Source organism: Acartia tonsa, chromosome 11 (assembly GCF_053477335.1).
Source record: "Acartia tonsa isolate MP-2025a chromosome 11, ASM5347733v1, whole genome shotgun sequence".
Classification (NCBI taxonomy): Eukaryota; Metazoa; Arthropoda; class Copepoda; order Calanoida; family Acartiidae; genus Acartia; species Acartia tonsa.
In genome coordinates, this window is record NC_137270.1 from 19476999 (window position 1) to 19614879 (window position 137881).

A 137881-nucleotide genomic window follows, 5' to 3' on the forward strand; every position below is an offset into this window, starting at 1 on the left:
TATATTATTGTACATCCCCAATGAAGTTACACTAAATTACCCATTCTGTAGATTACAATCAGTGGTTGAAACGTTTGGACATTCAACTTAATCAAAATTCACCAAAAGTCCACAAAGTCAACAAATAAGAAAACGTTATTATGAAACTTTAGGGACGTGTGTAATAAACTGCCCATTGTCCCCCTTTTCTCTGGAAAACTACCGATCTTTAAAGATTATTTTAGATTGGTAGGTAATTTTTTTTTCTGTAGCTTCTTTCTTTAGGAAGTTTAAGTCTTCAATAACAGCAGGAACTAATACTAAGATGCTCTTGAAAGTTGACCATTTTTAGACCGAACAATTACGAGATCCTATAGATAAATTTTTATTCCATTGGACTAGTAATGCATCCATTTTTTTAAAATTGCAATTGACAATTCTTTAAAAAAAATAAGTTTACAAAGAAAACATGATTCATATTATATGTTGCAGTTGTTTTATTGGATTTAGGGTTATCACAATAGGAAATAAATTAATATTTCCTCCAATTTCTTATGGGAAATACTAGAATTTATAGTTTGTAATTATTAGGGGGATGAAAGAGTTGTAGATTAATTTCACTGACATTATCCTTTCCCTATCTCACTGCTGAGTTGTCATAAAAATTGTTTATGTGATGAGATGATCTAAGCTGCTGGAGAAAGGCACACACACACGCACACACACACACAAACACACACGCACACACACACACACACACACGCACGCACGCACACACACACACACACACACTCACACTCACATACTCATAATACACATGTGTTTTCTACGTTTATTCAAAAAAGATAAAATTTATATAACTAAAGTATCGAAAGAAAATATTTATTAGCTCCCGCCCCAGGGTTTTGGATCCGCATTGATTTTATGCGGATCCGGATCCTCAAAATTTGGTCAGTGCTGATCCGGATCCGGATCCTACTGGATCCGGATCCGGATCTTTGACAATAAAAATAAAATCACCAAATTTTTCAAAAAAATTTTATTCTTTAGTTCGAAGTCAAAAATACTTTTAATTTTCAAGTCTGAACCTAAACCTTAAAGATTGGCTCTCATCAAGAGAATGTCTGAGATTTTTTATAAATTTAGGTAGATTTTTCCATTTTTCCGCATTTTTTGGAGTCTAAGGATCCGGATCCGCATTTTTTTTGCGGATCCGGATCCGGATCCTTGGACTCAAAATATGCGGATCCTTGCGGATCCGGATCCGGATCCGAAACCCTGTCCCGCCCCAAGCATCCAGAGGATGTATAAAAAGCAACCTCACTACTTAACTTTTTAGTGATATTAAATGTACACAAGGCTCGTTTTAAAGTTTTAAAAGTCGAACATTATATTGATTAAGTATTTGATTTATATTTTTTACTTAAATAAACTTAATTGTTATTTTTTTGTATAAAAATTTGTTGCTACTTTACATATTACCGTTTTGGAAGAACTATTCATATGTTTGTTTTCTGCTCATATGTGCACTTGCGCCAAAAAAACCCTCCTTCATATGTAGAATTTAGGTCTAAAAATCATTTTTTAAATGTGCAAAAATTAAGTTTAAATAATCTAAATTGCATTTTTTCTATATCCCAATGTATAAAGTAGTAAGTTTTTTTTGTCAAGATCTTGTTTTTCACTGAACCGATTAAATCCTCCATTTTAGGGAAGCTTCAAATAGGTCTCGGAATGGTTTTTGGCTTTCTTAATGCTATTTGGCTACTAAACTCTAGGTCCGCAACCGTTTATATGTTTAAAATGCAAATCTAAATAAAAGTAAAACAAAATCATAAGACTTAAACATTGTTGTAATATTAATCTTATGTTTCTTTAAAAAAAACTTAAAAGTTGATAAGATATGATAATAAGATAAGATAAATTAATTTTCAGGTTATGATAAGAATTTTATAGAAAAGGGAAAGTTCAACTTCAGAAAAACTTTTCTGTACCTTTATTTAGTACTCGCGGTTATGCCCCTAGAGGCCTCTAGGGGGCGCGTTAAATGTTAATGTCAGCTGTTTGGCTGCTAGGTGGGGTTGATTAATTTTTTCGATTTTTCTTTGAGGGGGGGGAGTACCCTCCCTCAAAATAGCTATAAGCCTTCTCATGAAGCTATACTGTAAAGGACATCCATATCGGTTCAGCGGTTACAAGATCCTTCGTTACACACACACACAGTCAGATATCCTTTTACTTTATAATAAGGAACGCTTTTCTGAGCTTAGTTTTGCTAAAGCATGTCTTGATCGATATCAATAAAGCAAAAACTGTTTTTTTTAGTTAAGTGAAAAGTTCAGGGTAATATCGCCGCTCCCGCCGCCCGCCGCCGTTTTCCGCCGCCACCAAAAAAAAAATTTTTATTGCATTTCTCGCCGAATTAGGCAATTTGGAATCATTTGAGACCATGTTATTTTTTTCAAAAATTTTTCCCCTTACAATCAACCCTGCGGGGGGACTTAGTCATTTTTTTCAAATTCTCGTTTATGAAGGTATATCTTAAATACAGTATGCTACTCCCTTAGTTTTAGAGATAATTGGATGAAATCTTTTTGATTGTGTCACTAATTACCCCAACTATTGGTATCTTTCCAAAAATACAGCGGCGGGACCGCCGCTCCCGCTGCCCGCCGCCGTTTTCCGCCGCCACAAAAAAAAAAATTATTGCATTTCTCGCCGAATTAGGCAATTTGGAATCATTTGAGCCCATGTTATTTTTTTCAAAAATTTTTTCCCTTACAAGCACCCCTGCTTCTCGTTTATGAACGTATATCTTAAATTCAGTGCTACTCCTGTGCTTTTAAAGATATTGAAACAAAATCTTTTTAGGTAGGTCAGTAAAAAAATATTTGAAAATATTTGAATAAAAAATGGCGGCGGGACCGCCGCTCCCGCCGTCCGCCGCCGTTTTCCGCCGCCACCAAAAAAAAAATTTTATTGCATTTCTCGCCGAATTAGGCAATTTGGAATAATATGAGACCAAGTTATTTTTTTCAGTTTAAACCACTAATCATAATCTTCAGAAGTGGTAATTTTGTGTATTACCATTGGGGATAGACATAAATTGTCTTTTCCCTGTAGATCCCTGCATATTTCGTCCCTGAGATTTTATTTAAGCCTCATTGCACATTGATATTAAAGATATATTACGTATATTTTCTGAGAAGTTAATGGGAAATGGTCAAAAGAGAAATTTGCTTAATTTTTAAACATCTAAAATATTTATAAGATTAAACCTTTTCCTTACGTTATGTGTAAAGTTCTGCCTTTGTTAGCTGGTAATATTGGGATAAAAAGGATTCAATGTAGATGGATTTAACTTTTACTGTCCTGTCCCTCCGAAATCATTATATTAAAGTATCAGGATTTCTATCTTTTAGTATCTTTTTAATGTTTGAACTAATCGCTTCACAATTATTTTCTAGTTTTGGATAGGTTTTAGGCTATTTGAAAGAAGGATACAAAATCCACTTCTTTTAAATATGGCCCCGGGCAAAATATTTTCCACATATCTGTGGGTTAAGCCCCGAGATGTTATGAGCGAAGCCATTAGGTTGAAAATAGAATCCCTTGTAAGAAATGTTTATCTTATATCTATAAATGGAAAGAATATAACACACTAAGTAAGGAATACTGTTTATAAAAAAAATTTAAATAGAATTTGTCCTTTTAAAGTAAATATACCCAAATCCCTTGCTTTTGGATAGGTTTAGAAACTTAAAATTGCTACTTATATTAAAAGTGATTTTTACAAAAATGATATTTTCTACAATTTTCTATAAGTTAGGTTATACTGGGTACTGACTAGTCCCACAGGGTTTAGGCCCTTCGTAGGGGTTAGACATAGAAAAAACTACTAAAAAAATTGTAAATAATTCTATGTACCCCTTGTTGTGTTATCTATTTTATTTTTCATAAAACATATCCCTTTCAAGGCAGGCCTTTATTTGGAAATGTACAAGATTTGTTTATTTAACTTGATTTAGATTACTTTTCTTAATGGGACATATTTAGGCATTCATTAGTGTTTTATCTGACTTTTTAATTAACATTTAATATAGATTTATTTTAGTATCTTCAGTTTAGATGTGATTTAGGCTGTGAGATTCGAACCTATTACGTATCCCAAAACGAACTAGTATTGAAATCATAAAGAATAAACTTACCTAAAATATAGCTAATAATAAGAATCTCAGTTTTTTTTTATAAAATATGCAAAAATGTATGAAATTAAAATTCTTTTGATAGTAAAACTAGTATTAGAATTATATAATCTTATTATCTTACGTCATCGTATTAGTTAACCAAGAACATTTTCTTGCTTAGTAGCGAACTTGAACTACGAACATACGAAATACAAGTAACTTAATTTTTAATAGCGAGGCTTTTCTATAATTAGGGTAGGTCCTTCCGTGACGGATAGCTTTTTCGTTAATTTAGGCATGTTATAATTGTCCTATCGATTTCAAATTTTGCATGGTAACTCCTGCAGTAGTAAGATATAATTTAGAAAGCAACTCTATAATCGTTACCAGAATGTCCGTACGTCCATTTCTACATGTTGATTTTTTTTCTCACTTTTTAACAACAAACTTTTATATGATCGCATTATTCGATTGATCTGAATTTTGGTATACTGATTCCTGAGACAACAAAGTACAATATCATAAGCGAAGCAACTCTATGATACAGTCCTAAAAATGTAAGTATGTCCTTAAACATTATCCTACATCAAGCAATTTTTAAACAAATTTACTTACAATTTTTCTTCGACTCTTCTACATTTATATTCTCATTATTCAGTTCTGACACTATACAGTGTTAATGCCCTTTTGTCCTACCGTTTCAGAGTGTTGCTTTTGGTCATCCTTGTTAAATAAAGGTTATATAAGACGAATTTTTATAAAAGTTATAGGTTAACTTTGCAATAAAACATGTTTTAAAATGTAGTTTTATCTAGTCTATTCTATGAAAATTATAAACACTGATAAATCTTAATTGAATTTAGCCATTGAATGAATTGTTCAGGGGGGAGGGGAAATAGAAGATAAATTAACTTTCTTAAAATTTTTGTTGGTACAATTCTGTTATTGGAAGCTTGTTAACGGTGAGAGAAAGGTTTGATTTTATACTAAAAAGATGTTTTCCCATTAAGTCCCATGTGAGAGGGGGTGGGGGGGTAGCTGTTTTGATCCAACTTGAAAATAAGGGGGTACAGTGCTCGACAGACTCTTAAAGGGAAAGCACGGATTAAAACTTTTGAATTATGCCTCCTATCCCTTTTAATGAATGGTGCAGTTGGAATTTTTTGCATCATCCGCATACAGACTCACAGCTCAAGGTGTGGTCGCATTTAGGGAGGGAGGGGACATTGGACTGTTAATTACCCTAGTTCCCAAAGTTTCATAATAACGTTTTCTTATTCGTTGGCTTAACAACTGTGGGGGCTTATATTGAATTTTGATTGGTTGGCTTATTAAGTTAAGTGTTTCTACAACTAATTTTAATCTACAGAAGAAGTAATACTGTTTATCATCATTGGGGATGTATATCAATTTATCGGCCATTTTTAAACATTTAATAAAAGTACCTAAAATTGTCAAGCCAACGAATGATCAAACTTATTTATAAACATTGAGAACCAGTAAAACTTCGAGTCCAATGTCTCCTCCCTCCTTTAACTTGATAATATTATAATTTGCCATTTTGCTAAAGTTATGAAGTTGTTTAATAGTTACAAGAATACATAATTAAATATTGTTCTGGTTTTAAGAACAGGAAATTTCATTCATATACTCAAAATCTTCAGTGAAAGAGGGGACATTGGGCTGTTTATTACAATAGTCCCAAATTTTTATATTAACGTTTTCTTATTCGTTGGCTTAAAAACTAAGAATTTTTAAAATTTTGATTGGTTGATTCATAAATTAAGTGTTCAAACGTTTCAACTACTAGTTGTAATCTAAAGAAGGGGTATTTTTGTGTATAATCAATGGGGATGTACATTTATTAATCGGCCATTGTCTTATCCCTGTAGATCCCTGATAGTTTATCTGTCATTTCCCTGCTGCATTTTAATCCTTTAATAGCCTTTGTTTTTAAAAACAAAGTGTAATTTTAGCCTACAATTCTCAAATTATTTCATCTTAATATAGTAAAGTACATTATTTTTATTAGTTTTTGAAGAATTTTAGCACTTAAAATAAGAAAAAATGAGAAAAAAAACAAATTAAGTGACAATTGACATTTAATAAGTAGTGTGAAAATCAAAGTTGTGCCAATACGAATTGATTCGTTTGTTGGCAGTTTTTAGAGTCGTCAAATATATTAATCTTAATAGAATTACAGCTAAAACAAGCCTATTTTTGGCCTGTTAAATTTCATTTTTATAGACCCAACTTTATATATATAGGCCCGGTTCAAAGAGGGGATGTGGCTTTTACTGAATTCAAAGTCTTTATTAAGGTAGTTTCACAGTAGATTTCCAGTCCGTTTAGGCCTTTGTCGGTTGTGTGAATCTGAATTTATAGGAATTGCTTCTAGTGTTACTATACGAGAAACCAGTTTCAGAGGCCGAAACGAGAGAGAGAGAGGGGGGGGGGGGGGGGGAGACAGTTAAAGGGAATGGGCGGTAAAAAATAAAGGGAAGTGAGAGTTGTAAAAGAAAGGAAGTGGGACATTTAAAGGGACTGAGAGAGGAAGTAAGTGTGTGTGTGTGTGTGTATGAATGAGGGGAAGGGGGGGGGGGGAGTTGTGCAGACTTTAAATGAAGGAACTTTCAAAGTAACACTAACACACTCCTTTAGCCTTATAGCTATTTCTAAGCCTTGTAATAGCAGCTTATTTTACTTAACTTCCCCCCCCACCCTCAATCTTCCCTTTATATTCTCCACTTTTCTAGCTAGTTGAATATTTTCTATTACAAGTAACAAGATATGTTATAATAATCATATAGCTCTAGTGATAATATATATTAAATAATATTGATTTTGTGATAATAAAACAAGTGTTGATAAAATAAAGTAAGCTACATATGTTAGTACATGGTGATAAAAGATGTACAAATCAAGTGACTTTCTTTTAATCTATCTATCTATCTATCTGTTGAAGTGTATTTGTACGTGATCTACATAAAAAATGTGAATTTTAGTGAGCTTGTCTGTATTAGTTAATAGGGAATTCCATAATTTGGGTTTATTTTCATTTTTGTTGCATTTCCTAGCCAGGGATCTTAGGTGATAAGACAATGGCCGTTAAATTTATTTACATCCTCAATGATGACCACAAAATAACTTCTTCTGTTAAGTAGGTACAATTAGTGGTTGAATTATTTGGACACACAACTTAATGAACTAACCAGTCAAAATTCAATTAAAGTTGTAAAGCCCACGAATAAGGAAACGATAATACAAAACTTTGGGGATTAGTGTAATAAACAGCCCTATGTTCCTCCCCTCCCATCTTTGCTTTTATGCACTTAGTTCAAATGTTAAAAACTGACATAATATCAGTTCAAATATAGTAAAGTTGACATTAAACCTACAAAAAATGTAAATAATAAATGTTTTATTGTCTCTACCTATTTTGTTTGATAATTAGATGTACATTTCATAATATTTATCTAAAATTTTTGTATAGTCTGCTTTTCCCCTCCTACATGTTAATATTGGCATATGGAATACCCCTTTAATCCTTATATAAATATACCTACTCAATATATGTCTATATAAGAATAACTTGCTCACTGAGATGCCTACTAATGCCAGAACAGGGAAAATATTCTTGAAAAAAATCCTGAATCATATTAGATAAAATTGAAATCTCTTAACTAATAACCAACGGTTTTATAATGCACAAGCAGCTACGTCCCTAGCATTTAGGGGATAGAAAAATAGCATAAAATTATTTCTAGCGTTCAACAAAATGGCACAAAACCTTCACAGAATCTATATGAAGCTTGCCTTAAACAGAGAACCCAATAGGTTTAGTAGTATTGGCCTCTTAAGCTTCAGACAAATTTTTTTTTACATAATAGGCTTTCTTTCTTGGGCCAGTGCTTAAATCTTTATTAATTTTCAGTATGTATTTCTCTACCCATTAGCTAATGCAGGCTTCTAATGAATTGGGGAAGAATCTAGGCTTTCTATTTTAGATATGGTAGCCTTACAATAAAGTTAATATTCTTTTTACTCAATTTTGTTATAAATGATAAAGATAGTTTGCTTAAATGCTTAAATGAATTACATTTATTAATTTTAAATCAGTGGCGAGCAAACTTGTTTTAAAATAAAATGTTATAAATATTTTGCGGATTTTAGAATTTTTGTAAGAACACCTGTATTAATGCAACTTAACCGGCGTGCGCGCGTGGGGACTAGCCGTGCCGACAGCATGTCTTCTGACCTTTATACCTGTTATTTTTATTTGCAAATACACTTAAGCAACTGACTGGCGACAAATAGCGTGCAAATAAATGACCTTAAAGTAAAAGTCTTTTTTAGGTTAAGATTTTGGTAACTGCTTAACCGATTGAGTTCTCCAGTTTATGGAAGCTTCGCCTAGGTGCTAGGAAGGTTTTAGACTAACTTTATATTTAGATTTAAGTCTTCGTAAAGTTTTATAGCATATTTCAGCCCTTTCCTTATTTATTTGGGGAGGGGGGGGGGGGTGGATTGTGTTATTAAGGGAGAGGTCATTTTCTAGTAAATCCCGTAAAGGTGTGTGTTATAAGGCCTAAAAATAGTAGTAGAACGATAAGGTGCTCTATATATTTGTATTTCCTATTGAATAGAACAATAGGGAAGAAATTTTTTTTTTTTTTTTTTTGATAACCGTACCTGGAATATCTGAAATTTCTATCAAACGCTTTGTTTGGCTCAAACTGACACAAATAAAAAAAATATAATTATAATAAATCAACCTGTAAAGAATGACTTATTCCTTTGTTTAATGGTATAGATTGTTCTTAACCTTTACCTTGTACCTATAGAAAACATTATTATTATAATTATATTTTTTTTTAATTTTTGTCAGTTTGAGCCAAACAAAGCGTTTGATAGAAATTTCGTATTTTTTTTAGATAATCCAGGTACGGTTATCAAAAAAAAAAAAAAAATTTCCCTATTGTTCTATTCAATAGGGAATACATATATCTAGAGCACCTTATCGTTCTACTACTATTTTTAGGCCTTATAACACACACCTTTACGGGATTTACTAGAAAATGACCTCTCCCTTTTATAACAAAAGGTACATTTTTTTTTGGATATCCTACAAATGCAAACTTGATTTTGTTACATAATCAAACAGGAAAAATAAATATGATTTCTATTTGAGCTTCTGTTAAAGTTGAAATTTTACAAAAGGGGACTTCTAACTTTTATAAAATACTTTATATTTCAACTAGTGGCTACGCCCTTAGAAGCCTCTAGGGACACTTAGGTGGGGGGTTGTTGGAGATATCTAACCCTAAAATTTCCTAGACCTATAAGAAGCTTTATTGTAAAAGGATATTAAAATTAGGATTAAAACCAGTTTTGTTAGCCCTGAGGGGCCAAAGGCTTTGACTAACTAAACTGGTATTAATTTAATGATTTTTATTTTAGTATTCGTTGAAAATTGTATGTAATGCAATGCTATACCTACATGATTTTTTAGTATGGCTGAGAACTGGTTCTATTCCAGCGGATATTTATTGGTTTCGAATCCATACTGGAAAACTTGTTACAGAGAAGCTTTTTTTTTATATATATAAATGGCCAACACCCTTTCCAACCTAACAAACTAAATCACACAATTTATATTCTATTAAGTACATGGATAAATCTTCTAAAAAACTTAAATTTTTGGAAACTCTTTTTTCCCTTTTCAAAATACTATCGGTTGCACCCCTAACATTTAAGGAGCTCTGTATTTTAAATGGTTAGATAAAGAAAGAAAATAGACTAAAATCACCTTAAGCCTTTAATTTAGAAATAAAATAGCTTTGAACCTTCCTGGGACCAATATAAGGATCCCATTAAAAGATGAACTCCATCGATACAAATCTCAAGCTGCTTATAAAAAAACCTTTACTACTTTAATTGGAAAGATAAGTCACCTAAAATACCTAATAATATTTTACTTATTGGCATACTATAAATGTTATCTAAAGAGAAAGGTGGAGTCATATTATTGTAAAATATACTGCTGCTTTTACAATAAGGCAGTAAGCATTATAGTTTTTTTTAGATAAAATATTCCATTTCGTGTATTTATTTACTTTGGGAGTGTCAGTGGGTATAATGTATATAGTTTTTGGTAATTGAAAATGATAAGCTAATTCAAAACTTAACACTTAGCAGGAATTGGACAATGTGCTAAAATATAATATTCCCTGCAATTATAAAGAGCAAAATTTTGCTTTTCATGGCTTGTAGATCAAGGCCCTAGCTAACTGGTTTAATTTGATGATTTTTATTTAAATATTCGTGCATAATTGTCTTTTAATACGATGTTATACATGAATTTTCAGCATGGCTGAGAAACTGTTCTAATCCAACGGATATTAATCGGCTTCGAAGCTTTACTGGAAAAATAAATAATCAATTTGTTTTTGAAATGTTTTAAATTTCGTCAAGAAATACCTAAGAAAGTTAAAGTTAATGATTTATATTTCTAAAATATCTGCTCTACTAAAAAGAAACTACATAAGTCAATACTAACCCTTAATAAAATATAATTAAACTTGCAATTTATTGGGCAAATGTCCTTATTTTAGTGAATATTTAATGACAACAAAAAACCATGTTTAAATTTGTTTTACAACTCCGTATATTTTATTGGTGAAATAGTGAATAATAAAGTAGGTTTGCCCAGGGAATGATGGGGACTTTGGGCTGTTTATTACACTAGTCCCCAAAGTCTTATTCGCTGGCTCAACAACCCTTGGGACTTTTTATTGACTTTTGATTGGTAAGTGGATTTAGTTAAGTGTCCAAACATTTTAACCGCTAATTGTAATCTACATAAGGGGGTACTTTTGTGTATCATCATTGTGAATGTATATAAATTTATCGGTCATTGTCTTCTGAGGTTTACCCTAGGTCTAACAGTCACTTGCATAAATTGACTGAAACATTTCATTGGCTGATAACAATGTGACTTTATGTTCTTGTGAATATTCTTCAAATTTTTTACCCACCTTATTAATTTTAGCAATTCTCTCAGGGATAAGACAATGGCTGATAAATTGATATACATCCCCAATGATGATACACTTCTGTATATTACAATTATTTGTTAAAATGTTTGAACAATTAAATAAATGAACAAACAAATTTAATAAAAGCCCCCAATGTTGACTTTGGGGACTAGTGTAATAAACAGTCCAATGACCCCGCCCTCCCGGCATTTAAATTCATGAAACTGTTTGTTTTTATTTTAATTGTAAAACATTCTATTTAGGTACAATTTTCTATTAATGATTAATGAGATATATTATAATATTCATTTAACCTTGTGGTTAATTGAGTAATACATAGATAGGTTACTAATAGATAAATTATGCCTTTAAAACTACCAAATATTTTTCTTGGTACTTTAGTCTTTATTCTTATTTTTAAAAACTTTTCTTTCAAACAGACTTTAAAATGTATTCATATCAAGGGATCTAAAGGTATAAGACAATGACCGATAAATTGATGTACATCCCAAATGGTGATACACAAAATTACCCCTTCTGTAGATTACAATTAGTGGTTGAAATGTTTGGACACTAAAAAACCAAACCAATCAAAATTCTAATAATGTCCCCAAAGTTGTTAAGCCAACAAATAAGGAAACGTTATTATAAAACTTTGGAGACTAGTTTAATAAACAGCGCATTGTCCCCTCCCTCCCTCGGTAATAACACTTAATATGTGTGACCAATTCTCATTATTTATGCTTATTAAAGTTCTACATATAAAAATATTCTACATGTATGTATTCTAAAATTGCTAAAATAATATTAATGTTTTTTTCAAGTGTAAGATTTTGTATTTGATTGCCGTAAATATTGAGATTGGGCCTTTGGTCCACAGGGCCAACAAATAAGGAATTAAATCTACATATTTTCATGTACGTATCTACGGCCAACTAACTATACTGTATATATTTGAAAGCTATTACCTTTTTATCCAACGATGTTTGACATAAAAAGTTGTCTGAAAACTTTTTAGACACAATGTTGTATTTTTATCGTTTTTCCAACTTGCTTTTTAAGTTTTCTTATTATAGATTTAGGATATAGGTTATAGTGAATAGTTCTTTAACACATCGTTTTATAAACAGATTTCTGTTGACAGAAAAATGTACAAATATAAGATTAAAACCAGCTTTTTAGCCCTGAGATGCCGAAGGCACGGTCTAACAAAACTTCGTTTTTAAATATATTCATGGATATAATACGATACCTACTATGCATTATTTTTTAGTATGGCTTAGAAACGGTTCTAATCCAGCGGATATTAATCGGTTTCGAAGCCATATCTATTGTAAAATTTTTATTTATTGATTTGTTGGCAATGCTTGTTTAGATTTGATGTTGTTAGTATGTTATTGTTGCGCTACTTATGAATTTAATTGCCCTTGCTTGGCCTTTAAAATTCTTATAAACTATAGCTGGTTTCATACTTGTTAAAAGTGAAGCTTTTCTATACACGGTTGGTTTTTTATTAAATGAATAAGTTAGGGTACAATGTTTGGCACTTTCGATATAAGTAAATGATAATAAAAAAAACATAGAATGCGATAATAACTTCAGAAAAATCGAAGAAAATAGTTTTCATACTTAATTAACGTTTTTAAGTTTTTCTTCAAAAAGTTTAGATAAGATGCCTTTAAAAGTCGTCTATGATTTTGTCAGGAATAAAAATGTAACTTTAAAATAAGAATTACAACATATTTTCTCAATTAGTACAAAGTAAATTTTTGAACATTTTATTGATCAGTATATTTTTTAAAATGTGAAGTAGAAACCTGAATATTTTATCATGAAAATTGTGTTATGATTTGATTGTCTGCTAGATTACAAGAAAAAAGATACTGACAGTACTTGTTGGTTCTTTAAAAAAAATTAGGTAGATTACTTTCAGAACCCCTCTTTTTGCAACGTTATTTCAATAGAACAGAGCCGTAGTCTTAGTGTACTCAATATCTAGACAGCCAACCATTGTTTTAGAATTTTAGATAAAAACAGAATTAATGGTATTTTTGTAAATATTATACCTCCAAGAAATGGCTATACTTCCCAATCATATGTTGTGTGATATTTAAAAGGAATTATTTTGATATAATGTCATTAAAATATTCGTTGAAAAAAGTGCTATTCTAGCTTATACTTTACATTTTAATGTGTATGATAATTCAAATAAAAGATAATGAAGATTTATATTATATTTAATTGTTATAATTATAAAGAAAAACCTGGAAACAGTAAAAAACTGACTTTTTTTATTGACGTAGGGAAAATTTTGTCAAATATTTGAATAAAAAAACAATATAAAACAAAATAAATTATTTTTAATATAGTCACAAAAAAGGCTTAATGAGTTTAGGAAATATTTCATTTACTAATCATGTCATTTAAACTCTATTACACAGAATACAGTGTAAAAAGATGTTCTCGTTTTAATTTTCAGTAATTTCAAATGCATTTTAATACCTTTTAATGATTTATTTTTTGAAACATCTTTTTTATAAAATGTTATTGATTTTTGAAGTTATATGTTAAAATGTTTTTAAATTTTGTTAACATTTTGTTTTAAATGTAGAAAATTGGTAATTCTAAACATTCAAAAAATGATTTTATTAAATTTTCATTACTTAAATTGCATGTTTGATGAAATTTTCAACTGATAATTCAAGAAAAATCGTTTAAGTTTTATTATATTTTACTTTGAAATGTTAAAAAAATATAATTATTGTCAAAAATGTGGAAGTTATACTTTCCTCAAAAAAAGACCTAAAACATGCAAATTAACACGTGTAATGAGATTTTTTTTCTTTCAGGTTTAATTTTAAGTAATTATTGATATTTTTTGTAAAAAGGATTTTATATAAAAAGTTTTAAAACTCGAGTTATGTAGTGGTTCTAAAAAAGGTTGCGAATTTATGCAATTTTCTTGCAAAAAAAATTTTCTATGATTTTAAAAATAGCAAAGGGTGTTATTAGACGTACTTACAGATACAATTGCTAAGTCATTTTGGCCAAACACTAAAATAAAGTTTTTACATCTGAGGGTCCAACCGTGTATAATTAGGGTCGGTCCGTCCGTACTTTCGTATGTCCGTAACGGATAGCTCTTTTTGTTAATTTAGGCATGTTAGAATTGTCCTATCGATTTCAAACTTTGCATGATTACTATAGGAGTTAGGTACGAGTTAGAAAGCGAAGCAACTCTATAATCGTTACCAGAAAGTCCGTACGTCCATTTTAAACATGTTAAACATTTTGAACAACAAATTTTTATAAAATTATCCGCTTGGTCTGATTTTTGAAATACTGATTTCTCAGACAACAAAGTACATTGTTATAAGTGAAGGATCTCTATAATCAAGTCTTAAAAGTGTAAGTACGTCCTTAAACAATATCCTGTATTCGCAACATATCTACTTACAATTTTGTTTCGTACGACTTTATTACATTTATATTTTGATAATTCAGTTCTGACACTTTACAAGTTTTAATGTTTATTTGTCCTACCGTTTTTAAAGCTTCGCTTTTATGGATGTTGTCATCCTTGTTTTTATTGATTTCAGACAGATAAGTAAAAACTAGTAATCCAATGAATGTATACATTATTAGCATGGATAAAAAAGGATAAGACAATGGACAAAAAATTGATGTATATCCCCAATGATGATACACAATATTATCCTTTCTGTAAATTACAAATAGTGGTTGATTCGTTTGGTCACTCAACTTAATAAACCAATCAAATAAAAATTTAATAAAAGTCCCCAAAGTAGTTGGGCTAATGAATAAGAAAATATTACAATAAAACTTTGGTGACCAGTGTAATAAACAGTCCTATGGCCCCTCCCTCCCTGAAATTTATCCATTCAAATTTGGATAGTTTAGTTATGGCGCGGTTTTTATTGAGATTCAAACCTATCTCCTAGTTACGAAGAGCTACAGTTTCGGCCCGTTAAAGGGATAGGACAACTGAAGCTATATTTATATCCTATCTAAAACCCTTTCGTTTCGTTAATCCATATCACTGCTTAAGTGTAGCACGATGCACAAAATACCCATTTTTTGGAAGACCAATACTCAGATTCATTTTGTTGTACATTTTCTTATCAGATTATATGAAGTAATAATTTTTCTATCTGTAGCTTATGAATTTGATAACTACTAAACCGATTGAGTTCTCTTATTTGGAGAAGCTTAGATCCTGGGATTGGGTTTTAGGCTATTTTCTGCCATTCCGTCCACTTCCATTATAGATTTCTTATATGCTAATTTAATTTTATAGATTTTGTTAATACAAAATGGACAAAAAAACAGCTCAAAAATTGGTCTTCCTTTTTATACAGCACACAATAGGCTGTGTCTCAAAAATCTTTTTCTACTTTGGTGGTATAAGGTTAAGGTGCTTAAAAGTATCTTGCAAAAAGATTTTTATTTCCTAGCCAATAAGAAAGTATTTTCATAAGAAATGCATGGTTAGCCAAGAACCCACCCTTACCCCCTTATAATGTAATGAAATAATTTGAAAATAATGAGGGCGGCAAATTTTTCATTTGTTTATTACTTTTTCAATTAATTTTAAAATTAAGGGATTCACTTTGGAAGAAATCAGCTTTTTTTTGTATCACCACTTACAATATTTTCACCAAATTCTTGAATAGTGCATATCTTTTTTTTTTAACAAAAAAAATGTTTTTGAACAATATTTTTTGGCACAAATTGTTCACGCTCTTATTTAGACTTACAACATAATTTGGCATATTTCTCTATATTTGGGCATACATGTTTTATATCAGGGAGTGATGGGATATTGGGATATTTATTACATTAGTCTTATAATAACATTTTCTTATTCGTTGACTAGATAACCTTGTGGACTTTTATTGAATGATTTGTTGGTTTCAACCACTAATTGTGATATACAGATGGGGTAATTTTGTGTACCATAATTTGGGATGTACATCAATTTATCGTCCATTGTTTTATCCCTTTAGATCTCTGGTATTATATACCCTTTTAAGTAATTTGATAGTTTAAAGGGAAAGGTATTGAGTAATGAAATTTAAAAGGTTGCTACAAATTGAATATAAAGCATACAATTGTTTAAATCCATCACCCCCCTCTCCCACTTAAAAAGAATTGTCCTTTCAATTTTATATCTACTCGTGGATATGCCCCTAGAGGCCTCTAGGAGCAATTTAGGTTGTTATAAACCTTCTCAGGATCTATAAGAATCTCCACTGGAAAGGAAAAACCTATCGTTTTAGCGGTTAACATATTTTGTAAGTTTATTCTTATTTCTGTTAAAAGAAACCTAATACATGGACTCATTAAAAAAAAACTGCATAAAAAGATTGAATAAAGAAAACTTTTGTAGAACTTTTAATGCAACACATTGTATATTTTTTCAATCTTAAACAAGATTTAAAAGTTTGCAAAGAAGCGAAACTATAAATAAAAGGGTTATTATCCTAAAATTTAGGCCATTTTACCATTTGCAGGGAGCACGGGAAAATTGGACTGTAAGTTACACTGGTACCCAAAGTTTTGTAAAGTTATTTTATTTATTGATTTTTTGTACTGCTATATAATTTTTATTGATTGGCTTGAGACTAGTATTGTCCAAACCTGTAAACCACTAGGTTTTATCCAATGAAAGTGTAATTTTGTTGATCATAATTATGGATGTACATCAATTGTAATATCCATTTTCTTATCCCTTAAGATCTCTAGGATTTAGTCATCCTAGAATTTTTCTATTCTATAATATAAAGTAATAAGCTTTTTTTGTCTGTAGCGAAGGATCTCGCTAACCGCTGAACCGATGTGGTTTTTTTTTACAGTGAAGACTCTTATAGGCTCTTTGATGGTTTTAGGCTATTTACTTTTTAAAAAATAAGTCTGGGTATTTTTCTGCCCTATAGAATATAGAGCCCCTAGATGCTAGGGTCGCAGCCGCTAGTTAAATAATAATTCACTAGTACGTTATTACTCATATCATATGAAAAATACCTTTGTACTTTCCTATGACATCAGCAAGCTGTTTATCAATTTCAAAACGTTTAAAAACAAGGATGTCTAAAGCCATAAAAAAGATCAAATCAGATAAAAATTCATTAATAATTTGTTGTAAAATTGATAGATACTTTGTTTTATATTGCCTTTTCGTCCTAGGAATAATCATTCAAAAAATTAAGATAATATTTTTTTGTATAGGTATTATAAAAAGTCGATGTCAAATTAGCCCCCACAAAAAAAAACTCCAAATAGGCGTACAGTACATACTATTTGGTAATGTATATAGAGTTGCTACGCTGCGCTTTCTACTAAACAAGAGTATTATTTATCATTATTAAAACCCTTTAGTTTTGATTAAGTATTTGAGAACACGTATTTAATTTCAATCAGAATAAATATTTTAGATGGAATTTGAGCTTGCTTTCCATTTTCATACATTCATATTAATGTTATGTACATTGCATATAGTAATGAATTATAGGGATCTAAAGGGATAAGACAATGGCTGATAAAATGATGTACATCTTCTATGATGATAACAAAAATAACCCCTTCTGAAGATTACAATAAGTGGTTGAAACGTTTGGACACTCAACTTAATGAACCATCCAATACAAATTCAATTAAAGTCCCCAAAGTTGTCAAGTCAACGAATAAGAAAACATAATTATAAAACTTAAGGGACTAGTGTAATAAACAGTCAATTGTCCTATCCCTCTGCTTTAACACTGTATCTAATATTTACAAAAAAAAATAATTTGTGTATAAAAGTAAAGTCCAACCTATGAAATCATTCGATTTAAGTTGAATCATTAGATTGTTATGCAATGAATTTCATTCGACATATTTCTATCTTTTTAAATACTTTTTAAGTACAAATTGAAAAATCTCTAAATTGAATTTGATTGGGTAGTACAAATTAGCAGCCCAAAACTTTTCCACCAATAACTTTAATCTAGAGATGGGATATACTGTACCTACATATTTTATTCCTTGCTTTTATGTATCTGTTTATTTTTCAATAAGATTTTTAAAAGATATAATACATTTAAGAATAAGATAAATAAATAATGGTTAAGTAATAATACTTATGTGTTAAAAACTAAAGGCATATTTATTAAATGTTGTAAAGCTCTTAATTGATAATGCACTTCCTCAATTGTACGTTAGTACAGACAGACAAACCTTATTTAAATAGTAGCTTTACTTTTACTATTCGAGAAATAACTACCTATCTAATATCATGTTTTATATAACAAAACATTTTGTATTTTATTATGGGTTGTGATTTTGACTTATTTTCTCGATTTAATCGGTTTTTGGTTTTCATTTATTTTAGAGAAAATTATATTTTTGCATGTAAAGTTAATTTTTACCAAAAAAACTTCGTTTTATAAACATTTTTTTCCCATTTTCTATGCATTATTATTAAAATGAGTATAAAAAGCGGTAAAATATCTCTTGATTGTGTTGTTCTACCAATTTAAAACTGTATATATTCAACCCTGTTTCATATTGATACGCTCAATAACTTTGTTCTTTTTCTTTATTTGTAGTGAAGATACTCCAAAACTACGCTTGCAGGAGGGAGGGGACATTGGGTTGTTTATTACACTGGTCCCAAAAGTTTTATAATTATGTTTACTCATTTATTTGCTAAACAACTTTGGGGAGTATTTTGAATTTTTATTTGTTGGCTCATTAAGTTGAGTGTTCAAATGTTTCAACAACTAATTTTAATCTACAGAAGGTAATTTGTGCATCATCCTTGTTGATGTACATCAATTTATTGGTCATTATCTTATGCCTTCAGATCACTAAATTTTAAAAATTGTAAGGCTACATTATACATGGAGATAACTGTTTTGGTTACTTACTTGTCACGCTACCAATTTTTTTTGTTCATTTCTTTAACATTGCGAAATTGTCAAAGTAATTAAAAAATTATAAGGTATTTTTTTTAGTTTTTGTAGCGCAGCTACCTTATATTTAAGGTGTCTCGAACGTGCGTACTTAATTAAAATAAAACGTACTAGACTTTATTGAAAATAAATTCAAATTCCATCTTAAAACGAACAAAGGATGAAGACTTACTATTGGAAACAATATTTTATAGAGAAGCTTTGATTCAAATGATTTTAATTAAGCCCTGATAATGAAATTAGCTTGAAGCACTAAGACCTGTAAATTCATGAATTACTCATTGATGTACATATAACTAATTTGATTTAGCAAAACACCTCTTTTGTAAATTGAAATTATTGGTTGAAAAGTTTAAGTACCCAATGTTTTTTACCCAACGATTATGCTAACTTGGTTTTAAACTTTGGGTACCAACTAAAGTGTTATACAGTTCCCTCCCTGCTAAATGATCTTATAAATAATCTTCTGAAATAGGATATAATAGGTGTGTGTTACAGGGAGGGAGGGGACATTGGGCTGTAATTACACCAGTCCTCAAAGTTTTATACTAACGTTTTCTTATCCTGTGGCTTTACATTTTTGGGGACTTTTTTTGAATTTGATTGGTTGGTTTATTTAGTTGAGTGTCCAAACGTTTCAACCACTAATTGTTATCTACAGAAGGGGTAATTTTGTGTATCTTCATTGGTGATGTACATAAGTTTTATCTTGTATTATCCATGAACATCCCTGTGTATGATGGCTATTTATTTAGATTTATTTGCCTATTCGTCTATTTTCTATCTACCTATGCATGTAAAGCAGGAAGGGAGGGAGATTACACTGGTACCCAAAGTTACGTTGGCTCAAAACTTTGGGTACTTTTCTTGAATTTAGATTGGTTGATTACAACCAATACTTTTATCTATAGAAAGAAATAGTAATTTTGTTTATCATCATTGGGGATAACATTATATAAATATTAAAACATTTCTGCGACAGTAAATCAAGAACCAGAGTCCGACGTTAATTTTAAACTCTTCTTTTGCAAATATAAGCAGCTATTAGAGGCATATTTTCACATATAATAACGTTAGAAGATAAATTTATCCTCCATCGTCTTATCCCTAAAGATCCCAGCAATGAATGCAGATTTTATTCAACCTATGCAAACATTTACATAAAGCCTAAAATTTGTTTGAGTAATTCCTAGCAGGGGTCTAAAGGGATAAGACAATGGCCGATAAATTGATGTGCACAATACATCCCCATACTAATTACCCCTTCTGTATATCAAACATTGGGCTGTTTTTTTTTACACTGGTCTCCAAAGTTTTACATTAACGTTTTCTTATTCGTTGGAGAAACAACTTTGGGGACTTTTATTTAATTTGTATTATTTGGTTCATTTGGTTGAGTGTCCTAATATTTCGGCCACTTATTATAAGTCCTTGTTATTTTATTTCCCAGCTTGTAATAATTTATTCTATGATTTGCCCACAATAGACCTAATAATATGGTGTACAATCATCTCCGCAAAAAGACACAATAGCCAGAGAGGGAGTTGACATTGCACTGTTTATTGCACTAGTCCTTAAAGTTTAATAATAACGGTTTCTTATTCGTTGGCTTAACAACTTTGAGGACTATAGTGAATTTTGATCAGTTGGTTCATCAAGTTAAGTGTCCAAACGTTTCAACCACTAATTGTTATATTCACAAGTGGTAATTTTGTGTACCATCACAAAGGATGTACATCAAATTATCGTCCATTGTCTTATCCCTTTAGATCCCCGGTAATTTGTGTTGTATGAATTTGCGGTTCTAATTGTTTGTAGACGTGTATGTACACCATTACTCATAATACATTCAAATGTTATGCTCTTGGCTAGGAGACATACTGTGAATGGTTATACAAAGTTACAAATTAAAGGAAATAGCTAATATTTAAGTAATTTTGGTCATAGAGGGAGGAGACATTGGGCTGTTAAATACACTATTTCTCAGAGTTTTATAATAACGCTTTATTATTCGTTGGCTTAACAATCTGAATTGGTTGGTTAATTAATTTGAGTGTCCAAATGTTTCAACCAATAATTGCAATCTTCAGATTGGTTAAATTTGTTTGTCACTATTTGGAATAAGCATCAATTTATGGGCCATTGTCTTATCCCTTTAGATCATACCCTAGTTATAGAGCGTCTTGGTCACGGACTATTTAGTATTACATTAATATAGAGTAACTTTACCAGAAAAGTAAAGACAAAATGAAATGAAGCATATTCTAAAAATTTATTTTGAAACACCATACACTCGTCATGTTTATTGCAAGATTAATCGACTTTACAGACAAACAGACAGACAGATAGACATTTATGACTCATTTTATAATAAAAGGGGTTAACTTTGAATGAGAGGTGGTGTAACATTTGGACTAATGTTTATAATAACATAATGCCAGATTTATAGAAAAATATTGACATAAGTGGGAATGCCTCAGCTTACAAAAGGCGCATTTTATTTCCATGCATTTCATCAAAGGTCTTGTAATTAAAATATATTAATCTGTATGATCGAATAGTGCTGGCATGAAAATATTAAATCCAATGTTTCATTACCTATCAACTAACCTTTTAACATATGTAGTCACTCAGGAAGGGAGGGGATATTGGGCTGTTTATTATGCTAGTCCCCAAAGTTTTAAAATCTATTAGTTAGCTTAATAACCAAGGGGACTTCTATTGAAATTTATTTGGTTGTTTGATTAAGTTGAGTGTCCAAACCATTTAAATAACTAGGTACTTATTGTACTCTATAGAAGGGATAATTTTGTGTATTAACATTGGGATGTACATCAATTTATCGGCCATTGTCTTAACCCTTTAGACCCTTGTTCTATTCACTCCAAAAGTAAAAATTCGTGTTTCATTTCATGCCGTATGTCATGCATTAGAATAGGGATAAGTGTTTGTAAAATTAAATTAAAATGACGTAAAATTCACAAAGCAGTCAATAGGATTAAACAGATTAAACAAACATGATATGTTAGATAAGGGTCTTAAGATAACGATTAAACCATTGATTACCAGCTTTTTGTATTTTATAAAAGTTTATATATATTGTATATACAACATCTTTATAATGTTGAGATAGACTTCTTCGAGAGAGATCTACCCATATATATATTTTACATTAAACTATGCATTTTTATGAATCCTTTAGTTATGAGTTATATGTAAATATAAATGAATATGGAAAGGACAATGGCATTAGAATTAATCTTTATCCCACTAATACTATGGGCTTTATTGTTCTTACTACTATTTTCATTTGTCTCATAGCTTAATAGAGTTTATGTTATCATCCATTATCTTTTTCCTGTAGACTTTGTCTAGGTATAATATATATTTTTAAAAAATATTTGTATTAATTTTCTATTTTCTTTTTCAGACCAAAATTTTTAAACCAAGTGACTTAAGGTGACCCTTGTAGGACTGAGCCCGCGCATACAGACGCGTACATATACAGCAGCTAAGCCACGTGACGCGGCGGCATGACGACCGACATTAGTGTCGGGGTGCGGTGGGACCCGTTGAACGGGCAGAACGGCGGCGGCGAGAATGGACAGCCGGGCGCCAACGGCTCCGAAGATTACGAGTTTGATTATGATGGGGGTAATAGCTCCTCCAGGCTGTTTGAGCGATCCAGAATTAGGGCTCTTGCAGGTAAGTGCCTTTTTTAATTAAAAAAATCATGTAATGCATCGTATTATAAACAGCTCTCCGCGGGTATAAAAATATACAATTATAAGATAAAAACTAGTTTTGTTAGCCCCGAGATGTTAAAGACTTGGGTTAACAATATTAGTTTTAATATTTTGATGGTACATTTTTATATTCGTAGAAAAATTTATATATAACGATACACAATACATGACTTTTCAGTGTGGCTGAGAACCGGTTCTTATCCACCGGATATTAATCGGTTTCGAAGCAATACTGACAAAACTGAAAAACGTCGGTAGGAGTGGACAAACGCAGGAGTTTCTTAAATATTCAGTTCATTAAGTATTAAGTATTTCTATACAGGTTAGGTTAAGATATTAATATACAAACAAGCCTCCCACAGGGGTTAGGCATTTAAAAAATCTACAAAATGGTTTAAAATAGGTGAGGTTAGGACTAGGTTAGGTGTTTACTCCGACGTTTGTCCACTCCGACGTTTAGACTTTTTTACCATCTAAAATCTGAAGTTAATAAAAACGTGCTTTTTTCATTATTAATTCGAATATATTTATATATTTTATCTACCTATTTAATATTTATACCTATATATTTGTTTATTGTATCTTATATATTTTGCAGTAAGTTTCAGTGTGCAATCCCTTCCGCTCTTATACTACATTTTTAAATGTTTAAATACTAATAATTTTAAAAGTAAGGAATGCTTCAACCTTATTAAGGAATCCATTTTGAAACCGATGAATATCCGCTGGAATATTCGGTTCTCAGCCATACTGAAAAATTAATGTATAGCATCGTATTACATTTTTCCATGAATATTAATCCTAGTTTTGTTAGCTCGGGCCTTCGGTTTCTTAGGGCTCACAAAACTTGTTTTAATCTTATAATTTTTCATTTTAATTTTCGTGGAAAGCTGTCTATAAAACGATGCGATAAATAACTATTGTGTCTTTTGTATATAAACGTATGTTACGATATGCAGAAGTGAATTCACACCTAAGTTTTTAAGTATGAAGCCATATATACAGGGTGGGCCACATAAATCCGGATTTTTTTCACACGGCCATAGCACCAAAACTACTTGACCAATCAGGACGTTTGATCACACTATAAAAAGCTTAGGTCATTACCTTTTTGCCCATAAAAATTTTTGGAGGATGGAGGACGTGTACTCCGAGCTGGCAGCGCTTATGTTCAACATGGCAGATTCGAAATGAGCGCTAGTTTACCCTAGATTCTCAATATGGGCGCACTAAATCTGATCTCAGCCCATCTGTAGCTGAGATAGACTTATGAAACTTGCTGGATATTCTGTTAGATACTTAAAGAAGACACTAGAAAAGACTAGAGCGCTCTATCCCATATGGTTTGGCCGTAGTACTCCGGCAAAGTGAAACGTAGCAGATTTTAGGGTGTCAAAATGTAAAAAATCTTGAAAATTTCTCGGTTCTCGACTACATGGGCCCATTTTAAACCTTAAAAATCGTATTAGACTATGTGTTACGATGATAACCATAGCTTAATCTTCATGCCATTTCCAAAAAGGTGTAAAACGTTGTTTTAGTCTAATTGTGGCCAAAATGAGAGCCGCCGTGTCGAATGGTAGCTTGAAAGATGGGTATATCTGGGTCCTGCGGTTACTCACGTCCCTAAGGAGATGTGGCCTCCCAGCAGCCCCGATCTTCATACAATTGACTTATTGGCCTGGAGCGCCATTAAAGCACGAACCAATAGACGCGCCTATACCACAAAGACCTCCCTCATTGCCACTATCAAGGAGAACTTCGCCATCTTGGACAGGGACATGGTGACCAGGGTCGGGGGGCGGTTTAGGGGGCGGGTAAAGGCGGTGATGGAGTCTGGCGGCGATTTTATTGAATAATTTAATAGTCATATACCTAGTTTACTTCCCAGTTTTTAAAATTCAATAAAATCTTTAAAATTGACGATTTTATGTTCATTTGTTTAAAAATAAGAAAAAGTCCGGATTTATCTGGCCCACCCTGTATATGCTTTACTTAGATTTTATATAATATACAACTTATTATTACTTCAAAATTGCTTAACTATTCTATTACTGGGGTATTCATGTATGTCTAAAAATCTGACCGTTTGTTGTTGCCGCGCTATTTGCCAGGGATCTAAAGGGATAGGGCAATGGTAGATAAAGAGGGAGGTCATTTTCTAGTAAATTCCGTAAAGGTGTGTGTGTTATAAGGCCTAAAAATAGTAGTAGAACGATAAGGTGCTCTATATATTTGTATTCCCTATTGAATAGAACAATAGGGAGCACCTTATCGTTCTACTACTATTTTTAAAAGCGAAGCTTTTCTATAATTAGGGTCGGTCCGTACGTCCGTACGTCCGTCCGTCCGTCACGGATAGCTTTTTTCGTTAATTTAGACATGTTAGAATTGTCCTATCGATTTCAAATTTTGCATGGTCATTCCTTTAGTAGTTAGGTACGATTTAGAAAGCGTAGCAACTCTATAATCATTACCAAAATGTCCGTACGTCCATTTTAAACATGTTGATTTTTTTACTTTTTTAAATAGCTTTTTTCGTTAATTTAGGCAAGTTAGAATTGTCCTATTGATTTCAAATTTTGCATGGTGATTCCTGTAATAGTTAGGTACGAGATAGAAAGCGTAGCAACTCTATAATCATTACCAAAATGTCCGTACGTCCATTTTAAACATGTTGATTTTTTTTACATTTTTAACAACAAATTTGTATGTGACCTAATTATCCTATTGGTCTGATTTTTGGTATACTGATTCCTGGGACAACAAAGTACAATATTATAAGCGAAGCAACTCTATAATCAAGTCCTAAAAATGTAAGTATGTCCATAATCATTATCATGTATCAAGCAGTTTTTCAACAAGTTTACTTACAATTTTGCTTTGACTCTTATACATTCGCATTCTGATTATTCAGTTCTGACATTATACAAGTGTTAATGTCCGTTTGTCCTCCCGTTTCAGAGCTTCGCTTTTATGGATGTTGTCATCCTTGTTAGGCCTTATAACACACACACCTTTACACACCTTTACGGAATTTACTAGAAAATGACCTCCCCCTTTGTCTCTCCACTAACGTACACAAAATTACCCCTTCTGTAGATAATATTTAAATGTTTGGACACTCAACTTAGTGAACCAAACATTCAAATTGAAATTTCAAAGTTGTCAAGCTAACGAATAAGACAAAGTTAATATAAACTAAGGAAAAGCTTATTCCTGGCTTTTTCTGTCAAAATTATTCTTAAACATAAATATTACTTAAAAGATATTTACTCATTCATGTAATTAAATAAGTATTCAAACGGATAAGTCAAATAAATAGTCGCTTCGCTCTGAAGAAAATTAAAAAGACAATAATATGTTTATGAAATATCAATGATTAAACCTACTATAGAGTATAGGTACTCAGATACTTTAAAAAAATACTGATAAGAAATTATGTTTTCTCAAAACAGCTTCAAAGGTAAAAAGAGCAAAAATATCTTGTATATCAGAGAACAGTAGTATCATGTAGAGGAGCAATAACAAACTTACAACATTCTTATTCATAAAAAGCTACTTTATTATAATACAATAAGAAAATTTTGGATTATAATTGCTATTAAATAGAAAAAAACTTTTTTATCTGCAAAAATAATTGTTTTTAATCCCAACCCAAAGATAAGAAAATGTGGGAATTAATCAGTCATAGAAAATTACTTTTATACACTACAAGTTAATGCAATATTATTGAAATTATTTATTATTGAAAGTGAAATAATATTGTTATGATGACCTCATCCTTTTAAATGATTTATGTTGTATTAATCCTCCCCCCCCCCCCCCCCATCCCCACTAAAACAGGATTGATTTATAGTGATCCCTTAAAACATAGTGGTCAAAACAGGTTTTACTGGATTTCTAAATAAATCCTTTTGTTCTTTTTTTGTAGATTAAAAACGAAAACCGACTGATAACTTCATTAATCCTTCCCCTCTCCGCCCATCCCCCATCTAAAAGCGTATTTCATCTTTTTCGCCAGTATCTCAAGTATCTGTAATTTTTAACTGATAAAAAAGTTGGAGGCAAAATAGTTGTAGAATAAAGATGGACAGGCTGACGTCGCCTGTTCTCAAAACCAGATCTCAGCAGTTTTACTTCGATCACCAAGAGTCAAGGAATAAAGATTTGTTTTTAAAAACGAAGCTTTTTTATAATTAGGGTCTTGTCAGTCCGTCCGTCCGTCCGTGACGGATAGCTTTTTACGTTAATTTAGGCATGTTAGAATTATCCTATCTTATTCTTTATTGCCACGTATATAGCAGTTATATACAACTTTTGACTAAAACATTAACCTTCCAGAGATATAGTATGAGTTTTACATTTCAACTCTGGGTAACTAATTAGAAAACTGAAGGTTTTTTTTATTATTCATATTGAGGTTAGAAAAATAGTACACAAGGTTTCTTTTTACAAAACAAGGTTGTCTTGCAATGTTGCAAATATATATGCAAATGCCTTGGTCATGAAACAGTAAGATTAGGGTTCTGATTACAGTTAGTTGGTTGTTTTTTGGGTACTAGTATAAAAGATGTGAACCTTAACTAGGCTAATAACATTTAGACAGTGAGTGTTGCTATTTCTTAACTACATAAATGGTCATTTTATGTGGACACTGATCCAAACAGAATTGTAAATATGTCAGCATAATGAGTAAGAAAGTTACCAGGAAGGAGGGGGACAATGGGCTGTTTATTAGACTAGTCACCAAAGTTTTTAAATAATGCTTTCTTATTTGTTGGCTCTGGGTACTTGAATTATGATTGGTTGGCTCTTTAGTTGAGCGTTTAAACGTTTCAACCACTAAATGTAAGTAATCCACAGAAGGGGTAATTTTGTGTAATAACATTGGGAATGTACATCAATTTATCAGCCATTGTCCTATCCCTTAAGATCCTTGATAATGAGTAAGAATGAAAAAGTAAACATAGAATTTAAATAACAAATACATTACATGTGATAATCTAAAACACTATCTGACTTCCATATTTATCAGCTTCTAAATGCCTATGTACTTATAAAGCATAATAAAACCAATTTGAACTAGTATTTTCCAAGATTTTTAACTTCAGACAAAAAAAAACATTACTACTTTATATTTGGGATATGTTTTACAATAAGCTAATTAATGAAGAACAGCTTAAAATAACAAAAATATAAGATAATGCCCTCTTTGTTCCTAACTTCAGATTTGTATATTTATAAGCAGTGTATCTGCTGATATAACTAGACTATGTCTGTCTGTCTGTCCCATAGTTTTGGAAATTTTATTCTTTATTTATTTATTATTAAAATCGAAGTATTGTTAAGAAAAGAAAAAAGTGTTCCAATTAAATATTTTTGTACCTTTTCATTCGAAACCGGTGGATTTGAACCGGTTCTCATCAATACGAAAAAATTATGTCTAGCATCTTATTACATCCAGTTTTCTACGAATACAAAAATGTACAATCATAAGATTAAAACCAGTTTTTTTAGCCCGTGCCTTCGGCATCTCGGAGCTAAAAAACTGGTTTTAATCTTATAATTGTACATTCTATATCCGCGGAAAGCTGTTTATAATACGATGCGATAAATAACTATTCTTTTACTCTAAAGAATTACATTATTGTTTTATTTCAAATATTCAAAATAAAACTATTTTGACATACATTTGATTAGATATTTGTTTTAGCTGTATGATAAAACAAATATATATTCTAAAGTGAAATACAAATATTTTAATCGTATTTGACATAATAGTCAGAGATCTAAAGGGATAAGACAATGGCCGATAAATTGTTAGACATCCCAAATGATGACACACAAAATTACCCCTTCTGTAGATTACAATTATTGGTTAAAACGTTTATACACTCTACTTAATGAATCAACGAATCAGAATTCAATAAAGTCCCCAAAGATGTTAAGCAAACGAATAATAAAACGTTATTATAAAACTTAAGTGACTTGTGTAATGACAACCCAATGTCCCCTTCCTCCCTGCATAATAGTAGAAAATAAATTGGAAATAGTCAGGGATGGGACTCTGGAGATTTTTTTTAGGTTTCTCTCAAATTCTTAAAATATTAGGTATCCTATTTATATTACAAGGTTGAAAAATTGTCATTGAATAATATATTTCCGACATTGTCCTATCCCTCCCTGGAAATAGATTTAGAGAAAAAGTTAAAAGATTTGATTTTCTAAATTGAATTGATTCTATTTTACTCGATTTACGACTATGTTTAGATTTTGGTAGATTTATTTAAATTAAAATGTTTTATGATATTGGTTTATTTGTAAAACATCATTTGATATATGTATATACTTTTCTACGTCACAGCTACCAAATTTTCCCTGGAATCTAAAGGGATAAGACAATAGCCGATAAATGGATGTACTTCAAAAAACGTGGTTGGAATATCATTCAACTTAATGATCTTGATTCCCCTAAAGTTATGGAGACAACGAATGAGTAAACGTTATTATAAAACTTTGGGAACTGGTTTATAAACAGCCCAATCACCCCCCCCCCCCTAAAGATTTGATAAAGGGGGAGGTCATTTTCTAGTAAATTCCGTAAAGGTGTGTGTGTTATAAGGCCTAAAAATAGTAGTAGAACGATAAGGTGCTCTATATATTTGTATTCCCTATTGAATAGAACAATAGGGAGCACCTTATCGTTCTACTACTATTTTTAGGCCTTATAACACACACACCTTTACACACTTTTACGGAATTTACTAGAAAATGACCTCCCCCTTTTATGGATGCTGTTATGTTATTTTTCATCAAATAATTGGCTTACTGCAGTTGTATATGTTGATGTAAGCAGTAGTCAAGTGCATTAATATATGAATTATTCAGTATTTATGTGTTATTTTTGTATATCTTATCAGGGTAAAGCAATGTTCTTATGTACAAAATTCTTTCTTTGCTGGCTGGTAAATAAATATTTTGGAAATATTCATATTGGATTAAGTTGAGTGTCCTAACGTTTCAACAACTAATTTTAACCTTGGGAAAGGGTAATTCTTGTGTATAAGCATTGGGGATGTACATCAATTTATCGGCCTTTTACATACATGCAATTTAACAACTCAAATGTTTGAAACAAAAAATAAGCAACATAAAAATTAAGTGTTCCTTTTTCTCTTTATTTGAAGTTGTTTATTTCTCCTAAGACAACTAAAATCCAATTACCCAACTCATGTTTCAACTTTAGAAAGTTTTGAAAAGGTTTTTATAATTTTATAATTTTCATGTTTAATAATTCCACATATGTATCTCTTATGAGGTAAAATGATAGGAATAAGGATCTAGCTAACCGCTGAACCTATTTGTTCCTTCTTTAAAGTTCCTGTGAAGGTTTATAACTATTTTGGGGGAGGGTACCACCACCCTCCCAAGAGAAATCACCCCAAGTAAAAAATCCTGCCTATTTTTTTTTATATATAAAAACAAAATTCAAAATGGGGGAGGGAGTTAACTTCTTCCCCCCTCAAGTTCCGCTAGGACTTTATAAATCAAATCTTACACAATGTAAAGTGATGTAGCAACAATCTCTGGAGGCCATGAAGAGAAAAGATTTAGTAATCTTTGGAATGGAAACTATCAGGAGTGTTTATACTTTACAACCATTCAAAACATACATCTAGAAGAACTATATATTGTAGAATAAGATGTGCTGTATATGCAACCACATACCTACTAAGATTTCTTGTACACTTTTTCTTGATTTTCTGTGCTGAATGACCTGAATTTTTAGGTAGTAAGTTTTTAACAAATAGTTTTAATGTATAAACAAAATTAAACTTATCAGGATATTGAAAATAGTTCAATATTAAACAAGTACTTTCCATAAATACGTATATTCTTTTAATTTTTAATAAATAGTAAGTAAAACTGAAATAATGAATTAAGAAAATTATTACTTTAAATAAATGTTTGGTTTTTCTGCTTTGAAAATGTTACTTATTTCTGATAGGGCTATTAGTATTGCCTCATTATTACACAGAAATATTAAAAATCAGATATAAGAAAATTTTCTTCCAAAACATTTTTTAAGATCCTAGTATGAAATCTGATCACTTTATGTGCTTATATTTTATTATTCTTCAGTGAGAATGTATCTTTTTACTTTTTAATATTTAATCAATCCTTCAATTTTTTGGATTATTAATCTTAATTGCACATATTAATATTAATATGAATTAATATAATATAAGAAAAGATATTTTTTTGGTTAAATTATTAGCAAATTAATCCAGGTTGTGCAAATGTTTTGCAAAAGTTTACATATGTAATAGACTTTATATAATAGATATTAGAAAAATAATTTTGCTTAATTATTTTTTAGTTGATAATAAGTAATAGATTTTTTTGTAGAAATTACTGGGTTTTGGTCAGTTTTAAACAAAATAAGAAATTGCTATGTTTAAAGCTCTTAAAATGTAATCAACTATCGGAAAAAACTAATTTTAAAGAAAATATTGTTTTTACTTATTAATAAAAATCATCATCTACAGAATATTACAAATTATATATTTTGTTTTGCTCTCTCTTGTCTTTAAAACTTGGATGGCTTCTTTCCTTTAAGTTACCTCTCTCTCACTCTCTACAGGGTGACTGAAAAAAAAATTATATTAAATAATTTTTGTGAAATCTGTTACCTACTACCTAATTTTGTTAATTATTGAGTTTAAGAATTATTTAATGAAATTGAAATTTGTAAATTTTTCTAAGCAAAAACGGTGGCTATTTATTTTTTAATTTAAAAAAATGCAGTCACCCTGTAAGTGAGACTGTAGGTAAACTTACAAATACAGCTTCAATTTTGTAAATCAGTTAAAATCATGTTTTCTTTGGATAATCACTAATATTTAGTGAAATTTAGAATTGAAGGATTATTTTCAGTTAAAAAAATAATACCTAAAGTAAAAATAAAATCTTTTTTCAACGCACAAAAAGTTTTTATAAAATGTTATTTTATACTGTTTATTCCTACAGGAAAACAAATATTTTCTTATTAACATAAATCATAGGTCTGAAACCCTAACCTCTAGGGGCTCGTCTACAGTTTTTATTTTTAGTAGCGAAGCTACTCTATAATTCACTTTGTTTAGTAGCGAAGCTACTCTATAATTCACTTTGTCCGTCCGTCAGTCAGTCAGTCAGTCCGTAACGCTATGGGGGAAATGGGATTTACTCAGCTCCTATAAATGATAGAATGCTGAAATTTTTTGACAACATTCCCATCATTAAGGAGCACAATTGACTATAAAACATCATTGGCGTTCGGACCGATTTTTAGCAGGTTTTAGGCTATTTTTATATTTTTCACATTTTTCTCCATATCTTCAGTGTTTATGGTCCGATTTTCAAAATTTTTTCAGTTACAGATATCAAAATTAAATTTCACGTCGTTTAAAGGATCAACCATGAAGGCCAGACTGCCTTTTTAGCAGGTTTTAGGCTATTTTTATATTTTTCACATTTTTCTCCATATCTTCAGTGTTTATGGTCCGATTTTCAAAATTTTTTCAGTTATAGATATCAAAATTAAATTTCCTGTCTTTTAAAGAAAACAATCTTGACGGCCAGACTGCCTTTTTAGCAGGTTTTAGGCTGTTTTTTTATATATTTAACATTTTTCTCCATATCTTCAGTGTTTATAGTCCGATTTTCAAAATTTTTCAGTTATAGATATCAAAATTAAATTTCCCGTCTTTAAAACAAAATAACCATGACGGCCAGACTGCCTTTTTGGCAGGTTTTAGGCTATTTTTATACATTTAACACTTTTTTCCATATCTTCAGTGTATAATTAAATTTTTTGTCGTTTTAATAAAACAACCATGACGGCCAGACTGCCTTTTATCAGGTTTTTGGCTTTTTTTATATGTTTTACATATTTCCCCATATCTTTGTTAATTTTGATGCAATTTTTAAACTTTTATGGGATATCAGTATCAAAATAATTTTTCCCATTGTTATAAGCATCTTAAATATAATTTACTTTGACCATCGTCATCATGCAAAATAAAACAAGGTTTCATGTTTATTTTATCCAATAAATCTATTCTTGATTTTAGTAAAAACCTTTTAAATCTACCTGTACGTATTCCCATCGACGATTTTTTGTGCTTCGCTACTTATGGATGTTGTCATCCTTGTTTTTTTTACAAAGCAAGAGTTAATTTCAAATAATCAATCTAGTTTTGAATTTTTTTAGCCTTTGAAAAATCCAGCTTCATAAGAAAACCATGACCTATTATAAAATTTAGTAAGGTTTTTCTGCCTGAAGCTTAAGAGTTCAATTTCTACTTAACTTATTGAGCTCACCTACCTCACATAGGTCACGAGATGGTTTTAGGCTTTTTAAATTGATTTAATCCTTAGAATGGTTTTAGACTAGATCCCTCTAGAAGTTAGGGGTGCAGCTACTAGTTATTATATAAACTAAAAGTGAAAATAATTTTCATTAAATAATTTTTTTTAAAAATAAAATAAAAATTATGGAAAGTACTTGTTTATTATCAGTTATGAGGACTCTATGCCAAAGGAAAGTTTCTCAAAAAGATAAAAATAACTTTAAAGATTTGAAATGAAATTTTTTAAAAATAAATTAAAAGAGGGTAATTATTGCGTATTTTCCTTAAAATTGTATGTTAGCGTTTAGTCAAATGCGCTTATTAAGTCAAATTATTCTTAATTATAGCCATTTCATAAATATACATTTTGTCAAAATTAAGAACAGTTTTGACTTAATAAGCGAATTTGACTTAACACTAAAATACAATTAACAAAAAATTCGCGAAAAAAATGAACCTCTTTTTTGACCTAACGGTAACACATAACTTTACGGAAAATAATAAGTAAAAAATGACCCGCTTTATAACATTTTTTTGAGATTTTTTATTTTTAGTCTCCTGGTATTAGCAAGAATCAGGAATATAATAAGAGTTCTAAAATTAGAATATAAAAAAGAAAATGTTCTCTAATTTTTTTTTTCAGGGATCTAAAGGGATAAGACAGTGTCTGATAAATAAATAAACATTCCTAATGATGATACACAAAATTACCCCTTCTCTAGATAAACAATTAGTTATTAACGCATTTGAAAACCCAACTTAGTGAACCAACCAGTAACAATTCTATATAAGTCCCGAACGTTGTTAATCCGACGAATTAGGAAACGTTATTATAAAAATTTGCGGACTAGAGCAAAAAAACAGTCCATTGTTCTCTCCCTCCCTTTTCCTACATAGATCATTTTTGACAGGAAAATGTTGTACTGGGAAGGATGTGGCTGACATTTTCATTTTCTTCGAAACAAATGATATTTTAGTTCTTTGGTTTTGACCATTATAATTATGGATTAGTTCTTTATCGCATAGTATTATAGACAGCTCTTCGCGGATAGTTACATGGAAAGTTGAAGGATTAATCGGTCCTAATCCAGCGGATATTAATCGGTTTCGAAGCCATACCAGAAATGATACTCCTATTTCTACTTTCCCTGTATTTTTTCATGCCAAAAGAATTTTATTTTTGGCACATTTGTTGAAAAAGCTCCATTTATTTTTTAAAACGAGATCTCTTTTAAATTCTTAAACTCTTATTTTTTTTTATAGGATTTAAAAGACAGAGCTTTGCTGAAAGTTTATGACCGAGTGATTAAGGAGCTACAACGTAATTGAATTACATAGTTACTTTTTATATATTACTATAATTACAATTACAATTTATATATTACAATATGTATGTTACAAAATATTTGTATGTATTAACTAATTACCTAAGTTCTTTGCGGTGCTATCCCTTTTAATATTGCTTAGTTCTACCCACCCCATAATTTTGTTTAATGGATTGAAAATAAGGGGGGGGGAGCGGAGTAGGTTTTTTTCTTTACTGACCCCCCTGCGGGGTACCCTAACCATACGGGACCAACCAGTACTCCAAAAAATTAAAAATAAGAAATTAGGGGTGGGGGGGGGGGGGGATTGTGCTCGCATTTTACATTGAGGAAAACCGCCTTCCCTCCCAAATTGTTGGCAGCTTCTGGTTAAAAGTTTGTGAAATTTTAGAACAAGTTTTGCCTTTAATCTTCATTTTAACAAATTTTCAGGCAAAGGGGTAGTTTCACGAAATGCGTTTGAACTTAATTTAGTGAACCGCATAGTTTTGAAAATATCAAGACTTGAAAATCGTCTTTTTTGTTATTGATATATGCAATTTTAATATATGTCATATAAATGTAGTTTAACCAATTAAGCAGGAAAAAATATGCGGTTGCGGTTCACTAAATTAAGTTCAAATGCATTTCGTGAAACTACCCCTTTTAACATTGTATTTTAAGCTTTTATACAAACAGCTGTTATCAGTATATACACATTATATGTACTGTATTTTATTTATATTAATTTTGATATAAGCACGTTTTTATAATAAAGGCTGAGGTAGGTTGTGCTAAAATTCCGCAGGTAAATGTGTGAGTTTTAAGGCTTAAAAACATTAGTAGAACGATAATATTCCCAAATTATAAAAAATTTAGTCTAAGGTTCTATTCAATAAGGAATACACATATTTAGTAAATATTTTAATATTATCGTTCTACTACTGTTTTTAATCCCTAAAACTGACACCTTTACGGAATTTTAGCACAACCTACCTCCCCCTTTTTTCCTCAAAATAAATGGGGAATAACAAAGGTCATTTTTTTCGCGCATTTTCCGTTCAATCTTCCAGTCAAATGCGCTTATTAAGTTAAACTGTTCTTAATTTTGACCAAATTTTTATATATAAAATATCATAATTAAGAATAGTTTGATATAACAATAGCATTTGACTAAACACTAACATAATTTTAAGGATAATACGCGATAAAAATTACCCCCTTTATTCTGTAGTGTCTTATCCCTGAAATGAGATGTTAATCCTGTTTTAAAATTGTTTAGACGAGAGAGAGCATGTACAGAAGAAAACTTTTACAAAATGGGTCAACTCGCATTTGGTCAGGTAAAGATTTTATTTTTCTTTAGTAGCGTAGGTACTTATAAATAAAATAAGTGCTACAAAATTCATAAAAATTAGCAGGATCTACTGCAGTTCATGGTAAAATATTGCTGGTAACGAATGCTTCCTGTTTCATGGCAATATTGGAAGCTTCCTGGATCTAGCATAACAAGAAATAATTCTGGAGCTACCAATGTTTAACTTTTCTGGTTGCTGGCAATTTATGCATATTCCTGGCCACTGGCATGTTTGAAATATTCCTGTTAAAAAGCAATATTTCCCTTTTTAATTCCCATTTCCCTTTTATTACACTTACCCCACAATTAGAGGTGGCTTTTTTGGCATGTTTGTTTGATGTGGTGGGGGGTGGGAGAGTAGTGGTGTTTCTCGGTACTAATTGGGGGAGTTAGGATAAGGTATAAATTTTGCTCCGTTCTACAACAATTTATAGTAAATTAAAAACCTTAAACTGATCAAATGTAAATAATGAATTAGAGAGGGGGGGGGGGTGAGACAAGACAAATATGATAAATATTCCGTATTTCTGATTTTTATCTACAGTTAATAATACAACGTTTACGTAGGCGTAAAAAGTAACAATATAAAAGCAGTCAGGAAAAACTTTAAGGGTATTAGGTCCTGGGAAGGTTTTTAACTATTTTAGTTTGATTTGGAGGTCTAAAAAGGGGATGGAATATAATTATTTGAAATAAAAATCTCCCGCCATAATCTAATTACCTTCATGGTTTCACTCAAATCAATTTCTACCATAAGAGTAAAGCTTTTCTTATCATGGTCTGTATGTCAGTTACGCTACTAGAATTGTTGGTGTTATTCTCTTAAATTATCCCCCCCTAACTAAACCATCAAACCTGGCCGCGGCACTTTTTTATAATTAGGCCATTTTAGGTTACAGGGGCTAGTATTAAGTTTTGCATTCTATAGCGTTCAAATTGTTGGTTTTACTGTTTCATTTCAGAGCCTCACTTAGAAAAAATTTATTTATTAATTAATATGATTAAAATTACGAATGTTTCTCCCCTCCCCCCTTTTTAATATATTATAAAAATAAATAGGACCGTCCAAATTTTTGCGCGAAAGTGGATATTAAGATAGAAACAGTTAAATTTAAAGGTAAAGATCCCACTCTCTTAAATCCTTACCCCACCTCTATTAGGAATGCACATCGATTACTGTCCCTTATTAATTGTTGCTGTTTACCCCCTAAGAAATTGTGAAAAAGGGTATGGGGTAAAAACTCCTGTAAGCCAGTAATCTTCTGTCATTGCTGGTAACTTGGAAAATTTGCAGATTGCCAGCTAACAGGAACCTAGGATTTAGGGGAATTAGCGTGCTGCTGGATCCAGGAATCTTGTAATGTTGCCAGGAACCAGGAAGCATTCGTTACCAGCAATATTTTACCATGAACTGCAGTAGATCCAATTAGCAATCCGAATTCGCAATTTAAATTGCGGATTCGAATTCTGGGTCTAAAAAATTTGCTGATTTTCGTATTCGGATTGACACCCCTATCTATAACATTAATTCGTATTTATTTTCAGAATAAACTGCCGAGTCAGTGATCTGTACATAGATTTACGAGATGGAAAACTTCTAATTAAACTTCTAGAAATTTTATCTGGGGAGAGATTGGTAAGTTTTTTTCTTGTATTCATTCGAAACCGATTAATATCCGGTGGATTAGAACCGGTTCACATCCATACGATAAAACTATGTCTAGCATCGTATTGTATCCAGTTTTCTACGAATATAAAAATGTACAATCATAAGATTAAAACCAGTTTTTTAGCCCGTGCCTTTGGCACCTCGGGGCTGAAATAACTGGTTTTAACTTTATAATTGTACATTTTATATCCGCGGAAAGGTGTTTATAATACGATGCGAGTAATAACTATCATAGTTTTAGTAGCGAAGCTAATCTACAATTTAATACTTTGTTGATCTTATCAGAAGACAAACCATTGTTCTTTATGACTGTTTGAAAGGTGGGTCAATATTTACTAACTATTCCACATAAATACTTGGGTATTGTTGAAGTATCATCCATTGTCCTAATGGATCTATTATTACTTGGATATTGCACCAGATTTTTCATATACTCTGTTAAAGTGATTATCGCAGCTGGCTAAAATAAAATACCCCCCTATACACATCTTAAACCCATCCCCTCATCTCCTACTGCCCGATAAATGAGGTCCATATTTGAAAACTAAATTGACGACAAATTTTCCCCTGTCAATATATCCATGGATTCCTATTTTTATCCATTATCCTATTCCTGTAATTATCTGCGGAAATTAAGTTTGTTGATTTAATTTGTATGCATACGGAACAACCCAGGGAGGCAGAGATATGACAATGATTGATATTTTAATCTAGCCCCCAATTCACAGAGTCTTGTAAAGGAAATTCTACGATTTAGTCTAATCATTAGGGGAATGGGGGGTTTAGATTAACTTAAGCAACATTAACCTCTCCTTTCTTCCTTAGAACAACTGCAGTGCATTACAGGGAGGGAGGGGACATTGGGATGTTTATGACACTAGTCCTCAAAGTTTTATATCAACACTTATTCGTTGGCTTAATTTAATAACTTTTGGGACTTTGATTGGTTGGTTCATTAGTTTGAGTGTCTAAACCTTTCTACCACTAATTTTAATCTACAGAAGGGGTAATGTTAAGTATCATTGGGAATGTATATCAATTATCGGTCATTGTCTTATCCCTTTAGATCCCTGCAGTGCAATACACATTTCAGGGAGACGGGAATAGATTAATAGAAAATAAGTTAATCTCAAAAAAAACGTGCAAGTTCTATCTTATGGCAAGTGTAATGCTTCATTTAGATTTCTTATACTTCAAAATTGTTTTTTAGATCTAATTTTTTTTCTATTATATAGCATCGTATTACATTGTCGTATTACAGGCCTGTGCCTTTGGCCCCTCGGGGCTAACAAAACTTGTTTTGATCTTGTAATTTTTCATTTTATTATCCGCGGAAAGCTGTCTATGATACAATGCGATAAATAACTAATCATATCATGCATATATTTTTGGCTTTGATATTATTTTGGAAAGATTTGGAAGAAGAATAATTTATCTTCCATTTTCCTATCCCAAGTTATCTTGGTTTGTGCATTAGAAAGTTTACTCAAGAAAGGTTCTTCCAATTTATATTAATTTTGGGATCTACTGCAGTTCACTGTATTGCTGGTAACAAATATTGCTAAAAATCTATGAATTTTAAAGTCTGCTAGCTGCCAAACGGCTGAACGTATAGATCATACACGCACACCATATAAAGAGGTATAAGAAGGCCTACAAATAATCTGGAATAGCCAAGATCCAATGATGCACAGGCCGCAGGGTTTCGGATCCGCATTGATTTTATGCGGATCCGGATCTGGATCCTCAAAATTTGGTCAGTGCGGATCCGGATCCGGATCTTTGACAATAAAAATAAAATCACCAAATTTTTCAAAAAATTTTATTCTTTAATTCGAAGTCAAAAATACTTTTAATTTTCAAGTCTGAACCTAAACCTTAAAGATTGGCTCTCATCAAGAGAATGTCTGAGATTTTATATAAATTTAGGTAGATTTTTCCATTTTTTCCGCATTTTTTGGAGTCTAAGGATCCGGATCCGGATCCGCATTTTTTTGCAGATCCGGATCCGGATCCTTGGACTCAAAAATATGCGGATCCTTGCGGATCCGGATCCGGATCCAGATCCGGATCCGAAACCCTGGCACAGGGAAAGCTTCACTGAAGAAAAAACGCGTAATTAGGTCTTTTTCGCGCATTTCTCTGCACTGCGAGATAATTATGCATTATTGATTTATGGCTATTCCAGATTATTTGTAGGCCTTCTTATGCCGTTTTAAACATTGTGCGGGCATGATCTGTACGTTCAAACGTTTGGCAGCTAGCAGCATTTAAAATTCATAGATTTTTGGCAATATTCGTTACCAGCAATATTTTACCGTGAACTGCAGTAGATCCTAATTTTGCCATGGGATAGAGGGATAGGTCAATAGACGAGAAATTATTCTACCCCCCAAAATTAAAGTTAATAAAGTTAGGGGATTTTAAATTCATTCAACTGTTAATGTTTGATATAATGAAAATAATTTTACAATGTTACTGTACCAGAATAATAGAAGGGCAAATGAATTTTCTTTTATTGACATATCAACAAAACTCGTCGGACAAAGTAGCTGTATTAACTAATCTATACCTTTTTTTCAGCCCCGCCCCACCAAGGGAAAGATGAGAATCCACTGTTTGGAGAATGTGGACAAAGCTTTAAGTTTCCTGTATGAGAAGCGTGTACATTTAGGTAACATTATTTTTAGCTTTGGGTCGGATATCCATCCGAATATCCGGCAATTTTCAATATCCGACCGGATTCCGGATATTTAAACTATCTGGATACCGGATATCCGGCTGATTTCTGATGCCGAATATCCGGTTATCCGGCCCGATTCCGGTAATTTGCAGGATATCTTACGTTGGCCAGATATCCGGCCGGATATCCGGAATTATAAATCATCCGGATATCCGGTGTCCGGCCAAAAAAGTTTCCGGCCCAACAATAATTATTTTTGTTTGTAGCGCAGCTACTCTATAATATGGGTGTAGTAGGTACGTCCGTTCATCTGTCAACTCGTACTTGTACATACTAACTTAAAAGTAATTTGGTTCATGCAGCTTTGATAATCTAATTATGGTGCTATTTATATTTACTAGCCTCTAGAGGCAGGTAGAGAGGGCAGAAAATAGCTAAAGACCATCACAAGATTTAAGACAAAATGAAATAGCCAAAAACTATCTTGGAGCGTAAAAAGGAGAAGTTAAGCAAAAAAAACTTAGTGTTTCATATAATAAAATAATGATTAATCAATAACTATTTAAACATTACTATTACTGAAAATATCCTTTTTCACTTTTTCACAATTAAGTAAAATATAATCATAAAAAGACGTTTAATAAATTGGTTATATGACATTTTATGTTAATTTTACATTATTTTAATTCCTAACTGACTAGAACTCCTCCTAAAATCGGACTTATATATAGATATAGGTTACAAATAATAGTTATTTCTTTCATCGTATTATAAACAGCTTTCCACGGATATAGATTGTACAATTCTACCTCGGGGCAAAAAAAAAATGGATTTAATCTTATAATTGTACAAATTTATATTCGTAGAAATCTGGATTCAATACGATGCTAGACATAGTTTTTTCGTATAGATGAGAACCGGTTCCTATCCACCGGATTCGAATGAACACGAAAAAATGTTTTATTGTATATTTTTATTCTTTCAGTATGTTTACTTGAATAATAAGCAAAAAGCATACATACACATAACATATATGGATAAATGGATAGGTTATCAATTAAAGACATTTTAATCTTATATAAACAAGTAACAGGTTGTTTATCTGTCTGTCTGTTCGTTTAGCAAAGAATCTTATTAATCTAAAAACCTTAATTGGGTTGGTGCTTAGATTTGGTTTTGGGGTTTAAAAACAGAATTTTCGGAGAAGATTAATTTATCCTCAATTAACATATCCTTGCAGCCTGGCAAACAACAGGGATCTAAAGGGATAAGACAATAGCCCATAAATTGATATACATCCCCAGTGATGATACACAAAATTTCCCCTTATGTAGATTTCAATTAGGAGTTGAAACGTTTTGAAACTTAACTTAATTAAACAAACAATCAAAATTCAATAAAAGTCGCCAAAGTTGTTATGCTAACAAATAAAAAACGTTATTATAAAACTTTGGGGACTAGTGTAATAAACAGCCCAATGTTCCCTCCCTCCCTGGGTATACAGTATGAATTGTGTGAGTGAATATCAGATAAGAAGGGTTTAAAATTACATGTTTTTGTCTGCCTGGCCACAATTTGTCTACTCCCCCCTTCCCTCACTTTTTTCCATTCTTTCATTAGCCGATTGTTTTTTTCTACACTCAAATTAAAATAAAAGTTAAAAATAGATTGAATACCTAGACACAAATAAAATAAAAACTTTTAGTCATTTTAATTTCTTTTCATGAAAAATCGGGTATAGCTCCCATGCGTGGCAATGCATGATTCTTCGTATTTTCACAGTAGTTTTCTCCTATTTCTAGCCCCTGCGGGGGGCTCTAACCCTGCGGGGCCAATTGCCTAACCCTGTTGGGCAATCACCTAACCTAACCTAAAATAACCTATATAAAGCCATTTAAAAAAATACGACGAATCGCCCCTTAGGGGCGTTGCCACGAAAGGGACTATTCCCGAAAAATCATATTGGTAATTCTAAAGGGAAATAAAGATTGGTATATTTGTATTCAGATATCAAACTCATTTTTTTAAAACTGACCTACTATTTTAAATAATTGCTTAATTAATCATTACTTAAATCTTTGACTTTTGACATTTAGCAAATAAGAATTTTATCAATTGAAATTGTTAAAAAAAGTGTGTGGGTTTTTTCAATCTTAAATTATTAAAAGTAACCTGTTCTAAAAATTTTATTTTATTTTCTCCCTCTATCCATAATGAAAAAATATGTCTAGCATCGTGTTATGTCCAGTTTTCTACTAATATAAAAATGTATAATCAAATCATAAGATTAAAACCAGTTTTTTTAGCCCGTGCCTTCAGCATCTTGGGGATAAAGAAGTAGTTTATAATACGATGCGGGAAATAACTATTTTTATTTTAGAAAACATGGGTGCCCATGATATTGTGGACGGAAATGCAAGACTTACTCTTGGTCTCATTTGGACTATTATCCTGAGGTAAGACGACTTTAAGTCTAAAAAACTCTTTAAGAAAATGAAACTGAACCTTTGTAACGTTTCTTAGAGATGGCGAAACCAAACACTAAAAAGTCTTGCGGCAAATAAAACAGGCATCTTGGTTGGACAACTAACAGTATAGATATTTTTATTCAGGGCTTAAAACCAGTTTTAACTGGCTGTCAAATAATAATACCCATGGAAGCATTAAAGTCCTGAAAACCACCTTTTATTTATACTAGATAAAGGATATCACTGTATTCTCTTGATACATGACCACACTTTTTTATTACAGATTCCAGATCCAGGACATCACGGTGATCTCTGAGGAGGACCAGACTACCAGAGCCGCCAAGGACGCGCTGCTGCTCTGGTGCCAGATGAAGACGGCTGGCTACAACAACGTGAACGTGAGGAACTTCACCACCTCCTGGAGAGATGGTCTCGCCTTTAACGCCATCATTCACAAGCATCGGTAAGCAGTTTCATTCATTGATTGGCTGATTGATTGATTGATTAATTGATGGATTAAATGATTGATTGATAAAAAGATAGACAGACAGACTGATAGATAGACTGATTGATATATAAATTGATAGATGTAATGTGTACAATAGACGTTCTGGTATTTATTACAGAGTTGCGGCGCTTTCTAAATTGTACCAAACTCTTAAAGGAAAGATCATTACAAGTTTAAATCGATAGGACAATTCTAACATGCTTGAATTAATATATATTATAATTAGATGCTTAAATAGGGCAAAAATATAAAATGTATAAAAAAGAAGTTGAAAGATATATAGAGAATTAAAAATATTTAAGATGTTTATATAAGAATTCTTGTAAGAAAATTAATTTCTAAAATAAATAAGAATCTTCTTCTACAGAACTTTTGATTTTATTATTATACAGCATGACCCTCAAAAAAGTATTTTTAAGCATCTGCAGCCCTTATTTCTCAATGAATTATTAAAAAATGCATATGTCCTATTCTCTATAGTATTCCACGTAAGTAGATAAAAAAATATTTTTTTTACCTCCATTAACACCGGAGATTTTTAGTGCTAAAGTTTTGAAAAAGTGACTGAGGAAAAAGTAACTTTTAACATGATACGACTTTTTTAGCAAAATTAAGCTAGAAATCCTTTTATTTTTGTTACTAGCAGAAACTTTTACAAAAATGAAATAAAAAATTTAGTTTTTTAGTAAAAAGCATTTTTTTACACATATTTTTTGAGTCTTTTTAGTTTAATGATATTTTGAAAAACTTACTTATTAGGCAAAATTGTTTAAGATTAAAAAACCAAATAAATCTCTATGAATATAGCAGGAAAATTGTTTTTGTTTCACAATCCTAACTTTAATAACAAAAAAGTTATAAAGAAAATAAAAATAAAACATAATGATTTTTTAGTCTAAAAAGCTTAATTTACCCCTTATTAAATAATTGAGATGTCAGAAAAGTAGGCGGAGCAACTGTCATAATTAATCCTTTTCTATAAATAAGGGTTAATAAATAACCTAAAATTTGCAAATAATCAATTCATTCAGTAGTATTTTTTGCCATTAAAAATTGATATTTTTAGGTGTAATAAAAAAGAAATATTTAGTTAACTTGTTTTTCTTTATGTCTCATTATTCAATTGCCAGAAAAACATAATATAACCATCCAAAAAATAAGAGAAACAAAAAAAAATTCTTTTTCTCAGTCACTTTTTCAAAACTTTAGCTCTAAAAATCTCCGGTGTTAATGGAGGTAAAAAAAATATTTTTATATCTACTTACGTGGAATACTATGGAGAACAAAGACATATGCATTTTTAAATAATTCATTGAGAAATAAGGGCTGCAGATGCTTAAAAATACTTTTTTGAGGGTCATGCTGTATATTAAATTAATTCTTAGGAAAATGCAGCTTTTTAAAAAAAGTTTAATATATTTTTAGTACCCAGTGAAGCCACTCATTAACTAAAGAATGTTAACATGTCCGACTACACGGTTTTACACGTTTTTTTTTCTGTTTTGATAATCCATAGCATTTTATTATGAAAACGGAACTTTAAATTTTTTTACTTCTGTTTGTTTTTGACCTTTTTAAAAATTAAACTTTTCGGCTATTTGCATTAAGATATTTGCATAACGTTATCCTGTATCAATGGACTCCTATTTTTTATTCGTTTTGCCTGTCCGTATATATTTTGAAATATCTTTTGCAGTATCGCTTAGAACCCGATTAATATCCGATGGATTAGAACCGGTTATCAGACATACTGAAAAATTATGTATAGCTTCGTATTTTTTCCAGTTTTCTACGAATTTAAAAATGTACAACCATAAGATTATAACCATTTTTTAGCCCATGCCTTCGGCATCTCGTGGCTAAAAAAAATCGTTTTAATGTTATAATTTTAAATTTTTATATCCGCGGAAAGCTATTTTTAATAACTAATGCAAAATTTCTATCTGAACTAAATTATTTATTTACAGGGCGACCACTGCATACTATATATACTATTTATACTATATAGGATGAATTTGGATACTATATCATACTATATGACAAAAAATTACTATATATACTATATATTATTACCTTTATTTGAACAAAATTTACTATATATACTATATAATATTACATTTATATAACAAAAAACGAACGACAAAAATGCATAAAGCTCTACAGTAAGAAAGAGATGAAGAAAATCCTTTAAAATATATTTTTGTTTGTGATTATGATATAAATATCAGTTATTTTTCATAGAATTAAATTAAGGGTGAGGGGGGAGTTATAGGTTATTTGGGATAATAGTTTACTTTTGGGTAGTAGTTCTCTTATATTTAATAATTTTTTTGATAAGTCTCCAGGTTCAGGTGCTGCAGGCTAAAAGGTGGTTTCTGGACAGGTAGAAAAATTGTTTAATTTAGAGAACAACTTATGAAACAGAATATGCATCTTTCATGATGTTATTAACTCTAAAGAAAAAATTAAAATTGGCCTCCAATTTTTGGTCTTACAGGCCACCAAGTCCACTTTGGACAGGTAAAAATTCAATTTTTTTGTTTGAAGAGTTAGAGGTCAACCTATAAAACAGAATATGCATCTTTTTGGATTTTATTAACATATCTGAAAAAAATTGAAAATTAGCAACCTCTGGACAGGTAAAAACTCAATTTTCTTATTTTTTGAGGTCAACTTATGAAACAGAATATGTATTTTTTTGGATTATTAACATATCTGAAGAAAATACAATATGAATAGGCCTCCAAGTTCAGGTCCTGCAGGCCTTTAGGTCCACTCTGAACAGGTAAACAATAAAATTTCTTAGATGAAGAGTTAGAGGTCTATTTATATAACAGAATATGCATTTATTTGGATAATATTAACATATCGGGATCCAAGATCAGGTTCATTTAGGACAGGTAAAAGATTCAAATTTATAATTTGAAAAGTTAGAGGTCAACTTAAAAACTGAATATGCATGTATTTGGATGTTATTAACATATCTGAAGAAAAAATTAAAATCCGCCATCAATTTCAGGTCTTCCCTGGACAGAGTCTACATGGAGGCCTGCAGCACCTGGACCTGGAGGTCATTTGTATTTTTTCTCCAGATATGTAAATAACATCTAAAAAGATGCTTATGGTGTTTTATAAACTTACCTCTAACTCTATAAATAAAAAATTTAAATTTTTACCTGTCCAGAGTCCACCTGGAGGCCTGCAGCATCAAAACCTGGAGGTCGATTGTCATTTTTTCTTTAAACATATAAATAGCATCTATAAAGATGATTATGTTGTTTAATAAATTAACCTCTAACTCCTTAAATTTAAAATTTTTATTTTATTCGTGTCCAGAGTCCACCTGGAGGCCTGCAGCACCTAAACCTGAAGGCCAATTTTATTTTTTCTTCAAATATATAAATAACATCCAAATATAAGCTCATTTTGTTTACAAATATATACCATTAACTGTTCATTTAAGGGAAGTTTGTTGTTCAACTCTCCATGCAGAGTCTGCAGGACCAGAACTTGGAGGTCGATTTTTTTTCTTCAGTTATGTTAATAACATCCAAAAAGATGCATATTCTGTTTTATAAGTTGACCTCTAGCTCTTTAAAAAAGAAATTTGAATTTTTTACCTGTCCACAGAGTGGACCTGGAGGCCTACAGGACCAGAACTTGGAGGCCGATTTTAGATATCTTCAGATTTGTAAATAGCATTTAAAAAGATGCATATTCTGTTTTATAAGTTGGCCTCTAACTCTTCAACTAAAAAAATTATCTATAACCTGTCCAGAGTGGACCTGCAGGCCTGTAAGACCAGAACTTGGAGGCCTATTTAAATTTTTTCTTCATTTACGTTAATAACATCCAAAAAGATGCATATTTTGTTTTATAAGTTTATCTCTAACCCGTCAAACAGAAATTTTAATTTTTTTTACTTGTCCAGAAACCACCTTCCAGCTAGCCTGTAGCACCTTAACCTGAGACCTATCCAAAAAATGATTAAATATATGTGAAATACTAACCAAAAGTAAACTTTTATCCTAAATAACCTATAGTCTCACATTAATACCTAGCCTAATAATCACAGATTAAGCCCCTTATTTGTGAAATTGCTTTGATAACAGCTTTGCTTTGAGTTATTAATGATGATGTATATACTATGTATTACTAAATAATTCTAAGTCCGATACTATATCATACTATATGAGTTTAAAAAAATATACTATATATACTATATGGATTTAAAAAATATACTATAAAAATACTATATTTTTTTTGTTTTGGAGTGGTCGCCCTGTATTTATTTCAGTGCTGATCTGGTACAATATGAGAAGTTGAGCAAGAGCAATGCCATGTACAATTTGAACCATGCATTTAACCTTGCAGAGAAAGAATTTGGTCTCACCAAGCTCCTCGACGCTGAGGTTGGTTTTGTTCTTGTTTTTTCTATGCCTGCGTAGCGCAGCTACTTTGGAATTGGAAAGTCATTTCTAAAGTAGAAATGTGTTCAAATTGATTTTAAACAAATATATTGAAAAATTATTTTTGATTTTATATAGAAGTAAATTTAATATTGTTAAAAGGGGTAGTTGCACGAAGTGTATTTAAATTGAATTTAGTGAACTGCATATTTTTTTGTTCAATAGTTTAAACTCCATATATTTGAAAGAATTTAAATTAAAAAAAATATCATGGCCTGAAAATCATATTTTTTGGATATATGCAACGTAAATAGCTGTCCTGTTTTTACAAAAACAGCATGATGACTATTTTGGTGGTGCCAAATTGATTGCTATTTATTGTAATACAAAATTATATATATTATATATAACTTATGCTTGAAATCAAACTTGTTAAATGCACTTCATGCAACTATTCATTTTAGAGGTAAAATTAATCTAATCTTTCTTTTCTTCAAATCAGTGTTGCGGATCCGCAGTGATTGTATGCGGATCCGGAACCGGATCCTCAAAATTTGGTCAGTGCGGATCTGGATCCGGATTCTACCGGATCCGACTCCGGATCCTTGACAATAAACATAAAATCACCAAATTTTTCAAAAAATATTTATTCCTTAATCTCGAAGTCAATTTTTTTTAAATTTTAAGTCAGAACTTAAACCTGAAAGATTGGCTCTCATCACGAGAATGTCATTGTAAGTGACTATTTTATATAAATTTAGGTAGATTTTTCCATAAATTTATACCCCAGGATCCGAATCCGCATTTTTTTTGCGGATCCGGATCCTTGGACTCAAAAACATGCGGATCCTTGCGGATCCGGATCCACAACACTGCTGCAAATGCTACTTTTCAAAATCCTAAATTTTTTTCTTTCCTTTTCTATTACTTGTCAAAGAGTCATTTTATTATTGAAATTAAAATCAAGCTACATATAAATCTGTTAAGACATTTATTGCTTTAAAATGACCTTTAATCTTAATTTTGCAATGAATTTAGTGATTTCATTTATTTTTTATTTTTTCAAGATAAGAACTTGCATTTTAAACATTGTTAAACTGTTTTTATATTCTGTTAATAAGATATTAATTCAAAAGTTGTGTCTATATAAATTTTATTTCACACATTAAATTTAAAAATTTTGAAATTCTACCTCATATACATAGACGTCCAAGGGGGGAGGTAAAGGGTTGTTTATCCCCCATTCTCCTCAAATTTTTAAAAAGATTATAAGCTTACCCCCCTCAAACCTTTGAACTCCCTTATTTTACTACCCTCAAAATAAAGCTTGGACGTCTTTGCTTCCATGCCCCCTTATATTTATTTCCAGTATGGCCATGAAAAAAAATCATGTATAGCATCGAATTACCGACAATTATCCACGAATAATAATCATAAAATTAATACCAGTTTTGTTACACCGGGCCTTCGGCACCTCGGGGTAACAAAACTGGGTTTAATTTATAATTTTTCATTTTAATAGCCGCGGAAAGCTGTTTATAATACGATGCGATAATTAACTATTGATTTTCTCTGCTGAATATCATCACATTGATAAGATCTAGTGTAGCAACTCTATAATTATATTTATATTTTAGGATGTATTTGTTGACACGCCAGATGAGAAGTCAATAATCACCTATGTTGTCACATACTATCATTACTTCAGGAAAATTATTATTGAAATAAACTTAATTGATTTGTTGTTTATAAAGGAATAATACAATGGCCGGTAATTGATGTAAATTCCCAATGATGATAAACAAAATTGCCCCTTCTTTTGATTAAAATTAGTGGCTGAAACGTTTAAACACTCAACTTAATGAAACAACCAATCAAAATTCCCTAGGTAAAGTTGTTAAGACAAAGAAAAGAAAACGTTTTTATATAACTTTTGAGACTAGTGTAATAAAAAGCCCATTGTCCTCTCTCTCCGGTTGTTTAGCTATACCCATACATACAGAAGTTTAAAAAGAAAGGGTTTATAATAACCGATATATTATTACTTGGATGTTGCACCAGATTTTCATGTACTCTAATAAAGTGATACTCGCAACTGGTTAAAATAACGATACCCATCATATGAGGTCCCAAATGAGGTCCAAATTAGCAACCTAAAATGACGATAAATTATCCTCTGTCAATATATCTACATATTCTATGTCCATTTTAATAATATACTATTTTTCATTCCTGATTTGCAAATTGGCATTTGAAATGCATTCATATTCCCAAAATTATGATATTTTTTTAATGAATTAAAACCGTAAAACTGGTTTTAATAATAATGTGTACGTGCAGTAAGCTGAGGCAAGAAACAGTCCAGGGTAAAAGAATTGCCAAGGTAAGGAAAACTTTTATGTTCATAGGGCCTGTATGAAACCAATGTGTGAAAATGTATTTTTGCACACTTACCATAAACTTTTAAAATACATATTTTATGTTTAACCAAAAATTTTGTTAATACCATTATGTTAAGAATATTAAAAACAACTGAATTATTTATATTTTTACTTCAATGAACACACAAATAATCTGTTTATTTTTTACTAAAATTGTTTAGGTTCTTGGTATTGAGATGGAGATTGATAAAATGATCAAGGAGTACGAGTCTCTCACTTCTGATCTCTTGGTTTGGATTCAGCAGGTAGTGTCGAAAAATTTATTTTTATGAAGAGGAAAGGTCTTGGGATTGGACATAAGGAGAAAAAAATAAATTAAATGATTTTATGTAAGAAAAAGAGGGAAGCAAATAATTTAAATATCGAATTTTCCTCCCTTATAATCATTAAAGGAGAAGAAGCAAGCTTCTTGTTAGGGAAGAAACTGATTCAGCCATTCCTGATATCTTTTGCTTCTTTGCAAGGTTTCCAAGATTTTTGATTTGAGGGGGGGGGGGGTAATCACCCATTGGACTTCCCTGCTTCTTTGTATTATAAAAAAAAATCAGGAATAGGTGTTACAAACAAGTAAAATATAAATAAATATTTCAGCTGTTTTTAGGGGACTTTATTAGAAAATATTTCTGTATCGCTTCAAAACCGATTATCATCCGGTGGATTAGAACCGGTTCTCAGCCATACTAAAAAATTATGCAAAGCAACGTACTATAACCAGTACAAATGATTATAAAATGTACAATGATTAGATTAAAATCAGTTTTTTAGCCAGTGCCTTCGGCATCGCGGGGCTAGATTTAATCTTATAATTATACATTTCATTTCCGCAAAAAGCTGTTTATAATACGATGCGATGAATAACTAAAAATAATTCAGTTGTTTAATAGAAAATAACGAAAATAAATATTTTTAGGTTATCGAGGCTTTGTCCGACAGAAATTTTGCCAACTCGCTCCGTGGAGTGCAAGAACAGTTGGGACAGTTCAACTCTTACAGGTACAGACATGTTGATGATCCAAGGCCTGTATGAATACTATGTGTGAAAATGTGTTTTTGCATAGTACTTGATATTACATTTCAAAATAGGTAAAGACTTGTTGGTGACACTTAACAGACAACCAACTCTGTAATTCGTCATTGGGCTATTTAATTCAAATTGAAATTTTGGGTATAGCCCCTTTCGTGGCAACGCACCTTAATGGGCGATTCATCGTATTTATCACAGTAGCTTTTTTTCCTATTTCTAGCCCTTGAGGGGCCAATTGCCTAACCCTGTGGGGCAATCACCTAACCCAATATTACCTAACCTAAAATAACCTTTAAAAAGCCATTTTAAAAATACGACTAATCGCCCCTTAAGATGCGTTGTCACGAAAGGGACTATTCCCGAAATTTTTAGTAATTGGATGTTTTGCTATTAGAGTAAACCAATAGAGGGGGAAGGGGACCTAGTGCCGACTTTCAATTGGGTCTTTGAAAATCAACCAAAAGCGTCGGAAATATTAACACAGCCAATTCGCTACAAAAGAACTTAAAGCAATTCGTAAGCAGACTGAAAAGGTCCCCAACAGTGGTATTATGAAGTTAGTTCTGTTTGTAAATCAAAGCATTTCCACTACATTTTCTTAAAGCATTCTAAAAGCAGAAATAAAATAAAGTATGTAATGAAACAACTATCAAATTAAATATCTAAAAATAAATTTGATACCTATTACTAAACTACAAAAGAAAAATGTAATTGTGTAACCAATATTTGGTGCGTTGTTGTTTTCTACATTTACCTTTAGTCATTTCATTTCCTACAATTTGTACTCTATGCATTTCTGTAAAAGTTTATTTGAAAATTTACAAAGGGGGAGGTAGGTTACGCTAAAATTTATAAGTGTGAGTTTTATGGCTTAAAAAGAGGGAAAAAATGGGGGGGAAAATTTATCATTTCACTTTTTCATTTTTTTCCCCCAACAACATATTTTATTTTTTTTACCCCCCCCCCCCCCCCCTTTTTAGCAAGGTCAATTTTGCAGAGTATACACCCCTGATTTTTGGTGAAAATTCCCTGTATCAATAGGCAGCAATTGTATAATTTACTAAGTCCGTCAGTCTGTCGGTCATGCATAAAACGACAATACAAATAGTATTTCAGAAAGGTTTCGTGATTTCAATGAATTATTGCCTAACATATATTTTATAATTCATCTTGACTGTTTGTCCTTCCATGATTTTTGAGTGCTTCGCAACTTATTGATGTTGTCATGCTTGTTTTATTTAGAAATGTTGAGAAGCCGCCGAAATTCCATGAGAAGGGTAACTTGGAAGTATTGCTGTTCACACTACAATCCAAGATGAGAGCTCATAATAAGGTAAATAAATTTTACAGGTTGTTTCCTTTGGATGATCCTTACAAAAAATAGCCCTAGACCTGCTCGTTGGTAAAAAGCAATCAGTTAGATGTTTCTTTTAACCCTTACAGATCGGGCCCCTATTCCCACCCTAATAGATCGGGGGGGGGGTCATATTGACCCCCCCCCTCTATCTCGGCTTCTGTTACAGATAAAGACGTAAAATTTTTTTCTGGTGGTTCATGTGTATTTTTAGAGAAAATTACTTTTTCTAATCATAGCAGTCAGGCCGCTCCTTAGCCGCTTTTTAGCGGCCAGCCGCTTAATTTTAAAACAGCTGTAGAGCGGCCAATTTTGCAGCTAGGATGAACAAATTTTAGGACGAACTTTTTTTTTCCATAACAAAAAAATTACTTTTTCTGATCATCGCCGAAAAACGGCAAATAACGGAAACCGCCATTTTCGGCGGTTACGGCGGTAAAACGGCGGTTGGCGGCGCCAATTAATATTTTTATCTGTTTATTGTTGCTCAAGAATTTACCAAAAAAAAATTATAGGTCTCTAGCTGTAATAGAAGACACGATATTCATGATATATGTCTGTGGTAAAAGCCGGACAAAAATCGGTCATAAAGTCGGTCAGGGTGCGGTCAAACGGTCATAACACCACTTTTCTCATAAGGTCATTGATATCTCAGTATTCACCAAAAAAATTTTAAGTGTTTACCTTATACACAAAAGTCATAATGTAGAAATTAAATTTATTTAGAATTTTTTTTTTAATTTTGGTGCTACCCAACCGACTTTGACCGGACACCACGACCGACACAGACCAGATATCCTAATAATATCAAATCTTGCCGACGCATAATTACTAAACTTAAAAAGTCATGAAGTAACAGCTCTCCATCTTATCTACGAAAAAAATGACATTGAAAAAACTAGAGGGGGGGGTCAATATGACCCCCCCCCCCCCCGATCTGTAAGGGTTAATTAAAGGAAAGACACATGGATAAGGACAATTGCAGATAAATGGAATTACCTTATTCAAATCCTTATAATAAAGTAAAAGGGTGTTTGTTTGTTTGTTTGTCTGCTTGTTTGAACCGAACGATCTCGCTAACCGTTGAACTGATTGGGTTTTCCGTTACAGGGTAGCTTCTCATAGGCCCGGGAAGGTTTATAATTATTTTGTGGGAGGGTACCACCACCCTCCCGAGAGAAAAAAAATAAACCCACCCCAAAAAAAAATATGTTGTGTTTTTTTTAAAAAATGGGTTTTGAGATTCAACTCCCCTTTTAAGTGCCCCTAGAGGCCTCTAGTAAAATATAAAGTAGTACTAGTAAGGTTTCCTTGTCTGAAGCTTAAGATTTCAATGACTACCGAATTGATTGGAGTTCTCTTTAATTATGGTAGCTTCACATAGGTCCCTGGATAGTATTAGGCTGTTTTTCTGCTTCCTTGATGCCCCTTGAGTACAAAGCTAGAGGCGCAGCCGCTGATAAGTAATATGGATTCCATTAACATTATGTTTTATTTTCAGGTGCCCTACACCCCAAAGGAGGGCAAGTTGATCCGCGACATCAATGCCGCCTGGGAGCGCCTCGAGAAGGCGGAGCACGAGAGAGAATTGGCGCTCAGGGAGGAACTTATCCGCCAGGTAGAGTTTCAGTATGTAATAGTGCAGCTATTCTGTAATTACTATGTCCGTAATTATACTCCGTACATCAGTTTACATTGGTAGAAACAACTGTAAATTAATCTAAACTTACATTGCATTGAATTAATGGGCCAAAAATATCATATTCGGTGATTTACTGAAATAGTTTCTAAAAAAAAAACTTATATTAGACTTTACGAAAGCCCTTTTTTGATTTCATGTTTCCTATTATTTTTTTACTTTTTTCATTAATTAGGTATTGTGTTGGCTTTTTATTGAATAATTTCCTATTTTTTTTTTACAAAATATTCAAGATAAAAACTGCTAGCTTAACATATTAAAATTTTTTAGGAAAAACTTGAGCAGTTGGCCGCTAGATTCAACCGCAAGGCCGGCATGAGAGAGACCTGGCTGTCAGAAAATCAGCGGCTGGTCAGCGCTGACAACTTTGGCTTTGATTTGGCGGCTGTTGAGGCCGCGGCGAAGAAACACGAGGCCATTGAGACAGATATCTTTGCTTATGAAGAAAGAGTTACTGCAGTCCATCAGGTCAGTGTTTTATATTCACCCTTTTCTTCCCCCTACAAAAGATAGAATTTTACAAATATATGAAAATATGTGATTTTTATAACATGTGAAATAGTTAAATAAGGTAAATTAAAAAAGAGTTTGTCTTAATAGATTCACACTTATGTAATTTGGCGAGAGAAAAAAACGTTTGGTCACCGTTTTTCATAAATGCACGTTATATCCCTTTAAAGCAACTGCCATGTCAAATTTTAGTGTTCTATTTCTGTTTTAAAGTCATAGAACACACACCTTTACGGAAAATAAGCAGAAATCATAATGCCTGTCTTAGCAAATTAAAGTAAGAATATTCTGGAGAGCATTAATTTATTTACATTAAAACTATCTAATAAACTATATTACCTCGTTCCTCTACACTTACTATTAATGTCGCGCATCTGACATAGCATCAGTAGGAACCATTTTAAACGTCTTTATTTATGATAAAATCTAATAAACTAACATTTCATATTGCCTAGGTTGCCCAAGAGCTTGAAACTGAGAACTACCACGACATTGCACGCATCAACGCGCGCAAGGAGAACGTGCTCAAGCTGTGGAACTATCTGCTCGAGCTGCTGAAGGGTAGAAGGGAGAGGCTGGAGCTGTCCCTCCAGCTACAACACAGCTTCCAGGAGATGTCCTACATTCTGGACAGGTAAAAATATTTAAATAATAATAGATCCAGGAACCTTGTTATAATTCCATAATTTTCATAATTCTTTGGGAACATTAATTAAATGTTAATTGGTTGTTTTATTAAGTTGAGTGTTCAAACGATTCAACCACTAAGTATAATCTAGAAGGGTTAATTTTTTGTATTATCATTGGGAGTTTACATCAACTTTTCTGCCATTATCTTATCTATTTAGATCCCCGCTTTTAACTCTATACTTTCATAACCTTTTCTTATTTTTAGCATGGAAGAATTGAAGCTGCGCCTGTTGTCTGACGACTTTGGCAAGCATTTGATGGGTGTAGAGGATCTTCTACAGAAGCATAGCCTTGTCGAGGCCGACATCAACGTTCTTGGCGAGAGAGTCAAGCAGGTATTGTCATTAAATCAAGAATAGTTAGTTTTCGCTTCGTGTTATAGACAGTTTTCCGCGGATAGTGATATGAATAGCGAAAAGATTATAACCAGTGTGTTAGTCCAGAGTGGCCAAGGCACGGGTTAACAAAAAGGTATTATTTTTATTTTAATATTCGTGGAAAATTGTCTAAAACGCTGCAGTATATGAGTTTTTTAAATGGCTTAGAACCGGTTCTAATCCAGCGGATATTGATCGGTTTTGTAGCAATACTGGAGACCGAAAATGTTTTATTTTTATACAATTTAAATCAAATCATTTTTATTCCTATTTAATTCATTTATAGCTAACCTATTTCTAAAATTCAAAATTCCCATTATCAATTTATCCAATTTTGCATCTATTTAATTCCTTTAAAATTAATTTTATGATACACAACACATTGCCCTTTATATTTGGGTTGGGCCGGATATCTGGCCATCTTTCAATATTCGGCAAATTACCGGATATCAGGCATTAGAAATCTAATGAAAAAGTTGATAATAGAGTTACAGTACTATATCTTTGCATGTCAATTTAATGTATAAAGTAGTCAAATTAAGAAATATGCTATCAAGGTTAAATATTCAGGTTGTCCAATACAGCCAGCGCTTCCTTGACGACGAGGTCGCTGACGGGTACCGACCCTGCGACCCATCCATCATTGTGGAGAGAGTTCAGAACCTGGAGGATGGCTATGCTGAACTTGTTAAGTTTGCTGTCGAGAGAAGGTATGTGTTTAACTGCATGGATCTAAAGGGATAAGACAAAGGCCTATAAATTGATGCACATCCACATAATTATACACAAAATAACCACTTCTGTAGAATACAATAAGTAATTGAGACGTTTGGACACTCAACTTAAAATAACTAACCAATCAAAATTCAATAAAAGTCCCCAAGATTGTTAAGCCAATGAATAAGAAAACAGTATTATGAGACTTTGGGGACTAGTGTAATAAACATCCCAATGTCCCATCCCACCCATGTTTAACTGTTTAAACATCTTTTTCAGGGAGGGGGGGTATATTGGGCTGTTTATTTCACTAGTCCTCAAAGTCTTATTATAACTTTTTTTTTTATTCGTTGGCTTAACAACCTTGGGGAAAATTATTGAATTTTGATTGGTTGGTTCATTTAGTTGGGTGTCCAAAGTTTCAACTACTAATTGTATTCTACAGAAAGAGGTAATTTTGTGTATCATCATTGGAATGTGCATAAATTTTTTGGCCATTGATAAATCCCTTTAGATTCTTGATTTTTTTGTCTGGATGTACATTTTTGGCTTGAATTGTCGTCTTTCATTATTTTCCTAAGTTGAAGTTTATTTATATATTAGCCTTTTATATCAATATTTTTTTCACTATCCACAAATCTTACCTATTCAAAAATATTTCTGTCATTGAAATTGTCAAAAATTCATATTGCATTCTTTTTGGTTGGTATAAACTGCCTGTCGCTGAATCACTATATTTTATGTTTAATAAAAACTTCAAAATACCTATTCCTCTTATTTTGGGTGATTTTACTTAAATTTAAAATGTTCCAAAAATCCTCTTTGTAGTATATAGATTTTCTCCAAAGAAAACAAAAACTTTTTTTTTGCAGATCTCGTCTGGAAGAATCCCGGCTGTTGTGGCAGTTCTACTGGGACATGGCGGACGAGGAGAACTGGATCAAGGAGATGGAGAACATCCTGTTGCAGGGCGACATTGGCCACGACCTCACCACCATCAACCTCCTTCTGGGCAAGCACAAGACTCTGGAGACCGAGATTCTGGGCCACGAATCTGCACTCCAGGTTTCTATCAGCGGTGGAACCGATCTGATTGAGCAGGGCCACTTTGGCGCCGCCAAGATCCAGGAGCGTATCGACGAGGTGACCGGCCGCTGGAGCGAGCTCATCGCCCGCATGGACGCGCGCAAGAAGCGTCTGACAGACGGTGTGGACTTCCATCAATTCTTCACTGATGCGGATGATGTTGACAACTGGATGTTGGACATCCTGCGTCTTGTGTCCTCAGATGATATCGGCAAGGACGAGGGCAACGTGACTACACTGCTGAAGAAGCACAAGGATGTCACCGACGAGCTCAAGAACTACCAGGCCACCATCGACGCACTGCACGAGCAGGCCAACAATCTCGGCGAGGAGGACCGCGAAAGTGGTCCCGTTGTCGAGCGCCTTGCCTCCATTGACCGCAGATACAAAGAGCTGCTTGAGATGGCCAAGATTAGGAAGCAACGTCTGCTCGACGCTCTGTCGCTCTACAAGTTGTTCACTGAGGCGGATGGCGTGGAGCAATGGATCGCTGAGAAGGAGAAGATGTTGGACACCATGGTGCCCGGCAAGGATATCGAGGACTGTGAGATTATGAAGCACAGATTTGATGGCTTTGACCGCGAGATGAACGCCAACGCGTCTCGTGTTGCTGTGGTGAACCAGCTGGCACGTCAGCTCCTCCATGTGAAGCATCCCAACTCTGATGATATTGTCGACAGACAGAACACACTCAACTCAAGGTAATTATTCATTTGGATTTAGGTGAAATACATTTTTTACATGGGATTGAATCATATGTGACCAAACATAACAAACCCTTATTCTGCTAGTAATTTTTTTCTAAGTTTGATAAAGAAGTAGGTAAGCCTTTTATGTAAGTTAGCGAAGGACCTCGTTAAGCCTTTTATGTCAGTTAGCGAAGGATCTCGTTAAGTGCTGAACCGATATGGTTTCTCTTCTATAGTGTAGCTTTTAAGTCCATGGAAGGTTTTTAATTATTTTCTCTAAAATAATATTGACCTTCCTTTCCCACCCCCCCCCAAAAAAACTCTTTTCTTTTTAAAACTAAAATTAAAAGTGAATGGTCAAATTCTCCCACCCCCTATTCCCTCAAGTGTCCCTTGAAGCCCCTAGTCTATATCTAAAGTAACCAAACCTCCATTATAGATGGTCCTCACTGCGTGAGAAATCCGAGGCTAAACGTGAAGAGCTCGTGGCCGCGCACGGCGTACAGATCTTCCACATTGAGTGCCGCGAGACCGTGACCTGGATTGAGGACAAGATGAGGGTCCTGGAGCAGACAGATGAGCTTAAGATGGACCTCACTGGCATCATGACCCTACAGAGAAAGCTCTCAGGTGAACATGTTGGAAGATTTTTTTAATTTGAGAGTAACGGATTTTTTAATTTAAGTTTTTTACGAAATCCTTCATATTTACCTATAGGCTTTGGTATGATTAAAAATGTTTTCTATGATCAAAACTGTCAGCCATGTTATGGATCTTATCGTGTAAGGTTCGAAATAGTAAGACAAATAGCTGTTATGGTTTTTTTTTATAAAAGGGCATATATTTATTGAGGTTGAAAATTAGGCCTTCCCAATTTTATTTGGGGGAGGGGGGTGATATCCCTCTCCTGACAATCGCCTATGGTGTAAAATAAAAGCATTCTAACTAACATTCTATAAAAGTAAGAGAATAAATCTAAGAGCATCTATGTAATAGATTGGCAAAGTAATATATTATAAGTTTTGCTTTAGTTTTAGTTTTATGTCTATCTTTTAAATCCATATATGATCAATCACTGATCTTTGGTATACCTATCATATGTTCCTAATACAGGTATGGAGCGCGACCTCGCCGCTATCCAGAGCAAGCTGGAGTCCTTGGACGAGGAGGCAGAGAAGATCTCGGTGAGCCACCCCGAGGAGGCCGTGGTCATCAAGCAGCGCACAAACCGGCTGCGCGAGGTGTGGGACCAGCTGTCCGCCATGCTGAAGGAGCGTGACGAGAAGCTGGAGGAGGCTGGAGACCTGCACAGGTTCCTCAAGAACCTCGACCACTTCCAGACATGGCTGTCCAAAACTGAATCTGATATTGCTAACCAGGTATAGATAACACTAGCTGCTACACCCCTAACATCTAGGGGGTCTGTATTCCAATGGGCATTGAATAACTTAATTCATAAAACTCATCTACGTAAGTTGATAAGTTAATCCTAAAGTATAGTATAAAGTAGTAAGTTGATTTCGTCTGAAAAGGTGATGCTTTTCAGGGAAGCTTTAAAAATGAATTGGGATGGTTTTATTTTTTGAAAGTTTAATGGTTTTTCTGTCCTTTTTCTGACCATTATAATTTTGTAATTGAATAACATTTTGATTATTTTCATTAGGGATGTGCAAGCTTTTTATCTTGAGGTGTGTAAAATAAGGGGTTTTCAAATGTATTTTTAAAATTTTGATAAGGGTATGAGGAGTTTTAAAGTTTGAGGGGGTGAACAAACACCCCTTTACCACCACCCTTGAACTTTGAATGATTTTCAGCATTTAAATTTATCTAAATTGATTTTTTTATCTGCAGGAAACTCCCTCCAGTTTGGCTGAGGCTGAGAAGCTGTTGTCGCAGCATCAACAAATCCGCGAGGAAATTGACAGCTATGAAAATGATTACACTGATATGATGGCTTATGGCGAAAAGGTGATTTTTTGTCTTTCTAATGGCGGCTACTCCCCTAAGAAGCCTCTATGGGCCCTTTAGAGGGAGGGGGGGGGGGTGTAAATCAACCTCCCCTATTTTCAATTTTTAAAAACATTTTTGGGTGTCATTTGTTGGATGGTTCTTTATGGTACCATTTTCTAGATAAATATAAATCTATTAGAAGCTACATTGTAAGCAGGAAAAAGGGAATGTGATTCTGACAAACAATTTTTAAGGAAAATTTCCCCTTCCCTTTTTCTCCCACTCCCCTTCAGTTACATTTAAAAACAAGTTTTACTCAGCAAAATATTAAATTTCGCGGCATTTTCTATTTGAATTCATTTCAATGTCATAGGAATCACCTTGACTTGTAAGTACATGCTAAATCATTCTTCCAATTAATTCTGAGGTGATAAATTCTTCCCTTGATTTTACGTAATTCATAATAATTCGTAATACGTAAAGAAGTGTGTTCTTACTGTGTAGTTAGCTCTAGCCGCGCGTTTTTTGAGATTTACGTAATTCAATTTTGGTGACAGGTCATTTCTCGCACTTGGAGAAAAAAAAACAATTATATACAATGACATCCTTTTTATTTAGGTCACCGCCGATCCCTCAACATTCGACGATCCGCAGTACATGTTCCTGCGCGAGCGTCTGAAGGCGCTGCAGGACGGCTGGACGGAGCTGCACCAGATGTGGGAGAACCGGAACAGCCTGCTCTCCGAGTCACTCTCTCTACAGATGTTCAACAGAGACGTCAAGCAGGTATGTATGTAGCAGGGTTATAAAGGGATAAGACAATGGAGGATGAATTGATGTTCATCCCCAATGATTATACACAAAATTACCCCTTCTCTAGATTATAATAAGTGGTTGAATCCTTTGGACACTTAATAAACCAATGATCAAAATTCATTAAAGTTCTCAAAGTTGTTAAGCCAACAAATAAGAAAATTATAAAATTATTATAAATCTTTGGGGACTAGTGTAATAAACAGCTCATTGTCCCCTCCCTCTCAGAGTCACTCTCCCTACAGGTATGGAATGATACAGGGAGGAAGGGGACATTGGGCTTGTTTATTACACTGGTCCCCAAAAGGCTTATAATAGCTTTTTCTTATTTTTTGACTCAACAACCTTGGGGACTTTCATTGAATTTTGATTGGTTGGTTCATTATGTTGACTGTCCAAACGTTTCAACTCACAAATTTAAATCTACAGAAGGGGTAATTTGGTAATCCCTTGGTTTGTCTTCAATTCAGGAAGCTAAATGGATAAAGTAATGGATGGTAAATTAATGATGATGCACAAAATTTCCACTTCTGTAAATTGGAAAGTTCCAATTAATCAAGATTAGATAAAAATAATTGTTTTTAAGCCAACGAATAAGAGAGCTCTACTTCTATTTAAAAACAAATTCGGATAAAGAATTTAAAATTAATAAGTATAAATAAAGGGGGGCATTTTTTAAGGGCGTTTTCTCTTTGGAGGGTATTGGAACCTTCCCGAAAAATAGTTATAAACCTTCCAAGGACCATGTAAAGCTACCCTAAAAAGGAGAACCATATCTGTTTAACGGCTAAATCAGATCCTTCGGTACAGATATACAGATAAAGATCCTGTTACTTTAATCTGTACTAGCGGCTGGGCCCAAAGCTTCTATGGTTTGATTGGGGTCATGAAGGGCAGAAAAATAGCCCAAAATCATCCCAAGATTTCAACTACTAAAAATAAAACAGCTTAAAACCATCACAGGACCTATATGAAGCGTTACTGATCTTAAGCTTGAGACAAAAATCCCTTACTACTTTATATAATAGGATAAATAATGTTTCCCTGTTAAGGTTGAGGTACTACTATCCCAACAGGAACACCTGCTGTCGAAGGACGAGTCCGCCAGCAACCTGGAACAGGCAGAGAACCTGCTGAAGCGCCACGAGGCTCTCATCACCACCATGGATAACAATGATGAAAAGGTATGTGTTGTTTGTAGCAAAACTATTCTAAAAACCAGGTGATGTCCGTCCGTCAGATATTTGTTTTTGAATTTCGAGAATACAGGCAGTAATTCTTTTTATTAGGTTGGTTTACCTCAAAGGGCCTAGTAGAACACAGAATACCCCCCCCCCCCCCCCTTTATTTTGAAATAAATTAAAGATATGTTTGGGGAGATTTAGTTTTTATGTGTTAGTTTTTTTACTTAGGTTAGGTTATATTAAGTGCAGGGTTTTAAATCTATTTTTAAAGATGAGGTGGGGAGGGGGGTTCTTTGCTCATGTGGAACTTAGAGTGAAGGCACTGTAACAATTGTTTAAAATATTGCTAAAATTTTTAATGCATTCATTCTAATACGCCTTTTAGTTACATTGACATCTATTTAAATCGTTTATTTTTTTACGTGAAAGAGCCAGCGAATATATTACTAAAATCTTTTTTGTTCAGATCAACGGTGTGCTGTCCTTTGCCAAGATGTTGGAGAACGACAACAACTACGCGGCGGAGAAGATCGCCAGAAAGGCGGAAGAGCTTGCGGAGAGGCGGGACAAGAACCGTGTGGAGGCCCAGGCTCAGCTGGATAAAATTAGGGATCAACACATGCTTCATAGCTTCCTACAGGTACAATAGTTTTTCCAGCAGTATGGCTTCCAAACCGAACAATATTCCCTGGATTAGAACCGGTTCTCAAACATACTGAAATATTATGTATAGTATCGAAATACAGACAAATTTCTACGAATATTAGACTAAAAATCATAAAAGAGAGGGGTAGGTTTCTGGTAAAATCCGTCAAGGTTATGTGTTATAAGTTAAAAACAGTAGTAGAACGTTAAAAATTGTTAACCGTTTAAAAAAAATTGTTTATACCTAGTTCTTTTCAATAAGAAATACACATATTTAGTGAATATTATCGTTCTACTACTATTTTCAAGCCTTAAAACACACATTTTTACGGATTCTACCAGAAACCTACCCCTCTCTTAATAACAGCTTTGTTAGCCCAAACCTTCGGCTCCTCGACCAAAACTCGTTTAAATCTTATTATTTTTAAAATTTTACTTTGAACTATTCTAGGATTGTGAAGAACTGCAGGATTGGATCCATGAGAGACATGTTCTGGTACAAGAGGATACCTACAGGTAAATGCCTTTTTGATTTAAGGGGGGAGTAGGTTGCGCTAAAAATCCGAAAAAGGTTAACTTTAATAAAATTATCTATAGTCCTTTTCTTTATTAAAAACACATATTTAGTGAATATTGCCAATCTACTGCTTTTTTAAGCCTTAAAACTCACAACTTTACGGATTTTTAGCGCAACCTACTCCTCCCTTTATCAAATTGCAAGAAATTTTGTTCTAAATTCAAAACTGTTTCTTTTTTTAAAGACTTTTTGATACTTTGTTACTTTTTCCATTTCTCGTTATTTTCCACTTTGTCTGTTTGCCCATTTTATGTTTTTTTGGTGCTTCGCTAGTTATGGATGTTGTCTTCATTGTTTATGTCCTTACATGAAAAAAAAACTAAACGGAAACACAAATTCATCATTTTACACTTTTGGTTCCTGTTTGTTTTCTTTTTATCCCACCAAAATTGTTAACAATAAGTTTGGACAATTTTAAAAAGAATATTCGAAGATTTTTTATATTAAAATGATTTTTAGATCTGCCCGTACCATTCACTCTAAGTGGACGCGTCACCAGGCATTCCAGTCCGAGATCCAGAGCAACAAGGAGAGGCTAGACCAAGTGAGGGAGAGCGGCAGCGCCCTCATCCAGGCCAAGCCCGAGATGGCCGACCTTGTGCAGCCACGGCTGGAAGAAATCCAAGCACAGTTTACTAAGCTTGAGGTGAGTTTAAACTGGCTGGGATTTAAAGGGATAAGGATAGTCAGTTGTAGGAAGCGATGTTATATTTTAAGAAAACCCGTTTTTCCTGTTCAAAATATCCATTATCCAACGTTTTTTTATTCTTAAATTTAATTTTATGTTAAACCTTTCAACAAAGAATGAAAAAAATAAGCCTTTTTTTTGGCAAATAAAAACCTTAAAATTGGCTGAAAATTAAAAACTTACCATCTTTAGGCTGATAAAAATTCGCCGAAATAGAATCTAACCATTTTCTTTATCTTTAGGCTGACACAGTTGAGAAGGGCGAGCGCCTGTTCGACGCCAAGCGTGCTGACCTGTACGACCAGAGTTGTGACGATATCGACAGTTTTGCCCACGAGATTGAGGCTGTCATGGAGAATGAGCCGATGGATGAGCTGAAGGATCTGACCTCTGTCAATATTATGATGCAGAAGCAACAGCTTATTGAAACACAGCTGGCTGTTAAGACCAGGTACATAATACCTTTATTTTTATATAATAATCTTTTGAAATTTTCGAAAAAGGTTTTTTATATACCTATTCAAGATCTGTAGGGACTTTAAATTGATACCTATACTTCAACAAAATTGCGTCTTATGTAGATTAAAATATTAACTTTGGACATAGCTATTTTATACAAACAAATCATGATTTATTGAAAGTATCCAGAATTTTTGAGCCCACTTTTGGTACCAGTGTAATTTACAGTGGATTATCCGTTCCCTACCTGGATATACTTGAATTAGTAAACCAGAAATATGAGAAAATTTAATAACTTGATTATTGTATAGGTACAATCCCTTTAAAATATAAAAATAATCTACATAATACACCTTTTTTTCAAAATACTCTCAATCCCACAAAATTCTTTTGTCGTATCTTATCCCTATACTAGCGGATTCGTCCCTAGCCTCCAGGGGCTTTGCCCCAAGAGTATAATTATATCTTTTATTACCTGGAGATCCCCCACTCCACCACTATTTTAAATAATAAAAACAAAATGGAGGGGTGATTTTTTGTATTTTTGGGAGGTTGGGGGTGTCCCACCCCCAATAAAATAGCCTAAAACCACCACAGGACCACTAGGGTTATTCCCTGAAGAGTAGAATCCAATCGGTTCAGTGGTTACCGAGATCTTAAGGCAGACAGACAGACGGACAGACAGACATTATTCTACTTTGTTTGTATTATAGATACATCAAACACATCAACATAATATATTATTCTTTAGACAAATGAGTGAGTTGGAGGGTCAGGCCGACCATCTGGTCCGCATGGAGCCAGAGAAACAGGAGGAGATTGAGGCCAAGAGGCTCAAGGTTGAGGACAGGTACATGATTTATTAGATTTTTAGTAGCGCAGCTCAGGGAGCTCAGTGATAAGAAAACGGCCGATAAATTGATGTACATCCCAATGATGATACACAAAATTACCATTTCTGTAGAATACAATAAGTAGCTGAAACGATTGGCCAATTACTTAATTAAACAACTATCAAAATCCGTAAAAGTCTCCTAAGTTGTTAATCCAACTAATAAGAAAACGTTACTATAAAATTTTGAAGACTATCTTTCTAGATATCTATGTATATTATATCGATCTAACTCACAATCTATTTATCTATCTAGATTCCAAGCCATCATGGCGCCAATTGAGATACGTAAGGCCGAGCTCCTCAAGAAGAAGGAGACCTTCCAGTTTAAGAGAGATGTCGAGGACGAGAAGATCTGGATCGAGGAGAAGATGGCGCTGGCTTCTAGCCAAGAGGTACGGGTTCAAATCCTAGATTTATTTTTTTATTTTGGACTAATATACCTATATAAAAGTTAATGGTCATTTCAGCTCTTTTAAGTTAAAGCAGTACATTCATGTATATATACCTAATGATCTTTAAAAGGATTTATAGTATCATGGACAGAAAACGAAGTAGTGGGTTTCGTCATTTTTTCACAGTAGCTTTTCTCCTATTTCTAGCCCCTGCAAGGGGCTCTAACCCAATTTCCTAATCTTGCGGGGCAATCGTTAACATTTATCTAACCTAACTTTAAATAACCTACCAAACTCTATTGTGAAATACGACTAAACCCACTACTTCGTTTTTTCCATGATCCGGATTTATTATTGGTTTTGAATATATTTTTTTTCCAGGTTGGAACAAGCCTGCAGGCGGTCAACATGCTGTTGAAGAAGAACAAGATGGCCGTCGGCGAGATCGCCAACCACGAGCCTCGCGTTAACAACGTTGTCGAGAACGGCCAGAAACTAATCAGCGAGGGCCACCCGCAGAGCGACGAGTTCAACGCCCAGCTGGACGAACTGGTCGAGAAATGGCAGGCGCTGAAGGACTTGTTGGAGGCCAGACGCCAGAACTTATTGACCAACGAGCGCGTGCAGCAATTCCTATTCGACGCTGCCGAAGCCGAGGCTTGGATGTCCGAGCAGGAGTTGTACATGATGATCGAGGACCGCGGCAAGGACGAGTTCAGCGCCGAGAATTTGATGAAGAAGCACAACAGCTTAGAGTCTGCTGTCGAGGACTACTCTGAAAATGTCCGCCAGTTGGGTGAAACTTCGCGCCAGCTGATCGCCGAGGGCCATCCCGAAAGCGAGACCATTGCCGTGCGCATTGGACAGGTGGATAAGCTGTACGCCGGCCTCAAGGATTTGGCCAACGAGAGGCGCCAGAAACTGGACGACGCACTGAAGCTGTTCTGCCTGAACCGCGAGGTCGATGATCTGGAACAATGGATCGCGGAGCGCGAGGTTATTGCTGGATCCCATGAGCTGGGACAAGATTTCGAACATGTTAACCTGTTGATCGAAAGATTCCGTGGATTTGCCAAGGAGACAGAGATCCAAGGAAGCGAACGCGTACAGAAGGTAAGTGTTTATTTGTCAGCTCATTTAGCAAAGATTTTCTACACGTTTCTCTGTTTTTTTTTATTTGTGGCTGTGTGTTCTAATTTTTATCGCGTAATTATAAAAATCAAAGCTTTACAAAAGGATTTTGGATTTAGGAAGTAATATTTACCTAATGAGGAATCATAAGCATTTTTTTCATGTCTGCTCCTATTATATTTATTATAGGTGAATGATATAGCTGACAGCTTGATTAGTGTCCACCACACAGACGCAGCTACTATTATATTTATTATAGGTGAATGATATAGCTGACAGCTTGATTAGTGTCCACCACACAGACGCAGCTACTATTATATTTATTATAGGTGAATGATATAGCTGACAGCTTGATTAGTGTCCACCACACAGACGCAGCTACTATTGCACAATGGAAGGACTCTCTCAACGACGCCTGGGCTGATCTGCTTGAAATGATTGACACTAGGAATTTATGTGTTCATTTTTTTCATTCGCGCCATAGAAGCCACTAGAGGCACTTGGAGAATTGGGTTTGTGGGGGTGATCAGTCGACCCCCCCACTTTCGTTTTTTTTTTAAATCGAACAGAATTAGTTGGGTGTGGTATTATTTCAGGGGTGATTTCTCTTGGGAGGGGGGAGGTATCCTCCCCAAAAATAGTCAATAACCTTCTCTAGATCTAAAGAAAGTTTTACTGCCAATGAGAACCATATGAGACCAGCAGCGATTATTTATTTATAAGAATTGCTATAAATTCACCGTTTTCATATGTTGAAATAAGCAAATGAAATTGATTTTTTGTCACTGAAAACACACATTACCTACCTATTATCACAACAACAAAAATGATTTATCAAAAAATCCGCAAAACAGTTTTTCCTGTCAAAATATTAAGATTAACGCATAACACTCTGAAACAGAAACCAGATGCTTGATGCTTCAAGAGAACTTCTTAAATACTTCCATGATTGCAGAGATGTACTTTCCAGGTAAGCTCTACTTCATTATATTTCTACCAATTGTGTCTAAAAATAAGAAGTCTTGAAAAACCTGTATTTATTTTATCATTGATGATAATAGTTGGAATTAGGTATATTGTAAATGATCATGTAATAAAACCTATTTTGTCAGTCTTGATCATTTTTAATGGCATAATAGTTTACTATATGTTCGAAACTTATGTATCCTTTAACTTTTTCTTTTCATTAAAGCTTTCTGTGTTTTTCCAATTTAATTTTTTTTCCCTTTTGAACAAAGACCTATACTTTTAACCTTTTCTATCACCTAAAAAAAACATTTGTATGGTCTCAAATGCTCTTGATAAAATAGCGGTTTGTCTGTGTATATCTGTTGTATCAATAGCTGTAATTTGTACGTTTGTACATGAAGGAACATAAGAGCTTTTTATGCCTTTTTGAAAAAAGGCATTTAGTGTTCACTTCTTCAATCAATTCAACATATTTTTTCAATGCTTTCTCGTCATTTCTACGGCCTTGGAGACTTCTTTTATAAGGTACTCAAAATGTGTGTGTCCGTTACAGTATTTTTTTCATTTCTAAAAGGCGAAAGTTTTGTTGCAAACTAATCTTGTTTTTATTCTAGAATCTTGGAGAAACAGAACTCAATGTCTGATGAATTGGGAAGAGATGGCGCCACAGTCTCTATGCTACAGAGGAAACATCATAACTTCTTACAAGACCTTCAGTCTCTACAGGTTATTATCTATCTAGTTTCTATCTTGATATCATATTATCTATCTTGCTATCATATTTTCTAACTTGCTATCTAAGTTTCTATGCTACAGAGGAAACATAATAACTTCTCACAAGACCTTCAGTCTCTACAGGTTATTATCTATCTAGTTTCTATCTTGCTATCCTATTATCTATCTTGCTATCCTATTATCTATCTTGCTATCTTAGTTTCTATGCTACAGAGGAAACATAATAACTTCTCACAAGACTTTCAGTCTCTACAGGTTATTATCTATCTAGTTTCTATCTTGCTATCTTATTATCTATCTTGCTATCATATTATCTATCTACCATTTATCTAAGTTTCTAAGTAAATTTTTGTCGTATCTGTCTTGAAAATTTATATAATTGTCTTATTTGCTAGGTAACTGATATGGTGTCTTATCTACATATGTACAATTACATATGTATATCTATCTATTAGGTATCTTATTAAAATATCTATCTATTACTAGGCACAGGTATCCGCTATCCAGGAGGATAGTGCAAAGCTGCAGGCTGCCTATGCTGGTGAGAGAGCCATGGAGATTACAAACAGAGAACGCGAGGTATTGTAATTATTTTAAGTTATGCAGCTGCTCTCTAACTTATCCTTGTTTTTTCGTGTCTGCTTAAAAGATAATTTTTCATTCATTTAGCTTGAATTCAAATGGTAGTCTTTCATTTATACCTACACCAATGGAAATATAGATTTTTTAATGTGGGAGGGGTCATTGGACTGGAAATGACACTGGTATCCAAAAGTTTAAAACCACATTTATTATTCGTTAGCTGAAAAACTTAATGTACTGTTATTGAATTTTGGTGGTTGTTCAAATTAGTAGTGTACTAACTATCAAACCAATATTTTTATTCTATAGATGGATTATTTGGTTTATTATCATTGGGGATGTATACATATTTATCGCTTATTGTCTTTACTCATCCCTTATGATCCCAGGTCAATTTTACTTCAATGAAACTCTTACTGCACCTTTTAATTTTGTTGCAGGTTGTCCGCGCATGGATGGAGCTGCAGGCACTTGGTGACTCACGCAAGCGCAAGCTTAATGATACTGGAGATCTATTCAAGGTAACAAACCTAAAGTTTTAATTTAATAGTACTATTTCATCTACCTACTTAACTTTTTTCTACAGTCTTTTCCATAGAATCTAAAGAGGGTGGGAGGTTATATCCACTTTTAATGAACTTTGATCCGGCATATAAACCTGGTGAAGCTTCTTTGAAAATTGTAGACCTAACCTTTATTAACCTTTATTATTTCTGCCTTTTATTTTGAATTACATAAAGGAAAATCAAGTATTGCTAGTTTTAGTTTTTCTCTCTATAGTTTGTTTACTTGCATCTAGGGGATCTGTATCTTACTTAAGGAGTAGTTAAAGGACTGTAATATCGCTTAAAACCATCCCGGTACTTATGTAAAGCTTACCTCAAAAGGATAAGTAATCGGTTCAGTAGTTATTGAAATCTTTAAAAATCCTTAAGTGCTACTTTAAATAATAGGACAAGAACCCTTCTATTAACATATCTTATATGTTTTTTTTCAACGGCATTTGTTTAGTTCTTCGCAATGGTGCGTAGCCTAATGTTGTGGATGGATGATCTGATGAGACAGATGTCCACCAGCGAGAAGCCAAGAGATGTGTCGGGTGTGGAACTTTTGATGAACAACCATCAAGGTATGATTTGGGTAGCATAGCTAGCTACTCTACTAGTTGGTCTGTCTGTTCTTTTATTTTTTTTTGTTAACAATTCAAATTTTGTTTCCTTCTTCTGAGCAAATCAGAATTTGGATTCTAAGATTCCCTACAAAAAATATATAATTTGAAATGAAATTCAAGCAAAATATAGATATGTTAATCAATATTTTGAATACTCACATTATCTTATTTTAATTTTCATTCAATGACTTTAATACCTACCTCTCATCTACCTACGTTCTACATAGTCTTTTTTTACTGTGTTAGCGAATATTGACCCAATTTTCTTGCGTAGGTCACAAGGCCGAGATTGACACACGCGAGGACATCTTCGGTGACGTGTTCAGCCTGGGCAAGGAGCTCCTATCCAGGTCCCACTATGCCAGCAATGAGATCAAGGAGAAGCTGATGGAACTGACAGACAAGAGGAATGGCATGATTCACAGGTCAGTCTGGCATTTTCTATCAGGGAGGGAGGGGACACTGTGGGCTGTTTCATTTGATTTTGATTGGTTGGTTGAGTGTCCGAAAGTTTCAACCACTAATTTTAATTTACTGAAGGGATTATTATGCGTATCAATATTGGGGATGCACATCAATTTATCGGCCATTGTCTTATTCCTTTAGATCTCTGGGTTTTCCTAAAAATGGAATATTTAGAAATAGTCATAATAAAACATTTAGGTACTACTGTAATATCGGGTCAGTTGGTTGTTTTAATCTGCCTGTAATCCGCATATTCTCAAGATTAATTAGGGTGCTGCCACTTCTACCACTTACAAAAAAAACAGTCATTGTATTTTTGACAAAAAATATGGATGTATTTTTGTCAATTTCGTTTTTTGCTGTATTTTTGGCAATATTTTTTGTCCACTGTCAAAATTATACAATTTATAAAATACAGTTTTATTGTCATTTTCATGCCCATTAAATTTAATGAGGCTGCCAAATTCACAGTTTTCATGACAAAAATTAATCTTGATTCAGATGGGAGGAGAGATGGGAGCATCTGCAGCTTATCCTGGAGGTTTACCAGTTTGCTAGGGACGCAGCCGTCGCTGAGGCTTGGCTCATTGCACAGGTAATTTATTATTTCCAGAATGGCTTCGAAACCGATTAGATCCACTGGATAGAACCGGTTCTAAGCCACACTAAAAAAACATGTATAGTATCAGCTAAAGCAATTATTAGCAAACGAAAAGGGTTTTCGCCACTTGGGGCAGGTAGTTGTCTGGATTACCTATACATTATAAAATTATGCTCCAATAATTGATTTTTTTTGAAAGTGTAAATTTTAGTAAAAATAGCCAAAAATATTATGATAATTAAGCTTGCTTTAATTATTGTTCTTTAGACTTAACTAAAGCATGTGATTACATAAGATTACCATCTAAAGACATTTCATGTGCTTTAATCAATATTAAAAAAAGGTAATTAATATTATACCCATGCATTTGTAGAATCATAAAGCTGATTATTTTCTTTATTTGAATATTTATAAATATGTAAATATTTGGAGGGGAAAAGGGTTGTAGAATGATTCAATCTTAAAAAAATGCATCTTATGCTTCAATAGTCAGTATAGGTATATCATGTCTTTTTTTATTATTAATAAACCGATAATTTGTTAAAATTAAACAATGAAACACCGTGTATTTGATAACATGTTTGAATAAAAAAAAAATTATTTTAGGATCCTTACTTGAAATCAGAAGAATATGGTCAGACCATTGACGAGGTTGAGAATCTGATTAAGAAACACGAAGCATTTGAAAAGGCAGCCGCTGCCCAAGAGGAAAGATTCGCTGCTTTGGAACGTCTTACTACAGTAAGTTTAATGTTTAATTTTCATTGGAAGGATCAAAGTATCATTTACTAAAGTTTCGGATTGGGACAAATAACGACATTAGAAACGACAAGAACATGAAATCCTTGAAAAGTTGATTTAAATCGTCTAAGGGCCAAAACTTCTTTGCTTAAAAACCACTACGTTTTACATGTCGTACATAGACAATGGAATAAGACGATTTTTCCTTAACTAGTAAAACTTAAAAACCATAATTTTGATTTTATGAAGTTCTTAAAAGTTATGAAAAATGACAAATCCGCCAAAAAGAATTAATGACAACTTGAATTTTCTAGTTTGAGTTGAAGGATATGAAGAGAAGACAGGAGGAAGAGGAAAGAAAGAGATATGAACAAATTGAAGCTGCTAAACCAAAACCCATGGATGTGTAAGTTACTTTCAATCTTCTAGCTATCCTCATCAATTTTCTATAATTTTCTGGATCTAATTACAAATTGAAGCTGCTAAACTAAAACCCATGGATGTGTAATGTGTATTGTGTAAGTTACTTTCTATCCTCTAGCTATCTTCATCAATTTTCTATCTTTAGCTATAACTGTCTATATTGAACCTAATTACAAATTGAAGCTGCTAAACCCAAACCCATGGATGTTTAAGTTACTTTCTATCCTCTAGCTATCTTCATAAATTTTCTACCATAGCTATCACTGTATTTTTTAACCAATCTTACATTAAAAAATATTAATCTGCATTTGTTCAGTTATCTTACCAGATACCCATTTACTTGCATCTAAACATTGACATATCCTTTATTAAACAAAGATTTATAGGATCTGAATTTTATTTTCTAATTTTTCTAGAACTGATACCAGTAAAGACACCGCTGATACACAGAGCTTGAAGGAACATGGTAAGTTTTGTATTTTTGAAGAAAAAACTTTCGGATATCAGAAAATTCAAAAAGTTTGGCTAATGTACATGATATGTACAAAAAGATTTGCATTAAATTGTATTAAGACAATAGACTTTTTTTGTGTACAAAAAATTGGTTGTGAATTATCTGATATCTGAAAGGCTTTTGATTGTGTGAATTTTTGTTGATTGATTTGAAAAAAAAATTGTTGATTTATTTTTTTTGCCAGCACTGAGTGAAATCACTAACAACAATCTTGCAAAACTTTTTATTTAGTCACTTTTTAGCCACCATATCTATAAATAGAATATTACAAAGGGTTTACATATTGTTGTCCTTACTAACATAACCGGTTTTTGAGCCATACGAATCACAAATAGTCACTGCTTAGGTGTGCTTATTAATGCTTTATAGTGTACAGATTTTTTTAATGAGCAACAATGTATCTAACATTTTAAATATATGATATCTTACCAACAAATGGTTTTGGGATTACTAACACTGAAAAGTATTAGATTGGTGTTGGGATTATATAGATTATCTCTAGCCTTTGTAGATCTATCAATTTTCTGAATTACTAACAATATTATTGGTTGTGGTATTATTAATTTTCAAATTATCTTCTATTAACTGTTATCTTTTTAAAAATACTACATTCAGTGCAATTTTCAATTGCATGTTTTCTCCGTAACTCATGAAGGGTATATGAAGCGGGGTTTCTGTAGCCTAATTCATATCCCTTTTATCAACTTTCTAACAAACTAATCTAACTCTCCCTCTCTTACTTACTAACAGCTGGAGCTGGTGGTAGCGGTGGGGCAGGGGCTCAAACCTCCGCCACCCAACCTGCGTCTAAGCCTCGGGTGACCATGCGGGAGCCTGTGCCCTATTCCCCGCCCACCTCACCCGTAGAACAAGTGGCGAGCACCACAGGTGATGGAACGCGGCATTTCTAGGCGTGATAACCCGCGCGCAACCTCTTTGTATTTTTATAATTGTATGTGGCATCCTTGCGCCTTTAAGCTAAATGTTCATAGTTGTGTGCGGCATTTTAAGGCATTTTGCGCTACATTTACATGTTTTATAGTACATTTTTAAGATATAAACAAAATTTCCTTTTTAACTTGTAATTAAAATTTTATTCTTTTAAAGTGTACTGAAAACACCAGGGCATGTTAATTAAAACCTTCTAACCCTTTCAATTGCATGGAAATACTGGTGAAGGAGAAGCAAAATAACTATAATATAGAAAAACAAAACTGAGATTAAAACAAAATTAATAACTACTTATACTAAATGCTTTACTAAAACATATTAACTGTTCACAAAATTGTTTTTTTTTGTAATGTAAAATTGTTGTCGCTTTACTAACTCAATGTCACAGCTACTAACTTCACCATTTTTGATTTTTATTTTTGAAATATTTTATTTTTATCTTTTAAACATTCTTTTTCTTTATTTTTCTTATGTAGTTAATATTTGTGTTTGGCTTTTATTGATGAAATACCTATTACTTAAAGATTTTATATTTTTATTTTCAAAAAGAATTCTTTAATTCTGAATATTTTTCAATAAAAGACAAATGCTAAAAGTTGCGAAGCGCCGAAAAGGGTAATGTGTGATGTCATTAAAACACGTTTATTACATATCTCTTTTTTGGAGGTTTCCTTTCCCACTTCTCCTCTAATCCTTCCTTTATAGTCGTATTTTTATGACGTCACACATGACACTTTCCAGCGCATCAAAAGTTGCATGTTTTGTGTGGTAGGTGGTGCGCATGAGACAAGCACCTCCGCCCTCCACTATCCTCCATCCTCCCATCAACAGCAACAAGAAGCTGGTCAGCGCCAGGGTAGATCAAGGCCCCCGGCCGGGCCGCCACCACAACCGGGTGCAAGCGGCACAGGTGGAGCCAAAGGACACTCCTCTGTGCTGAAGGGGGGCGGCAAAGGCCAACCGGGCGGTGTTGAAAGATCGTCGAGTGGTGCGGCGGGTGCGGCGGCATCAATGCGCAGTGTCCCAGCCTCGCCCCAGCCAGGTAGGAACAAAATATGGTATCCGGTGGTGGTGTTGGATCTTATTTTGTACCGTGGGAATCAAAACTTGATAAAGCAGACAATTATGAAAGTATGTAGCGCGGCAATAGCAAACCACCAACAGCTTAGAAAACTTATCACAGAAAAGATATAACTACCTAACAATTTAAAAGTAAACTTTTACATTTTTTGTTGTTGAAAAAGTAGTACTTCAAAGGAAAATTTCTGACAGTTGTTTTCCAGGGAAGGTGTTGACATTGGGCTGTTATCACACTTGCCCCCCAAAATTTTGAATAAACGATACTTTTCATATCCGTTTGCTTAACATCTTTGGAGACTTTTATTTAATTTTAACTGATTTGTTGATTTTCTCAAAAATTATATAGAGGATTAGCAAGGATGACAACATCCATGAAAGCTAAACTCTGAAACGGTATGACAGACGAACATTAACTCCTGTAGAGTGTTAGAACTAAATATAGAAAATATAAATTCATAAGTTTTGACAAAATTATACGTAAATTTGTTGCAAAACTTCTTATATACAGAATACTGTTTAAGGACATTTTTAGATTGATTATAGAGATGCTTCGCATATGACAATATACCTTTTTGTAATAGGAATCAGTACACCAAAAATCAGATCAATCGGATAATTATTTCTGGTAACGATTATAGAGTTGCTACGCTTTCTAAACTACTACAGAAATCATCATGCAAAGTTTGAAATTGATAGGACAATTATAACATGCCTAAATTAACTAAAAAAGCTATCCCTTATGTACAGACGTACGGACCGATCCTAATTATAGAAAAGCTTCGCTGTTAAAAAGGAAGATTCTTTAGGAGATGAACTTCACTACGCGGATTTTATTTGCAAAAAACTCGCGCAACCTTTTAGGATATTATTGAACTAAAAGATGTATATTAAGATATGCATGTATTAATATACATAATATTGTAGTAACTATATACTTATATTTCTTTATGTATTTTATTATCTTTGTAGTTTAATGTTAAAAATAAGGAAAAAAGTCAAGTGAGTCGGAAAAAACATAGAGCTAAAATTAAATAATTTTTGACTGGCTGACTAGCTATAGACCATACATAGGCTTTTATGTCATTTTAAAATGACTATGGATGAATTTTTCCTTATTTTTAAAGATTGTATATATTTATAATTGTCTTGTGTTAGATCCATTTGTTAATTATTTTTAAGAATTATAGCACAAAAAATCCTAAGGTTTAATAATAAAAAAAAATTGTAATGAGGGAAGGCAAATAGCGTTTAGTGGGGCAAAGGGGGAGGTAGGTTGTGCTAAAATTCCGTAAAGGTGTGAGTTTTGGCTTAAAAACAGTAGAAGAACGATAATATTCACTAAATATAGATATATAATTTTTTTTGTCTATGGTTCTGTTCAATAAGGAATACACATATTTAGTGAATATTATCATTCTACTACTGTTTTTAAGCCTTAAAACTCACACCTTAACGGAATTTTAGCACAACCTACCTCCCCCTATTAATTTGTGTACAAATAATACTTTGTATAATTGGGGATCATAGACGTCCACAGGCGGGGTTTACTCCCCTAAAACTTTGAAACCCCTTCTTTTACCCCCCCCCCCTTCAATTTTTTAAATATATACATTAGATTATTCCTCAAACCTGTGAAACCCCTCATTTTAACCCTTCCATCCACAAAATAAAAAGCTTGGACGTCCCTGTTGGGAAAGTGTTATTTGTATATAAATAAAGTATGTTCCGAATAACGCATCTTTATTTTACCCCCCCCCCCCAACATATATACCCCGGTTAAAAAATGTACATTTCTAATAAGTATTTCCTACTTATATTTATTTCATGACTATTATATATTTTGTAGTTTTGATCCACAAAACTAGAATAGTGTATACAAGACTCATATATCAAATTTATTTATATCTTATGGATGTTGTCATCCTTGTTTTTATACATTGTTGTTATAGCTTACATAGATATATTTATAGGCTGTGTTGTCATTTATTTAAAGTTGTATGTAAAGTTTTAATTTTACATTCATATCATTTTGGTTGTCTTACGGGGAGAAAGTAAAAATAATTTCCAGTAATTGGCCTCGAAACCGATTAATATCCGCTGGATAAGAACCGGTTCTCAGGCATACTGAAAAAAAACATGTATCGTATCGTATTATAGACAGCTTTCCACGAATATTAAAATAAAATTATAATGTTAATACCAGTTTTTTTAGCCCGGGCCTTCGTCTCCTCGGGGCTAACAAAACTGGAATTTATATTATAGTTTATCATTTTTCTTTCCGCGGAAAGCTGTCTATATGATGCGGTAGATTATATTATTTAACTTTTTCATTGGGAGGAAGACATTTTTATCAATATGGGTCAAAAAAATTGTCCCCGAAATCCCCAAAGACAGGTATAATCATAACTAACAGCATTAGGATCCCGTCGCAGCAGTACGGCCAGCGAGAAACAGCGCGGCAAGTCGCTGACTCGCAGCAAGTCGCCGTTCCGCAGCTTCCGCTGGAAGAAGAGCAAGACGCCGGACACGCGGTCAATTCAGTCCGAGGATGGGGAAGGGGAAGATATGACGCTTGGAGGCGGCAGGACTGTGGGTAGGTTCATCACTCTCTCTCTCCCTCCACTCTAAGCATACATACATTCTATTAGGGTTGTGCCGGATATCCGGTATTAGAAATCAGTCGGACATCCGGTATCTGGCCTAACCCTACATTGTATATCTTACTATTGTTTCTTGTCACAGACAGGGAGAATGATTCTATGTTAAAAAACATATTTAGAACAGGGCAGGTTTAGAATAGTACTAAAGGGACGAACAAGAGCAAGTGATTTTAAGTACTTTCTAGCATTGAACCTGAGTATTTTTTGGTGAATATACTAGAACTAAAAAATTAAGTTTCATCATGTTTTTATATGAAAAAAAAACTCTGAAATACTCAGGTTCACTGCTGGAAGGTGCTTAAAATCTCTCACTCTTATTCATGCATAGTCCCCTTTTGGGATAATTCTACTTCTCTCTAAAAGGAATCTGTAATGCGAGAATTATTTTGTCTGCCCTGTTCTTATTTTTTTTTTAGAATCATTGTTTTTGCCTGTGGCTATTTCTATTTCACTATCCCCATTCTTTTTAATATCTTAGTACATAACACAGTTACTGGTTCAAGGGGGTGCACTTCAAGTCCAATTGGCTGCAAATCTAAAGCACAAAATCAAAAAAAATTAAACTAAATCGAGTTTCCTCATTAGTAGCATATAAGAATTATATTTAGCTAGGGAGAGATTGGACATTGGGCTGTTTTTACACTAGTCCCAAAAGTTTTTTTAAAATTACGTTTTCTTATTTGTTGGCGCAACAACTATGCAGACTTTTATGAAATTTGATAGCTGGCTCAGTAAGTTGAGTGTCCAAATGTTAAAACCACTGATTGTAATCTATAGAAGGAATATCATCATTGGGGGATATACATCAATTTATCGGCCATTGTCTTATCCCTGTAGATCTTTGATATGTTGCAGTGGGAGGAAAATCAAGAAGATAGTAGAGCTAATACTGGTAGTTATTACAATCATACCAATTAAATCAACTTTTCTATTAAAACTTTTAAAATGTGTATTTGGCATCAATTAAATAAATAGGTATATAAAAAAAAGAATCTCTACAATTGCGTGCACCCCTGACTAAACAATAGTTTTATTTCTTTTAGAAAAAAAGGAATAAGCTGGACATTTCTTTTTACTTTTGTTTCTTTAGTTAATCTTTGGAATATGGGACCCTCTATTTAATCTTTTTCTTATCTTTTATTTCACAGGAACATAATCTTAATTTTGGTTTAGGAAGTATTTAGATAAACTGGTGATAGATCTCCCTCATACTAAATTCTTAATATTGCTAATTTTATACTTTTTTTTAGCTGATAACCTTAAGTGTTGCAAAAAGCAATTTAAGTTTATCATACAAGAATAATACCTACAAAATACTTATAAACTTACAATAGCATGAAGAAAATAAATACTTTCGGTGGTGGGATCTTAAAAAGTTTCTTTACAATTTGGTATTGTAAATATATATCTCATAATTTATACTTATTATAACTTTTATTATATGAACATATTGATATTTATTACTTATTCAAATATAACTGTACATATCTTATTAGTATTTTTATTATTATACAAAAATTATATTTGTTAAATTCTTGATAATATGAAATGAAAGGTAGGAAAAAACTGCATGCCTGCTCTGTTTTCTATATCAATGTTTGTTTTCGTTTTGTGTTTTTTTTAATAATGACTGCTTGACTAGTCTTAATAATTATCTATTTGTGACATATAAACCATAACAGAATTTTTGAAAAATAATAAAACAGCATATTTTTTGATAAAATTACATTATTATAAATAATAATCTATTGAATTTTTGCTAATGTTTTTATTACAAATGCGCAAAAACAGTTATACTATCTGAAACCATGTTCAATTCTTTATCAAAGTCGTCTTAATTTTTTTAAAATATCGTCTTCAATAATTTTTAAAAATGTCGTCTTGAGTATTTACTAATATTGTTTTTAATTTAACAGAAGGAGCTGACGGTGAGCTTGAGGGAATGTTGGGCAGAAAACATGCCTGGGAATCTACTACAAAGAAAGCTGCACACAGGTAGACAATTTGTCAATTAATTGGGGTGCTAGATCGATTCCTAGATTTTTAGGTTTTCATTATTTTCTCAACTCTTATTCAAGATAGACAACTGAAATTTTTAGGGATTGAATAAATTCATATTCTGCATACTTTTATCAAGTTTCATTGCTCATTGGTTGGGGTGCTAGATCAATTTCTATACGTTATAAACTAAAAAGGTTTCATGATTTGTTTTAGTCTAATGTATGTCTTTTATGGCACTGCTCTATAGTCTTTTTTTTTCTAATCTCCATCCAAAATTTTTTAACTTTCCTACATATGGATCCCTTTTCATGTAATTTTTCTGTCAGGTCCTGGGACCGTGTGTTTACAGTGTTGAAGGGCAACCAACTCAACTTTTACAAAGATTCTAAATCCTACAGAACAGCACCAGACGCCACCTACAGGTTAGTATTTCAACTAAATTCTTTTCCAGTATGGCTTCGAAACCGATTAATATCCGCTGGATTATTACTGGTTCTAAGCCATACTGAAAAATCATGTATCTTATCGTGTTGTATACATTTTTCTACGAGTATGTAAATGGGGTATTCCTACCCAGTTTTTTGTTTAATTTATTTCATTGAAATATATACTTTTATGATCTACAAGTAAGCATTTCAAATTGGCATTTCAAATTGGTTTTATTTAAATTTTAATAGTCTTTCCTCTTTTCTGAAGAATTTTTATAACATGCATAGTTTGCTAAACTCGTTAAGTACCTTTAATCGAAAATGTTTTTATTGAAACATCAAATTTTATGATGATTAATACTGTCCAACAATTGGGGCAAATATCTTTGTGTTTTTGTGATTTTGTGTATCATCATTGGGGATGTACATAAATCATTGTATAAATAATATTTTTAGTTCTGTATCTATGGTTCCTTGATGACCTTGTGTTTTTGTTGAAAATATGACCAAAATTTAGAAGATCCTACTCAAAATATAACAAAATATTATTCAATAAATGTGCATTCAAAGTCGCAATCGTTTAACTATAAATTTAGCAATGAAATATGAAATCCTTAACGCAATATCTAATACTAGCGGCTACGCCTCTAGAGGCCTCTAGTAGCACTTAAAATGTTGTCTACAATTTTCTAATAATTGTCTATGTTGCGTTCAAGTCTCTACGTAAAAAAAATCGATCTTTTTGTGATTTCACTTGGGAGGGTGGTGGTACCCTCCTCCAAAATAGTTAAAAACCTTCCTAGGACCTATGAGAAGCTACCCTGTTAAGGAGAACCCGATCGGTTCAGCGGTTAGTGAGATCATTCGTTACATACAAACAGATATACAGACAAATATCCTGTTACTTTATTATAAGGATTTAGGCTAATTTATTGTTTTGTAAGAAACCCTTAGCATATACTTTGTACCAGGGAGGGAGAGGACATTTGGCAGTATATTACACTAGTCCACAAAGTTTTATAATAACATGTTCTTTTTCGTTGGCTTACCAACTTTGGGGACTTTTATTAAATGTTGATTGGTTGGTTCATTAACTTTTCTACCACTAATTGTAATCTACGGAAGGGGTAATGCTGTGTATCATCATTGGGGATATACAGCAATTTATCAGTCATTGTCTTATCCCTTGAGATCCCTGACTTTACGCTAAAATCTGTACTGTAATTTTAGTTTTATGGTTCTTCGGGTGGGGAAAGGAAAAGGTTTTCATCAAAAAAAATTAGTGAAGTTACGCTATTAATAATTTAGATTATAATTAGTGGTTTAAACGTGTGGACACTCAACTATAAGGACCATTTAATCAAATTCAATAAAAGTCCCCAAAGTTGTTGAGCCAACGAATAAGAAAACGTTATTACAAATTTGGAGACTAGTGTAATAAACAGCCTAATGTCCCTTTCTGTAGATTATAATTATTGGTTCAAAAGTTTGAACCTTTGATGAATTTTGTTTTATTTTTCACAATGTTACACCCCCTCCTTTTTTGGGTGGGTTTAGATTGACCCCTTGCTTTTTATTGGGTAAAAATACATGTATACATGTTGTATACCTAGCTAATGGATTCGTAGATATAGTATTCGTGGATATATTGACAGGAGAAAAATTAGGCTTCTTCAAATGGTCCTCAATTTGTCAATTTGTTCATCCATTAGGAGGGGATGTGGTTATTTGGGGGTATCGTTGTTTTAGCCAGCTTCTAGCATTACTTTAAAAGAATACATGAAAATCTTGTGCAACATCCAAGTAATAATATATCGATTAGTTAGCTACGTAATATTTCTATGTATTTTTAATATATTTGGACTGGTGTCTAGAAAACTTATATTTGCGTACAACTATACCTAATATCCCAGGGGTTCAAAGGGATATGATAAAAAGAACTATTGATTGGTATATATATTTCTAATGATGATAAACAAAACTACCCATTCTGTAGATTAAGATTATATACCATTTATGGAATACTCCATTTAATCACAAAAAGAGATATATAGCTCATCTTTTGAAATTCTTATTTAATTTAAATGGCCCTTTTTAGTACCCCTTTTAGATAAGAAAATTGTTAAAGTAAAAGCTAATAATGTTATAGATTTAAAATAAAAAGAATTAACTTTAGATTGCTAGATCAATATTTAGATATCATATGCGTCCCTAGCTTTGTATTCGTAGTGAGGGATTAGATATATAGCCTAAAACCAAACTGTGGTCTATATGCAACGCAGCTACCCTTAATTTTATCGTTACAAAAAATAACTGTTATATAAAAAGGGGGGGGGGGGGTTCCAAATGAAAAAAAAACCTACCCAAAAGTTGTCTAATTATTGTTGTCTAGGTTTTAGAGCAAAAAATCTTTTCAATTTTTCATTGTTCACCAAATTTTGGTCAGTAAATGAGTAGGATTCTTCGGACTCTAATGGGATAAGACAATGGCCTATAAATTGATCTCCACTAAATTATACCTTATGTAAATTACAATTCGTGGTTGAAACTTTTGGACGTTGCTCAATTTAATGAACCAACCAATCAACATTTAATAAAATTCCCTTAACGATATCATAAAACTTTGGGGACTAGTGTAAAAAAACAGCCCAATGTCCCTTCCCTTCTCTTAAAAATTTGATAAAATATTTAAAACTTGGGAATACAGAGATAATTGATAATATTCCCTCTAAAAAGCAAATCCCTATATTGTGACACCCCATTATTGATTTTTGTCACACCCCTAAAACAAAAACTAAAAGGGGGGGATGTAATTCAGATAACAGGGGTGTAATTTAGATGTAAGGGGGGTGAATACACCCCCCCTCTTCTACACACCTTTGCTTATTAATATAATTCCCATTGATTAAAAAATATTGGCATCTTATTAAGTGATGTCATTGGCTGTTTGTTTGATTTTAAGAAATGCACAAAAAAGTGTAAAAAAATGCTTAAGCAAAAAAATCCATTGAATGAGATTTTGATAGCTGGCGGATATAATGTTTAAGAACAAGGATGACAACATTCTAATAATCAAAGGTTATACACTAAAACGACGGGGGCTAAAATTACATTCCAGGCCCGATGTAAAGCTTTGGTAAAGTGGAGAACTAAACAGGTTCAGTGGGTATTAAGATCTTAATAAACAAATAAAAAACCAATTTATAATACAATTTTTTTAATGGATTTGTTATTACTTGGATCTTACATCAGCTTAACATGTAAAAAAGTGAAACTTGTATCTGGCTAAAATATCTATCCAACCCCTTTAACCCAATTTCCTCCCCTCCTATTGGATGAAGAACTGACCAATAATGTCCATGTTAGCAACCTAAATTGACTTAGATTTTTCCCGTATATTCTATATCCATGTTTTTTTGTAACAAAACTATCTGACCAATTAGGTAGTCTTATATGTAGAAAAGCTTTGCTTTATTTTTTCTATAAAACGGATGCGAAATGTAGAGGCTATCCATCCCGGATTTTTCACCTTCAAAAGTTTCAACGAGGGTGTCAACTTTTAGTATCTTAATATCCGTTAAGTGTTTTGTTAGGATAACATTTTAAATTAAAAATATAAACTCCCATTTAACATACGTTTAATAACCCTTTATAAAATTGATTGATTTGATTTAGTAAGCGGACCCAAAATCATTAATTCTGACAACCCTGATTGGCATCAAGGAATTTTGAGGAAATCCTTTACGGATGGTGCCTTAGCACTCTTTAGATAATAGTTCTTTTAAAACAGCCACTCAAATATTACATATTAGCACTTATTTTTCATTAAAACCAACTTCCCCTTAAAATGACGAAGCTTTTCTATAATTAGGGTCGGTCCGTACGTCTGTACGTAAGCGAAGCATCTCTATTATCAAGTCCTAAAAATTTAAGTATGTTCTAAAAAAGTATCTTGTATTTAATTTGTTTTGCAACAAATTTACTTACAATTTTGTTTAGTCTCGTGTATTAATATTCTGCTTATTCAGTCTTAATGTTCGTTTGTCCTTCCATTTCAGAGCTTCGCTTTTATGGATGTTGTCATCCTTGTTTGTAGCAAGGATAATTATATCCATTAATGAGGCAAAATACTCTGAGGTATTTTAAGGAATAAGACACTGGATAATAAATGGATGTACCAACCCAATTATGATAAATTATGGATCCCTTCTGTAGATTGAAATTCTGGGGAAAAATCACAAAACCTATACGTGTTTTTCAGCTGTCGTTGGGGGGCAACACATCGTAAAATTGATGACCTCTCCATTTGCCCCCCAAATATTATTTTAGATTTATTTCGCTTGTTGGTTATACCTTATACCTGGATTGAAATTATTGCTTGAAAAATTTTGACAAAACAATCAGGATTTGTAAAGTTTTTAGCCAACCAATGAGAGAATGCGTGTTTATAAAACTTTTTCTCGTATTCATTCGAATCCGTTGGATAGAAACCGGTTATCCATGCGAAAAAACTATGTCTAGCATCGTATTATATTCAGCTTTCTACGAATATGAAAATGTACAATCATAAGATTAAAACAAGTTTTTTTTTAGCCCGTGCCTTCGGCACCTCGGGGCTAAAAAAACTGGTTTTAATCTTAAAATTGTACATTCTATATCCGCGGAAAGCTGTTTATAATACGATGCGAGAAATAACTATTAAACAACAAATTTGTAGATTTGGAACTACAAATAGATTCCAAATTATAAATAGCATTAGTGCTTAAAAATTTAAAATGTGCATTTTTCAAAGAAGTTGTATCAACTTTTTTTTTTATAGCTAGCCGGTCCTTTTAGTAAGTAGTAGATGTAAAATTTTTCATAGAATTCAGATATGCAATCGGTTTTTTTGTAGACCTCTTATTTTTTAAGTAATTTAATTTAAAAAAAAAAAAATTAAGTCGATTTTAAGGTACTAAAATGCAACAAAAAAAAGAAAGAAAATGGCCATTATGAACAAAAATAGTAAGATCTTTAATTTGACACCTTACTTTTTCAATTCTGTCAGGTAATTATTGAAAAAATCGATTTTTTTAAACCCACGAGAATAAAAACTTTGAACTCAATTTTATCATTTCACAAGTAAAAAAATATGGGTTCATATATACCTTTAGAATCAGAAAAATATTACGAATCCATTGTAAGCAAAATTGAAAAAAAAAGTTTACAATATAGTATATAAACTACAATAAAAGGAATTATATGAAAATATCATATTATATTGTACAGGCAACGTCTTAACTCTTTAATTGAGTATAAAAATGGGAAGGGGGTATAGAGGGGGTAAAGTGGGGGTAAAAAAGGGAAGACGATAGTGTTGCCAGAACAAAAAATACAATTGGCCATCTTTTTATTTTTTTATTTTTTTACTTTTTTTCAATTTTGCTTACAATGGATTCGTAATATTTTTCTGATTCTAAAGGTATATATGAACCCATGTTTTTTATGTCTGTTTGAGAAAATATTTAGGTCTAAAGTTTTTATTAAACCGAGGTTAAAAAAATAGATTTTTTCAATAATTACTCAACAGAATTTTAAAAGTAAGGTGTCAAATTAAAGATCTTACTATTTTTGTTCTTACTGGCCATTTTCTTCTTTTATTTTGTTGCGTTTTAGTACCTTAAAACCAACTTAATTATTTTTTTAAAAAACTTAAATTACTTAAAAAATAAGAGGTCTACAAAAAAACCGATTGCATATCTGAAATCTATGAAAAATTTTACATCTACTACTTACTAAAAGAACCGGCTAGCTATAAAAAAAAAGTTGATACACCTTCTTTTTAAAGTTTTAGACACTCCTTTATTATAGAGAAACTTCGCCAAAATAAAAAAATCTTTCTTTCATGTTCATTTCCAATCAATACTATCCAAAATTCTGTTTATTTGTCATTTTTTTCATTAAAAATTGATGAGAAAAATATTAAATTGCCTTTAAAAAGTTTCCATGAATTGAATGATGTATTTTAGTATCGAAGCTACTCTAACATGTATTTGTTTGGTCTGTCTGTCTGTCAGTCAGAGTTATCATTTGTTTTCCTTTTATTTATAAATTAAACATGATTTTTATTCACGTGTCAATATTATAAACTGAATACATTTTCCGCTTTTAATTATCTTATTCATCTGGTTTTTGGAATATTGATTCTTATTACATCAAAGTATAATGTTTAAAGCGAAGCATCTGTATATTCTGCTTATTCAGTTCTGTTCTGACACTCGACAAGTGTTAATGTTCGTTTGTCCTACCGTTTCAGAGCTTCGCTTTAATGGATGTTTTATTCCTCGTTTATATAAAAATCGCGTTGATTTTATGAAATTACAAGTTATACTATTATAATGGATATATTATTACTTGGATCTTACACCAGATTTTCATGTTCTCTAGAAAAGTGTAACTTGCAGCGGGCTATAGTAACGAATCCACCTTCCACCCTCTTTTTAACATCCCCTCCTTTCCTAATGTATGAATGAACTGACCAATAAACGAGATCCATGTTAGCAAGCTAAATAGACGACAATTCATCCCCTGTCATAATATCCACGTGTATTCTACATCCATTACTATTGTATATTTTGATGAAAATATTGTTTATATTGTTTTCTTCCCAGAATTTTATATTTTGTCAAATATACAAGCCGAGATATTAGCATTTTTAGTAGCGCGGCTACTCTTTAGTTAGGATCTAGCTAGGATCTAAAGGAATAAGACAATGGTCGATTAATTAATGTACATCCCCAATGATACACAAAATTACCCATTCTGTAGATTACAATTAGTGATTGAAACGTTTGGACACTAACCCAGTCAAAATTCAATAAAAGTCATCGAACAAAAAAACATTATTATAAATCTTTGGGGACTAGTGTAATAAACAGCCCCATGATCCCTCTTTGATTTTTATTATTTTTGCTGTAATATGTATAGTTTAATAATCTATCAACGAAACTTTATTTTATTGGTATTTGTTAGCTTATTAATGCTGCGCTACTCATGGAAATAATTGTCCTATTGATTTCAAATCCTTATTAATCAATTCAGAATGCATATAGTTAATACTTGTATAAACTTAAGACACCATCAATGTAATTGCCAAAATTCAAAGAGATAGGTCAATTGCAGATGATTAATATCCACAATACCTATCAAAATAGCTTGAAATACACAAAAAACAAACCGTGGGCTTCTAAAAATTGAAAAATAAAATAACAGAGAACTTAGGGGATCAGCCAATATTTGAAAAAATTATGTTTAATCCCTATTACCCCTTTCTGAAGATTTAAATTTTTTGTGGAAAAAGTTTTGACACTTCTAGAATTTAGATTATGTAACCTAGCGAATAATGAATATGTTTTAAAAACTTTGGGTACCATTTTAATGTACTTTGGGTAACTAATTGCAATTTTTTCTATTTAGAAGTGAAACAGCTGTTGACCTGTTGAACGCGGAGGCCGAGGTTGCTGTCGACTATACAAAGAAGAAACATGTCTTCAGACTCAAGTAAGTCAACCAATTGCGCGTAGAGATTTAGTCCTTTATCTTTATTTGTTGTTGTTACGCCCCTAGAGGCCTCTCCCCCCCCCCCCCCTGTTACAATTGTAGTTTTAAAAAGAAAAAAGATTTCTTCTAGCAGTGATTTCTCTTGCAAGGATGGTCTTAAAGGAGAACCGTATTGATTCAGTGGTTAGCGAGATCCTTTTGTACACACACACACACACACAGAGATCACTTTTCTTTTTTTTATAAGGATTAACGGTTGTTTTTGAGGGGAAAGTGGGATTTTTTACAATTGCGCATAGTGATTCAAACCTGTACTTTCATTAAAAAGAAGAACTATGTGGGTTCAGCGGTTAGTGAGCTTTTTCGGTACAAATAGACAGACACACACACACACACACACACACACATATATATATATATATATATATATCCTGTTACTTTTAAATAAGGATAAATACTTACTGCTATATTTCAAACTTCGCCCCTAGCCCCTTGCCCTAAGAGGTTTGATCAAACCAATTTTTCGTATTTTAGATTTAAAATAAAAAAGAAAAAAAAATTTTTTTTGGGGGGGGGATTATTTTTGGGAGTGGGGGGGGGGGGTAGTCGACCCCACTATTTTAATTTTAAAAAGAAATTTGTTTTTTGTTTTTTTGGGGGGGTATTTTTCATTTTTTGGGGGGTTAGGGGTGTTCCACCCCCCAAGAAAATAGTTATAAACCTTCCCGGGAACTATGAGAAGCTACCCTGTAAAGGAGAACCCGATCGGTTCAGCGGTTAGCGAGATCAGTTTTTGCACATTAATATCTCAGAAACCTATAAACTTAAAGGGATATGATTTTCTTGGTGTCTACGCATTGACTTTAGCTAGGTTTTAGGCTATTTTGTTAGGTGGTGGGTAAACGGTGATACTATTAACAGTCACCATCCAAAATATATATCAGTTAAGTAGTCAAAAGTACAGATAGCTAACTGTATAAAATAAACAAAATTATAGCACAAAAAAAGCTGTTAAAAAGCCAACCCACCCACCCCTATCTGAAGGGTAATTGTCAAAAAATCAACGTATTTTCGCACTGGTGTGTTAATGCAAAAAATTGTCAATTTCTCAAAATGTAATTTGACCCCATTTGTTATACCCCCAGTGTCAATTACTTGCTTATTTTGGAAAGAAATGATGATCTATCTTATTGGAAAATTATCTAAAATACGATTCATAACTTTGAAGTATGGCTCAGTACCATTTATAATCCAGCGGAATTTAATCGGATTCGGAGTTGTACTGTCTGCTTGTTTGTTTGTACAGAATGATCTCGCTAACCGCTGAACCGATCGGGTTCTCCTTAACAGGTTAGTTTCGTTTATAACTATTTTAGTGAGGGTACCACCACCCTCCCAAGAGAAATCGCCCCTAGAAAAAAATTATCCCCCCCCAAAAAAAATTTTATTTTTAAAAAAAAACTGAAATAAAAAATGTGGTTTAGGGGGGCCCCTAAAAAAATTTTTATTTTAACTTTTTATAAATCTAAATTTAAAAAAAAGGGTTCTGGTATTCAACTCCCGCCTCAAGTGCCACTAGAGGCCTCTAGGGGCGAAGCCGCTAGTATTACTAGAAAGGAATTATATGCTTTTTTATCCATAAGAAAGCTTACTGAAAAGAGAACCGAATTGATCCAGCGGTTAGCAATATCCCTTTTGGTCATTCTAACTAATAAAAAGGGGGAATGGATGTAGAATATACTTGGATATTATGACAGGGGAAAAATTGTCGTGAACTTAGGTTGCTATATCCCCTGTCATTTATTGGTTTATTTGTTTGGGGAAGGGATGTGGTGAAGGAAGTCGTTTTTTAGCCGGCTGTTTGTTTCACTTTATCAGAGAACATGAAAACCTGGTCTAAGATCCAAGTAATAATATATCCATTAAAGGGGGTGAAAAATGGCATATTTTTTTCATAAAAGGAAATTTTCATGCAAAAAATTACTCAATAACTGGTGCAGAATAAATTGCAGTAAAAAAAAGTGCAAATTTCCATCCTCAAATATTAGGCTTCCAAAGCAATAAAGTTACAGGATGTAATATTAGTTTTTCTAGTATGCCTTCGAAACCGATTAATACCCGTTGGAATAGAACCGGTTCTCAGCCATACTAAAATAGTAATAACATCGTATAACAGACATGCACGAATATTGCCTTGCCTAATATTGATATCAAATTCGAAATTAATACCTGTTTTGTTAGCCCGTGCTCTAAATAGCATAAGATCGCACTGGTTCCTATAGGAAGCTTCCCTGTAATGGAGAACTCAATGGAGAACGTTTCTAAGTCCAATTATTATGTATATTTGCCTAGAGAATTAAAATATATGTTTTTACAAAAAAAAAAAAAATCTTAGTCCAAATATCGCAGTAGAAAACGAAATACAGATTGTCCCTCTACCCTAATAACTTTATTGTACACAATGTTAAACAAAAAAATGGGCAAAAAAAGGGTGGGGGCAGGGTAAAGATTAAGGGTTTCCCCATCAGTGCACCGGAAAATAAGAAAATAATGTCTTAATCATAATCAATCAACAAGGAAAATCATAGCCAAAACTAGCACCGCCTAGCGGCACTTTAAATATATTTATGGATGGGAAATTTTTTGATTCGGAGTGGATTTACGCTTCCACAAAATAGTTATAAACCATCCCAGGACCATTGCGAAGGTACACTGTAAAGGAGATACATTTCGGTTCATCGGTTAGCGAGATCCTTCGGTACAGACAGACATCCTGTTACTTTTTTATAAGGATTTTTAAACTGAAAGAGTAAAGGAGAAAATATAGCTTAATACCTGTGGATGTATTGTATACCATGAAAAGCAGAACCAAATTGGTTCAGTGGCTATGTATATCTTAAACAGACATGTTTTATAGAACCTGTAGCTTTGCCGCTTACTTCATTCAATTTGGATTTTTTATGCAAAAAAAAGAATTATTTATCAACAACAAAAATTATAATTTACAAGATTTTTAATGACAACAGAAAACAAGAATTTTTTCAAGATCATCATTTTGATAACAATTTTGTTTGAAATATTTATTTTTTTAAATTATGAAATTATTTTCCCTGGATGGATAGGTGTCTTTTTTTGTGTCCTATTTTAACTTAAAGGAGGTAAAAAAAAAAATTGCTTAAAACCATCCGTAGACTCTAAATCTAAAACTAAAATAAAATATATATATTTTATATGATAGGATAAGCTTTTATGTACGGATTGTGTAATATCCTTGTAATAATATATCCATATTTAGGTTGTCTAATGGTGGAGATTATTTGTTCCAATGCACAGATGGTTTAATATCCAAGTAATAATATATCCATATTTAGGTTGTCTAATGGTGGAGATTATTTGTTCCAATGCACAGATGGTTTAATATCCAAGTAATAATATATCCATATTTAGGTTGTCTAATGGTGGAGATTATTTGTTCCAATGCACAGATGACGAGGAAATGAATATGTGGATCACAGCCATCAACTCCAGGGTAAGACATTTGCACTTTGGGTACTTTTGTAAAAACTTTGGGTACAAGTAAAGTCTGTTTATGTGGATTAACTCCTGGGTAACATTCTCAAACGTTGCTGGTACCCAAAGTTTTATAAACAGGTTTTCTTGTTCGTCGGCTCACAACCTTGGGTACTTATAGTGTCTGATTGATTGATTAGTGTAATTGTAATTGGTTGGTTCCAAACAAACCAATTATTTTAATCTACAGAAGGGATAATTTTAATTATTATCATTGGGGATGTACATCAATTTATTGGCTATTGTCTTATTCCTTTAGAGTTTAGATCCCTTCGTATAGCCTAAGTGACTAATATTAACGTTCCTCTGCTAATCAAAATCATAATACTTAACTTCTCAATAAAGTGTCCAGACTTTTCAACCACTAATTTTAATTTAGGCTGGAGGTGATAGTGGGCCCAGCAAGTCCCAAACTCTGCCCCCGGGTGGTGATAGAAAGGACGAACCCAAGAGAAGATCTTTCTTTACTCTCAAGAAAAAATAAACAACACTATTCTAATAATATTCTAGTTTAATAATGGAATAATAATTGTACAAAATATTCATGTCAAGACATGATTATTATATCTAATATGTGAAAACATCAACTTTTTATTACAAAAGTGCCCAAAATTTTTCCCCTTAAAAAATTTCAAACTAACCCACCGTATTATTATTAATATAAATCTTTAACTCCTTAATGTTTAACTAAATGTTTATAAATCTTATTAAAGCATTTAAAATTTCTAAAAAAGTTACTTTTAAGACCCTTTTAAAACGTAACGGGAGTCTCCAAAAATTGTAATATATAATACAAGAGTGGGTTCTCATATGGAGCACACGAAATCAGGGCTCGACACCTGCCATAAAACCGTCATTTTGGCGGCTAATGGTCCCTGTTAAAGCAGTCAGTGCTTTCCAGTACCTTGGCAAGATCTAAGAAACTGGTTTTTAATAATTAACAGCACCCCGACGGCTAGCAACAAAAGATTCTGCTCATTTAAAATAATTAACTGGTTCAAAATATGCTGAATTTCTTAAGCAAATAATACCAAATAATTATCTTAAATGAAAAACTAATTAAGAATCTTTGCGAATCTTTCTATTAATTATACAAAAAATAAAAAAAATCTTTGAAAAATTTAACTGGACACCAAAATTTAGAAGATTTGAATATTTTCGCTGCCTTAACATAACTAAGAAAGTGTTTAGATTATTATGAAACGAGTGAATATTAATGAATTTCTTGAGAGAAAGTTTGGGTTAAACGTGTAGACTCAGAATGAATGATAGTAGAAATCTTAACAACTTTTTAAATAAATGTTAAAAAAAAAATTTAACTTCCATTCGAAATAAACCTTTTAAATTTTTTAAAAAATGTTTGGATGGGAGAGCGTGAGGGAAGTAATGTACCCTTTTCCAGCCCCTCCAACAATATTATATAACAAAAGAAAAAACGTGGAGTCACGCCTAAGCAACACACCAAAAACAATGAAAAAAGTGGTCCCGCATTTTTTTTTGTTATAAAATATTTTCTTAATACGGCAGCAGATTTTGTATAGTCCAATTCTGTATGTACAAAAAGTTAACTTGCTTACTACAACTATGATTATATATATATATATGATATATTAATGATTGTATTTCACAATGAATTAAAAATTGTTGCTTTTTTTCTTTGTGTGAATTATTAAGGACCTAAAAATGTCCGTTTTATGGCTTATATAACAGTTTTTAGAGTACATTTATTATTGTTTTAAAAATAAAACATATTTTAAATATATCACATTTTTAACATATTTGAATTTATCATAAAACAACTATTTACATCAACTATTATACAGTAAAACATACTTTTCATTTTTTTTATTTTCCAAATAATTGTGAAAGAAATGATTCTGTAAAAAGTGTAATAAACATCATTTTTTAAAAAGATGTACTGTACACTGCCCCTGTTATTTTTTTGTTGTTATTAATCGCCAATAACTAATGTATCATTTTACGTTTTTATGCTTTAAAAAATGTTGATTTTAACATATTCTTTTCAGGTAGCCATTAGAAAAATAAATAAGTTGGCTTAAAAATCATTAAAATTTTCAAAAAAAAATCTTCCAAAGAACAGAAATAATCGCCAACAAACTGTGAGAAAACCACTGCCAGCAATTTTTCTTTTTTAAAAGGAAAATTGAAAAAATGGCTGCCGAAAAAATGTAATGGATCAACATTTTATTTATGCTTATTTTATATGATGCTATTCATGTTTTATTATTATTATTGTTACATAAACCGTTTTTTTTGTTAAGTTAGTGTACATATATATATGAATAAAACACACGGGTCAAGTGTATATCACGGTAAAATATTGCTGGCAACGAAGTCTTTCAGATTTCGGGATTATTACTAGGTTTCTGGATCCAGAAATTTTGTAATAATCCTAGTAACCAGGAATCATTCATTACCAGCAATATTTCATCATGAGTTACACCTGACCCAAACACACTATTATGCTAAAAATTTTCACTTTAGAACTTCTTAAAGCACATTTTTGACATAATGACGTCCCACCTTTCTAATCATTTTTTTGCAGCTATTTTTATTTGATTATTGATATGAAAAATAAGAAAATTTTAATGTTTTTAAGTAGTAAATAACTTAATATTTTATGACCTAGTCTCATTTATTGTTTTTTTTGCTTTAATTATTATGGATGTAAAATTGACAATTGGACATTTTTATTTTTTTTTGTTTGTATGTAAGGTAGAGAAATATGTCTCTCTCTCTCTCGCGTAATTAATAATATTGCGATTATAATAAATAAATCCTATAAATTTGTATTTAAACAGTTTTTTCTTATTGAATCCGAAGAAAAGTTGTTCTATAATTAACTTTGTCTGTCCGTTAGTTGCCAAGATTATGCCCGTCGTTGTGATATTCAAAGTAACACTCTTCTAGGGGTGTAGTTAAATACTTGTTAACAATGATGACAACATCCATAAAAGCGAAGCACTGAAATGGTAGGACAAACGGACATTAACACTTGTATAATGTCAGAACTGAATTATCATAATAAGAAAGTATAAGAGTCGAAGCAAAATTGTAAGTAAATTTGTTGAAAAACTGCTTGATGCAGAATAATGTTTATGGACATACTTACATTTTTAGGACTTGATTATAGAGTTGCTTCGCTTATAATATTGTACTTTGGTGTCCCAGGAATCTATATACCAAACATCAGATCAAACGGATAATTAGATCACATAAAAAATAGTTGTTAAAAAATTAGAATATCAACATGTTTAAAATGAACCTACGGACATTCTGGTAATGATTATAGAGTTGCTACGCATTCTAAATCGTACCAAACTACTACAGCAATGACCATGCAAAGTTTATAATTTATAGGACAATTCTAACATGCCTAAATCAACGAAGAAAAGCTATCTATCTCGGACCGATCCTAATTATAGAAAAAGTAAAAATTATTATTTTAATCTTACTGGTGGTGATGATGACTAGGATGGTACATTATGACAACTTATATATTAAACTATGGTCCAATTTTTGTATTTGTAGCAGTCAGTTAAAATCCTTTTTAATCCTATATTCTATTAACATGATCTTGCACATTATAAAAAGTAACAGGATGTGTGTGTGTAGCGTAGCTTTGATAAAATAATTAACTTTGTAAAAAAGAAACGCTCAGAAATAAAGTTTTTTTTTGGCGCTTCAAGCCACTTACAATGAAAAAAGTTCTAATAATCGAACTTAATTTAGGATAACCAGTACATTGTTTAATGATGATAAACAAAATAAACCAGTTCAATCAACCAGACAGGTTGCTGTTCAATTAATTTTAACCAATTTTAGAACTGCTTTGCACGCCACTGCTTTTCATAAAAGCCATACAAATCATCTTTATAGATTGACAGAATGTGAACAATTTTTACAGGGAATTCATATATGTATAATATATTTATATTCATCTGTGGCTGTTTTTAAACCATCCTGAGCTATCAGGGATCTAAAGGGATAAAACAATGGCCGATAAATTGACGTACATCATCAATTATGATACACAAGATTACCCATTTTGTAGATTTAAATTAATGGTTGAAACTTTTGAAAAATCAACCTCATGAATCAACCAATTAAAATCAATAAAGTCCCCAAAGTTGTTAGGCTAACAAATAAGAAATAGTTATTAAAACTTTGGGGACTATAAACAGCCCATTGTCACCTTTTTCTGATTTTGTACCCTTCAAATTTGACTTTGTTAAAACATTTGATGATAGTTAATAAAGAAATACATTTTTATTATATTCTTTAAAATTTATTCTTGAAAATAAGAAAATATTTTTATTTTTATAAAATTTGACTAGTTACTGCTTGGTTCGTACAAAATAGGCAAAAAAAACAGATGAACAAATTCTAGAAATCTTGTCCTTGACTATATAAACATAAAAATGATCTAGTACTTTGTATAACAAGAAAAAAATGAAAAATCACATTACTACCCTGTAGAAAAATAAACTAAATACATTATTTATATATAAAAAGATGGCTATTAGCATAATTGTTTTGGTTTGAAAATCAGTGCAATATGTTTTTGATAACTTTAAATGTGTTTAATGCAAAAATTTTGAGCAAAAAAAGCATTTTTTCAGGAGAAGGATTCCATAAAATGGATAAATTAAACTCAAAAAATTGCACAAAACATGGAAACTTTATCAGCAATATTTTAGCAGCAAAGCGTGACACGAAAGCTTTCAGACACAAAAAAATTGTTGGCAACGCAGCGTTAAAGGGGAGGAAACGAGGACTGTGGAAAGAAAAAGGGGAGATGGGAGATGACGTCTTTTTTCTGTAGTAAGCGGCATTTGCACAAAGTTGCTTACGCGGCATTTGCGCTAGGTTGATTATTCGTGGCAGTGAAAAAAATGCGCAAGTTGTGTAATCACGTGCGCATTGTTGAAATTTTTGGCGGGAAAAGTTTTCTAGAATCTTGAGCATCTTTGAGCACAGCTGGTCACACATGAGGCATACACACGGGCTCCATTGCCTCCAGGGCAGATGGCGATGCAACTGTCCAACTTTCCACCGGGGCAGAACTTGGTGTTGCTGCGCACAGAGTTGCCACCAAAAGCAGGTCCGACAGCTGGGGATTTGCCGTTACGGCGTTGTCTGGCCTCATAGGCAGCTTGATCTAAAAAAAATATTTTGTGAAATACAATGAAATTAAATTAGCATTTCTGATTCTATATCACTATAAATAGTTAATTTACTCCTTGACTATAGGTTGAGCGAAGGTATAAAAATAGCCTAAAACCACTCAAAGACATCTGAAAGCTTTTAATAGATAGGGTTAAAGTATAATGAATCAAGCAACTCAATACCTGCGGGATTGCTGCCAGCAGCTCCAGCACCATCACCGTTAGCATATCCAGCCAAAGAATCAGCTGCAGGGTCATCATAGCTTGGCAAGGACTCATCATATTGGGCAATATCAGTAGAACTTTCATCTCCAGGGGCTCCTAGATAACAATTATTAGTTTTAAAAGCCTGTATGAACACCATGTGCAAATTCAAATTATTTTACAAAGTCAACAAGAACAATTTGTACATATTTACATAGCTTCACTTGATGATAATAATGTTTTGGTTGAATGAGAAAAAGCGAGATCTTGTGATATTTACAGTTCATCAACACATTCAATAATTAATGATGTCTTCAAATGGTCTAAATCAAAAAGTGTAGTTTTAATTCATACCGTAATCAGCACCGGCAGCACCAGGGGCAGCATAACCATCAACACCAGCTCCAGGAGCATCATAGCCTAGGGCAGGATCACTGGCTCCAGCACCGGCACCACCTGATAATATAACATCCTGTTAAAGATTGGTACTGGCATCATTTAATACCTATATTTACAACAACTTTAAATAGATAGAAACTGCTAACTTAAAATATTTACAAAATGGCTTGCTTTGTTGCATCAAGTTCAATGTCAGTTATGTAAAGGAAAAAATTGTCTATGGGTGATTTCATGTTTCCCAATTATCATGCATTAAAAACTCGTAGAAATTAAATGATGCGGAAGTAATTACCAAGAATCAAAGAGTTGGTTGTCTGTTTGGGCAACAATGGAGACATTGGCTATAACAGGCTGTAGTACCTGACATTTAAGAATCATGAATTACAGTCTTGCACATACAATACAATTGACAGGTAGTGAAAAAGCCTGTATGAAAACCATGTGAAACCTAAAGGCCACACTTTCTATCTGTTGTTGTTTACCTGGGCCAGCATATCCAGCATCAGCAGAGGCGCTGTCAGTAGTGTCATACTCAGCATAATCAGGGAGTCCTGGTACCATACACAATATTTATATTCAGTCAATGAGAGTTACTACAGAATCAGTTAAATACTATGAATTTTAAATACTTAAAAAGAAAAAGAAGCTAATACAGATCTTGGTATTTCGCTCAAGAAAAATAATTACTCAATTATGACAGCAATGGCAAAAAAACCATGTAAACATACAGGGATCTTGAATTTATGTGCCCCCAATGATAAAGAATAAATTACCCCTTAAATAGATTAAAATCATTTGTGGGAAAGTTTATTTCCCATCCTCCCTGCAAAATATTAACCATTAAATAAAAAATAAGTAATAATCACAGGGAGGGAAGGGACATTGGGCTGTTTATCACATTAGTCCCCAAAGTTTCATATTAACGTTTCCTTATTCGTTGGCTCAACAATTTTTGGGACTTTACTAGATGTTGATTGGGTGGTTCATTAAGTTAAGTGTATAAACTTTTCAACCACTAATCGTAATCTAAGGAAGGGTAAATCATTATCATCATTGTGGATTTACATAAATTTATCGGCCATTGTCTAACCCAATAAGATCCAGTAAATAATCATAGAATCCTGGATTTTAAAAGTCAAAATATGTATTGGAACAAGTTAGGTGTTAAATGTTGTGTTTCTGCCTGTGGTAGCATCACTGTCTTCAGTGTATCCAGGAAGGGGGGCTTCGCCTGCAGCATAGTCGTCAGATGCCGCTAAATATCCACCAGACTCAAATGCTTGTCTAAAAAATATAAATTACAATCAGATTAGATTTTCAAAGATCCCAGTAACAGCTGGAGGATTCTTTTTTTCAATTTGTATTTCTAAAGTGTATTGGATTCATAAACAAGTTATCTCACAAAACTTTGGGTACTTTTATCAATGCTTGATTGATTGATGGAATGCAACAAACAGTATCCAAACTTTTCAACCAATGATTCTCATCTTTATAGTGGGTATTCTTCAAAGGGTACATTAATTTACTAATACTACTTTTTATAATACAAAGTAGAACAATGTCTGTCTGTCTGTTTGTTTGTAACGAAGGATTTCGCTAACAGCTGACCCGAACGGGTTCTCCTTTACAGGGTAGCTTCTCATAGGTCCTGGGAAGGTTTACAACTATTTTGGGGGAGGGTACCACCACCCTTCCAAGAGAAATCACAAAAAAACAGAAAATTGAACGCAACATAGATATATTACATATTTGAAATAAAAAAAAGTGCCACTAGAGGCCACTAGGGGCGAAACCGCTAGTACTACATATGCTAAAGATGTTTATTTAATGTTTTTTAAGATTGGTTTTTTAGGAGGTAATCTATCTGAATCAACCTATTAAGACATGATAATAAATCAGAGTTCTACTGGAAAATTATGTAAAATTCTCAACTCATTAACACAAACAAAGCGTCAAACATGAGAACTCCACGCAAAATTTTAGGTATTTTTACAAAGCAGTGAAATTTTGCACAAATTTGGATTGGCAAAAATTTTTTTCTAAATCCCATCTAGCTATATAAAATTGTAAGGTTTTATTGTTTGTCTGCTAAGATCTCGCTAAACACTGGCTAACTTCAGGCTATTTAATTCTTAAATTTAAGCTTTGTGATGGTTTTAGGCTAATTTATTTCTAAATATAAATATTAGGTTGGGTTATTTTTCTTCCCATTAAATTCTTGATAGATATACTTATTTGAAAGCTATGTACTCCTATAATATTAGATATACCTACAGATAAGTTTTATCCTATTATATAAAGTAGCTTTTTTGTCTGTAGCTAATGATCTCGCGAATGGCTGAACCGATATGGTTTTCCTTTACAGTAAAGCTTCTTATAGGTCCTAAGATGGTTTTAGGCTATTTCATTTTTATAAAGAAGTCTGGGTATGGTGTTATGCTATTTCTTCCCTTATATATCTCTTAGAATATAGAGCCAGAATGTTAGGGGGGCAACCGCTAGTTTAATATTAAAATTGCTAACATTTGCTATACATGATTTTTCCTTTTGCAAGAATATGAATTCTTGCAGTGATAATTTGATTTCTTCTTTGAATTTTAATGGCTCTATCTATCAAAATGAAAAATCAAAAAGGGGACAATTTTGTCCAAAAATAGCGAAGCAACATATTTTACAATTTTAAGATGTACAGTAAACTGTAATACTTTATCATTTGAAATTTAATTAAGGGATCTTAAGGGATAAGACAATGGACACCATATCCTATGCTGATATACAAATTTACACCGTTCAAAGATACACAATTTTTGAAACCAACCAATTTTTATCAAATATAAGTACCCATTGTTTTATAGCCAACGAATAAGATAAATTGTCATTAAAAAATTATGAAATTTTATGATAACGTTTTCTTATTTTTTGGCTTAACAACTTTGGGGACTTTCGAATTTCGATTTGGTTCATTAAGGTGAGTGTCCAAACTACTGATTTTAATCTACAAAAGGGGTAATTTTGTGTATCATCATTGGGGATGTACATCAATTTATTGGCCATTGCCTTATCTCTTTAGATCCCTGGAACAAAACAGTATCTATAGAGTAGCAGCGCTGCTTACAATTAGGTGGGAATTGAGTTCAAAGTATTCTGATGGAATCGTGAGATAATTTTCAAACATTTTCTACGAATTTTCACAAATTTTCAACCCTTGCAGTTTTTTGCGAAATTTTGTGTTAAATATTTGAATATTGGCAGAAAATACAGAGGGAAGGGGGTGATGTTCTAAAGAAAAATTACACACATATCAAAGAATATTGTGCCCATAATTAGCAAATTACTGGTTCCCAAACTTTTATTCATTCATTGGATTAAAACTTTTGGGTCTTTTATCAAATTCTCATTGAGAAGTGCAAATCATTTCTATCTACATTCTACATAAGGGGTAATTTTGTTAGGTAAAATTGAGGGTTGTAAATTAATTTATCATTAATGTATTGTCAATAAATCACTGAAAATGACATTTTCGTTACAAAATAATGATTGTAAAGCAATTTGAAATAATATAGCAAGTTTATGCACATTTTCTCTGCCTCTCTATTCTAGCGTTAAAATCTTTTTCAAAGTACATAATACTACATAATACTAGAAGATAAATTAGCGGCTACGCTCCTAGAGGACTCTAGGGGCACGTAAAATTGTTCAATCACATTAAATCAGCTATTTACCAAAAATATTATTTTTTCGCCGATAGATGGTGATGGTTATGTTTTTAGCCAATTGCAAAAATGTCCACAGGGCGGCGTTTTGAAATTTTTTTGAATTTTTGTCTATTTCTCTGGGGAGAGTGGTGGTAACCTCCCCCAAGTTAGTTATAAACCTTCCCAGGACCTATGAGAAGCTATCCTGTGAAGGAGAACCCAATCAGTTCAGCAATTAGCGAGATCCTTCGGTACAAACATACAAACACATAGACATCCTGTTACTTTATTATACGGATTTAAAAGTAATATTATAAGAATAATAAACTAGTGGCTGCAAACGCCTCTAGGGGCGGCTTTGTAATTAAATTTTGAAAAATTATCCTGAAACCATCCCAAGACTTAAATCTTAAAATAAAATTGTCTAAAACTGCTTTAAGAACTATGTAAAGCTTTCTTGAAATGAAGAACTCAATTGGTTCAGTAGACATCAAAATCTCAAGCTTTAGATATAAAAACCTTACTACTTTAAATTAATGAATAGAATAAATTTTTTGGTTTCATTAAACATGTACAGACATATAGACAAAATTAACCCTTATGTAGATTAAAATTAGTGGTTGAAACGTTGGAAAACTCAACTTAATGATTCAACCAATCAAAGTTCAAAGCCCCAAAGTTCTTAGGCCAACGAATAAGAAAACATTAATATAAAACTTTGGGAACTAGTGTATTAAACAGCTCATTGTCCCCCCTCTGTCTCTGGATTGAGATAGAAAGATATTAAAGCAAAGTTTATTGTCTCTTTGCTAAATATTTGGCACAATTGGTGAGATATTTTCATATTTTTTGCAAAATATTTTTTTGCAACCTTTGCGCCCGAATATTAAATTCATACAGTGACATATTTGCAGGGAGGGAGGGAATAATGAATTGGAAAGTATACTGGCCCCAAAAGTTTTACAAGCTTTTAAACTTTGGGGACTTTTATCTTGATTTTTAACAAATATTTTAATTCTAAAGATTAATTAGTATAGAGAATTTTCTAGAAAACTTCAGGGATCTAAAGGGATAAGACAATATTAAGACGTTATTATAAAACTTTGGGGACTAGAGTATTATATTATTCGTTATCTTAAAAATTTGGAAATTTTCTTTAACTTACGATTGGTTGGTTCAAATTAGCAATTTCTATTCTGTTCAACAAATAATTTAAATTTAATTTCGACATTTTAAAAAGACTGTTGATATAGTGTAAGCAATGGCAGATTTTGCAAAGTATAATTTCTACAAATTTCTACAATTTTGTGAGAACTTCTTATTAACAGGAAAAAGGTTTGATGGCGAATTCAATGTTGAAATATTTTGTCACCTCACCAAATATTAAGAAAATATTGACAAAAATTCTGAAAAAATTGTCCTATTTGCAGCAAAATTACTTTAAAAACTCTTTCATTAGGAATCTGAAAGTATAAGACAAAAAACGATAAATTAATAAACATCCCCAATGATGACAAACAAAATTACTGCTGTATATTAAAATTATTAGTTGAAAGGTTTAGTTAGACACTGCGAGTTTAAACCGCATACTTAATCAAGATTTAATGAATTGCCCAAAGTTTATAATCCAACGAATGTAAGAACGTGTTTATAGAATTTTGGGTAAAGGTGTAATTTACAGGTCATTGTCCCCTCCCTCCTGAGTTACATTGACTAAGAGAAATAAAGTATCCTACTATATAAAGTAGTAAGTTTTTTGTCTGAAGATTAAGATTTCAATTATTATGGAACTAATTGAGTCTTTTTTTTTTAAAGGAAATTTAACATTGGTCCCCTGGGTGGTTTTAAACGAATTTTCTGTTTTAGTTTTAGGCTATTTCTGTGAGTAATTAATCCTCTATTTATTTACAATTGTATGTATACAAATCTTTCACTCTGACAACAAATATTACAAAATATTTTGCACTTAGTTTTCCTTGAATTCTATATTGAATGCAGGGATTTTGTGATAGGACAATTAACGATAATAATCTTTTAATCTATGATTAAGGCAAGGGAGTGAGGGGACTTTGGACTGTAAATTATACTGGTACCCAAAGTTTATTAAATCTTCATTGGTGGATTTAAATCAGTGGTGTCCAAACTTTTTCACAAATAATTTATAAGTTTAGAATTTTTTGTGGGAAGATTTTTTTATTGTTTCCTTGCCCCCTGATTTGTATGGGAATTAAGCTTTAATTTTACTACTCTAAATTCTAGCAAACTGTTTAAAAGCGAAGCTTTTCTATAATTAGGGTCTATACGTCCGTACCTAATGGTAGCTCTTATCATTTATTAGCCACGAGGGACCGAAGGCAAGGGCTCACAAAACTGGTATAAATATCAAGATGTTTAATTTTATATACGGGCAAAATTGCGATGCTATACATGATTTTTCAGTATGGCTGAGAATCGGTTGTAATCCAGCGGATATAAATCGGTTTGGAAGCCATACTGGAAAACATTAATTCGAAGTAGGTATATGATAATCGAACCAGTGACTCATTTGAAAAGTTTGTAAGTAATGGTAACTTTTATTTAATGTCATAAAGTCGCCAACAAAATTCATTAACAACGCCGGCTCATGTCACGTCACTTGCTACACACACACACACGCACAACAGTAAGAAATTACCTTGCTTGATTTCTTCTGTTGTTCCTTCTGTTATTTCTTCTGCCCCCGCGGTTATTTCTCCTGTGCAAAAAAAATCATTGGTTAAAAAATTTGGAGAACATACCGGAATACAACCAATCATAATTAAATAAAAGTACCAAGAATTTTTTAGCCAACGAATAAAAGAAGGTGGTTATAAAACTTTGGATACCAGAGTTTTATTTTTCTTTGCTGACAATAATTACAGCTGTTTTATATAATATTTGTTTTAAACCTCGATAGTCTGACTTGATCTTTACTAGTATAAAACAAAGATAGAGAGGGGACAATAGGCTGTATAATACACTAGTCCCCAAAGTATTTTAATAACGTTTTCTTATACGTTGGCTTAACAACTTTGGAGACTTAAATTAATTTTAATTTGTTGTTTCATTAAGTTGAGTGTTCAAACGTTTCAACTTTCAACCACTAATTTTAAGAAGGTGGAATTTATCAGTATCATCATTGGGGATGTAAATCAATTTATCGGCCATTGTCTTATCCCTTTAGATCTCTGAGTATTAAATGTCAACAACCTTCTGACAACCAACTCTTTTGACGGCTTTTGAACAGGGCAGGGTTGCGCCTGTTTAAGTGCCAATGTATTCCCCCTACATTTGCTTTTAATGCAGTAGGTGGAGATTGGAATACTTACACATAAGCTGTATAACCATTTTTTAAAGTCTTTACTTATGCCGCGGCTTGGGCTTAAAACGAATACCCAAGAACTTTCTGCTTTCAGCTAAAGTTGTGAAAACAAATATTTAGTCATTTTATCAAAATATTTTCAAAAATATAAATGACTAATGATAAGCCAATAAACAGACTAAATTACCAATAGTAGGCCAGTATATATTTCAATTGACCATTGACAGGCCAGTATTCATTTTAATTGACCAACCGTAGACCATTATACATTTTAATTGGCCGATGGTAGGCCAGTATACATTTTAATTGACCAATGGTAGGCCAGTATGGCGTCATTTTTATAGGCACTATAAAAAGCTTCATTGAAAGAAAGTCTATAAAAAAATCAGAAAGTGACGTCACAAAAATGAGGGATTATCCATCTAATTTTTAGGAGTTTTCTTTGCCACTCCTCCTCTCCTAATCTCTCATTTTTATGACGCCAGAACTTTTTTTGATGGACTTTCTTCGTCTTTTTCGTTGAAGAAGAACGGGTACCTATTGTTATGAGCAGGGCTATGATGATGTCCATGATCTCCGTCTCTGCCTTGCCGGCGAAGTCCTCGTGAGTCAGCCGCGGCCAGACTAGCGGCAATCAGCAGGGAACCAAGGATCAGAGTCTAAATAAAGAAAGAATTAAAATCATTGAAAATTTTCATTTTTACCCAAGTTCATAGTATTGCTAGCAAGATAGAGAGAGGGCATAATTGGTTGTTTATAACCATAGTCCCCAAAGTTTTCTTATTTGTTGGCTTAACAACTTTGTTTAAGCTGAGTGTTCTAATTTTAATCTACAGAAGGGGTAATTTTGTGTATCATTAATTAGAATATACATACATTTATTGGCCATTGTATTATCCCTTTATATCTCTAAAAATTCTAGACACCCCATTACTCAAGCTACAAGCTCTATTTTTTAAAACCATAAATACCATGTTTGTGCCATTTATGGTTTAAGAGCTAAGTTTAAAAGTGTGAAAAAGGTTGAAAATGCAAATTGTGAGTAAGTGATATAATCATTACATTGTGCTTACAGATGCCTGTTTGTTTACTAAACCTTATCCTACAAAATAGTGGAAAAGTTAACCCCTTTCAAAGTCTTAAATCTGTAAATAAATTACTGTAAAACAACCACAGGATTTATGTGAAGCTTGTCTAAAAAAGATAATGCAATTATTTCAGTAGTTACTGAGATTTTAAGCTTAAAGACAAAAACCCTTATTACAACTTTATAGATGAATTCATTTTTCTTAAAATAGCTGATCCACAAAGCTAATCTTTTTTTATTAGCATCCTATTAAAATATAACTTTAAAATACACCATGAAATTTTCAAAAATGCTAAAAATGAGAAGTAAAGAAACCCAAAATATTAAATAAAACTTCTATTAACCTTGAAAGTCTTTTCAATTCTAAGATGTATTTTTTTGGAATTTTGGCTAAAAAATTTAATAATGCAATTTGTTTGTAACTTAATATCTTTGAATTAAATAATATTGCTTATCTTCTTATTATATAAAGTAGTAAGAGTTTATAACTATAAATCGATTGGGTTTTCTATTTTAGGATGGGATGGCTATAAGTTATTTTTCTAGCCCTTTTTTGACCTTCTGAGTCACTAGATGCTAGGGTATATCCTCTAATAGAGAATAATGTATCAAAATTCACAGTTCTATGTTAATTTTTTGAACAATCTGAAAAAATATTTTAACAATGTATGCGATGAAGTACAATTATTAATCTTACCAAAGCCTTCATGTTGCTACAAGAACTGCAAATACTCGTCTGATGAGCATCTCCTGTTCACAGCTCTTTTTAAACATTAATCAGCTCCGTCCCCAGAGGGGGAAGCTTGCAAGGAACGTCTTACGCGGCATTTACGCGGCACGGCGCAAAAAAAGCCCGCGTAGAGTTGTGCGCATGATGGGGTAAAAACTGTGACCAAGAAAAAAATGTGCAAAATTATTGGCAAAGACGAACTAACCGTGTTGGGTAAAGTTACTAATGTCGGAGTTTTTGTAAAACTGCGAATAATTTTATGACCAAAATGTCATATTTGCAGGTTCCAGAAATATCTGAGTGTGTCTAATTTTGGCCATATATATTTTTTTTTGAGAGGGGGCTAGTATTTTTAGTTTTTTGCATGGTTTTTTCTTACGTTTTGTTAGGTTACATTTGGTACATGGTGGTGGCCCCGCAGGGAGAGTGCACTGTATATTGGGAGAGTGAAGAAAAAAGCATTTATTTATTTCATTTCATAACTGTATCAGTTTCTGTCCTGTAATTAGGGGCTAATTCCCTCAAAGTGCCTTGTTGAGCACAAGTTAAGTTAGGTTAGAGGTTATAATAGGTACAGGTTATCCCCGTAGGAGAATGGCACAGCAGTTATACACTCCTTAGGGTTAAAAGTCCTGCCGCACATGAGGGAAAGCACCAACATTTTTCTAACAATCTTTTCTTATAATAAAGTAACATGATGTCAATCTGTCTGTTTGTACCTCAGGTTTTTGCTAACAACTGAACCATAATGGTTCTCCTTTACAGTGTGGCTTCTAATAGGTCCAGGGAAGGTTTATAACTATTTTGGGGGAATGTACCACCATCCTCCCAATAGAAATCACAAAATATAAAATTTTTAATGCAAGAGACTTAATCGCAACATAGCAAATATCTAAAGCTAAAAATCTTGAAAATTGATGGTTCGAATGGATTGAACTTAATAGGATAGCTTTTAAATTGTAAGGGGGTGGTTTTAGTCTATTTTCCTGAAATCTCCCATATATTGTGGCAACACCACTGTTGTCTAGTAATACAAGGGTTGCTTGAACACAGGGATCTAAAGGGATAAGACAAGGGCAGATAAATTGATATACTTCTCCAATGATGATACACAAAATTACCCCTTCTTTAGATTACAATTAGTGGTTGAAACGTTTGGACACTCAACTTCATGAACCAACTAATTCAATAAAAGTCCCCAAAGTTGTCAAGCCAACGAATAAGAAAACGGGAACCAGTGTAATAAACAGCCCAATGTTCCCTCCCTTCCTGGGTAGAACAACAACAAGAGGGCAAGGGGTGAGGGGGAGGGTGGCTATGAGAAATTTTGAGTGGATAGATAGATGATAGGGTTGAGGAATTATGAACCGGACACACGGCATACAAATATTGTGTAACACAAATAGATATATTATTTACTGGATGTTACACCAGATTTTCATGTACTCTAATAAAGTGTACTCACAGCTGGCTAAGATAACGAGACTCCTTTTACCTTATCCCCTCCCCTCCTACTGGATGTCGAATTGACTAATAACTAAAATCCATGTTGGCAACCTAAATTGACGAAAAATTTCCTCTGTAAATATATCCACGTTTTTTTTAACCATTGTAACACAGGTCAAGTAATTGTGTCAAGAGCAACTATTCAAATTGTGCTTTATAAGTACAATTTGACAAAATTATCGGCACTTTCAAGCAAAATGTCTTGTTGACATTAATAATACCACTCCCCCATATGTTACAAATAAAGAACTTGTCCTAACTTTTGTGATTTTTTAAAATTAGCTGCTCGGTATTTTTAGTAAGTAGTAGATGTAAAATGGTCCATAGAATTTAGATATGCAATAGTTTTTTTTGTAGACCTCTTATTTTTGAAGTAATTTGAGTTCTTTTTAAAATTAAGTTTGTTTTAAGGTACTAAAACACAACAAAAAAGAAGAAAATTGCCATTATTAACAAAAATAGTAAGATCTTTAATTTTACACCTTACTTTTTGAATTCTGTTAAAAATTATTGAAAAAATCAATTTTGTTGAAGCACGGTAAATCAAAACTTTGAACTTGGGAGCTCGTAACAAGCAACAAATACTACGATAGCACTGCTCAGGTTTTTTTTTTCGAACTCAAGTTTCAGTGAGATGTGAATATATGATTATTTTTAAAACATGGATAACTTCCATGAAAAACGAATCTATGAAATCACGGCAGGACTAATGAACATTTTTGTTGTCATAGGAATCAGTATTTTTAAAAATTAGATCAATAGGATAATTATATCACATAAAATTTTGTTGTTAGAAAAATCAAATTGTTTGAAGGAATGTACAGACTTTTCTTAAACGATTATAGAGTTGCTAAGCCTCCTAAATAGTACCTAACTGCTACAGAAATTATCTTGCAAAGTTTGAAATCAATTGGAAAATTATAACATGTCTAAATAAAAAAAATAGCTAACCTTATGAAAGGACGGCCATATGGACGGATGGACAAACCCTAATTATAGAAAAGCTTCGCTTTAAAAAATCCAAAATGTCCATTCTTTTCTCAATTATATTAAATAATATGTATTGACCACTGAACCAAAAACTTTATGCAGAGCACTTTTTTTTAACAGGGATCTAAAGGGATAAGACAATAGCCTATAAATTAATATACATCCCCCATTCTAAACAGAAATTTACCCCATCTGAATTAGTTGTTGAAACGTTTAGACCCTCAATTTAATGAACCAACCAATCAAAATTCAATAAAAGTCCCCAAATTTGATAAGCCAACAACACTATTTAAAAACTTTGGGGACTAGTGTAATAAACATAACAATGTTCTCTCTCTCCCTGACATTTTTAACCCACAATTACTTTTGAAAATGAAACAAAACAGATAAAAGAATAATATGATGTTTCAAGGAAAATTATATGTAGAAAATTCATCATTTGAAACAGATTTAATGCTTCATAGAAATAGTTTTACAAATGCATTAATTAAACATTTGGAATATACAGTAAATATACAAAATTCAGACGTCATAGCTTTATATTTCTTGGGAGGGAGAAATTAAGACATCTCATTAGGGGGGGTTAATAGAATTTTTTTTGGAGGGGGGGGGGGCAGCTAAGTGGTAAAATGGCGCAATTTTTTTTAGAGATTCTTATGACACCCTTAACTATAGTTATGGATACAAATTTAGAAATAAATTATTCCAATTTCTTCTGGGGGTTATTAACCCTATAACCCCCCCCCCTTTCCTCATTATTTTTGGACAACTAGGGTTAAGTGAAATATTTGGACAAGAACGACAAAGCATAGGGATGCTCTAAATCATATAATTTATTTAGCTATCTAATTCTAATTTATCTTAGTTCTTTATTTATTTTTAGTTCTTGATGTTTGCCAGGTCTTTCTTATTGATGCCAAATTGGCTAAGATTGTGTTAGAAACCTGGTTAAAGTGTCTATAGAAAGGTTTTTACATGCCCCATCAAAAACTCTAAACAATATTAGATCTATCTACAAGATTTAAAGAACTTAAGACGGTTTGTTCTTTTTCAAGAAACGCAAACTTATCTTAATCTATAATACAAAGTAGAACGATGTCTGTCTGTTTGTCTGTCTGTTTGTTTGTTTGTAGCGAAGGATCTCGCTAACCACTGAACCGATCGGGTTCTCCTTAACAGGGTAGATTCTCATATGTCCCTGGAAGGTTTATAACTTTTTTGGGGGAGGGTACCACCACCCTCCCTAGAGAAATTAAATTTTTTTTAAATTTCTCAATTTTAGAAAGAGAGTTCAACGAAAAACAAACATCAAACGTAATTTTTTTTACTTTTTCTTTTAAAATCTAAAATAAGAAATTGAATTATTAAATTCGACTCTCTCCTCCTCAAGTGCCCCTAGAGGCCTCTAGGGGCGTAGCCGCTAGTTTGTAATAAAATATTGACTTTCCTGGTAGAGCAAATTTCTCCACAAGGGCTAGGTCTCGAGTTCCACTGCTCTGGAGAGGTGAGTAGATTCAAAATTCAATATTGTTTTCTCATTGTCATTGCTTGGGCATAAATTGTATTATTTTTTTTATTAGTTTTTGGCCAAAACTGTAAGGTTTGTATTGAAAAAAGTGAAGCGATTGGTTTTTTTTCAACATCCTTTATTTACACAGATTAATTTCCTATTTGTAAAGAACTGTATACCCCCCTTCCAACCCTTTATAAAATATGCAGCTTACACCCTTGCACCCGGATATTTGGACCTAGCGAATGGGAATTCACAGGGACCTACAGGGATAAGACAATGGCCTATAAAGTGATGTACATATATCCCCAATGATGATGCACATGATTACCCCTTATTTAGATTACAATGAATGGTTGAAAGGTTTAGACACTCAAACTAATGAACGAATAAGGAAACGTTATCATAAAACTTTGGGGATTATTAAAATAAACAGTGCAATGTCTTTCCCTCCCTGGGGGAAATGATCATCTATCAACCAAATAAAAATGACAGTCTCTCAAATTTTTATAAATAATTTGAATTACAATTCTTGAAACTTGAAGTGTACTACTACAATTGATATATCATCACTTGGATGCTGCACCAGATTTCCATGTACTCTAATAAAGTGAAACTTGCAGCTGGCTAAAAAAAGCTACCCCCATCCAACTATTTACCACATCCTCTTCCCTTCTACTGAATTAACGAACTAAGCAATAAATGAAGTCCCAACCTAAATTGAAGACAAATTTTCCACTGTCAATATATCCATATTTTTTATATCCATCTGTACAGCAGATTGACGAATAATGATTTAATAAGGAAATTATTTATAACAAGGATGATAACATCCATAAATTATATACACGGTGTAGGACCGAGATTCGAACCCATAGCATTATACACAATAGCTATCCGGCTTTTAATTTAATTTTATAACCCTTAAGGGGCAGAAGGAACGGGCTAACAAAACTGGTATTATTTTTATAATTTCTATTTTAATATTCGTGGATAAATTGTCTGTAATACGATGTTATATATCCTTTTTTAGAATAGCAGAGAACCGGATCTAACCGACGGGATAATAATCGGTTTCGAAGCCATAATGGAAAGCATTTAATCTTTCTTGGTTTGCTTACAATTTTACATCATTTTTACACCACCATTTGCATTAACCAGGCCGGGCTTTGCAGCCGCAGATATTTATGGCGGCTTTGGCTGAAGATTGGTCAGTTACTTAAAGCTTCGGATAGTCTATAAATAATGAACAGCTGAACGTCCCCTCCCTCTCCACTAAAAAGATGCAGCTGAACAAATCTGTGGCTGAGGATCCCCAATATTATCTGACCCCCTTTTTATATCCGTTTATGGTAAATTAGATGAGTGGAGGATCTTCTTTTCTGTCTGTTTAACATCAGGGATCTTAAGGGATAAGACAATGGAAGATATTGATAATTTTATGGAAAAAATACCCTTTCAGAAGATGAAAATCATTGGTGGAAAAGTTTAGACACATTATTTTTTTTAAAATTTAATTTTCAGTGCATTGTCCTCCCTGGTAAAATAATTTATCAAACTTTAAGGGTAGATATTTTTCATGGAAATCAGATAGAGTGGACAATGCTCTGTTTATTACACTAGTCTCCAAAGTTTTGCAATAACGTTTTCTTATTCGTTGACTACTTTGGGGACTTTAGTGAATTCTGATTGGTTGGTTCATTAAGTTAAGTGCCCAAACGTTTCAACCACTAATTGTAATCTTAGAAGGGGTAATTTTATGTATTATCAATCGGGGTGTACATCAATTTAGATATCTGATTAAAGCTTTACTTTTATTAAAACTTGACTTGATTAAATGCTTTAAACCAGTAGTGTCTATTCTTTTAAACAATAATATTAATCTACTGAAGGGTTAATTTTGTTCATTATCATTGGAGATGTGCATTAATTTATCGCCCAATGTCTTATCCCTCTAGATTCCTGCATTGAACTTTAAATTTTAGTGGTCCCAAAGTTTTTTTAAACACAATCTCTAACTCGTTGGCTAAAAACTTTCATCAAATCTTGATTTTTGGGACAAAGTGTCCTAAGTTTTCCACCAATGACACATTAGCAGGGATAATTTTGTTTACCCTAATTTAGTAACGTACCTCATTTGTATAGTCTGTGAAGGTGGGCTGTAAATTATATTAGTACCCAAAGTTAGCGTTGAATAAAAACTTTGGGTACTTTTTAAAAGGAAAACATAATGACCCCTGCAATTATATAAGAACATCTTGGAATAAAGAATTCTCCTTTTTGTGTAAATTCAACTAAATAGTGTTTATACAATATCACAAAGAATAATGTAAAAGTTGGAATGTAAAAGTACAAACATTATAATAAAGTAATAGGATGTGGTCTGTCTGTCTGTTTGTTTGAACCGAAGATTTCCACTAACCGCTGAACCGATATAGTTCTCCTGTACAGGATAGCTTCTCATAGTTTCTGGGAAGGTTTATATCATTTTTTGGTTGAAGGTAAATCGTTGGTAAAAGATAAATCGTCCCTAGAATAAATTATCCCCCCCCCCCAAAAAAAAATAAAAATTCTTTATAATTTTTCTATTTAAATAAAATTCGAGTTATCGAATTCAACTCTCCCCTCCTTAAGTGCCCCTAGAGGTCTCTCTATTTTTTGCTCATTAAACATTATTGTATGACGACTTCTATTGAGAGCAAAGACTGTAAGGTCAAGGGCTAGACAAAATTTATCATGCAACAAATGGGTACAATTCAGGGCGAAGGGAATATTCTGGTACCCAAAGTTTTATAACATAGTTTTCTTATTCGTCGGCTCAAAAAGTTTGGGCATTTTTATTAAAATTGTAATTGTTGGTTGATGAAGTTGAGTATTCAAACGTTTCAACCACTAATATTTATCAATGAGAAAGGGTAATTTTGTATATCATCATTGGACATGTAGATCAATTTTTCTCATCCCTTTTGATCCCTGACAAACCAGACTTTGAGGGGACATCGAACAATAAATTATTCTGGTACCCAAAGATTTATAGCCTAGATATCTTATTCGTTGGCTATTTCTATTGAATTTTGATTGACTGTTTCTAAACATGGAGTGTCAATTTAAATTTGACATTATTGTCTTATCCATTAAGATCCCTGCTACAACACAGGGACAGGTAAATAGAAGATAAAGTAGCCATCGTTTAATATTTTTAAAAGATAAGTTTTTCTATAATTACGGTCAGTCCAACGTCCATAACGAATAGCTCTTTTAATTAATTTAGACAAGTTATAATTGTGCTATTGATTTCAAACTGTACATGATGGTTCCTATACCACTTAAGTTAGATTAAGGAATCGTAGCTACGCCATAATAGTTATCAAAAAGTCTCTAGATCTATTTAAACCTTGCTGATTTTTACCTTTATTGACAATAACTTTTTGTTTTATATAATTATCATATTTATCTGATTTTTGAATAATGATTCATTAGGACAACAATGTACAATGTTATAAGTAAAACATCTCTATAATCAAATCCTAAAAAAGTATGTTGTTTACAGTATCCTGCATTTACGCAATTCTGTACCATTTTTTAGACTAAAAATTAATGTTATGCTTATCAACTACTGACACTCTACAAGAGTTATTGTTCGTTTGTCTTTCTTTCTGATTTTCGCTTTTATATATGTTGTCTTGCTTGTTAATAATAAAGAAATAATCTCTTCCTTTTTGAATATACTTTTTAAAAAAAACTAGGCTGTTAAATACAAGGGTAAGTTATTTCTTATCCATAGTCCTATCCTATGTCTTGTTTTGAGTGAAAAAAATTCACAGAAATAACTTTCTTCTTTGGTATTGGTATCATCAAATATTTATATTATTTAAAAACGAAGTATACAAATATCATATAACGACTATAGAGTTGCTATGCTTCTTAAATCGTACCTAACTGAAGTGGGAATCACCATGCAACGTTTGAAAGTTTTTCATTGTGGACTTTAATAAACATCTCATTTTGTTACAATGTTACATAATTATACTTTATTCTTTTAAAAAAATGTTACTCATAAGCCAAAATTCCAATTCTCATAATGCTTTGTAAAGTAAGTAAATTCTCAACCACACAGAAAATCACAATCTATTAAAAAATGTGGGATATAAATAATAAATAGGAAATTGGAAAGTTATGGAAGCTTTTTATAGTGCCTATAAAAAAATTACGCCATACTGGCCTACCATTGGTCAATCGAAATACATGCTGGCCTTCCATTGGTAATTTAGTTTGCGTATTGGCCTATAATTGGTGATTTGTATTGTATGTCGTCATTTTTTTTTATAGGCACTATAAACAGCTTCAATGTTATGGCAGAACCTAGTAATAATGTCTGACTGATAATGACGTAAAATAAAATTAGCCAATGAGATGTCATTATTGACCAATGGTAAAATTTATAGTGGCCTCTCATTGGCTAATTTTTTTTATTACGTCATAATCAGTCAGACACTTTTACTAGATTCGTTATGGCATGGTAGAAGACTAGGGAAAACTCCCCCTTTAAATTTTTAAATGGTTGGTTCAATTAGGTGAATGTCCAAACGTTTCAACCACTAATTCAACCATGTACAGAAGTGGTAATTTTGGGATGTACATAAATTATCGGCAAATGTCTTATCCCTTTAGATCCTCATCCCTAATTAATATGCCAACTTTAATTTCTAGATTTTGAAATGGGGTGAGACCTCTTTATAAAGTAGAATGATGATTTTTAATATTTTATGGCAGAAGCAAATCTATTCCACTAATATATGTATGTTTGTCTGTTTGTAGTTATCTTGAGTAAGTATGCGTAGACATTTTTTGATGGGAAAAAAACAGGAATTAAAAGAGATAAGACAAGGCCGATAAATTGATGTACATCCCCAATAATAATGAACAAAATTTCCCCTTCTGTAGATTACAATAAGTGGTTTAAACGTTTAAAACTCAACTTAAAGAACCAACCAATAAAAATCTAATATAGTGCCCAACGTTGTTGAGCCAACAATTTGCCCAACTAAATATGATCATTCAATTAGATGCAGAAGAGTGCAGAGGTTTCTACCAGGTGGGGATGGGGGGGGGGCGCACCTGAAATTTTTTATTACAATTTTTATCACCCCCCCCCCCTTAAAGAAATAACAAGGGGTTATATTACAGACAACTCGAGGGCTTTTTAGTGGCAGGGGAGCTGGTACACTCCACTCACTCACAAGTAAATTAAATGCCCCTGAATTGGTAAATTTTTTTCTCGTATTCATTCGAATCCGGTGGATAGGAACCGGTTCTCATCCATACGAAAAACTATGTCTAGCATCGAATAATATCCAGCTTTCTACAATCATAAGATTAAAACCAGTTTTTTAGCCCGTGCCTTCGGACATTCTATATCCGCGGAAAGCTGTTTATAATACGATGCGAGAAATAACTATTCCACAAACCGCGCAAAAAAATTAAGACAATCACAAATGTGCAAATGCTGGTGGACTTATGGATATTGCCATCAGATTTAGCTCCGAAACTCTCGAGAACTCATTCTTGTGTGTTACAATGCGTTATAATGTTTAGCTATGAATACGTTTAAAGGTTTTTTTTACAGACTTAATCGAATTGAATTTAATTCATAACAAAATAACAAAGCAAATATTTTTTAAAAAGTATGCTTACATCCATGAAAGCGAAGCTCTAAAATCAGAGGGTAGAACAAACGAACATTAACACTTGAAGAGTCAGAAAGTATAATATAATTTTTTAAGTAATAATATTGTAAACATTTCAAACACTAATTCAATCTACAGAAGGGGTAATTTTGTGTATCATCATTGGGGGTGTACATTAATTTAACGGCCATTGTCTTATCCCTTTAGATCTTTGCTAATATGGACATAATTACATTTTTAGACTTGATTATAGAGACACTACGCTTATAACATTATACCTAAGGACCATAGGAATCCATAATATTCCAGAAAATTAAGCAAATAGTAGGAATATTTTATGTCAAACCAGGGGCGTCCAAGCTTTTTTATTTTTTTTGGGGGGGGGGTAATTTACTTATGGGTGGGGAAAATGGCGCGCGAAGCGCGCTGCAATTTTTTTCATTGATAATTTATTAATATTTAGTATTAGAAATGCGCGCGAAGCGCACCAAATTTTTTTTGTTAGGGATTTTTTATTTTTTATTTTTTTTTTTGGGGGGGGGGGGGGGGGGTATTTCCCCCCTAAAATTGTTTGGGGGGGGGGTATTTCCCCCCCTAAAATTGTTTTTTTTTGGGGGGGGGGTAAATACCCCTTCCTATATGGTTGGTGGTGCCTACGGCACCCCCAAGGTAGGGGTAAATTTTAAATGGCAGGGGTAAAATGAAAAATATTTTGGGGGTGCCTACGGCACCCCCAAATTCGTATAGGGGAGGAGGGGTTATCACCCCTTTACCCCCGCCCCTTTGGACGTCTATATGTCAAACATTATTTTTTTTAAAATCTGAATATAATGAATTAAAATCGACATACAGACTTTCTGTTAATGATTATAGAGTTGCTATGCTTTCCAAATTGTAACCAAATGTTACAGGAATCATCACCTTTAAAAACTAAAGACGGATTCTTACATGCCTTAATTAACGATCAGAGCTAACCGTTACGGTCGGACGGACCAGCCTATAGAGTAGAAGAGCCTTACTTTTAAACAAAGATGACAACATCTATAAAAGCGGAGCTATGAAACGGTAGGACAAACGAAAATTAACACTTCTATAGTGTCAGGACTGATTCCTGAATAAGCAGTATATATCTAGGGGCACTTGAGGAGTGGAGAGTCGAATTTGATAACCCAATTTCTTATTTTAGATTTTAAAAGAAAAAGTAAAAAAATAAATAATTTTTTTCTAATTTTTAATTTTAGTTAAAAAAATAAAAAATAAAAAATTCATTTTGTCCCACCCCCCAAGAAAATAGTTATAAACCTTCCCGGGACCTATGAGAAGCTACCCTGTTAAGGAGAACCCGATCGGTTCAGCGGTTAGCGAGATCCTTTGGTACAAACAAACACACAAACACATAAACACACAAACACACAAACATACAAACACACAGACACACATCCTGTTACTTTATTATAAGGTTATATTTAAACAAAATTTGAAATAAATTTGATGAAAAACTTCTTAAATACAAGATACTGCTTTAGGTCATACATAAATTTATAGACGGACGTACCCAAATTATAGAAAAGCTTCACTTTCAAAATTGTCAAAAATTTGAAATGAATATTAATCTGGGAATGTAATAATTCTTAAAATTTGGAGGATCATAGAGTGTTAACAATGGATATATTATTACTTGGATGTTGCACTAGATTTCCATGTTATCTAATAAAACAGAGAGAGTGAGGACAGTGTGCTGTAAATTATTTACACTAGTCCCCAAAGTTTTTAATAACGTGTTCTTATTCGTTGGCTTAACAACTTTGGGGACTATAGATTTGTTGGTTTTTTAAGTTGAGTGTTCAAACGATTCAATTGCCATCTACAGAAAGGGTAATTTTGTGTATCATCATTTAGGATGTATATCAATTTATCGGCCTTTGTCTTATCCATTTAGATCCCTACTTATAAAGTGATTCTCGCAGCTGGCTAAAAAAATATAAACCCTATCCCTTCCCCTCCTACTGGATGAAAAAACTGACTAATAAACGAGGTCAATATTAACAACCTAAATTGATGACAAATTTTCCCCTGTCAATATATCCACATATTCTATAAACATTGCAGTGTTAAGTTAAAGGAAAAGGAGTGTCATTGATAAAAAATATTTTATTTAAAAAAAACAAGAATGGCTAAAACCATTATTTGATTAAGACAATTATGCCAAATAGTAGCATAGCAATAAAAAGACACCAAAGGTCGTAAAGGATAAGACAATGACCGAAAAATTGATCTAAATCTCCACTGTTAAAACACAAAATTCCATTTAATGGTTGAAACGTTTGGACACTCAACTCAATAAACCAAAATTCATTAAAGTCATCAAAATTGTCAAGTCAACGAATAAGAAAACGTTATTTATAAAACTTTGGGGACTAGTGTTATAAACAGCCCAAATTGTCCCCTCCCTCAATGCGATGAATTAATGTGAATCCTCATTTGTCAACAAAATTAACTCTTCTGCAGTTTTAAATTATTGGTGAAAAATGTTTAATATTGCTAGTTAGAACAATCCAATCAATATTTCAAAAAGAACACAAATTTTGGGCCAACGAATTAGGAAACATGGTTTAAAATATTTGGTACAATTATAATTTTAAGTCGAATGTCCCCTCCCTCTCTGTGTATTGTATAATCCTTATAATAAAGTAACAGGATGTTTGATTATAACAAGGGTTCTCGCTGACCGCTGAACCGATATGGTTCTTCTTTACAGGGTAGCTTCTCATAGGTCCTGTGAAGGTTTATAACTATTATTTTAGAGAGGGTACCACCACCCTCCCAAGATAAATCGCACCTTTACTTTTTGTTTTTAAATCTAAAATAAAAAAATGTGTTATCAAATTCAACTCCTCCCTCCTCAAGTGCTCCTAGAGGCCTCTAGGCACTGGTCGCCGGAAAGAAAAAACAGTTTTTTGAAACAGGCTCTCTGAGATTATTACAGATTCTGATATTTACATATATAGACTAATGAAAAATGCAAAAAACGAAATCAAAAGCGTTCCTTCTTGGGAGAAATGCTGGAAAAAAGATTTTAGCTATTTTTAACCTAAAATTCACATTGGCAAGCCTGTAAAAAAAATATACACCCATTTTAAACATGCCATTGCTTAGCACCTAGAAGTGGTAGAAAAATTCTACACATACCATTGGAAAGCTCATAACCTCTAGTTTTCATATTGGTATATAACGTTTTTGTACTATCATTAGTTTTTGAGCTATCCTCTGAAATATACACAAGTTTTAAAAATGCAGTTTTTTCTTGAGAATTTTAAGTTTGATACTTGTTACACAAACCTTTTTTAGATTATATTACTTAGCACCTAGGAGTTATAATCATTATTAGTTATATAATTATTTTATATAAGTAAAATTGTATATTTTGGGTACTTTCAATTTAGCTTAATTAAAAATTGTCTTTGAAATGTTTATAGTTTGTAGTAAAAACCAAGGAGGGAGGAGGGGGGGAGTTTATACACTTATAGGAAATTAAATTCAGTATAAATTTTTGCCCTGGATGTTTTTGGGCTTGTTGTTTTTATTTTAGCACTTTCCTTCTTGGGGTTAGTGGGGTATAACGCCCCCCAAAACACTAAAATTTAAGGCTTGAGCGTATTTTTAGAGACAACAAGCTGATTTTTAATGTAAACTTTTTCACATACTTGAGCTAAGTAGTAACTGAAGATTTCATTTAAACACTTTCTTTCTAAGGGATAGTGGGTGAAACACCCCCCCAATTGTAAACTAATAAGATCCAAGGTGAGAAGGAGAGTTTATACACTTATAGGTAATGAAATTCAGTATAAAATTTTGTTTTGTATGTTTGGGCTTGTTGTTATAGTTATAAACCTGATCATTGTAAAATCTCTTATATGATTAAACTACCGGTAAAACTTAAGTTTGGCACTTTCCTTCTATGGACTAGTGAGGTAAAACTGCTCCAAAACTACTAAAACTTTTAAGTTCTGGGCTTTTTAAAAAAAAATATGGGGCTGATGAATACTTTTTTTTTCAAATCACTATAGATTTCAATTAGGCACTCTCTTTCAAGGACAAAATTTTTTTTTTCATTATGTGAAATAAGTTTTCATTAGAATTCAACATGATATCTTTGAAAATAAGCTCAGAACATATAATATTTGTATTTTGGGGGGTGTTTTACCCAACTAGACTCTAGAAGGAAAGTGCCAGAATGAAATCTTTAGTGACTACTTAGTTCAATTATGTAAAAAATGTTTACATAATTAGCGTGATATCTTTAAAAATAATCTCAATATTTAAAATTTTAGTGTTTTAGGGGCTTTTTTACCCCAAAAGCCCCTAAAGAAAAGTGCCAAAATATAATTTTTAAAGCTTTTAAGGTAGATCCAATCATATAAGAAAATATATAAAAAGAATTATTTTATAACTATAACAACAAGTCCAAACAGCCAGGCCAAAATATGAAACTTAGATATAATTTTAATGTTTCAGGGGTTGTTTTACCCCACTAGCCAAAGAAGGAAAGTGCCAAAATAAAATCTTTAGTGGCTACTTATCTCAATTATGAAAATAAATTTTAAATTAAAAAAAAACATCTTGATGTCTCAAGCCTTAAATTTTAGTGTTTTGGGGGGTGTTATATCCCACTAACCCCAAGGAGGAAAGTGGCAAAATGAAATCTTAGATAAGATAAGATTTATTTCCTCTAAGGTGCATATAATTAGGGCGAGTTACTAATAAAGTTTACAATTTTTGACTATTAGGTTTCTTCCTGAAAAAGATTGCATATTAATAAGTTACTAAGTTTCTTCCTGAAAGAGATTGCAGGCAAGATAATAAATAAATAAATACATATTATAGAGCACAACTTTCATTGTGGTAGATAAATAATCAGATTGTAATTTATTAGCATATTAAGATACTGTAGTACATTTACTATTTATGTACCTAACTCAGGGTTGTAGTGAACTTCTCCTTCCCCGTTCACCTACATTTTACATTTTACTATACAATTAATATATAATTTGAACACTGAGCAAGCTGTGAAGCGAGTGGATGGCTTAACCCCGGCCGGGGTTGTTGAACCGCAGTTCTTCGCGGCGCTTACCAAATCGTTTCAGAGCTTAGAAAATAGTTGTGACAATTTTTAGTTACATAACTAGACATATAAAGACATATATAAGACTACTATACTAAGGTATGCTGAATATACCATCTAACAATCATTCCACTAGAATCCATACGGGGTTTCCAAAAATAAGACCAATACAATTAGGTTATCGGTGCCATGGAAGTTGGCTATGTTTTTATTCCCGTTATAAACTGCGACTCCCACCACCCTAACGTTCCCGGATTTAATGATTTTTAGAACTGAGTATTTTAAATCCCGTGGGATTTTAATCCCACATTTCTTTGATACCTGCTAATTTATTTCCGAACCGACACTTTATTCCTACATCCCTGGTGGCGTTTATTAAATAAGAATAAATTTACATATTTGGGTTTTTCGTTAAGTAAAAACTTGAGGGCTTGATGGATTTTAAACATTGCAATAACAAGGATTACATATGTACGGTAGGCGCGCATATGTACCTAGTAAAGTAAGGAAAAAAATGAAGAATGTTATCCGAAAAAGCTAAGTAAAAATTTAGTAAAAAAAAAAAAAAGGAGAACTAAAAGAAAATTATGAGTATTTAGAGAAAAACAGACTTAACTAGACTTTCATTTAAGTTATTTAGGTGGCGACGTGCATTGGCAGTTTTAATATCGTGTGTAAGTATGTTCGGCTAGGTTTGTTATAGAGTGGCTTTGCTACTTTGAAATGTAATTCTTATTTAAGTTTGATATTAAGAATGTGCTTTTTTTGTTTGATTCAATTTAAGGAGGATAAAAAATCATTTTTAGAAACACATCAGTTTACTGGAATTGTTCTTCGCGTGAAGATTCTTTTATAAGGATTAATAAGACGTTAAGACGTTAAGACTTAAGAAGAGAAATTTTGACTGTAGAGAAGTTTTGACATCAAGGACTGGAATAGAGATAGAGAAGGAGATGGCAGGTTTGGCGCTCGAGCGGCTGCGCACCAGAGTTCTGACCGCGGCGGCCGGTCCTTGGAGTAACTTATCTGGGCGTTTAACAAACGCTTCTTTGTTGGCAGAGTTTTATCTCTGGGAGGTTCAAATTGAGGACGATGTTTACCTCGAATTGGCTGGGATTTATGACGAGATAAATGAGCTGCGCTCATTTATTTTTGTCAGGCAACCCCGCAGCTTGACAGGCCACCTGTCCGGGCTGTGCTCTTTGCGGCGCACACAAGCCGCCGTCCTTATCGTCGAAGGAAGGCTTTCGGTGTGCGCGGAAAGATGCGCTCAGACTCTTAGTGCGCGGCGTCGGTCACCTTACCTGCCAGAAGTTGTTGACGCTAATGAGGATTAAATGACTGAGTGATCTGATCTGAGGAGGAACTGACCGACGGTATGGCTGAGTGAGAAGGGTGGAAGAAGAGTTTGAGGAGAGAGAGTGAGCTAGAGACTAAAGACTAAAAGACTAAGTGAATGGATTTAAGTTAGGTTGAACACCTGTAAATATTAACGCCTAATTTGTAGTGATGAATTTATAAATGAAAGAAGGATTGGAAATATGTATCAACCAATCGTTTAGATATTTTTAGTTAGAGTCTGCTAGAGTCACCTTACCCCGGCGCTTAATACCTATGTAACCGCAGCAACAACTAAATAAATAAAGAGTGCATGAAAAAAGTTTTGATTTGTTTGTAAAAAAATTGTTAAAATAAATAACCTCTCCAAATTAATGGATTAATTATTCACATTAACAATCCTCTGCTGTTGCTGTTGTAAGTAACTTACGTCGTTGTATATCCAACCTCACAATAAACTAATACCTCAACAACTTAATAACGCCAATGCTACTCTATAACTGGGTGTTTCCGTGCACAAATATAAGATTTTTGCCGGCGATGCCAGAAATAAAATAAAATAGATAAAAATGACAATGGAATTGATGAAGCTAGTGATTGATGGAGAAAAGGATTCTTGGTGATATTTGATGAATGAATATAATGAGTATGAATAAACATAATTAAGTTTAAAAAGTTAAGATTTTGGGAATTTGGTGAAGTTTTGTAGGAAGCACTATATACCCCCCCCCCCCCCCCCCTAGCTACCCGGGTGAGAGATAGGATCTTACAGATCCTATTTTTGGATTTTTGAGTTTAAGGCATAGATAAATATTAGAACACTTACCATTAGTAAAAATAAGTGATTTTTGTTTTTTATAGGTACCTACGTAAAATCAATTTGGTTAAGAAAGTAGGTGAAACATTTTCTATTGAATTCTTTTTCATTTACTATTTGTTTTATATTGTTGGGGAGACTGTTAAAAATTGTGGGAAAAGAATGAAGGGGCGAATTTAGTAAAATATTTCTATTTGCTCCATTTGCGTATGCAAAATTATTTACATTTCTTGTGTTGTACCTGTGGCGATCACGGGAGATTTCCCAGGTATTATTAAAAATTTCTGGCTGTAAGCCGTGTAGGTACCTATACATAAATTTACAGACGTTAAATTTAATTAATAGATTAATGGGTAAAATCCCATTACTTTTAAAATATTCTGCTGTGTGTGCTCTACTGGGTAAGTTTTCTATGATTCTTACTGCTGCCTTCTGGATTTTCAAAATTGGATTTAAAAGATAGGCTGGACAGGCTGTAAAGAGAAGGCAGCAGTATTCCACATTTGCCTTAATATAGCTGGAATATAAAATCTTTAAGTGTTTCTTATCAAGTAAGTGGCGCATAACGCGCATAGAATAAATAATCTTTGAAATTTTTGCATGTACTTTTTTAAGGTGATAAGAAAACTTTAATTTTGTATCCAGACTGATTCCTAAGTGCTTTACAAAACCCTCATTATTATCATCTACAAGGTTTAATTTTGTGATCTTTTCAGGGATGCTTTCACCTACGTTGTTCATGTCTATGTAGACATTGAATTCCGTTTTCAATTGAATTTCTTCAGGGGTAAGATTTTCTCTGGGGGAAGTAAAGACCATAACTTTGGTCTTGAGGGGATGGATTAAGAGTTCATTTGCGTTATACCAGGCGGTCAGCTTAGGGATAGTTGTTTTTGCGAGTTCAATCAATTCCGCTAATGAATTCCTTTCCATGAAGGTTAGGGCATCATCAGCGAAAAGATTAATGAAAACTTCTGGGCTACAATTTGCAAGATCATTTATGAAAATTAAGAATAATACTGGGCCAAGGACTGACCCCTGTAATACGCCTATGATAATCTCTTCCAACGTAGATGAAAACAGCCCCTTAAAGTACACCTTTTGACGCCTATTACTATAATATGAACGGAACCATTGTAGTGGTAATCCCCTAATCCCTGCATTCTTTAACTTTTCAAACAACAGATTTCTAGGGATCATGTCGAAACACTTCCGTATGTCCAAAAATATGGACATACAGGAATTGTTTCGACCCAGGCACTGAGTGATCATATTTGAGAGGTCAAGAACATTATGGTAAGTTGAAATATTTTTCCTGAACCCAAATTGTCTGCAGTTAAAAAAGTTTTTTTCATCCAAAAAATTTACCAAGCTATCGCATACGTATTTTTCCAGGGGCTTGCTAAGGTTATCAATCAGACTGATACCACGATGGTTATCAGTCTGATTGAGTGAACCTGATTTGTGGAGGACAATAATTTTGCTTATCTTCATACCATCAGGAAAGATGCCAGATTGAAGGGAAAGGTTATAGATATGACAAAGGGGGTGTGCGATAACATCCGCACAACGGGAAATTAAGAACATACTTACATCGTTAATGTCTGTGGACCTTTTGGGCCTGATGTTTCTAATCAAATTTATTACTTTGAAAGGATAAAGAGGTTCAAAAAAGATTGAGTCTTGGATGGGGGGGGGGGTAAATATTCTGCAAAGTTTTTTTCTGTTGTTGGGATCTCAGGTTTAAGGGAGGTTCCAATCTGGCTAAAATAGGAATTGAATTCGTTAGCGATAGCTTGGTCACCCTCTACTTTCCTATCCCCGACCTCCAAGTATGAACACTCAGCACTCTTTTGATCAAATCCTAGCATATCTTTTAAGCAACGCCATAATTTTTTACTGTCTCTGCCGCAATTTCTTATATTTGATCTATAGTATTCAAGTTTTGCACGTCGTACATTTCTATTGTAAGAGTTTCTATAAGAGTTATACAACAGCTCACTTTCCCTTGTTCTTTCCCTAAGAAAATTGTCATGGAGGGTGTGTTTGTGCTCTCTCATTCTCAAGAGGTACTCGTTCATGAAGGGCTGTTGGGGTTGGACCCTTAAGTTTTTTTTGACTTTTACAATGGGGCATAAGGTGTTGTATAACTCAAGAAACTTAACTATAAAATTACTATAGGCAACATTGACGTCATTTTGGTTAAGTACATTTGACCAATCGGTACTGAAAAGTGCGTCATTCAGTGAATTAATGTTATCATCGCCTAGCAATCTTTTTTCATAAGAATCAGGTTGTTTTGGTTTTTTGTTAGCATTAATTCTATACGCATTTATCAGCAACAAGTGGTCACTTATTTGTGATGTTAAGACACAAGACAACATAAGATTTGGAATAAAATTACCAACACCAAAAATGTCAATCAAAGTTGAAGTGTTTTTTGTGATTCTAGTGGCTCTGGTAATTGTATTCAAAATGCCGTTGAAATTTAATGACTCCAGCAGACGCATACTTGGGCTGTTGTTTTCATTAATCTTGAACAAATCAAGATTAATGTCTCCAACAATAAAGAACGGTAGGTTGAGTGACATAATCCTATCCAATAGTTCAAGGTACATTTCAAAAAATTCATCAAGTTCAGCATTACTTTGATTAGGCGGTCTATAGGTGTTCAACACCAAGAATTTAAATCCATTAAACGAACATTTGAGACAGATAGATTCACATATACGTTCTTTAAAAGAGATATTGTCAAACATTCTTACTACTTTATAGTGTTTTTGTACGAGTAAACCCACCCCTCCCCCCCTTTGTGATTTTCTAAGGTTGACATGCCAGTTATAGCCTTCGATATTATACACATCAAAATTTGCATTGGAATTTGCCCAGAGCTCTTGACATGCAAGAACGCTGGGCCGTATTCCTTTGCAATTAAATTTGTCTATGCACGCCACCAATTCATCAAATTTAGAGTTAATTGATTGACAGTTTAAAGAAAATAAAATTATCAGTTGTTCTCTAAAAGATTTTAATTTTGTTATTGCTTCATTTTCGGACATATATTGACAGTTAATACCAAATTCCTCGTTAAATCCATCAAAATGCTGGCCATAAATAGGGTTTAGGAGGTCTAGTGTCGGGTTAAGATTTAAATTAGCAGGTACCTGTTCATTTAATCCATTAGGGAGGCTTGTAGGGTACTGGTGTGGAGTCTAGGTTTATCGCAGGAGGATTAGCACGTATATCATCCAGTGGGAACGACTGAAAAACAATATATATCAGCATACATAAAACATGAACATATTTACAGTAGTAATAATAGTAAACTAGATAAAACATTTAGTTAGGAGGTGATGTGCCTCCGCTCTTTACTCTTTCCCCCCCCCCCCCGTGGTATATTTGCTAGATACAAAATCTTTAATCAATAATTTTAATCTAAATGTTGACATAGGGGGTAGGTAGGTTAAAAATAGAGTTAAATTCTATGCGTGTGTTTTTTATTCTTTTGACAACGATGACAAGGAGAAAAAACAGATCAGAATTAATTGTGATACAACATATAACATATGCTGTGTTACATAATAGAACTAATGATTAAATTAGTAATTAGTAATAAAGTCTTTGAGGACAGTAAGTATTTGTTATCTGCTCAAAAATAACTATCTATTTATTTTATCTTACTGTCGTTAGTTTTCTTTGCAGTTCTTGCAGGCAGAGATTTCAGTTGTGGTAGCGGCTGCAGTCTAGCTGAGTCCGCTTCTGGCTCCTTGGCTACTGGGCGGGCTGCTGCTGTGGCAGGGGCTGGAGTTGCTGCTACGTTGGATGCTGCTGCTGGAGCTGGAGTTGGAGTCGGCTCGGCTGGGGCAGCTGCATTCTCATCCTCGGCCTCAGGGACATCGGCGGTTGCCGTGTCAGAGGTGGTGGCGGGCTCCAGGGGTGGGAACTCGTCCATGTTGGCAGCGTTGGGAGGAGGTTCAAAGTTATCCTCAAAATCATCCTCTGTGATGAGGGGATTGCAAAACTTTGAGTTAGGGAAGAATGATCCTCTGTCTGTGTAGGGCACGCTGTTGTATTTGATCAGGGGGGGCTCCATTGATGTGTTGAACAGCTTCTCGGTGCCAGGTATTTGTTTAGTCATACCAATTAGTGTGTCGGCAAATGGATTCAGCACTTTTTGCCATTTAGATCCAGACTTGATCTGAAAGGCCACAGTCTCTCCCATTATTTTCGTACGGGAGATCAGCTTAGTTGAGTGCAGAAACGTCTGGACGCTTTTATTCAAGCGCGTCGCGTCATACTGCACTTTCATCATTCTTCCTGGGTAGTAAGGTGCAGGGGACACACTCTGGCTGGCTGACTTGTACTGGTTCATCTTAGCTGTGTACTCCTCGAGGACGGGACGCTTGGAGATCATAACCGCTTGGAGGTGGACGCGGCTATGAAACCTGAAGATGGCCTGGGGGATCTCCTTCTTCTTGGGGTTGAACGGCAAGTGGTGTGCGTACTCGATGACGTCCCCCCAGTACTGGGGGACGAAATCGAGGAGGCCATTACGGTGGGCTATCTTTAGTGAGGGCAGAATGAGTGTGTTGTATATCTTGAGCATCGTGATCTTCTCACGGCAGTGCGGTGACTGGAAGTTCGTCACCCGCAGGCTCCACGCCCTACTTCTCTGCTCGCGGCAGGAATTCTGAAAGAAGGAATAACGTTTAAAATTGTCATCGTTATTTGCTTGTGTTTCGATTTTACTCTGAAGAACCTCTATACTATCCTTAATCGCTTTTAGAGTTTCTGCCGATATTTGGGCATCCTTAAAATTATCAATTTGTTCAAGTACAGAGATTTTGTCACTAAGTTCGGAAAATTGTTTTTTAACCGCATCTATTTCTTTTTTGTGGCTAGAGATAGTATTAAAAACTTCTTCGTGTCTTACCTTGGCTTTTTTGTTATCATATTCCTCGAATTTTTTGTCAAAAATCACTTCCATTTTTTTCCAAAATTCAGGAGATGAGTGTTCCGGCAACATTTTCAAGCGAGTGAAGCCGTGTGGCTAAGATGGAGGTGATTTTGAATGCAGCTAGCCAATAGGGTGCGAGGAAATATTGATAACAGCCAATAGCGTGGTTTGTTGTTGACGCTACTTACTATCTAGCCAATGAGAGGGCGACACAGATTTGGCCCTCGTGTGATGTGGCCAAGTTTAAAATAGAAATAGATAAAATACTGCGGATTTTTATTTCACTTGATTAGGCGATTTTTCACTAGGATAGTATAAAACGGTTTTACACCGGCGATTTTACCTAGACGGCGGTGTAAAATATGGTGCCAAAACTATATACGAGTTTGCCCATGGCTACCATATCTTCCCAGTACCAACACGCGGAGGGACCACGGACGTGGGGTAAAGGGGAAATTAGTAAAGAGCGGGGGGTGTGCTGTACAGACTAGTACACACACATGGGCTAGAGAGAGAGAGAGATGTTGTACGCTCCACGCTCTAAGTGGCTACTTAGCTCAGTTATGCAAAAAAAGTTTACATTAAAAACAATTGGCTTGTTATCTCTAAAAATAAGCTCAGACCTTAGATTTTAGTGTTTTGGGGGCTGTTTTAACCCACTAGCCCCTAGAAGAAAAGTGCCAAAATTCAATTCTTAAAGTTTTACTGGTAGATTTAATCATATAAGAGATTTTACAAAAAGGTTAATAACTATAACAACAAGCCCAAAAACATCCAGGGCAAAAATTTATACTGAATTTCATTTCCTATAAGTGTATAAACTCCCCCCCTCCCTCCTTGGTTCTTACTACAAACTATACACATATCAAAGACAATTTTTAATTAAGCTAAAATTGAAAGTACCCAAAATATACAATTTTACCTATATAAAATAATTATATAACTAATAATAATTATAAATCCTAGGTGCTAAATAATATAATCTAAAAAAGGTTTGTGTAACAAGTATCAAACTTAAAATTCTCAAGAAAAAACTGCATTTTTAAAACTTGTGTATACTTCAGTTAAGGTTAAAAAAATTTCCCGCATTTTCTCGCAAGAAGGAACGCTTTTGATTTCATTTTTTTTGCATTTTTCATTAGTCTATATATGTATATATCAGAATCTGTAATAATCTCAGAGAGCCTGTTTTAAAAAACTGCTTTTCCCTTCTGGCGACTAGTGTAGGAGAGGGGGCGTAACCGCTAGTGTATACATAAATAGTCAATTAAATAAATAGTCTCTAAAAATACATATATTATTAAATACTAGCGGCTACACCCCTAGAGGCCTCTAGGGGCCATTGAGGGGGAGGGAACTAACTTTAAATTTTACTTTTTAAAAATGATTATTTTTGGTGGGGTTTTCTTTCTAGTGGCGATTTCTCTTTGGAGGGTTGTGATACAGTTCCCCCCAAAATAATTAAAAACCCTCCCAAGACCTATGAAGCTTCATTGTAAATGAGAACGATATCAGTTCAGAGGTTACAAAGATCTTTCGGTACAGACAACACACACACAAACAGATTTATTATTACTTTTATATCAGGATGGCCATAATGAACATTACTTCCTTACGCCCCTAGAGGCATCTAGGGGGAGATTCCCTTTGGAAAGTGGTGGTATCCTCAGCTAAAATAGTTATAAACCTTCCCAAGACCTATGAAAAGCTTTATTGAAAATGAGAACCATATCGGTTCAGAGGTAACAAAGATCCTTCGGTACAGACACACACACACAGATCCTGTTACTTTTATATCAGGATGGTCATTAAGTTAAATCAACATTATTTTCTTTCCCCTTATAACTTAATTAATGCTACGCCCATAGAAGCCTCTAGGGGCCTTTTAAAGTTTGGATGGTGGAGTTACCCTCCCAAGAAATAGTTAAAAACCTTCCCTGGACCTATAAAAAGCTTAACTGTATAGGACGACTGTACCGGTTCAGCAGTTAGTGAGATCCTTCGCTTCAGACAAAAAAGCTTACTACTTTATATTCTAGGATATGTATAATTGGAGGGTGAGATTAATTCATCGTCCATTGTCCTATCCCAGTATACCTCATTTTCCAAGAATCATTTTAAATTTTCGAGACAATTTTTATCCAAAGATCACAAAATATATTTTTAAAAATCCAAGAATAACTCATAGTTAGGGCTTTAAATGGATTTCTGTGCAATGCAAGCATATCTTATAGTTAGGTTTATGAATGGATTTCTGTACAATGCACACAATTTTAGTTTGGTATACTAACAACTAGCTAATGCACTGGAGAGATTTGCCCATAAAAAATAGGGATCTAAAGGGATAAGACAATGGCCGATTAATTGATGTACATCCCCAATGATTACACACAAAATTACCCCTTATGTAGATTACTGTTAGTTGTTGAAGCGCTTGAACACTCAACTTAATGAACAGACCGATCAAAATTAAATCAAAGTCCCCACAAGTCATAAAGTAAACGAATAAGAAAATCAGACCAATGTCCCCTCCCTCCATATATCTCTATCATAATGATAATTTTATTATTTTTAAAGCTAGAATAAGTAAATATTACTAGCGGCTGCGCCCCGTAGAAGCCTCTAGGGGCACTTAAGGTAGGAGGGGGAAAAGTCGACCTCATACCATTTTAAATTTGAGTTTCAAATGAGTAAAAACAAATATTTTTTGGAGGGGAGGAGGTAAAGACTCCCTCTCCAAAAATACTTTAAAACCTTCCCAGGACCTATAAGAAGCTTCACTGCATAGGAGAACAATATGGGTTCAGCGGTTAGCGAGATCCTTCAGGAAAAACTCTTACTACTTTATACAATAAGATATTAGAATTTTAAAAATATAAATATTTCACTTGGCAGCTGCCATCCGCCGAAAACGGCAGCAATATTTCATTTAAGAGTGTACTACTATAGGATATTTTAGTGTCAAACAGACGACAAATTTTCCCTTGTCAATATATCCATGTATATTAATTTCCATTAACTATCATGTAGATTGTAGAAGTTATGGGTATAGTCCCTTTCGTAACAAAGTATTTTCACAGTAGGATTTCTCATATTTCTAGCTCCTGCGGAGGTCTCTAACCATGCGGGGCAATCACCTAACCCAATATAACCTAACCTTAACTAAACTAAAATAATCTATCAAAAGCTACCATAAAAATACGTCAAAACGCCCATTAAGAGACGTTGTCACGAAAAGGACTATACCCGAAGTATTACTAGCGGCTACGTATCTAAAATCTAGAAATTGATAAAAATAAAATAGACTAAAACTTTCCTGGGCCACATGTGAAATTTCACTCAAATGAAATTAATAAAATAATTTCATTTATATGTTATTAGATAATATTGTGCTTTTCCTCAAAACGTACCTTGTGCACTGAAGCCCCCTCCCTAGTTTTAAATAGATTGAAAAAAGGAGTGGGTTTTTTTTCTTTGCCCAACCCATACATAAGGTCATAACTCTTTGAGATATTTTTTTCTAGTATTCATTTGAAAACAATTAATATCCGGTGGACTAAAACCGGTTCTCGTCAATACAAATAATTATGTCTAGAATCGTATTATATCTAATTTTCTACAAATATAAAAATATACAATCATAAGATTAAAACCAGGATTTTTTTTTATTAAAAAACATAAGTTTAAAAAAAATACTCTTCAGACACAACACAGACAGACAGACAAAGTAAATTAAAATAAGTTAAAAAATAAAACTTAAATCATATTAACAGAACTTATGAATATATTTACATATTGAAGATCATAATTAATCAACAATTAATTATTTATACAAAACATAGTTATTTTAAAATTAAAATTGAAGCAGGTAGGTAAAGGAATCTAATCATCCAAAGTCATTCTGTACTGATCGAAAATAAAAAGTTAAATAAATAAAAAAAAGTTAAATCATTAATAGATATAATTATAGGATTAAAGATAAAGAGATTATACATATATCTTTTGGTAGCAAATGTATTCATAGCATGGATAGATAGAAACTAGAAAACAATCATCTGCAATAAACATTTTGGGTTATAAATCAGTAAAAAAAAGCTTTATATATTTATTCTAGATTTTAATGGAAAGACTAGTAATGAATATGTTACCATAGAAGTAACAATATAAATAGATACATACAGGGTGGGGCAAATAAGACCGGACAAACTTTAAACGGCCATAGCGCAAAAACTACTTGACCAATCAGGACGTTTGACCACACTATAAAAAGCTTAGGTAATGACCTTTTAAGCACAAATAAATCTTTGGACGTAGATGGACGTGTACAACGAGCTAGCCGCGCATATGTTTAACAAGACAGATTCCAAATGCGCCGGTGGTTTAATCTGTATTCTCGACTAGGGACAACTAAATCTGACCTTAGCCCATCTGTAGGTGAGGTAGAGTTATGCAACTTACTGGGGATACTGTTAGATACATAAGTAAGCCACTAGAAAAGACTAGAGCTCTCTATCTGAAATGGCTTGGCCGTAGTACTACAGCAAAGTGTAACGGGGCAGATTTTGAGATGTAAAAAACGTCAAAAACCGTGAAAAATTCTTGGTTCTTGACTTTAGGGACACATATTGAACTTTAAAACTCATTTTAGACTATGGGTTGCGCTGACAACCCTAGCTGAAACTTCATGCCATTTCTTAAAAGGTATAGAACGTCGTTCTAGCTCAGTGGTCCGAATAAGAGCCTTCGTGTCAAAGGGTAGCTTGAAAGTTGGGCGAATTTGGATCCTGCGGTTACTCACGTTCCTAAGGAAATGTAGCCTCACAACCGCCGATCTTGATTCAATGGACTTTTTGGCCTGGGGCTACTTTGAAGCATGCACCAATAGACGTGCCCATACCACAAAGACCTCCCTCATTGCCACTATCAAGGAAAACAACGCCAGCTTGGACAGGTACATTTTGACCTGGACCTGCCGGCGGTTGAGGAGGCGGGTAGAGGCGGTTATTCAGGCTAGCGGCGATTTTATTGAATAATCTAATAGTCATATACCTATTTTGCTTGCCAGTTTTTAAAATTCAATAAAATCTTTAAAATTGACGATTTTATGTTCATTTGTTTGGAAGTTAGAATTTGTCCGGTCTTATTTGCCCCACCCTTTATGTTACAATATTAATTAAATCTAGATATACAGTGTGTTTTTTTAATAAGACAAAAATATTACCTAATTTAACCCACTTGCCATTGACAGAAGTTAATGATCTATATCTTAATTTCTTCATTGGGTTGGGGAGTTTTTTATAAGAAAAAAAAACTTAGAGATTTTCAACAAATTATGCCTTAAAAACCGGTTTTTCCAAAGTACCTATTTTTGGAAGATTTTTGGATCATGACAAATTTAAAGGGTGTGCAAAAATGCATACATTTTTAAAATTTAAATTGCGCAGCTTGTGTTTATAGTAGAAAAATGTACACCGTTGGATTCGTCATGAACTCAGGTTTTTAGATATTAAAGAACTATTCCTGTGCTACGCATAGTTCAGGAGCTACGTGGTAAAATGTTCCAACTGACTTAAACTTTTCAACCTTTCTCCATTTTCCAACGTAGCTGCTATACTAAAAAAGTATGAAACATATATTTCCAAAAACTAGAGTATATGACGATTCTAACGGTATGCATAGCATTTTTATACTATTAACACAAGCTGCGCAATTTGAATTTTAAAAATGTATGCATTTTTGCACTCTCTTTAAATTTGTCATGATCCAAAAATCTTCCAAACATAGGGTGAGGCGGGGCTGAACCGGTAATTTTTTCGGTTTTTTGAAAATAAATGGGGTAAATATTAATATTTTTAAATGGAACCAAGACCATTAGAAAGGACTATCAGGTCCTAAAAGGACGTTATCCTAGGACTTTTAGAAGTTTGTCATAATTGGACTCAAAGAAATTACCGACCAATGCCCTACGGTGGGGCATTACGGGTAACGTCTTTTCAACCTAAAAGAAATTGATGAAAAACGGCCAAACGGCCAGTCAAATATAAATAATCAGAATTAGTATAGGTTATAGGGATTAACCACAAAAATTTTCATAAGGATCGGACTATTCCTACTATGTCAAAAATCATTTTTTATAAAGACGAGAAATTTCGATTTTTTTCTCACAAAAATTTTCTTTAAAAATAAAATTTATTTTTTTATATATAAAAAAACCTGTTCTATTCAGTTTTTGGCCTAATTCTTAAAAAGCCCATATTGAATTTTAGATTTTATCAAAGAAAACCTGAAAATTGATCTTAAAAATCGAATTTGAAATTTTTTTTCGACGTTACCGAAAAATACCCGATAACTTTGGTCATTTTTGAAAAAAATATTAACTCTACATTTAAGCTCTCAACGGATTTGGAAAGAGCGGGCAATTCTTAGTTCAACAGGTTTTTACGGATCAGTTCTAGGTCTTACTAATTTTTGTGTAGGTCGATCTTTATTCACCTAGGTGAAAAAATTTGTGAAAAAAATTTTCGTCCGACTTTGAGACCAAAAAAGTACCCTTAAAATTCATCTCACAAAAATTTCATTTTATACTCTTTTGTAGGCAATTTAATAACGAACAAATTCTATTTTATGTTTTCTGAAGGTGGGTAAAAAATTACCGGTAATGCCCCTTATCGGTTAATGCCCCGCTTGACCCTAGGTACTTTGGAAAAACCAGTTTTTAAGGCATAATTTGTTGAAAATCGCTAAGTATTTTTTTCTTATACAAAACTCCCCAACCCAATGAAGAAATTAAGATATAGATCATTAACTTCTGTCAATGGCAAGTGGGTTAAATTAAGTAATATTTTTGTCTTACATTTTAAGGTTAGATATAAAAAATTCTTCGCTTAAACATTTATGCCTTATCGTTCTTACAGATTATTAATATGATACACTAACAATGAATAATAGATGTTTGGAAAAAAGTTGTTCGTCAAACAGCTCTATATTATAGATGTATATACAGATAACTACCCCCCTTCCTTTTGCAAAAACCTCTTTCATCTGCTTCTAAATTATTTTCTGCTACTTAATATTAATGCTGTGTTAATATAAGCGACACCATTGGTTGATTTTCAATGACCCAACAAGAGGTTGCACAAGTTGGTTGCGATGGGGAGACACGGTTATTTAAACCTTTCTCCCTCTAGTGTTTTACTCTAATGTTCGGCTTCTAAAATGTACCTAACTATGTACATTTGTATAATAAAGTAACAGGATGTTTGTTTGTACCAAAGGATCTTGCTAACCGCTGAACTGATCAGGTTCTCCTTAACAGGGTAGCTTCTTATAGGTATCAGAAAGGTTTATAACAATTTTGGGGGACGGTACCACCACCCTCCCAAGAGAATAATAAAATCGAAAATTTTGTTTTTATGCAGACTTCTACGCAACATAAAAAGGTATCGTAGAGACTTGATCTCAAAAATATTGGTATCGTAGACACTTAAACAAAAAAACCACAAACATTGAAAGTGCCACTAGAGACCTCCAGGGGGCGTAGCAGCTAGTTTCCTCATAATAAAGTAACAGGATGTTTGTTTGTACCAAAGGATCTCGCTAACCGCTGAACCGATTGGGTTCTCCTTAACAGGGTAGCTTCTCATAGGTCTCGGGAATGTTTATAAATATTTTGGGGAACGGTACCACCACCCTCCCAAGAGAAATCACAATAAACAAATTATTTCTCAAATTAGATGTTTGAAATAAAAAAACAAACAAAAAAAACATTAAAGTTGCCACTAGGTGTCTCCAAGGGCGTAGCCGCTAGTAATAAATAATTTTCTAATACGTCACCGATATACTGGCATTAGATGCTGAAAACCATGCTAACAAATCTCTACTAATATGAAAGGTTTGGTGATTTTTCCCTTTTTACAAAATATGAGCATTTAATCCAGAATAGCTACGAAAATTATTAATATCCGCTAAATTGGAATCATTTACAATGAAAAATTATGTTTAGAATTGTGTTGGGCAATTTTCCACGATTAATAAAACAAAAACTATAAATTCAGTACCAGCTTTGTTGGCCAGGACTTTTGGTTGTATACATATATTTTTTTTATTTTAATTTCCGCGGAGAGCTGCGATATACAACATTCCTTTTTAATCATTACACACTAGCCCTTGGATTATCGTACAATTAACTCATCAATTAGTGTTAAAAACAAAGTTAACTAATTTACCCGTAAATAAATCTCTTTAAATTATTTTAGTTAGCTCTATAAAGAGCCGTTTTGTTTCAACATCAGATAATTTAAGCACGTTCACCATGGATTCTCCTGGTAAGCTGGATGTCCTTGGGCAAGATGGTACCTCTCTTGACGATACTTATTTTTTTCTTCTAAAATTTAAAAAAAAATAAAAATAACAAATGCAACCTTAAAATTTATATTTTATTCAGATTGTTTTTGACCCAAAAAGCTACTGATATGATATTTTCATTACCTTGCCATAGCAGCTTTTGGGACTTTTATTGAATTTATTTATGTATCAACATCAATTTATCTGCCATTATCTTATCCCGCTTCCTGGGTTTTGTCAATAAATTATAAGAAAAAATTATGTTTATTATGCATCTTAAAATGCTTTCATAATCATCATGTTAAAAAGGAAAATTTTTCAACTAAATATATTTATGCTGATTTTATATAAATAAAATATTATCATAATAAGTGAAAGCTTTTGCCTTTGAACGACTTGAATTTACTTATTTTTGATACTCAAAACATTTGAAATCTGATTTTAAGTAAAAGTTAATAGACATAAGTCCTACGTGACATAAAAAATACAATTGAAGTAACAGGATGTCTATATTGAAGGATCTTGCTGATGAACCGTTATGGTTCTAGTTTACAGGGTAGCTCCTCATAGGTTCTGGGAAGTTTTTTTTAAAAACTATTCTACGGGAGTGTTCCAATCGCCCCTAGAAAAAAAATTACCTCCAATCAAAAAACAAATTTATATTTTTTTCTTAAACTAAAATTAAATAATTTTCCTTTTTAATCTAAGATATAAAATTGGGTTTTCTAATAGAACTTTCCACTCCTCAAGTGTCCCTAGAAGCCTCTAGGGGTGTAGCCGCTAGTTTCCTTATTAGGCATTATATAACACTAAGGTAAGGGATAAAGAATACGTGGATATATTGACAGGTGAAAATATGTCTTCGATTTGGGTTGCAACTTGCTTATATTGATTTTATTTTTTTCTCAGTTCGTTCATCTAGAAGAAGGGGATGGGACTATTTTAGCCAGTTGGAAGTATCACTTTATTAGAGTAAATGAAAATCTGGCGCACATAGTTGTTCTTTTATGATACTTTTGTGTTATATATATTTATCCCTGTCAATCTGGTTTTTGGGGTTTTTGTAGTTTTGGTGGGATTAAGTTGGTATGTTGATAGTCAGTTTGGATTTATTTTAGCTAGGTAGTTTGGATTATCTATCTAATTTTGTGTTTGTTTTGAAAGCGTAGCTTCTCTATAATTGGTTTGTCAGGGAGAATTAGGTATAACATTAGTTATTTATTCTTAGGATAAATAATGTTTGATTATACTATCGGCTTCGCCCCTAGCCTCTAGGGGCTTTGACCCAAGAGGTGATTCAAAAATTTTTTTGGCGAAATTCGTAAAAGGACCATGGAAATCTTCAGCAAAAAAAAAATAAAATGGGGGAGGGGGATTTTTTTGTTTTTGGGGGGGTTGGGGGTGTCCCACCCCCCAAGAAAATAGCCTAAAATCACCATAGGACCAGTAGGTATATTCCCTGAAGAGTAGAATCCAATCGGTTCAGTGGTTACCGAGAT

General features: G+C 32.9%; 2 protein-coding genes across 10 annotated transcripts; one reads left to right on the plus strand and one right to left on the minus strand.

Moving 5' to 3' along the window:
• Window positions 1–22601: 22601 nt before the first annotated feature.
• beta-Spec (spectrin beta chain) lies at window positions 22602–94281 on the plus strand. 9 transcript variants are annotated; one of them, XM_080176214.1, is made up of 48 exons: window positions 22602–22881; window positions 35906–35966; window positions 37526–37616; window positions 40233–40323; window positions 42713–42788; window positions 43084–43263; window positions 47606–47720; window positions 49355–49422; window positions 50055–50100; window positions 50320–50403; window positions 51069–51151; window positions 52425–52515; window positions 54038–54154; window positions 54506–54703; window positions 55201–55379; window positions 55641–55770; window positions 56383–56522; window positions 57402–58316; window positions 58744–58934; window positions 59418–59683; window positions 60156–60272; window positions 60873–61040; window positions 62120–62251; window positions 62718–62891; window positions 63348–63412; window positions 63933–64119; window positions 64404–64612; window positions 65372–65470; window positions 65769–65907; window positions 66289–67020; window positions 67368–67484; window positions 67938–68008; window positions 68622–68733; window positions 69229–69321; window positions 69765–69845; window positions 70336–70453; window positions 70770–70920; window positions 71462–71555; window positions 72168–72302; window positions 72617–72708; window positions 73142–73191; window positions 73990–74127; window positions 77690–77863; window positions 79847–79925; window positions 80258–80353; window positions 87815–87898; window positions 91346–91427; window positions 91848–94281. In XM_080176214.1, exons 1-48 carry the CDS (start codon window positions 22710–22712, stop codon window positions 91950–91952), a joined length of 7188 nt encoding a protein of 2395 aa, XP_080032340.1. In that variant the 5' UTR covers window positions 22602–22709; the 3' UTR covers window positions 91953–94281. The 9 variants fall into 9 exon arrangements, with proteins under 9 accessions (XP_080032340.1, XP_080032337.1, XP_080032338.1 ...); XM_080176211.1 differs by lacking the exon at window positions 73990–74127 and adding an exon at window positions 74963–75232 and having other exon boundaries at window positions 77684–77863; XM_080176212.1 differs by lacking the exon at window positions 73990–74127 and adding an exon at window positions 74963–75232.
• A 1474-nt stretch (window positions 94282–95755) lies between these two features.
• On the minus strand, window positions 95756–106217 carry LOC145331523 (uncharacterized). The gene is made up of 8 exons (XM_080176222.1): window positions 106080–106217; window positions 104833–104954; window positions 103630–103689; window positions 98444–98544; window positions 97743–97811; window positions 97216–97317; window positions 96841–96978; window positions 95756–96650 (listed from the first exon to the last, which is right to left on the minus strand). The coding sequence occupies exons 1-8, from the start codon at window positions 106089–106091 to the stop codon at window positions 96442–96444; spliced, it is 813 nt and encodes a 270-aa protein (XP_080032348.1). The 5' UTR covers window positions 106092–106217; the 3' UTR covers window positions 95756–96441.
• Window positions 106218–137881: the final 31664 nt, after the last annotated feature.

Bases quoted from the DNA above. Each gene is read 5' to 3' on its own strand.
- beta-Spec (XM_080176211.1), top strand. From the start codon at position 22,710: ATGACGACCGACATTAGTGTCGGGGTGCGGTGGGACCCGTTGAACGGG. The intron at 69,322-69,764 runs GTATTGTAATTA...ATTTTGTTGCAG, and splicing joins TTACAAACAGAGAACGCGAG to GTTGTCCGCGCATGGATGGA. The intron at 79,926-80,257 runs GTAGACAATTTG...TTTTTCTGTCAG, and splicing joins ACAAAGAAAGCTGCACACAG to GTCCTGGGACCGTGTGTTTA.
- LOC145331523 (XM_080176222.1), bottom strand. The intron at 97,812-98,443 runs GCAGAAACACAA...GTATGGTACCAG, and splicing joins AGACAGTGATGCTACCACAG to GACTCCCTGATTATGCTGAG. The intron at 97,318-97,742 runs GTAAACAACAAC...TTATATTATCAG, and splicing joins TGCTGGATATGCTGGCCCAG to GTGGTGCCGGTGCTGGAGCC.